This window comes from Salmo salar, chromosome 09 (assembly GCF_965601325.2).
Source record: "Salmo salar chromosome 09, fSalSal1, whole genome shotgun sequence".
Taxonomy (NCBI): domain Eukaryota; kingdom Metazoa; phylum Chordata; class Actinopteri; order Salmoniformes; family Salmonidae; genus Salmo; species Salmo salar.
Window position 1 is genome coordinate 127,143,553 of NC_138299.1, and position 117,230 is coordinate 127,260,782.

General features: G+C 44.5%; 5 protein-coding genes across 14 annotated transcripts; 2 read left to right on the plus strand and 3 right to left on the minus strand.

The window, feature by feature from the left end:
- Positions 1-4,832: 4,832 nt before the first annotated feature.
- On the minus strand, positions 4,833-48,552 carry LOC106612603 (alpha-actinin-4). Of its 6 annotated transcripts, none has more exons than XM_014213912.3 (22): positions 48,217-48,552; positions 22,847-22,961; positions 22,059-22,178; positions 21,226-21,312; positions 20,271-20,358; positions 19,054-19,132; positions 18,868-18,949; positions 15,583-15,668; positions 14,532-14,624; positions 13,174-13,404; positions 12,730-12,877; positions 12,204-12,354; positions 11,895-12,003; positions 11,533-11,673; positions 10,948-11,130; positions 10,553-10,687; positions 10,112-10,291; positions 9,531-9,677; positions 7,909-7,989; positions 7,445-7,510; positions 6,933-7,091; positions 4,833-6,794 (listed from the first exon to the last, which is right to left on the minus strand). In XM_014213912.3, exons 1-22 carry the CDS (start codon positions 48,349-48,351, stop codon positions 6,636-6,638), a joined length of 2,775 nt encoding a protein of 924 aa, XP_014069387.1. In that variant the 5' UTR covers positions 48,352-48,552; the 3' UTR covers positions 4,833-6,635. The 6 variants fall into 6 exon arrangements, with proteins under 6 accessions (XP_014069387.1, XP_014069386.1, XP_014069391.1 ...); XM_014213911.3 differs by lacking the exon at positions 15,583-15,668 and adding an exon at positions 16,968-17,053; XM_014213916.3 differs by lacking the exon at positions 7,909-7,989.
- Positions 48,553-50,012: 1,460 nt separating this feature from the next.
- On the minus strand, positions 50,013-59,985 carry zgc:85932 (CysPc and EFh_PEF_CAPN13_14 domain-containing protein). The gene is made up of 20 exons (XM_014213908.3): positions 59,512-59,985; positions 58,320-58,389; positions 56,130-56,248; positions 55,833-55,966; positions 55,415-55,586; positions 55,214-55,285; positions 54,936-55,027; positions 54,771-54,845; positions 54,518-54,681; positions 54,169-54,326; positions 53,776-53,984; positions 53,041-53,083; positions 52,838-52,927; positions 52,677-52,737; positions 52,291-52,355; positions 51,823-51,891; positions 51,450-51,528; positions 51,172-51,288; positions 50,883-50,941; positions 50,013-50,695 (listed from the first exon to the last, which is right to left on the minus strand). The coding sequence occupies exons 1-20, from the start codon at positions 59,758-59,760 to the stop codon at positions 50,669-50,671; spliced, it is 2,124 nt and encodes a 707-aa protein (XP_014069383.2). The 5' UTR covers positions 59,761-59,985; the 3' UTR covers positions 50,013-50,668.
- Positions 59,986-67,337: 7,352 nt separating this feature from the next.
- Positions 67,338-71,256, minus strand: LOC106612601 (eukaryotic translation initiation factor 3 subunit K). The gene is made up of 8 exons (XM_014213906.3): positions 70,890-71,256; positions 70,374-70,472; positions 69,219-69,339; positions 68,561-68,638; positions 68,204-68,270; positions 68,030-68,107; positions 67,755-67,880; positions 67,338-67,487 (listed from the first exon to the last, which is right to left on the minus strand). The coding sequence occupies exons 1-8, from the start codon at positions 70,949-70,951 to the stop codon at positions 67,456-67,458; spliced, it is 663 nt and encodes a 220-aa protein (XP_014069381.1). The 5' UTR covers positions 70,952-71,256; the 3' UTR covers positions 67,338-67,455.
- Positions 71,257-76,976: 5,720 nt separating this feature from the next.
- LOC106612599 (mitogen-activated protein kinase kinase kinase kinase 5) lies at positions 76,977-102,152 on the plus strand. Of its 5 annotated transcripts, XM_014213902.3 has the most exons (33): positions 76,977-77,128; positions 77,241-77,353; positions 84,369-84,426; positions 85,385-85,475; positions 85,650-85,714; positions 86,453-86,508; positions 86,638-86,685; positions 88,572-88,614; positions 88,725-88,797; positions 88,904-89,035; positions 89,445-89,507; positions 89,645-89,726; positions 90,900-91,016; positions 91,214-91,295; positions 91,545-91,597; positions 92,144-92,205; positions 92,377-92,421; positions 92,539-92,559; positions 96,343-96,388; positions 97,068-97,227; positions 97,430-97,530; positions 97,679-97,720; positions 98,032-98,187; positions 98,478-98,538; positions 98,705-98,807; positions 99,070-99,128; positions 99,333-99,436; positions 99,953-100,130; positions 100,260-100,328; positions 100,490-100,582; positions 100,832-100,955; positions 101,048-101,173; positions 102,066-102,152. In XM_014213902.3, the coding sequence occupies exons 1-32, from the start codon at positions 77,065-77,067 to the stop codon at positions 101,142-101,144; spliced, it is 2,661 nt and encodes an 886-aa protein (XP_014069377.1). In that variant the 5' UTR covers positions 76,977-77,064; the 3' UTR covers positions 101,145-101,173; positions 102,066-102,152. The 5 variants fall into 5 exon arrangements, with proteins under 5 accessions (XP_014069377.1, XP_014069376.1, XP_014069378.1 ...); XM_014213901.3 differs by having other exon boundaries at positions 101,048-102,152; XM_014213903.3 differs by having other exon boundaries at positions 77,019-77,145; positions 101,048-102,152.
- Positions 102,153-102,355: 203 nt separating this feature from the next.
- On the plus strand, positions 102,356-110,486 carry LOC106612600 (WD repeat-containing protein 20). The gene is made up of 4 exons (XM_082956233.1): positions 102,356-103,194; positions 103,919-104,101; positions 105,583-106,956; positions 107,162-110,486. The coding sequence occupies exons 1-4, from the start codon at positions 102,721-102,723 to the stop codon at positions 107,207-107,209; spliced, it is 2,079 nt and encodes a 692-aa protein (XP_082812359.1). The 5' UTR covers positions 102,356-102,720; the 3' UTR covers positions 107,210-110,486.
- The last annotated feature ends 6,744 nt before the right edge of the window (positions 110,487-117,230 follow it).

Here is a 117,230-nt window from a genome sequence, read left to right on the forward strand (position 1 = left end):
CGCCATTTTTAATTTTGCCCAACCTAGATCGAGGCACAGACACGGTCTCAATGGGGAAAGCTGAGCTGACTACGCTGACTGTGCTAGTGGCAGACTCCACTAAGCTGGCAGGCTGGCTAACAGCCTGCTGCCTGGCCTGCACCCTATTTCATTGTGGAGATAGAGGAGTTAGAGCCCTGTCTATGTTCGTAGATAAGATGAGAGCACCCCTCCAGCTAGGATGGAGTCCGTCACTCCTCAACAGGCCAGGCTTGGTCCTGTTTGTGGGTGAGTCCCAGAAAGAGGGCCAATTATCTACAAATTCTATCTTTTGGGAGGGGCAGAAAACAGTTTTCAACCAGCGATTGAGTTGTGAGACTCTGCTGTAGAGCTCATCACTCCCCCTAACTGGGAGGGGGCCAGAGACAATTAATCGATGCCGACACATCTTTCTAGCTGATTTACACGCTGAAGCTATGTTGCGCTTGGTGACCTCTGACTGTTTCATCCTAACATCGTTGGTGCCGACGTGGATAACAATATCTCTATACTCTCTACACTCGCCAGTTTTAGCTTTAGCCAGCACCGTCTTTAGATTAGCCTTAACGTCGGTAGCCCTGCCCCCTGGTAAACAGTGTATGATCGCTGGATGATTAGTTTTAAGTCTAATACTGCGGGTAATGGAGTCGCCAATGACTAGGGTTTTCAATTTGTCAGAGCTAATGGTGGGAGCCGTCGGCGTCTCAGACCCCACAACGGGAGGAGTAGAGACCAGAGAAGTCTCGGCCTCCGACTCCGACTCGCTTAATGGGGAGAACCGGTTGAAAGTTTCTGTCGGCTGAATAAGCGACACCGGTTGAGCATTCCTACAGCGTTTCCCTCCAGAAGCCATGAGAAAGATGTCCGGCTGCGGGGACCATGCGAGGGGGTTTATACTAACGTTACTATCTGTACTTACTGGTGGCACAGACGCTGTTTCATCCTTTCCTACACTGAAATTACCCTTGCCTAACGATCGCGTCTGAAGCTGGGCTTGCAGCACAGCTATCCTTGCCGTAAGGCGATCGTTCTCCTGTATATTATAAGTACAACGACTGCAATTAGAAGGCATCATGTTAATGTTACTTAGCTTCGGCTGTTTGAAGTCCTGACGAACCATGTCCAGATAAAACCTCCGGGGTGAAAAAGTTGAATGAAAAAAGTTGAGTGAGGGAAAAAGTAAAAATATACGGTAATGAAAAAGTAAAAAACCGTCAGGTATCAAAGTAAGATAGGCAACAAAAACGCACAGCAGCGTAAACAAGTCTGCAAGTTGTGACCGGAAACAGGAAACTATGCTGTCTTCTCTTGAAAGCCAGGTCAGCCTATGGTGATCTCTCTCAATAGCAAGGCTATGCACTCACACATGGGTCCCTCTCTTGTCATTGACCTTCCCTCTCCCAATCCCACTCAGACCTGGACCCGGACCATGGCCTCTTCCCCCCAGCCCCCATCCCTCCCCCCCAGCACCCATCCCTCCCCCCCAGCCATCCTCCAGGCTCTATCTTCAATACCTCTTTGTCTCCTGCTCTCCCTCACACTCTGTCATAGCTCAGCAAATTTGCCATGGTGTGCATTTCACTGCTTACATCATTTTCCTTGATTGAAAAAAACTGGTGCTAAAAGGACTGCCTGTGCTGCTAGATCAGGGCATTATTTCATCGATTAATTCCTTGTGGAGAAAAGCATATACATTGAATATGTGTGTGCATGTTGGAGGTCTCTGAGATAGAGGTAGTGTCCTCATTGTGGCTGGAGGACAGGGGAGATAGCTTTCTAACTAGGAGTTCACTGTGTTCAGTACCACTGAACTGGCTGGCAGGCAGGCAGGCAGGCAGGCAGGCAGGCAGGCAGAATACAAACAACAAAACACTGCACACACACACACTGACATGCTAAAAAGGTGCACTTTCACAGCCAAGTCGTGTACAAGTACACCTTCTCTCACATTTCAAAATTGGCATGGTAACCAAACACAGTGAAACCCACAAACACATGTATTGTATTGACACTCAAACACATACAGTACCTTCGGAAAGGATTCATACCCCTTGACCATATTTTGTTGTGTTACAGCCTGAATTCAAAATTAATTAAATTGTTTTTTCCCCTCACCCATCTACAGACAATACCAGATAATGACAAAGTGAAAACATGTTTTTAGACATTTTTGCAAATTTATTGAAAATGAAGTACAGAAATAACCTCTTTACACAAGAATTCACACCCCTGAGTCAATACATGTCAGAATCACCTTTTGCAGTGATTACAGCTGAGAGTCTTTCTGAATAAGTCTCTAAGGGCTTTGCACATCTGGTTGTACAATATTTGCACATTACTCTTTTTAAAATTATTCAAGCTTTGTCAAGTTAGTTGTTGACCATTGCTATACAGCCATTTTCATGTCTTGCCATAGATTTTCTAGCCGATTTAAGTCAAACCTGTAACTAGGCCACTAAGGAACATTCAATGTAGTCTTGGTAAGCAACTCCAGTGTATATTTGGCCTTGTGTTACTGTCCTGCTGAAAGGTGAATTTGTCTCCAACTGTCTGTTGGAAAGGAGACTGAAGTAAGTTTTCCTCTAGGATTTTCAATGAGCTTAAATCTATTCCGTTTCTTTTTATCCTCAAAACTCCCTAGTCCTTGACCATGACAAGCATACCCATAACATGATGCTGCCACCTGATGCTGCCAAATATGAAGTGTGGTATTCAGTGATGTGTTGGATGTGCCCTAAACATTACATGTTGTATTCAGGACATAAAGTTCATTTCTTTGCCACATTTTTTGCAGTTTTACTTTAGTGCCTTATTGCAAACAGGATGCATGTTTTGGAATATTTTTATTCTATACAGGCTCTTTTCACTCTGTCATTTAGATTAGTATTGTGGAGTAACTACAATGTTGATCCATCCTCAGTTCCATCACAGCCATTAATCTCTGGTGAAAACCCTGAGTTGTTTCTTTCCTCTCCAGCAACTGCGTTAGGAAGGACGCCTGTATCTTTTCTAGTGTCGGAGTGTATTGATATATAACCCAAAGTGTAATTAATAACTTCACCATGCTCAAGGGATATTCAGTGTCTGCTTTTTGTACCCATCTACCAATAGGTGCCCTTCTTTGCGAGGCATTAGAAACCCCCCCTGGTCTTTGCGCTTGAATCTGTGTTTGAAATGATCTGCTCCACTGAGGTACCTTACAGATAATTGTGTGTGGGGGGTACAGAGGTGAGGTAGTCATTCAAAAATCCATTATTGCAGAGTGAGTCCATGCAACTTACGTGACTTGATAAGCAAATGTTTACTCCTGAACTTATTTAGGCTTGCCATAACAAAAGGGTTGAATACTTAGACTCAAGACATTTCAGCTTTTCATTTTTTATTAATTTGTAAACATTTCTAAAAACATAATTCCACTTCGACATTATGGGGTATTTTGAGTAGGCCAGTGACAAAAGTCAAGAATTGTGAAAAAAGCATCGTAAATATTTGCCTTGAGGCAAATTTCTGGCCTGTGGTCAGGGCTAGTTGGCCAGTGTTTGTGTACTCCATAAACTGCCTCCTCTTTAGGGAACATTGGCTTTATAGACTGGTTTATAGATATGGTCCCTACTCACTGATCTTGGATCAGTTTGTCATACTCTAGTACTGACCATAAACATTTAGGAGATACAACTAAACTGACTTTAGGTAATCACTCAGAGCTCTATGACTCAAGAAAACAAGTATATGCCCTTAATTCATGGATGTAGCCAATCTCAATGAAAACGGTTTCAGCACTGCTTGAGATGGCAACCACTGCTTTATGCCTATTACAGTCTACTTCACTCAGCTAGAACACAGATGTAATATAAAACGTGAGGGCAAAACTGTATATTTTAAACGCAACAAGATGAGCAGCACGCGACAGGTGAAAGTGAGCACCAGCATATGTCCCACTGCCACAGTCCAGGCGTGTGGCGCCGCTAGAGTTGTTGAACCGGCTTCGGTCTCTGGCAAATCGCCAGCCAAGTCAGCCTTTGGTAGAGCCGTTAACGCGAAACAAGGTTAAAGGACAACTATTTATATTCTTTCTTTTCACTTTCAGCAGGGCATTTTGTTGGTAAGCGGAAGATCTCTTCACATGTGGGACGACAAACGGGTAGTTCCCATATTATTGCGCTTTTCCGCAAAACCGGTGGCAAGTGATGAATAATCAGGAATAGTTCACGGAGAAATGTCTTCAAACCTACACTATAATTGTAAATGTGGTTCTCGGTCCTCCTGGATTTGAGTGCAGACAATATGAGCATCTAGATCTCCCCTGTCAAATCCCTACATTGGCTTTATCCCCAAGTAGCCAGCCCCCTTCTGTTCGACAACAACTGCTGCACAACGGGAACGAACCATACTTTAGGCCTACTTGTTCACAGTGGGCTAGTGTATGAAAAGTAGTTATAGCAAACATCGTCTTTTTATTGACATCTACTAGTGTTTTATAAACGTTAATAGGCCCATTTGCTGAGGTAAGAACAGTCTACTCCTGGTGGTCTATCTACTACTAGGCTACCACTACCGGTGGTCCTACGTCCCCCTCACGTGGACATAACCATGCAGACTAAGCAGCCCATAGGGCAAGCAGCCGACATTCACTTATTCTACCAGGAGGAAATTACCATTTGCTTATTTAAAAAATATATAGTATGAGTAGACCCATTAACTGTCCAGAATCATATATTACTAACAATAACATGTATTACATAGGCTGGATAGGCTATGTAGATATATTTAGAAGCAGACCTAGAGAAGGGGGAAAAAAGACAACCAAGTCGTAGTATTTTATAAGGAAACTTTATGTGTGCTTGTGAAATTCACTTTTAGACAGAAGGCCGTTTTGCAGTTTCCAGTACAGCAGATAAGGTTTGATATTAAAGAGCACAAAAATGAAGAAATCACAATTACAAAGTTCAATGCTTTCTAACCAGGCATGTAAAAGTACAAGCTTTTGGCCCAAGTCTTATTTTTCTCCAGTCCCTCTGGCTGCTTCCCCCTAAGCTCCTCAACCCCTCTCCTTTACAAATATTAAAGAAATAAAACAAACATCTTGCACTTAATTTAGTCAATTTCTTCAAATCAATTCCTGCCATCTCTCTGAACTCTGATATTGGATATAGATGATTGCATAGATTGGTAGTCAGTCATTTCCTTTTATTTAAGACATAATGGAATGTTTATTAAGACTCTGGCCCCCTCCCTTTGCCCTCCTTTACACTGGGTCCCTGCCCATTCTGCTGCAGAGAGAAGACAGACAAGGAGATGGAGGGATGAAAGAGCGAGAGACAGGGCTGTAGCCACTAACAGGCACATTTTTAGTACTCCCATTGTTTCCAACTTCCTCAGGGAACTGTCTAAAGTGGTGTTCCTATAGAAACAATTCAACTGAGGATAGTGGTGGGCCTTCACTTTGTCCATGTAAGCTTTACATGACCTGACATGCTGTGCTTCTTGGGGATGTTATTTCATATGAAACTATAATAAATGAATAGATTGGGTAAACAAGAGCATCTTATATGCCTCCATGTCAAAGTGATATATCACGAAAGCAAAGTTTCATAAATGCCAACATGTTTATGTCAAGTGATGTTCACATAGAAGCTATAAAGGCCTCACATATACTTCAACTAAATTGTCACCATATCTTCAATCCGACAGGATTCCATATTTGACCGTTGAAAAAAATAACAAAAATAAACCTTTACCCAAATGGAGACTCACAGTAACTCAAACCTATCTACGGTACTCAATGTGTGAAACTGCTATTGTTTTTCCTTTTAAAAATGCCACTTGTTTTGCCCTACAAGCCTGCGATGAGTATTCTGACTGTGTTGCGTACTGGAAAAATAAGTATGTACAGCACTGAACCCAATTACTCACATTTGCTGGAGAAAAGAAACAAACAGGAAAAGGAAAGAGTTGAGGTTTGCAATCCAAGTTCCAATTATCCAGCAAAATGTGGTACGGGTACATGTCATTATTCTCTGTTCAACCCCCTGCCCCCCCTTCATATATCTCTGTGTTCTAATACGCAACCCCCCCCCCCCCCCCCCGCAAGATAAAATAAACAAAAAAAATTGTATAAGAATCAGAATATCTTGTACACCGTCCCCAAGGCAGAGGGTGAAGATGGGACTTGCACTACAGAGCAGTGTCCTCATTCCGTTCTGACCCAGAAGGGCACCTGTGGTTGCTTGTTTTCACCCCATAACATGATGTGCATTTGATTCTAGTTCTGTGAACAAAGTTGCACTCATTAACCGCTTGTTACAGCTAACGAGTTTGAGATGAAAACCTGCACTCAGGGGCACTGCAGGACCAGAACTTACAGGGAGCAGTAGAGCTGTCCACCAATCACTTCCCAGGACTCTCCACCTGCAGCCCCTCCCTCTTCTACAGAGCCAATCAATCCACTGGCTGCAGACTCACTCCCCTCTTCTCTCCTCCTACTGCTCTCAGTGACTGCAGGCTATATCTACAGGGGTGGAGAGTGTCTGCTCTGCATTGGGCCTGGCAAGCCTCCATGTACCCCCCTTCCACCCCAAACCTCATCCCGTCCCCATCCCTCCCCCTGTGGTGTGCTCCTAGAGGTCACTCTCCCCGTAGAGGGCGGTAGAGAAGGACATGTAGTCGAGGGCTCCGGGCTTCGCGTCGGGGCCCGAGTAGGGCGCCATGCGGGCGATGCAGTACTCTGCCTGGTCTGGAGGCAGCTCACGCCTCAGTTCCTCAGCAGTGATGAAGTTCTGACAGAGAGAGATGGGAGGAGAGGGAGGGACGGTGAATAACAGAGTGATAGTTGTGTAATAATAGTTTGTCTACTTCAGCTGTCTCAAGTAGCTGCATCTCTCACACACACACACACAATACCATTCCACCCCCACCTTGTCTGCAGCCAGGATCTTGAAGGAGGCGATGACCTGGTCAGCTGTGTCTGTGTCTGTGGTCTCCCGGGACATGAAGTCTATGAAGGCCTGGAAGGTGACTGCTCCGCTGTTGTTGGGGTCCACTATGCCCATGATGCGGGCAAACTCGGCATCGCCCTGGAAACCACCGCCACAGGAAAAACACAAGTTAACCCAGACAGAAATAGGAAATTCGAGGGCATCATTGACCAATGACCAACCTCTGAGCAATATTACCACTAATTAAACATTTAACATCAATTTGAGTTGAATTTGACAACAAGCCTCAACGATAAAGATTGTGTTAATATCTGCTTAGGGGAAGGGTTGTTAAGAGGGATTGTGTTACAAGAGACAGTTACTACACATTAAACTTACCATGTCATAGTAGCTACAACAGTAAGGGTCTTACTCTAAACTCAAGACAGAGGGAGAAAAGATTGAAAGGAGAGAGAGAGAGAAAGAGAGCAGAGAGAAGCGGCAGGCAGTACCAGGCTGTTTCCAGTCGCAACGAGCAGAGCGCGGTAATTGTCCATGTCCATCTGCCCTGTGCGCTTCTGTTCTCAGGGACCGAGAGATGGAGAGGAGGAGGAACAGATATGGAAGGAAAAGAAGAGCAATAGAGTGTGAATTCGAAGAGGACAGAAAATGAAGTGAGGAGGAAGACATGAGCAGATAGATGCATGGGAAGAGGAGGAACAAAGGAGGGGAGGTGCAGAGGTGAGTAATGTGAGGGGAGTGAAAAAAGAAAATAAAAAAACAACGTTATAAGAGAAACGAGTCAAATCAAGGTAAACAAAACAGCAGTGTCGGAGCTGAGGCTAGTGGGTGAAATGAGGGTGAATGACAGCACAGGCAAGGAAAGAGCCAGGAAGAGAGCGGCCCCAGCAGGTTAGACGGGTAACAGCAGCCCCTCTCTCCTCCGCTCCCAACCCAGCTTATCTGTGCTCCTTACCGCTTTGTTATTCTCCACGTCGTAGCCCAGGCTGATCAGGCACGCCTTGAACTCCTCTGCCATCAGGGCCCCGCTGTGGTCCTGTGAGGTCACCACCAGCCAATTACAGCGCACACCGCGATGACAGACACCAGGATGGACCAAGCACAACAGGATGCCAGGTGGGAGTGGTCAGGTGATGGGATCATGACATGCAAGATGAGGGTGATGGACAGACAGACAAACGGATGTTCGATGTTAAACAATGACAACACCTTATGGGGGAAACACATCTGTGATGCTAGACACAATGACAGGCACACCAGTGACCATGAGGGGCCAGCGTCTCCAAAGGAGAGTGAAGGCAATGTTCTGTAAGTGCTTAGGAACACGTCCGCGATACACAAGTACTGTTTAACCCTCTGTCTGTCTGTACACACACCTTTATGTAAATAACAAGTCCTGGAAGATCACCATAGTGCTAGTGACAGGACAGCTGTGTTCCAAATGGCACTCTATTCCCTAGAACCCTGATATTCACCTCTGAAGGCAATTCCACTGCTTTAAATAATAATAATAATAATAATAATAATAATATTCCCCTGTAATCAGGGACTGATTTAGACCTGGGACACCAGGTGTGTGTATTAATTCTCAGGTAGAACAGAAAACCAGCAGGCTCTGGACCTCAGAGTAACAGCCATATGGGCCCTGGTCAAAGCACTGCACTATAAAGGGAATAAGGTCTCATTTGGGACGCAGGATGTGTCTTGATGCTGAACCAAACACGGAATGCATAAAGACTGAGGTGAAGTGATGAGATATGGTGTTGTGGAATGTGTGAGGTGAATTCAGGGGTTACACCCCCCCTCCCCCTCAGTGCAGACAGCCCTACTCTACACAGCCCCAGCCCCACTCTACACAGCCCCACTCTACTCTACACAGCCCCAGCCCCACTCTACACAGCCCCACTCTACTCTACACAGCCCCACTCCACTCTACACAGCCCCACTCCACTCTACACAGCCCCACTCCACTCTACACAGCCCCACTCCACTCTACACAGCCCCACTCTACTCTACACAGCCCCACTCTACACAGCCCCACTCTACACAGCCCCACTCTACACAGCCCCACTCTACACAGCCCCACTCTACACAGCCCCACTCTACACAGCCCCACTCTACACAGCCCCACTCTACACAGCCCCACTCTACACAGCCCCACTCTACACAGCCCCACTCTACACAGCCCCACTCTACACAGCCCCACTCTACACAGCCCCACTCTACACAGCCCCACTCTACACAGCCCCACTCTACACAGCCCCAGCCCTCTCCAACCAATGGTGAAACAATACTAGTTCCACCTGTGAATGTCAACAAACAGGTTAATCCTCACAAGTCTAGTCCATGTCTTACTCCCACCGGAGTTTCCCTTCTGAAATAAGAGGGGGGACTTAAGTACTATGCATAAGACTTAAGAATCTGCACATACATGAGTTAAGAGTAAACCCCTCTTCGAGTAAGACACTCAACTGCAAAAGCTGGTGGGCAATAACAGCCTTCTCCCAGACATTTTTTTAAATGTTATTTTATACAAAAAGAAGCCCTCCTGTTCCCTCTCGCATGTTGACCCCTGACCTTGTCAAAGTGGTTGAAGGAAGTGCGGTACTCATGCAGCTGCTCCTGGCTGATGCCCTTGGCGTCGCGGGTCAGGATCTGGTTCTCGATCTCGTTGATGGTGCGGGCGATGGTGGTGAGGAGCTGCTCCCAGCCCACCCGCAGGTGCTGGGATGCAGGGAAAGATGGAGAGAATATATGTTGAAGGTTAACCACATGCAGAAGAAACAGTATTGAGTAAGGAGGAGAGATAGTAACAAGTGTAATGGACAAACATAGATCTAATAGAGGAAAGAAAAAACCTCCAGGCTGTCATTGTAAATAAGAATCTGTTCTCAACTGACCCACCTGGTAAAATAAACAGGTCACTAAAAAAATTAAATAGAACAGATGATGAAAATCAGCTAATAATGGTGAACAATAGTGACCTATATCAGACAGAAAAAGAACCAACAGATAGTGCAGAGCAGGGTAACATCCCAAATGGCCCCTACTCCCTACATAGTGCACTACTTTCAGTACCAGCCCTAGTCAAAAGTAGCACACTATAAAGGGAATAGGGGGCCATTTGGGCTGCAGAGAAAAGTGTTTTGTGTAGCTACCTCCATGGTGTAGGCGGTGTATTTGTTGTCGAAGATGAGGGCCTCCTGGATGAGCTGATGGTCTCCCTCCAGCTGGTCGATGTTGGGCTTGTACTCGATGATGCTCTGCTCATACTCTCTCAGGTTCACCAGCTGGTCCTCCAGAGTTCCATTCATCTCAATGGATATCCGCCCAATCTCCTGTACACACGCAAACACAAATATTCACGGATTAGATCACCAAAAGGCCAGGGCCGGCGTGTATTCACTAGGCACCAAACGGAAGAAAACAGTAAGGGTCAACCTGGATGTTCAATTTAGTTTTCCTTACAAAACATTTTAAAACATTTTCTGTTGACTGCCATTATGAACACGACCCAGGAGGCACAGAGACAACAGAGCTAAGGACTAAGAGGGCTGGGTCAGTCTTATGTAGTATGGGTTAGGGTGCCTTTACTGTACCTCCATTTTGGTCTGTATCCAGGGCCCGACGATGTTGGCCTGGGTGGCAAACTTGCGGCGCAGGTGGTCGTTAGACTGCTGCTTGGCCAGCTCCTCCTGCAGGGCCCGGTCACGCTGGGGCACCAGCTGTTCCACCTACAAACACACCAGATGGGGGCGCCAGTCAGCACAGCACACACATTCCTATAGTAGCAGCAATGCCACAAGGCTGAGGCTCACTCAGGAGCCTGTTTTAGGTTGGTTATTAACTACCACAAGGAAACCGAAATAATGAGATATATATGAGAGAGAGAAAGAGATAAGATTTTGATTCAATTAAAAAACTGGCAAAAGCACACATCGCAGAGCATATGAACATACAGGTACACATTGAACACGCACACACACACACACACCTTGTGCCACTTGTCGTCGATACTCTTGGGTGTGATGGTGGTGTAGGGGTTGCCCCCGCTCAGCTTGATGCCGTTGTACTGGGCAATCTTCTGCACCTCGGCCTGAATGGCCTGGATGGCCTCCCGCTCCTTGTTGGCCTCTGGGAGGGTAGACTTAAACTGCTCATGGGCTGTGATTAGGCCCTGTAAGAGAGGAAAGGGAAATGAGAGGGAGATGTAAACGAAGGAGAAGGATGGGAAATGAGGTGGACAGAGGGAATGGGCAGATGAAAAGAGAGATCAGCATGTACCCATATCAGTCAGACGAACCCGTGGATGCCATACGTTACCAGTATTTTCACAAGCCAAAGCTAAGTAGCATTAGCGCAATGACTGGAAGCCCACAGGTACAGTAGTAGTTGCTACTGTACCCGGTCGATTTCCAGTCATTCTAAACGTTGGTTACCCAGTGCGAGACTAAATGACACCTTCACATTGACAACCTACTGTTAACAGCCCAGGTCATGATGATACATTGTGATAGTGGAGACCCTCTGGGGACGTAAAGCAGTAAACGGTTGGTGATGAGTGTAACTAGTCTTTTACCTGGATCTCTTCGATGTTGTGAACGATGAACATGTCCTGCAGGTCCTCCATGGCCCCCTCCATCCAGTTGTTGAAGGGTGCTGCCCTCTTGGCGTACTCCAGGTACAGCTCGTCAATGGACTCCAGCTGCTTCTCTGTCCTCTGTGGGGGGAGAGACTGGGGTCAGGTGCCTGCTGGGAACACTAGAATCTATGTGACAGGGATTGAACATGAGACACAGAAGTGGGGTAAGGGAACCCTGGTAGAAAGTCTGTGTGTGTGTGTGTCTACACATTTTTGCAGTGTAAACGTGTCCTTGTCATGACCTTAGAAGCATGTCATGTATGAGTATGTGTGTGAAAGGTGGCTGGGCGGGGGCGTACCTCCAGAGACTCCCTGCGGCTCTGGGTGAGAGACCCCAGGGCGTCCCACTGCTCACAGATCTTCTGACAGCGGGCATTCACACTAGGGGAGTCGTAGTAGTCCAGCTCACTGAGGCACGGGGAACACATACGTGGAATTATTATCTTTACACATGAGTCCTAATCAACCTGACCACAATCTCCATCCTTGTATTCTCCTGGATTATTTCTCCATTCATCTCTTCCTTCCACGATATCCCATCCTCTTTCACCCCTCCATCTGATTTACTCCATCCCTCCATAGACTCCTCAAATCCCTCCCGCTCTTACTTGAGTTCCTGTGCGATGGCAGCGATCTGCTCCACGCGGTCCTGGTGGGCGGCCAGGTCAGACTCAAACGCCTCATGTTTCCTCAGCAGAGCCTTGACCTCCGACAGGCTGGCTGTCTCATAGTCCTTCTGGGTCAGCATGGCCTCCTTACCTGGGGAAGGAAGGGGGGGGGGGGTTAAAGACAGTAAGCCTCAAGATATCCAAACCAACTCACTCAAAACCCTTACTTCTTCAATATATTATCAATATGGTAAAACTTCACCTAGTTCTTTGAGATCTATAGGAAGCGGGGGAATCTAGGTGTCTAGGTAGAGTACGGTTGCAAAATTCCAGTAACTTTCCCCAAATTCCAAAGTTTTCCAGAAATCCCAGTTGGAAGATTCGCAGAATCAGCAGGGAACAAGCAGGAAATCCAGAATCCTCCAGAAACGAGTTCTGGAAAATCTGGGAAAGTCACTGGAATTTTGCAACCCTAAGGTGAGGGAAAGGGACAGTGTAGTCTGTACAGTAACTAGTGTCTCCATACCATCGGTCCAGGACTCGTGGATGGTGGCTTTCTGACGGAACTTCTCTGCCAGGTGGTCCAGTCTCTCCAAGCGACGGATCTCGTTGAGCATCCACTCCTCGTAGCCCTTCTCAGCCCCCTCCAGGTTGTGCCATGACCCGTTGATATCCTGTAGCCAGGGAGAGGACACCGATCCACCATACAGCAGAAAGAACACTACACTGTATAACAGCATGACTCTCGCTAGTGCAATTTGTTTATAGATGTATTTGCTGTTATAAGTCATGTTGTCATGTCTTTTTAAAATGTCGCAAGCCAATTTCCCATTGTGGGACAATAACGTGAACTATTATAATGATCTAAAGAATAATGATAGTGAAATGATACAGAAGGGTTTGGATGGCATCATTGGTACAACTGCTCTACATGTTTAAACAGTCTCTGTGTCCATGCAATCCCACTCACCGACACCATGCGTCCCTCGGAGGGCATGAAGGCGGGCCTGTTGCTCAGCCTCAGCTTGGTCTGCAGGGTGTTGAAGTTGATCTCTAGCTGACACTTCTCCTGCACCTTGGGGGGCTTGTGGACGCGGCGGTAGCCCCGGAAGTCCTCCAGCTTCTGCTGCATCTCGGCCATGGTCTTCTCTGGAGCCCGGTTCTCCAGCCACGGGATGGTCCGGCGGATCCACTCCAACAGCTAGGGCAGAGGAGGAGAGGGGGATGGAGTGATACAAATAACAGAGAGAAGTGTGAGAGAAAGGAGGGCAGATGTTTTATGGGAGATATGAATAAAACTGCACAAGGTAAAAGGGAAGTTTAGTGGAGAAATTGCCTATTTGGAGGTGATGAGAGGAAATAACACCTATGGAAGTTACTAGAGGAGCGAGGAAACATGGACAGCCCATCAGAGGGACACAGCAACATTTCTCACTGACAGAGAGTAGACGTGTGGTGAGGAGGGAGGGAGGTACAGACAGACAGAGTGGTGTGGTGAGGAGGGAGGGAGGGAGGGAGGTACAGACAGACAGACAGTGGTGTGGTGAGGAGGGAGGGAGGGAGGTACAGACAGACAGAGTGGTGTGGTGAGGAGGGAGGGAGGGAGGGAGGTACAGACAGACAGACAGTGGTGTGGTGAGGAGGGAGGGAGGGAGGTACAGACAGACAGAGTGGTGTGGTGAGGAGGGAGGGAGGGAGGTACAGACAGACAGAGTGGTGTGGTGAGGAGGGAGGGAGGGAGGTACAGACAGACAGTGGTGTGGTGAGGAGGGAGGGAGGGAGGTACAGACAGACAGTGGTGTGGTGAGGAGGGAGGGAGGGAGGTACAGACAGACAGTGGTGTGGTGAGGAGGGAGGGAGGGAGGTACAGACAGACAGTGGTGTGGTGAGGAGGGAGGGAGGGAGGTACAGACAGACAGTGGTGTGGTGAGGAGGGAGGGAGGGAGGTACAGACAGACAGTGGTGTGGTGAGGAGGGAGGGAGGGAGGTACAGACAGACAGTGGTGTGGTGAGGAGGGAGGGAGGGAGGTACAGACAGACAGTGGTGTGGTGAGGAGGGAGGGAGGGAGGTACAGACAGACAGTGGTGTGGTGAGGAGGGAGGGAGGGAGGTACAGACAGACAGTGGTGTGGTGAGGAGGGAGGGAGGGAGGTACAGACAGACAGTGGTGTGGTGAGGAGGGAGGGAGGGAGGTACAGACAGTGGTGTGGTGAGGAGGGAGGGAGGGAGGTACAGACAGTGGTGTGGTGAGGAGGGAGGGAGGGAGGTACAGACAGACGTGTGGTGAGGAGGGAGGGAGGGAGGTACAGACAGTGGTGTACTACTCACGTCACTGGCCAGCTTCTCGTAGTCCTCCATCAGGTGCTCATTCTCCTGGTTGACAGCCAGCACCTTGCAGATCCTATTGGCTGCAGTCTCAGCCTATCACAGATGAGAATCGTCAGCAGTGCAAATACAAAAGGTTGCTTGTTATGGATTAGGTCGCCAACGCCAAGGAGCATGTGCACAAATGTGTGTAGCTTTTACCAGAGTGGGGTCAAACGTACAATTCAGATCAGCTGTCTACCAGTCGAAGACAAAGACAAATGCAGTGCAAGCTCAAACTGAAGGTCCACCATGTGCTGGCCTTACTTTTAACTAGACGGAGTGGAAGATGTCATTTCAGCTACGAACATCTCCGTAAACTGAGTGAACACACAAAAACCACACACTAGCCGTGACTTGCACTGTATTTAAACACCGTGCACATACGCAAATCCGTTGTATGGCTGTACAGTAGTAAGGGTATACGCTAACGCAGCATGCTACAGCTGACAATGGTTAGTTCCATGTACTGTGTGCGCCAACTTCACACTGTGGCCTCAAAAAGCTACATGCTTCTCCTATACAATGGGAGCATTCAGTCTGGTTCTGTACCGCTTTTGTCCACATCAGCTGGTGTGTTTAGGGACTTAAAGTTAAAGCACTGAAATAAAGAAACAGTAAGAAACTGTATTACGCCTTGGAACTTTAACACACTATGGAGTAGTCTCCACATAAACACACATTATACACATGGAAACAGTTTCAGTATTAACATTTGAACCGTCGTTAGCAGCGCTTCCCACAGATCAGTTGAAGCTTATTTCAGTCACTTCATAACTGGTTAGTTAGAGTAACGCCGTAACTGTAGCTATGGGAAACACTGCTAATGATCAATCAACAGGGGAAGAGTCGGAACAGGGAATTTAGAGTAAGGAGGAGCGGTTTTGTTGTTTCGTAGAAGTGTAGTGTGAGCCCAAAGCGTCAGTGAGCATCCTTGGCCAGTGTGACATTGCCAGTGACCCTGGCTGGTGTCACAGAGGTTAGGGGTTAAAGGTTGCGTAGTGGCGGTGCTCACCTTCTGGGCGCCAGAGAAGGCGTGATAGAAGCAGGAAACATAGGTCATGATGGCCTTCTCGTCGGGCCTCAGCGTGCCCACGATGTCTACACAACCACGGCCAGGCAGTGAGCGGAGTGAGAGAGAGAGAGAGGTGGAGAGAACGAGAGAGAGAGAGAAGTGGTGAAGCCAAGCTACCCAAAGCCAGAGGGTCCCGCCACACAGTGAGGTGGGGGGGTGAGATGAGGGGTGGGGTGTAGTGAATGGAGTAGACGCCGGACTCCATTGCTGCTGCCCCCTACTCTGGGGACTCCAATGAAGCACTGTGGAAGGGGGGGGGGGGGGGGGGGGGTCGCTGTGGGGTTACCATGAAAGAGAGAAAAAACGAGAGAGACACAGAGAGAGAGTCCACCTCAGGAGACAGGAGGGGTCTGCCGGGGCCACAATGCGGAGGTTGGGACACCCACCATTTGGATTCTAATATTTAAACTGTCAAGCTGGTAACAGCAGAAAAGGTCCTCCTGGTCATAAAGCTAAAGAGAAGGGTACACTAGTCTAACCAATGTCCATACTGTTTCTGGATTAATGATTGTTTTCCAAAATGAACAAATGATTGCCCAAAGGACTGCATGTTAACCAGCACGGGTCCACTAGCAGCTTACTGTGGTGTTCTGTAGTCAAGGCAACAGTGGGACTGTGGCAAACAGTTCTGCATGCGCACACACCTCTCCTGAGACTGGAGCTCATAAACAACTTCTTAATGAATAAAAAACTAATTACAGCGACATTAAAAAACATGCCTGTCAGCAAGCTTCCTGTTCTCAGTCCACAGGGAGAGGAAGAGTGGGGAAAACAGAGGAGTGAAAGGAGGAGAGAGAGAGAGAAAGGGAAGAGAACGGTAAAGAGGAGAGGAAAGCGAGAGGAGAGGATGAATCCAGCAGACAGAGAGAGAGAGAGCCAGAGGCGTTGTGGTGGAGGGTGAAATCAAAAACACACAAAACATCTAGAAAGAGTTATGAAGAGTCCCTCTGACTAGCCTACCCTCTGCTCAGACAAACTGACCCAGGGCTGATTGTATATGATCCATTTAACTAGGAAGGAGCCCCGACGCCTGATCCACTCCAACTGAATCTCTATAGATAGACAGGCCACTACACAAGAGCAAGAGGGCCCTGTTATTACCAGCAAGACGTTAAGAGACTAAGTCTTAGTGTGTGTAGTGTGAGGAAGGAGTGTCCAAAACCAGCTCCCGGTGAGGCCGACGCCAATGCTGCAGGAGAAAGCCATGCTGGAAAGGAGAGGAGAAGAGGGTGGGGTAGATGTGAAGGACCGGACAGGACCAGGGGGGGTAGGGTTAGTATCAGGGCAGGACAGGGGGGGGTAAGGTGGGATGGGGTAAGGGGTACCTTCTGGGCTCCAGAGAAGGCATGGTAGAAACTGGACACATAGGTCATTATGGCTTTCTCATCCGGACGGGCAGTGTTCACAATGTCTGTAGGGAAACCACAGTTACACACATACAGGCAGACAGGGACAGTTATACACAGAGGGAGAGACACAGACAGGGACAGTTATACACAGAGACAGAGACACAGACAGGGACAGTTATACACAGAGACACAGACAGGGACAGTTATACACAGAGACACAGACAGGGACAGTTATACACAGAGACACAGACAGGGACAGTTATACACAGAGACACAGACAGGGACAGTTATACACAGAGACACAGACAGGGACAGTTATACACAGAGACACAGACAGGGACAGTTATACACAGAGACACAGACAGGGACAGTTATACACAGAGACACAGACAGGGACAGTTATACACAGAGACACAGACAGGGACAGTTATACACAGAGACAGAGACAGTTATACACAGACACAGACAGTTATACACAGAGACAGACAGTTATACACAGACACAGACAGTTATACACAGACACAGACAGTTATACACAGACACAGACAGTTATACACAGAGGGAGAGTCACAGACAGGGACAGTTATACACAGAGGGAGAGTCACAGACAGGGACAGTTATACACACATACAGGCAGACAGAGACAGTTATACACAGAGACAGACAGTTATTCACAGAGACAGACAGTTATTCACAGAGACAGACAGTTATTCACAGAGACAGACAGTTATTCACAGAGACAGACAGTTATACACAGAGACAGACAGTTATACACAGAGACAGACAGTTATACACAGACACAGACAGTTATACACAGACACAGACAGTTATACACAGACACAGACAGTTATACACAGAGGGAGAGTCACACAGACAGTTATACACAGAGGGAGAGTCACACAGACAGTTATACACAGAGGGAGAGTCACACAGACAGTTATACACAGAGGGAGAGTCACACAGACAGTTATACACAGAGGGAGAGTCACACAGACAGTTATACACAGAGGGAGAGACACACAGACAGTTATACACAGAGGGAGAGACACAGACAGTTATACACAGAGGGAGAGTCACACAGACAGTTATACACAGAGGGAGAGACACAGACAGGGACAGTTATACACAGGGGGAGAGACACAGACAGTTATACACAGAGGGAGACACAGACAGTTATACACAGAGGGAGACACACAGACAGGGACAGTTATACACAGACAGGGACAGTTATACACGGAGGGAGACACACAGACAGGGACAGTTATACACAGGGGGAGAGACACAGACAGTTATACACAGAGGGAGACACACAGACAGGGACAGTTATACACGGAGGGAGAGACACAGACAGGGACAGTTATACACAGAGGGAGAGACAGACAGTTATACACAGAGGGAGACACACAGACAGTTATACACAGAGGGAGAGACACAGACAGTTATACACAGAGGGAGAGACACAGACAGTTATACACAGAGGGAGACACACAGACAGTTATACACAGAGGGAGACACACAGACAGTTATACACGGAGGGAGACACACAGACAGGGACAGTTATACACGGAGGGAGACACACAGACAGGGACAGTTATACACAGAGGGAGAGACAGACAGACACTTCACAACAGCTATTGAAACTGGAGGATGAGAAGGTGAGAAGGATGAAGGGAGGGAGAGGGAGGAGGGGGGGCTGAGGCTAACGGTCTGTGTGTAAGGGTGACCACACCAGCCGTGATGTCACAACACATCCACCTGCACACTGGAGTCATGGAGTCTTGGGATGCAAGAGTAGTCAGATGAATGAATACAATATGAATATGCAGAAACACTCTACAATCACAACACAGCAGGAGTAACCGTGCCCCGTGCATACCTTCAGCGTCCATCATCTTGGGAATGTCCAGGTACTTCTCAGCCACCTCAAAGGCATTGTTCAGGTTGGTCAAGGGGTCATCCTGAGCAACCAATCAGAGGGTGAGAAAACAAGCCACGGACGTGTCGTGCAATCAAAGCGAGGTGTGTGAGTGTGTGCTGACGGAGCATGTGCTGATCCACTCACCTTCCTTAGCTTGTCGTAGTCAATGAGCTCTGGCCTGTGTCTGTGGATCAGAGCGTTGAAGGCAAGGCCGTCCTTCCAGCTGTCAATATGAGATCAGAGAGAGAGGCAGAGAGCAGAGAGCAGAGAGGAGGAAGAGAGCGAGAAGAGAGGAAGAGAGCGAGAAGAGAGGAAGAGAGCGAGAAGAGAGGAAGAGAGCGAGAAGAGAGAAAGAGAGCGAGAAGAGAGAAAGAGAGCGAGGAGAAAGAGAGCGAGAAGAGAGAAAGAGAGCGAGAAGAGAGAAAGAGAGCGAGAAGAGAAAGAGAGCGAGAAGAGAGAAAGAGAGCGAGAAGAGAGGAAGAGAGCGAGAAGAGAGAAAGAGAGCGAGAAGAGAGAAAGAGAGCGAGAAGAGAGAAAGAGAGCGAGAAGAGAGAAAGAGAGCGAGAAGAGAGAAAGAGAGCGGGGTCAGAAAGGGACAGTTGTGGCCTCCCGAGTGGCACAGTAGTCGACGGCACTGCATCGCATCACTTCAGACTCAGGTTTGATCCCAGGCTGTGTTGTGACCAGGAGTCTCATAGGGCGGCGCACAGCGTTGTCCAGGTTAGGAGGGGGGGTTTGACCAGGTGGGGCTTTACTTGGCTCATCGCGCTCTAGCGACTCCTGGTGGAGGGCCGGGCGCCTGCAGGCTGACTTCGGTAGACAGTTGAACGGTGTTTCCTCCGACACATTGGTGCGGCTGGCTTCCGGGTTAAGCGGTGGGTGTTAAGGAGCGTGGTTTGGCGGGTCATGTTTCGGAGGATGCATGACTCAACCGTCGCCTCCCCCGAGCCCGGTGGGGAGTTGCAGTGATGAGACAAGATGGTAATTGGATATAACGAAATTGGGGAGAAAATACATTTTTTTTTATAATAATAAAATACAAAAAAAGGGACAGTTCTATGCTGCACAGCCATAGGTTACGCACATGCTTCTAACATCTATCCTACGTTTCACCAGCAGAGGGCAGTCTTCCTAGAAGAGCTGGTGGAATTTGCTGGAGTGTGTGAGTGATGCAATGTTTGAACAGGCTTCACTACTGTGGAATTTTTCAGAGGTCAAACAATGTCTGGAGAAATACTATAGCCTGTTCCGTTCTCAGGTTCTGTTGTCAGGCATAACGTCTAGCTGCTGTCGAGGCTGTGTGTGTGTGTGTGTGTGTGTGTGTGTGTGTGTGTGTGTGTGTGTGTGTACATGTAGGCTACCTGATGTGGAAGTTCTGCACGTTGACGTTTTTGTAGGGCGCGGTCTTCCTCTGGCACCACAGGAGCAGGCCCTCCTTGGCAGAGGTCTCTGGAAAGGGGAGAAGGAGTTAGATAACAGGGATATCCAAGTCCTAACCGGGAGGTCCAGAGGACTGCTGGTTCTGTTGTCTCTGGTAATTCATTGCACCCACCTGGTGTCCCAGGTCTAAATCAGGTCCTGATTAGAGGGGAACAATGAAAAAAGGCAGTGGAATTGGCTTCAAAGTCCAAATGTGAATTTGAGGGGTCTATGGTATATCCAAATAGCACCCTATTCCCTATATAGTGCACTACTTTTGACCAGGAGCCCTATTCCTTATATAATGCACTACTTTTGACCAGGAGCCCTATAGTAATAGGGTGCCATTTCAGAGTCAGATGCAGCCTAGACCTAGTTTCTACTGTGTTGGAGTGTGCAGTATGGATAGCTAACGTGTTTAACTTCTCTCCCGGTCACAGATGAGTGCAGTGGAGCTGGGGAAGCTAGGGTTAATGAGCTCTCCTGCCATTGTCTCCTAGTCAAGTGCCAGTGAGAGCAGAACAGGCATGTAGGCCAGACTTGTATTCACTTGGCTAGGCTCACTCAACCTCCTGTGGTCTCAGCAGAACAGAGCAGGGGAGTTGTTTTTAGTGTGTATAGTATCTGAGAGCCCCGGTTGCTTCCACTTCATTTACCTGTGGAATCCCCTCAGCACAGCTGTTTTGAGTAAGAGTGTGTGTGAGAAAGAAGAGGAAGATACCTGCTCAGTTAGTGGCATAAGAACACAGAGCAGCAATGGGTCTGAATATGATATAAGGACAGTGTCATCCCCCAGGTTAAAAACCACTACCGTTTTCAGATGACTTACTGGAAAAAAATTGAGGAAGAACATAAAAGCAAAGTTTTGTTTTCTAAGATTTGAAAGGAGAGACTGACCTTCCACAGAGATGTCCTGGATGGCGAAGCGGAGGATGATCGTCCAGATCATGCCCAGGGTCATCTTGGCGTTGCCATCCACAATTTCTAAGAGAGAAAAAGAGGATATCACTCATAAATACAATAAATTATCAACTCAGTTATGCATTAGCCTGGTCCCAGATCTGTTTGTGCCGTCACGTCAACAACTTGTCATAATAGCACAAACAGATCTGGGACTAGTTCCGCATATGTTTGTGAACTTCAAATATGTCATTTACAGTGCAAATACAAATACGGCTGGGTACGGCATGCATAATGCATTCAAGCAATGTCCCAAGTTGTTGCGGTGGCTTTGATCAGATAAGAGACAGTGGTTTTGTCTGTCCTCTCGTGACCCTCCCAACGCTTCAACATTGAGTCAGTCACTTAGTTTATGTCCCCCTCTCTGCCTGCCTCGGTCTCGCCATTTGTCCTTTGGTGGTGTAGGGTGGTAGGCTGCTGGTCCGGGTGGTGGGGGCTAGAGGGCTAAGCTGGAGCGATGACAACTGGGCTGTGTGTATCATGCAGTAGGAATGAGGAGTGGAGGCTGGCGGGGCCGTTTGTCATGATAGCTGGAGCAGAAAGGTCACTGTCACACCGTCACAGCCGTTTCTCCTCCTGATTTACTGGCCTTGTGAAGGGCCTCCTGCCCCTGCAGCCAAATGCCTTTGCTCCCAAGTGGGAGATGTATTTGGCAGGATGCAGTGAGCTTTGGAGTTGTTTGTCAGTGCTCTGTGTGTGTGTGTGTGTGTGTGTGTGTGTGTGTGTGTGTGTGTGTGCACACTGAGTGCTTGTGTGGTAGGTAAACTGACCCTCTGCGCCGATGGACACCAGCTTGACTCCCTTGCTGGCGATGTAGTCCAGCGCTTTGTTGACGTTGTTGATCTTGTGGACCCTCATCTTGCCTCTCTCGGGCTTAGGTAACCGTTCGCCTGTGGATGAACACACACGGACACAAACAGGCAAACAAAATGCAGTGAGCCCAGAGTCCCATGACAGAAACAGCCCTTTCCACTGGCTCAGCAAAACAGACAGGCACAGCTCCTTTTAAAGTCACAGTACCAACCTTCACAGGGCTGCTAGTCAAAACAGACAGGCACAGCTCCTTTTAAAGTCACAGTACCAACCTTCACAGGGCTGCTAGTCAAAACAGACAGGCACGGCTCCTTTTAAAGTCACAGTACCAACCTTCACAGGGCTGCTAGTCAAAACAGACAGGCACAGCTCCTTTTAAAGTCACAGTACCAACCTTCACAGGGCTGCTAGTCAAAACAGACAGGCACAGCTCCTTTTAAAGTCACAGTACCAACCTTCACAGGGCTGCTAGTCAAAACAGACATCTACAGGGCCAAAGCCATGGCCTATGACCAGACTACTTAGTTGAAAAGGTATCAAAAGAACAGGTGACACTAGAAATTTAGAGTCCATTTCTGGCACCGCACTTGGTCTACCCAAATGGTACACTAATCCCTACATAGTGCACTACTTTTGACCAAAGCCCTGCAACAGTATATTGGTGCTGAGTGCAGTAGATTAGCACTTAGCTGTGGTAGTAGAGCTTGGTATGTGTCATGATGATCAAGATGATGGGCTGGCTGACCTGAGATGACCTCCAGCAGGAGCATGAGTTTCAGGCCATCCCTGAAGTCCTCCTCGATGTTCTCGATCTGTGTGCCTGCTTTCCTCAGGTGGGAGTTGCACCAGGCCGTGAACGTCTGGAGAGAGACAGGAAGTGAGGTCAGAGAGGGCGGAAGCGAGGTCAGAGTGGTGTGACCTCACAGAGTGGTGTTGGAGGGCTAGGAGGAGGCACTCTTTCTTCTGGTCGAACAAAAATTGGCTCATTCATCCACGCTCCTCTCCCCTATAACTATTACCCAGGTCAATGCATTCTCAGTCAACTTACCTAGTAATATAATTAAAAACAAACACAGGAAAAAAAACAGGAAGAGGGGGGGGCTGAAGTTCCTCAGACAGTAGGCTACACGTGGCAGGAAGTGCACCGTGATTGGTTGACATAATTCTGAGTAGAAGTGCCGATTTAGGATCAGGTCCTCCCGTCCATATAATCATATTCATTAGGATTTAAAAAAGACAAAACTGATCCCATTTCAGCACTCCTACTCAGAACCTCTGTGAATACAGGCCCTGATCTCTTCAACTAACAGTAAGTATTTACCCGAGTGCTTTAGGGGATAGGTGAGTGAGCTGTAAGGTTGATATACTGCAGCGTACGCTATCCTGGTCTCATATCTGTTTGTACCATCATGTTAACTCATTGTCATGCCAAACAAGTTTCTGCATTCAGAGACACATTCTTTAAAGGGCTCACATGACAAGGAGTTGACTTGATAGCACAAACAGATCTGGGACCAGGCTAACTGTACACATTCTAAAAACTAGACCAGTACCCACGTTAAAAAAAGATTCATGTTTTATCCCCCCTACATTAAGTCACGAGGCACTTTCTAGTGACAAACAGTCATTGGAAAACACGTGTTTTGAATCTTATTTTGAAAACTTGTGGCACACACTATTCATTAGTGGAGGGTTAAAAATATTCTCCCCAAATTGCTTGTCTTTTTTTTAAAAGGAAGAAAAAAAATCTCACAGAGAAGGCAACTGAAATGTGAGCTAAACGGTGTTCCTTTAAGACTGGGTTATTCTTTATCAGTCAGAAATGGCATCATAAGAGGACCACTTGCGGTTCTTGGCTCCGTGTGTGTAGTAAACTGGAACATAGCTTCTGTAATACGCACCAACACCAGTAAAACACACCGATTCCTGAGTGGGTCAAACAGTAGAGATGGGGGACAATAACCCTTGCTCTTCTTGTCCAGAGTCAACGAGACCCAACATGGCGCCATTCAACCTCTCTGAGCTCCCCCCCCCCCCCGTTTTAACTTCTGTTCACAACCTCCACCTATCACCTTCTCCCCAAAAGCCTTGTTTCCCCAACTCAAAGTCGGGATCAGTCGACCCTCCCTCCCAGCAGGATAGGCATGGCCCGGCAGGGTGTTACGATGTGTGTTGCGGTATGACAACATTATGACAGGGTGCTGGCCCTGCCTCTCCCCCCATTCCGAAGGGCTGCCACACAAAGGGCCCATTGAGCAGCATGTATATAATGAGTCCCGTCAGCCCGCTCCCTGCCTTCCAGCCCCTCACTCCCCTGCCCGATCGAGACCCACAGGGACAGGGAGGGGCTGACACAAACATCCCCTGCCAACAATGCTCCCCCACGTTGCAGCTAGCCATCGGCCTCCAACTGAGCAGGGATGTGGCACAGCACAGCACCATTAACATACAACAAATGGCTCAAATCAACACGGTTGATAATTACCAACAACAAAAAGTAACTTGAGCAGAGTAAACCAGGTCGCATTCAAATTACACTAGCTAGACACCAATAGCCTACATGATACAAAACCACCAGTTGAAAAAAAGATCTATTGTATTCTACTTCTTTGTGATAAGAGTTCAGCAACAACACTAGACTCCTACTAGCCCTATGAGGCGCTAAGGCTCTGGCACCATATCCCAAACATGATGTCACACAGGGACACAGGTGTGCATCTCTAAGTCAGGAAGGGATTGGGTACGGCAGACCTGTCAGCTTTAACAATGGGATTTTACAACTCAGCGTCGGTCAAGAACTTGTTCTCAACTAGCCTACCTGGTTAAATAAAGGTGAAATAAAAAAACGTTGACTCAACTAGTCAAATAGTTTGCCCTTCTATGGCCAGGTATGTGTCGGTTGAGAGTGTGCAGTACTAACATCTAGATTACATTATTCTTGTGATGTTGAAGAACAGAGCAGGATCATTGCCACTCAGGACAGATCCCAGTAAAACACAGGTCAAGTGGATTACAGAATTCTCTGCTCTCTCAGTCTACAGACAATGACCTGGACAGAGGCACAGGGCAACAGCCAGGAGAAAACATTGTCTGAATATTGTTGGAGATAAAAGCCATGTGTTTCTCTCCAAAGCTACTTTCAGGGGTGGTATGGTATTCCCACCAGCTGGTATGTCCATGTTTGACTAACGAGGATCAAAATAACTCAGAGTTCTGCTGTGTTCTGCTCAGTTTGACCACAGCAAAGGTCACCTTTGGTCTTTACGTCAGGGCTGAGCCTCACAGGAGTTAAGGGTCATGTAGATAGATGGATAGCCCAGGTTTTAGACAACAAGGAGACAAATAACTCAGGTCTCTGCCTGCCAGCTGACCGACCCACCACCAGCAGCACTCCCCGAGCAGGAATGCAAAGTCGACGCAAGAACCGACAACCCACATAGCCTGCCTACGCAACCATTTCTTCCTTCTGACACTTTCCCTGACGACGCACGCAGCACCCTAGTCAAACATCTGCTTTTGTGACACACTAAACAGGTAAAGGTGCGGCTGGCTGGCTGCACCTAGAAAGAATGAGGTAGGCTGGCACACAATGTTATTGCACAACCGCCGTGCCTTCCCCATGACTACAATGCCATGGTGAAGACTCCTCCCCCCCCCCCCCCCACTGCTGTAATGAATGACAGCCTACCCAATCACTCAATGATGAGCGCACTCTCTCATCACTCATCTCTCATCACTCTCACAGTAACACTCCGTCTCCCAGTCAGAAAACAAGGCAGACACCAACATGCTGCAGCAGGGCCAGCTTAGCTCTGAAAGAGTAGCTGGTAAATCAGTGGAACGTGTGTTTATGTGGGAGAAATCAATATGGCCTAAGGGACAACGGCTGACGGGCCCAGTCAGGGACATGGACCAGGGAGAGGGTGACACTGTGTTCAACTGTCACAAAAGTGAGGGAACTAGTGAACAGAGGAAGCTCACATGCTACTGATTATGAAGTTATTATCGTCCTCATTATGATGACTGCTGCTGTATGAGGTGTGGAAGGGTGTCATCATGGAGCTCCTGTGAGGATTTCGTCAGAGGCGACAGCAGTGGTGTGGGTCTTCCACCTCTGAGTGAGTACAGGAAGGGGGTGGAAGGTAGCAGGCAGGTCTGGGAGTCAGTCAGCAACCCCTGGTCGACACAAAGCCACCCATTCTTAGGCTACAGCTCAATTAGCTAGGTCTGCCTGGTGGCCAAGGCACTAGAGGTCTGTAAGATGTCCATTGTCTCACGCAGTAGTCGCATAATAACCACACTGTTCAAACACACATCAACAGGTAGCTCATTGTGCCCGTCCACCAGCACCACACGCCAGCCTATTTCACTAGTTGACTGCTAGGACTTAAATGGTATTTTCCTGACCAGAGCACACAAAAACACACTTTGAGCAGGAGGAAGCTTGGTTATCCGACACCACTTCCATCAGGTTCAAGGGAGTTTGGCGACTGACTACCCGGACATTCCCGAGCCATACATGTATGGGAGAATGACCAGGGCCCATACGCATAAAGCAATGTTGGAGTGCCGATCTAGGACCCCCCCCCCCCCCCAGAACAGTCGAGTGGCGAAGCCCGTAAAAATCATCTGTCCTCGTTTGCAACACTCACTACAGAGTTCCAAACTGCCTCTGGAAGCAATTTAAGCACAATAACTGTTCGTTGGGAGCTTCATGAAATGGGTTTCCATAGTAGAGTAGCCGCACATAAGCCTAAGATCCCCATGTGCAATGCCAAGCGTCGGCTGTGTAAAGCTCGTGGTGAAAAGCCGCCATTGGACTCTGGAGTGGAAACGAGTTCTCTGGAGTGATGAATCACGCTTCACCATCTGGCTGTCCGACGGATGAATCTGGGTTTGCCAGGAGAACGCTACCTGCTCCAACACATAGTGCCAACTCTAAAGTTTTGTGGAGGAGGAATAATGGTCTGGGGCTGTTTTTCATGGTTCGGTCTAGGCCCCTTAGTTCCAGTGAAGGGAAATCTTAACACTACAGCATACAATGACATTGTATATGACTCTGTGCTTCCACATTTGCGGCAACAGTTTTGGGAAGGCTCGCACCCGTTTCAGCATGACAACGCCCCCGTGCACAAAACGAGGTCAATACAGAAATGGTTTGTTGAGATCAGTGTGGAAGAATTTGACTGACCTGCACAGAGCCCTGACCTCAACCCCATCGAACACCTTTGGAATTAAATGAAAACACCGACTGCGAGCCTCCCAGAAGAGGGGAGGCTGTTATAGCAGCGAAGGGGAGGACCATCTCCATATTATTATTTAACTAGGCAAGTCAGAACAAATTCTTATTTTCAATGACGGCCTAGGAACAGTGGGTTAACTGCCTTGTTCAGGGGCAGAATGACGGATTTCTACCTTGTCAGCTCGGGGATTCGATCTTGTAACATTTCGGTTACTAGTCCAACGCTCTAACCACTAGGCAACCTGCCGCCCCGCCCATGATTTTCAAATGAGAGCAGGTGCCCACATACTTTTGCTCATGTAGTGTAGTGAGGGAACCATGCAGAGCATCAGCACATCCGGAGGGGTGAGGTGTGGTTGCACTAAAATGCAAAAGCGCTGCCAAGGTTCGGTTTCCCCAGACAGAACCACTCTCCAGCCGAATGCAGAAACAAGGTCAGGTCTACCATACACAGAACGCACCACTCCACCACCGTCTTCCATTCTTTTATCACGGACTCACTGCTCAATTCCCAAAATGTAATACAGCCAGCCAAAAAGCAACCTTGAGGGAATTGGATTCTTTGATGGTCGTCATGTTTTTATTGCTGTAGGCCTTACCGTCCACGGTTCTACCTACATAAAGCCGGTCTCCAGTCCAAACTCATGCATGGCCATAGTCTAGCTAGCTACCATAAGTAGTGAGCACTCTTCCACAACCATTTCCCCCCACAGACTTTCTGGTAGAGATGAGTTAAAATGGTGGAGTAGTACATCCCTGGGCTGTTCCCTATGACTGGCTCCCTCCCTGATCCGGCCCTATATTACAGAAGCCCTGGGCTGTTCCCTATGACTGGCTCCCTCCCTGATCCGGCCCCTGTATTACAGAAGCCCTGGGCTGTTCCCCATGACTGGCTCCCTCCCTGATCCGGCCCCTGTATTACAGAAGCCCTGGGCTGTTCCCTATGACTGGCTCCCTCCCTGATCCGGCCCCTATATTACAGAAGCCCTGGGCTGTTCCCCGCGACTGGCTCCCTCCCTGATCCGGCCCCTATATTACAGAAGCCCTGCGCTGTTCCCTGCGACTGGCTCCCTCCCTGATCCGGCCCCTGTATTACAGAAGCCCTGCGCTGTTCCCTGCGACTGGCTCCCTCCCTGATCCGGCCCCTGTATTACAGAAGCCCTGGGCTGTTCCCTGCAACTGGCTCGGACCATCTATTACAGAAGCCTTTAAAGAGCATGCCCTGGTACCGATGTCGCTCTGCTCTCATTACCCCGTCAGGTCTGGACAAGTGATCATTAAAAACACACTCTTCGTGTGCTGACAAGCCATCACTAAAAGAGGAACTCGTCCGAGTACAGATTCTTATCCAGTGAGAAAGTGTTTCAGTTTGTCAGTAGTAGTGACCATTAGGGCAAACTGCTGTAAACTGAAGCTGATAAACAAGGTCTGATAAATGAGTTGATTCTGACATCTCTAGTGGGCTTTCTTATGGTCGCCCAGTAAAACAGAGAGGAGGAGAAGAGGAGGAAAAGGGGAAATGTGATTTGGTTGAGGTGTGAATATGATGCATGATGGTACAATGTGACATGAGTGTCAAAGCCATCCAACATGAGTGACCCACACATGACCTCCACCTCATGTTATGTAATGGCTGTAGGCTACACCTGTAGTGGGGAAGAGTCTCAGATTGTGTCCCAATAAATCTCTCCTTCCTCCTGAGGTGCACACTAGTTCACTACACCCCACAAAACAAAAAAAGCGTTGGATTGGTGGGAGTTTCCCGTCATTTCTTATTAACAGGCCTTTTCTTTAAAATCCGAGAAGGGAAGTGAAAAGTGCACACTTTGGGAGGAAGGAGAGAATTGGGAGTGGGACACCATCTGTTCTGTGCAGTAATGGTGGGCAGGAGAGTTGTCCCCAGGTCAGGTTGACTCAACTAGAGGAAGCTCTGCCTAAAGAGTAGTAGTGACCTAGAAGTATTAGTGTTGCAGTGCTGTGTTGTTACTGGCCTTTCTTTTCAAGTCTCTTGCCACAGGGGGGTACAACAGAGAGAGTAAATACCGCGGGCATATTTTGGACTTTGCACGCACCGTAGAAACTTCCAGCAGAGGGAAGCGCTGTTTATTTGTTCATTTATTTATGTAGCTTCCTGTCTTTGTGAGAGGCCGGGTTGGGTTTCACTGAGGGGGCTCTACCGAGCTGTTAACCCTTTCAGTGACCTGCCTATGGCCAGATCCTGTTACAAGCCAAGACCTGGGGAATGAGCCAGGCTGGGAGGAGAGGTACACCAGTACAGCACCATAGGGCCACAGCCTACAGACCAGCACCATAGGGCCACAGCCTACAGACCAGCATGTCAACACTAAGGACAGGAAGGACACAGCGTTGTGCAAATGTGGACTGTTGTGTGTCAATAGTAGCGCTCTCAGCACTGTCTGTTGCTTAATGTCAAACTGCCAATTAGCCTATAGGTTGTGTCAATAGTCAAGTCTTAAACACCTGCAGCGCCCATGTTCAATACACAGACCAAATTAGACAACTTTATCTGACCAGGACACACACACACACACACTTGACGTACATGCTGTAATTCTAGTTAGTGGTCTAGGATTTAGTTGGGCCGAGAAGGCAGTCCTAGGAGAATCTCTCAGCTACCTTAAAAGGATGACTGTAAAAGAGACTCCAGGCAGCGGTCACAGTGAGGAGAACAGGCCTAGTAGCATCCATTCAGCAGCAGCCCGGGGCATGGCTGGGTAAAGTATGTAGGCCACAGGCAGCTCAGCTGACACAGGAAATATGTCAGCCCACTCTAGCCTCCCCACTCCCTCCCTGCTCAGTGAGAGGATGAGAGTGTTTAATGAGAGGCTGGGACTGTGGCAGTGACCTGCGAGGGAATCTTCCAGATGTGCACCGCTCCTTTGATCTGCGCTCCAGTTTAGCTCAGCTGAGAGGCTGGGTTAAACCAGCGAGCCGTCATCTCAATTAGCATGATGTCAGGAATGACAACTATGTCTATTGAGAGCAAACTTCTTAGGTCCAGCTGGTTTGGGTCATGGCGTTTTGGGCAAGAATACAGAAAGAGAGCAGTGAGGCCAGAGAGGGCCAAGGCGTCAGAGGCGTGAACAGACAGGGATCTCACGACTGAACTGTGGTGAGGCAAAACTAGAGAAAAAAAAAGAAAAACACTAAACGAGTCCACTTTAACCACTGTTATAAGTGATGCCATAGATAACCACTGTTATAAGTGATGCCATAGATGAAAGCTACCTACAAAAAAAGAGCCAAGCTAATTTTAAAGGCCCAGTGCAGTCAAAAACATAATTTTCTTGTGTTTTATATACATTTCCACACGATAAGTTTAGAATAATCCTGTAAAAATTATAATGCCCTTTTAGTGTAAGAGCTGTTCGAAAAGACAGTCATATTTCTGTGTTTTGGTGGGATGGAGTTTTGGCCTGCCCAGTGACACCACCAGGTTGTAAATTAGTTAATAGACCAATAAGACAGTTCCAAACCTCTCTGCCAATACCAGCTAGTTGTCCCCTCCCCACTCAGACCACTCCTATCAAAATTCTTGCTTGAGAAATTGCTCTTATTTCCCATTTTCAAATTGGAAACAATCACAGTAAGGTACATAAAATATGCACTATGCAGAAACCACTCTTCCTGGTTGCAAAAATTGTAATTGTTCATCTAAACAGCTGTGAAATATATATATTTTTTTATTTAACCTTTCTTTAACTAGTCTCATTTCATGTATGTTTTCATGGAAAATAAGGACATTTCTAAGTGACCCCAAACTTTTGAACGGTAGTGTATTTTCCATAACCACAAATTAAAGCTGGTGTACAAACCCAAAAGACGCACAAAAAAAAAAAAAAAAAAAAAAAATTAACAGAAGGCATAGAAATAGCGCACATAGAAAAGATCTACCGCTTCTTAGACTTGCTTTCAATAAAAGAAAGATCTACTACTCACATTTCTATGTGAATTTGGTGAGGTCGCCCCAAAAAGTTATATTGTAGCTTTCTTTAATTGTTAAATAGAAATACATTTTATTTTTATTAATTTTTTTAAATGGCAGCATTGGCTCTTTAAGAGACCGAGTCGGTGGGCAAATAAAACTGGGCTCCACAGCTCTTGCAGCCACTAGTCAGCAACCTTAGGCCTCCTAACTCCGTATTTAACACCACACTGCATTGCTACCCGCCTCACACCACCCGTACACAAACACCTCGACTTGGCTAATCAGCTGACCGCAAATCATGGGGGGGGATGCCCATCCTTTAGTCTACATCCAGGATGGAGTTTGTCTTGATATTAATCCTTAGGAATGATAGTAATTTATCAGTGTAACACCGTCACAGCTAACAAACTTAGAAACCAGAAAACTCAAAGTCAATCTTAGCGTGATACTCCACATTGGTGCATCTAAAATGTGCCATAAATAACTGAGCTCACTTCAAGATAAGATGGAGATTGTCATGTTTGTTCATGGTTTCATGACGAATAGCAACCTTTACACTACTACTGACGTGTTTGCCAAGGAAATGCTCTCACTGTCGCTCATGGATCCCCATCACTTTCAGAGAAAATGCCAAATGTAAACGCACCCAGCCTGTCAGGAAAGGAGATAAGAGTGTGCAGACTAAAGAGTGCTCCAGAGCGCATCCTTTTGGCAGTTGGCTTCGGGGAAGACTGGGCCTTTCCCATTCAAACCACCTTAACGCTACCAACTCACATTCCAGACTCAAATAAGACATGGACACCTATAAATACATGGGGTACAACGCCCAAATAAATCACAGGTCAGATAGAGATACTGTGGCAGGGTTCACATGTTAAACGTAGGGGGCATGACATGTCCGGAAATAAATGGAAAATTCAATTAAAGGGTTTCCTTCCGTCCCAAATTCTCCTCCCCTACGCGGAGGCGAGCTCTTAAGGATTGTGCCTTATCCTGATTCTTAAAATGGCATTGTGGGGCATCAAACATGATAAGGATCCCTTTCAGTCTCCTCCCAGTTCGAGGCCAACGCCTGGAAACACAACCATTGACTCCCACACAATGGAGGTATGCAGACAGACCTCTATTGGGCGCAGACAGACCTCTATTGGGCGCAGACAGACCATAGTCTGTGGCCCACACATTCTGATAAACCATGATTTATGGAAAGTATTCTTCACCCGTTTATACTCTTCCGTATCAGTTAGTAGTCAAAACTGCATGAGTATCAAAATGGAACTTGACCATTAAGGCATGGAAAGAAACAGCTTGAAATGAGAAATGACCTTCAGTGAGTTTGCGGTTGTACTGCGAGACCTTTGAGCGAGTTACATATGCCCGACTTCGGCCACCCCCAAAGACGTTTATTTGCTTTCCAGAAGCTCTTTCGCCACGTTTTGACCTTTAATAACAAAGCAGCAGATCAGCCAATAACAAAATAAGCTGATGTCATTACATGGCTCTGTGAGTTAGTCACAATCTGGCAGCCCCAGAGAGGGATTGGCAGTTATCATCATTAACCCTTTGTATTGGCCTTGGTGAAGTAATTGCATCATTTTAGGGATATGCATGTCTGTGCTGGGTTGGAGGAAAAGCTGCCAAACAGGGAGGATGTGTACTGTGAGGAGTCACCCAACAGGTGCTTTGATATTGCTTAGGTCAGTCTGAATTCCCTGCAGCCTCTCCGAGTAAGCAGTGATGGAGGACAGCATCAAATGGGGCTGGTCACCATAATGATGACACAGCCTGCGGTTTACCCTACTGTGGGCTGGATGGGTGACAACTTAAGGGTGTGGTTCCATCCATCACTCAAACTACTAGAGAATTTTTTGCTAATCGAATCTATGACAATTGAGTTGTTTATTCAAGGCATTTTCTTTCTGTATTACCAGAAAACACAACACTATTTGAGTAACTTTATGAATGAGACAGTGGAAATATGTTGTTTTCTGATATCCTCTGTACTAAGCCACAGCATCTCCTTCTCTGTAGTGGCTTACCGGACTGAGAAGCAGTCCAACCAGAGCGGCTGCTGACCTTTTCCGCCTGGCCATTGAAAGGGGAAGCCATTACAAAGAGAAACAAGAAGTGCAGGACAGTGAAGCATAGCCGAGGGGGCGAATACAGCAACCACAAGCACTCTAAACAAGGCAACTGTGGTCATCTGAGTAGCAACCACATGAGTGGGAATCAACCCATGTAGACGTCTTACTCAAACTATGAGTAGGACATTCCTCAAACCTGTAGTTCTCACTTTACTCAGCCAGGCATGAGGTATTTCAAACTTAATCCGCAGACTCACTGTAACCAAACAGGGTGCTCGGTTGGTAAAACCACCTCTGCATTGGCCCACATGACCACTCCAGCAGCCCACACCATCAGTAAAGCTGGCCAAGATTGTGGGGGTGAGCTGTCTGCTTGACACCAACACAGAAATTATTCTCAGTGTGTGTGGCCAGGCGACAGCACATTTTTAACAGGTTACTGTGAACTTGACGCTGCCCTTGTCCCAGACATCTCAACATTGAACTGGAGTACCAATGAGTCATTTGGTCAAAGACAGAGGATTATGGGGGAGGATAGTCATTTCCTCAAATCAAATGGGTGTAGCTGGAATAAGCGCTGTCCTAAAACAAAGGCAATAGTCCTAACTTCATGACTCCAACTCCACTTCGATGTAAGAACAAGAAGAAATGTTTGGTGGGAAAGCTGGCATTTGTGCCCAGCTGAACCTGCTTAGGTCATCATCCTTGGGACTCGTTTCACAGCATTGGTGGGAGAAAAGAGAGAAAGAAGACAGGAAGGGGAGCGTGACGTTTCTGCTTTATTCCAAACATTCCCACTGGGGCAGATGTGTAGCTCTGGCCTCAATAGCCTGCACCTCATCTGCTCTAAATCTGTCACCTCCTTCTCCACGGAGGTTCTCAGAGTCAGAGATGTCTTACACAGCCTCTACAATAGCACAGCCTGGAATCATCTCTAATAGTGATAGTCAGTCCGGTCTGCAAGATCAGAATCTAGGAACCAAGAATGCTCGATGGGATTCCACAGCCCATTTTATAACACATAGCCGAGGCCTATAAAGTAAACAGTCGTGACGCTACTCACCTAAAGTGTTTCATCTGGTGAATGCACGTTTGAAATCACCAGAAATACGTTAAGACCAAAGCCTTCCGGCAGTGGAATAATCAATCATAAATACCTTTCTCATTAACATTAAGTCAGGCAAAGGTTTAAAGATCAAGGACGAAAACCAGAACGTGACAGAGGGGAAGGGGAGGGGTATTTGTAGAAAACCTTTGAAAGGCAGGAACAAAGTCCAATGTGGAGGAGAGAGAGGGAAAGAGGGAGCATGAGCCTGAGAAAATGTGACCAAACGAGAAAGGCAGGCTGGCCCAGTAGACAGCATTGTCACATGAACTGCCTCTTCCTGTCGTTGCCTGCCTCTCGCACTCGTTGCCTTATAAGGCAACGCATTTAACTGCCTGTCACTGTGGCGATGATGTAACAGCTTACCACCAAGTGCACTACCCCCCGCCGCGCGCGCACACACACGCACACACACACACACACCACAGTGGGTTTTTTTAAACACCTTGGGGGGGACATTTCTCAGACAGAAACATTTGTTCCAAAATTGGCTAGCATCTTAAAGTGACAATCCCACATCCTTTCACAACATTTCTGTCCCTGATGTTTGTTTGATCTAATGTGTGTGAATGTGAACCCCCCCCCCCCCTCATAACCCGCCCCCACCGCCGACTGACATTCCACAACCAACCTGGCCCTTTATGACTCACAGCCCTACGTGTCTGACACACACAGCAGGCGCTCACTCACACACTCAAAATGGATGCCAGAACACAGGCACACACACACACACATACACACACACACAATGCCAAGATTCTTGCTTAACTATTGTCCAAATGTCCATTGCCTAATCAGACCTATACACAGTTGAGAGCACAATCACATAACTCTCACCCAACATGTAAACATCCAAGCAGCCTTTTCTAAACAGAAACACTGATCCCAAACATTATGAATACTAGGAGGGGGAGAACACCTCACCAAACAGCACACCCCTCCGCAGTCAGGGGGTGTGACAGGTGATGTGGTGAGAGTGGGAGGGAGCCCTGGAGCTCAGCCCCTCTGGAGCCATGCAGGGGGTGGGGGCAGACCGAGCCCCTTCAGAACCCACCCGGCACAGGATCTCTGGCTCGACCACAGCCCTGACTGACTGACTGCGACCCACTTCTCCAGCCTCCCCATCTACCCCCCCCCCCCCTGGGTCACTGCTGCATCATGTCATAAACACATGTACACACTAGAGGTCGACCGATTAAAAATCAGCAAGACCAATTTCAAGTTTTTATAATCGGTAATCAGCATTTTTGGACGCTGATTATGGCCGATTACATTGCACTCCACGAGGAGACTGCGTGGCAGGCTGACCACCTGTTATGTGAGTGCAGCAAGGAGCCAAGGTAAGTTGCTAGCTAGCATTAAACTTCTTATAAAAAACAATAAATCTTAACTTGTTATGGATAGGGGGCAGTATTTTCACGTCCGGATAAAAAAACGTACCCGATTTAATCTGATTATTACTCCTGCCCAGAACCTAGAATATGCATATAATTATTAGCTTTGGATAGAAAATACTCCAAAGTTTCTAAAACTGAGTATAACAGAACTCATTTGGCAGGCCAAAACCTGAGAAGATTCCAAACAGGAAGCGCCCTCTCTGACTATTTCATGGCCTTCTTGATCATCTCTATCCAAAACAGGGGATCTCTGCTGTAACGTGACATTTTCTAACGCTCCCATAGTCTCTCAGAAGGCGCCAGAACATTGAATGATGACTTTTTTGCAGGCCATGGCTGAAAAACAGTAGCGCATTTGGTAAGTGGTCGATCTGAGAACAATGAGACTGGCGCGCGCGTGCACGAGACGACTCCATGTTTTTATTTTCAGTCTTTGAACGAAAACAGGGTTTCCCGGTCGGAATATTATCACTTTTTTACGAGAAAAATCGCATAAAAATTGATTTTAAACAGCGTTTGACATGCTTCGAAGTACGGTAATGGAATATTTTGAAATTTGTCACGAAACGCGCCGGGCGCGTTACCCTTCTTTACCCTTCGGATAGTGTCTTGAACGCACAACAAAACGTCGCTATTTGGATATAACTATGGATTATTTGGAACCAAACCAACATTTGTTATTGAAGTAGAAGTCCTGGGAGTGCATTCTGACGAAGAACAGCAAAGGTAATCCAATTTTTCTTATAGTAAATCTGAGTTTTGTGAGTACAAAACTTGGTGGGTGTCAAAATAGCTAGCCATGATGGCCGGGCCATCTACTCAGAATATTGCAAAATGTGCTTTCACCGAAAAGCTATTTTAAAATCGGACACCGCGATTGCATAAAGTAGTTCTGTATCTATAATACTTAAAATAATTATGTTTTTTGTGAATGTTTATCGTGAGTAATTTAGTAAATTCACCGGAAGTGTTCGGTGGGAATGCTAGTTCTGAACGTCACATGCTAATGTAAAAAGCTGGTTTTTGATATAAATATGAACAAAACATGCATGTATTGTATAACATAATGTCCTAGGAGTGTCATCTGATGAAGATCAAAGGTTAGTGCTGCATTTAGCTGTGGTTTTGTTTTTTGTGACATTATATGCTAGCTTGAAAAATGGGTGTCTGATTATTTCTGGCTGGGTACTCTGCTGACATAATCTAATGTTTTGCTTTCGCTGTAAAGCCTTTTTGAAATCGGACAGTGTGGTTAGATAAAGGAGAGTCTTGTCTTTAAAATGGTGCAAAATAGTCATATGTTTGAAAAATTGGCGTTTTTGGATTTTCGAGGAGTTTGTATTTCGCGCCACGCCTATCATTGGATATTGGAGCAGGTGTAGATGTAAGAGGTTAACATAATCACTAGTTAACTACACATGGTTGATGATATTACTAGGTTAACTAGCTTGTCCTGCGTTGCAAATAATCAATGAGGTGCCTGTTAATTTATCATCGAATCACAGCCCACTTCGCCAAACGGGTGATGATTTAACAAGCGCATTCGCAAAAAAAGCACTGTCGTTGCACCAATGTACCTAACCATAAACATCAATGCCTTTCTTAAAATCAATACACAAGTATATATTTTTAAACCTGCATATTTAGTTAAGAAATTCATATTAGCAGGCAATATTAACTAGGGAAATTGTGTCACTTCTCTTGCGTTCAATGCAAGCAGAGTCAGGGTATATGCAACAATTTGGGCCGCCTGGCTCGTTGCGAACTGTGTGAAGACCATTTCTTCTTAACAAAGACCGTAATTAATTAGCCAGAATTTAACAATTATACATTTTTTTATTTCACCTTTATTTAACCAGGTAGGCTAGTTAAGAAAAAGTTCTCATTTACAACTGCGACCTGGCCAAAAGCAGTGCGACACAAACAGAGTTACACGTGGAATAAACAAACACAGTCAATAACACAATAGAAAAAAAAGTCTATGTACAGTGTGTGCAAATGAGGTAAGGCAATAAATAGGCCATAGTGGCAGCTGGTGCTTAAAGTTAGTGAGGGAAATATGGGTCTCCAGCTTCAGTGATTTTTGCAATTTGTTCCAGTCATTGGCAGCAGAGAACTGGAAGGAAAGGCGACCAAAGGAGGAGTTGGCTTTGGGGATGACCAGTGAAATATACCTGCTGGAGCGCGTGCTGCGGGTGGGTGTTGCTATGGTGACCAGTGTGCTGAGGTAAGGTGGGGCTTTACCTAGCAAAGACTTATAGATGACCTGGAGCCAGTGGGTTTGGCAACGAATATGAAGCGAGGGCCTGCCAACGAGAGCATACAGGACGCAGTGGTGGGTAGTATATGGGGCTTTGGTGACAAAACGGATGGCACTGTGATAGACTATATCCAATTTGCTGAGTAGCGTGTCGGAGGCTATTTTGCAAATGACATCACCGAAGTCAAGGATCGGTAGGATAGTCAGTTTTACGAGGGCATGTTTGGCAGCATGAGTGAAGGATGCTTTGTTGCGAAATAGGGAGCCGAGGCTAGATTTAATTTTGGATTGGAGATCCTTAATGCGAGTCTGGAAGGAGAGTTTACAGTCTAACCACACACCTAGGTATCAACATTGACGGTTGTGCAATGTAACAGCAATATTTAGACTTAGGGTTGCCATCTGTTCGATAAAATACGGAACTGTTCCGTATTTCACTAAAATAAACGTTTTGTTTTCTAAATGATTGTTTCCGAATTTGACCATATTAATGACCTAAGGCCTGTATTTCTGTGTGTTTATTATATTATAATTAAGTCTATGATTTCATATTTGATAGAGCAGTCTGACTGAGCAGTGGTAGGCAGCAGCAGGCTTGCAAGCATTCATTCAAACAGCACTTTCCTGCGTTTGCCAGCAGCTCTTCGCAATGCTTGAAGCACAGCGCTGTTTATGACTTCAAGCCTATCAACTCCGGAGATTAGGCTGGCAATACTATAATGCCTATAAGAACATATTGCACTTTTACTTTCTTCGCCAACACTGTTTTTGCATTATTTAAACCAAACTGAACATGTTGTTTCATTATTTATTTGAGACAAAATTTATTTTTATTTATGTATTACATTAAGTTAAAATAAAAGTGTTCATTCACTATTGTTGTAATTGTCATTATTACAAATATTTAAAAAAAATCTATAAATAAAATATTTTTATTTAAAATCAGACGATTAATTGGTATCGCTTTTTTTGGTCCTCCAATAAATCGGTATTGGTGTTGAAAAATCATAAATGGGTCGACCTCTAGTACACACTTAACCCCCACCCCTCCACCCGGTCTAAGAGTATTTGATTCAATGAGCCTGTCTCAGATTGACCCCCACAGAGTCAGTAGGCTTGGGGTGCTAAGCCGGGGGGTACCACCATACATGCAGGTGGGGGATATCACAAGGCCGTTGAGTGTAATCCCCTGTTAATGACTTTCGTAATGCACTGGAGCCCCCCGGGCTGCTGCGTGGACCAGTCCTATGTTAGCATCGGATACTGATATGTTCACATTCTTACATGCTGGAAATGAATTACACTGGCCTAGTCCATAAAGAGCATGGTAGTAGAGTAATGCCAAAGACTTAGATGTGTACAGCTCAGAGAAAGACTGAACAAGATCAACAACAATTAAAAGAAGAGTGGTACTGCGTGGCACACAAGCACAGCATGAAATCTATGACAAGTTTCCAACGTATTACACTGCGACCACAGAACAACACACTGTTCTTCTCACCGGTGGTGTCAACGCTTGCATACTGAGGCCTTCATTCACACATCTGTCTGTCTGGGGCTACGCTGCTGCAGGTCGTTAGGCTTTCCAGTACACTGCTGCAGTGGAGGGCCCCTGTACAGAGCGCTCTTTGTTAAAATCGCTCTCGTTTAAGAATGCCTTTGGGGGCTTTGATTCGATTTGTCCGAGAGATTGTCTGGTGCACTTCCCTGGCCTGCACGGCTCTGAGGAAGGAGAACAGATGCAGGCCATTGGGTGATTCCCCAGTGAGTATAGGAGAGGAAGGATTCACTGGGGGGAAACATATCTAAACTCAGCAAAAAAAGAAACGTCCCTTTTCCAGGACCCTGTCTTTCAAAGATAATTCATAAAAATCCAAATAACTTCACAGATCTTCATCGTAAAGGGTTTAAAACACTGTTTCCCATGCTTGTTCAATGAACCATAAACTATTAATGAACATGCACCTGTGGAACGGTCGTTAAGACACTAACAGCTTACAGACAGTAGGCAATTAAGGTCACAGTTATGAAAACTGAGGACACTAAAGAGGCCTTTCTACTGACTGTGAAAAACACCAAAAGAAAGATGCCCAGGGTCCCTGCTCATCTGCGTGAACATGCCTTAGGCATGCTGTAAGGAGGCATGAGGACTGCAGATGTGGCCAGGGCAATAAATTGCAATGTCCGTACTGTGAGAAGCCTAAGACAGCGCTACAGGGAGACAGGACAGACAGCTGATCGTCCTCGCAGTGGCAGACCACGTGTAATAACACCTGCACAGGATCGGTACATCTGAACATCACACCTGCAGGACAGGTACAGGATGGCAACAACTGCCCAAGTTAAACCAGGAACGCACAATCCCTCCATCAGTGCTCAGACTCTCAGCCTATTGCGGATAGAGGCTGAACTGAGGGCTTGTAGGCCTGTTGTAAGGCAGGTCCTCACCAGACATCACCGGTAACAACGTCACCGATGGGCACAAACCCACCGTCTCTGGACCAGACAGGACTGGCAAAAAGTGCTCTTCACTGACGAGTCGCAGTTTTGTCTCACCAGGGGAGATGGTCGGATTCGCGTTTATCATCGAAGGAATGAGCGTTACACCGAGGTCTGTACTCTGGAGTGGGATCGATTTGGAGGTGGAGGGTCCGTCATGGTCTGGGGCAGTGTGTCATAGCATCATCGGACTGAGCTTGTTGTCATTGCAGGCAATCTCAACGCTGTGCGTTACAGGGAAGACATCCTCCTCCCTCATGTGGTACCCTTCCTGCAGGCTCATCCTGACATGACCCTCCAACATGACAATGCCACCAGCCATACTGCTCATTCTGTGCGTGATTTCCTGCAAGACAGGAATGTCAGTGTTCTGCGAATGGCCAGCGAAGAGCCCGGATCTCAATCCCATTGAGCACGTCTGGGACCTGTTGGATCGGAGGGTGAGGGCTAAGGCCATTCCCCCCCAGAAATGTCCGGGAACTCGCAGGTGCCTTGGTGGAAGAGTGGGGTAACATCTCGCAGCAAGAACTGGAAAATCTGGTGCAGTCCATGAGGAGGAGATGCACCGCAGTACTTAATGCAGCTGGTGGCCACACCAGATACTGACTTACTTTTGATTTTGACCCCCCCCCCCCCCCCCCTTTGTTCAGGGACACATTATTCCATTTCTGTTAGTCAAACTGAACAAGTTCCACAGACGTGTATGTCTCAGTTGTTGAATCTTATGTTCATACAAATATTTACTCAAGTTTGCTGAAAATAAACGCAGTTGACAGTGAGAGGACGTTTCTTTTTTTGCTGTTTATGATGCACACCCTGGGCCTGCTGTGATAGGGCCCTCTGTCAGCTGGCCGGTGACACACAGGGAAAGGCAGGTCACACTACAGACAGAGATAGAAAAAAAACACCCAAAGTTCTTTCCTCTTCTCTCACCCTGCAGGTTAGCCACTAAGAGGCCTGGTTCAGGAGCAGGGACACCTCAAGGGCAATTCTCCTCCTCTGGTGAACAACAATCATCTCTCTCTATTAGCTCCCACTCTGCTCTGCCTCACGCTGTGCTTAGGACTCCAAATCTCTCCTACCATGTGGAACTGAAAGACACATCTGATTCTCAGGGCTACTTCTACAACTGGAGTTGAATAAGGAAGCAACAGAAAACCACAGAAGCCACAGCCTTCCTTCCCCTTTCCTGCTACTCCCTTGAGATGGACTCTAGTAGGAGTCACAAACTGGGCTGAACTATGACAAACAAGCACATTGGACTGGGTGAGTTTAAATGGGGGCATCTACAGCACGAGATGAGCCAGTAGTCTTGGCACTTCCTACTAGAGAGTTGGTGATGCCTGTGCCCAAAGTAGCATGAATACCCTTTGTTTTGCCTTGATTCAACGTTCAATTTAGAGGACAACCTTTATGAGTCTAGTAGATGAACTGTCTGGTGTATCTGTGTGTTTCTGGTCTTTATACGGTTGTCTGTGCGCTAGCAACAGTCTCTGAAGAGCTGCCTTTGTGTTGCAACACACCCATAAAAAAAAAGCCAGGCATTTCTCTCCCTCCCTGACGATCTGCCAGTACGCCTCTGTAAATGCCTGACTAGAAAGAGCACCTCCCACATGAGGACCCGACCACATGGCCAAAATGTTAAACTGCACTGGCTTGGTGATGAAGTCGAAATCCAACCGGCTGCTGGCCAAAAAATAAAAATATATAGCCTAAATCCTAAAAATAAGCCTGTGTATTTCCGTGGGCCGCGCTCTAATCCTCTTACAAACAGTCTTTTGTCTGGGCCCTGTACACTTAAGAGTCTTTCAGTGGCGCTGCAGACATTATATGCAAACAATGGGCCAAGGAGAGAGAAAGTGTTGCTGTGGCTGGTTCTCTCTGTGCCCTCTCTGACTGGGTGCAGGGTGAAACCTCGAACTGACGGACAGCGACATGACTCTGGGTTGGCCTAGTAGCTGCTGGGTCGCGCTGTAATATTTAAAATTGCACATGCCCTGCATGCAACCACCAGGGGTTCACAGTCAGACAAACACTGTGTTGGTGGGTTTCTGCACTTTTCCAAGGGCTGGGGGCAATTAACAACATCCCATTAACAAATCCCAACACGCTTAGTTTCGAGACCCTCTCTCACACTGTGCCCCACTTACCAGAGTCTTTAATAATAAAACGAGAAGCCACAATAGAAATGAGGGCCTCAGAGAAAACACTTCAAAGAGCTGCTTCTCTCTATGACCTCCCCTTATGGCTACAGGGTAGGAGGAGCCTACCACTAACCATACAGAGATAACAGTATGTGTTTATGTGTACCGTTGACTGGCAGCTAAGCCTGTTCACTCAAGGCTGTTTTGTTTGGTTGTTAATAGACACACACCTGCTAGGAGCGCCACCAGCAGGTTCATCAGATCAAACCACATCCATCCAGACCACCCGGTCTCGACACAAACCCTGCTGAGCGACGGTTAAACCAATCAAACCTGAAGTTTATAAGCCAACCCTCGCATGACTTCTATCCAAACGGATCTGAAAAGTAGTTCGTTGGGACTATGTCCTTCAGCTCAAGGTTACCCTGGCCATGCCTTCCTGATCCTCCTTAGCCCTTCCACCAGAGCCATGTTCTTATTAAGCCCCCTGATCCAGCTGGGATCAGGGTGGGATCATGTCAGAGGCCAGCCTGCTACCAGAGCTTGATGCAGCTCAGACACCAAGTCCTGCGGTTAAACAAACACTAGATACATTAAAACTCAATGACAAGTCAGTGGGAGGATGGAGTCAGTGGTAGAAACTTTTCAATTACGAGTCAACTTTAAAAGGGCGTGGCCCAAGGCAGATCTTTACCAAATGGTATAGCAGTGGACTGTAACTGCTTGAACTATATCACTGATGTGGTACTTTGGATAGAGCTGTCCATTGATAGCATGCCCCAGGAGTGATGACCCAGTCAAAGATCACCTTTAAAAGTAACTGGTCTCTGGTTCATTGTGAATTCAGGTGGACTGCGTAGCTGTAGTAGGTATTCTACCAGCCCAAATGTCAAGGTTAAACTGTGGAGGAGCCTTTCCAATAGGAGAGATGAAAGCCTTCAGCTTGCTCTAACAGTTGACACATACAAATAGACAGCATGTTTCTCTGAAGCAACATCTTAATGTAAAGTACAACGTAGTCTCTCTGCACATCTGCTCCCAGTAACAACAGTCTCTCTGTGGACTGACACTGACTGGATATGAAATCTCAGAACCAGCCTTTTATCCAGCCAGTCTTTCCTGAAGGGCTTTCAGTGGATTTATGGGACAGATGTTGTGTAGGGTTCAGGCCAGGGTTAACTTCCAGCACATCTACTGCTGCAGGGGTGGTGCCACTTGGCAAGACCAGTAACATGGGTCAATTGACAGAGATGCACATGATATCTAGTGAAACCTGGCAGGCTGTGCCAGAGGATGGTATTTCAGGTACTTCACTTTGGTGTTTGACTATGGGTGTTGTGGTAGAGTTAGCTAGACAAACGCACTGGTGACTAAAAGCCACTGTTGGCAACTGCCATTTCTCACTAAAGCAAGATGGTTTTCTGTAGTTCAGGTTAAAAGCGTCTCATAGTACAGGGGTAGGCAACCCAGGTCCTGGAGTGGCACAGGCATGTTTTGATTTAACCGACCAGGAAGACCAGGTGTGATGAATTTAGGCAATCACTGAACTGACCAATTAGCTCAGTTGGTCAGGTGTGGTGTCTGTGGCACTCCAGGAACAGGGTTGCCAGCCCCTGTCATAGTATGTATGGGTTATATAGCCTGCAAGATAACTTAGCCCACTTCTGCATTAGAATACATACAAATAAAATGCCTAGATCAGTATCTATTACAATTGAATTAGAGTCTCAGACACAAGGCCATGATTAGACAGTGGATTGCAGTAGTGGTGCTTTTAATAGCAGCAGATAGTCTTGTGCTCTAGGCCTGCTAAAAGCCCTGCTGAGCAGCACTGTGGTCTGGCTCCCCTGCGTCACTAAGCTTGGCTTTCTCACGGGTACAGACTAAATAATGACTGGTCCACCACTGCCAAAAATACTACCTGCACCGACACCTTGGTGAGGCTTTTATCAGAATAGATATATGCCAGACACACATCACACCTTTGCTGACTGAAGGGACAAACAAACAAAAATGCTCATGCAATTACTTTGCACAAACCAATCTACTAGTGTTGACTGGCTAAATTGCCAGAACATGCAACAGGAGAGGGAACTTTGTTTATTTAAACAGAACAGTGTTTACCACCAACCCATGGCGAAACCCCACAGTCATTACTCTGCTATGTGGAAGAAATAACTTCTCTCCTAAATCCCCCTCCCACTCCCCATAATAATGCAGCCCCTCCCCTTCTTCACAGACCACACCACCACACCCAAACACACATTCCTTTCTCCCAATTGCCTACAAGCCCCCAAAAAGCACAGGGCCTGGTCCAATAAGCACAGACATACCTACACACAAACAAGCAGTGCTTCAAGTTGATGTATACAAACACTGTCTCACATGTACAGACAGAAACCACAGACTCAAGTAGGAGAGCTGCACATTGCAGATATCTGACTCCTGGCTTTAAACAATCCTAAATGAGATTTGGGGGATGATATTTATAGCCAAACACAGTGGCATGTTGGCACCAGCTCAGAAGACAACCTCCCAACAGAAACAGAGTTTTAGTACTACTGATAAGGAGGCTACACAGGATGTACAAGTCAATAACATGAGCCACACCATTATAGTGTGTGTGTTGCTCCTCAATTTCAAAGACCCCATCTATGGCCTTTACCATGTGAAGGCATTATGGACCTCTCCTCACTCCCCTAAAATGTAGCCCCATAAACAGGAAGGGGAAGGAGAAACAGACCAGAAAGAATGGCTGACACAGAAAAACACAAATAGCCCCCCCCAACCAACCACTTCAAAAACGGAAGCACCCAAAGATGGTAGGACAACACCCCTTGCCAAGCCCTCAATATGTGGCCACAACTTCCCTGCTAGCCTGCCTGCCCTGGAGGACTTTCCCAGCGCGCCACATTCTCCACATCTGCAATCCTGCAAAAAAAAACATTTTTTTTCCAATCGGGGGAGGAGGAGAAAAAAAACTAAAAAACAAGACCCCCCAGCTATAATGGGCCACAAATGGAATGTTTCCCCCTGCATGCTCTTGCTGTGGGAGAAAGAGAGAAAAGAGGGAGCGAGGGAGAGGGGTTACATTCCATTCTGCTCTGCCCCCTCGCCGCCTGGTCGTTTTACATTCAGCTGATTTCAGATCAGGGTCAGCAGTATTGCTCCCAGGCTGATGACAGGTCAAACACTGACGTGAGATCAGGGAGGGACCACTTGAAACTTAACACCCAGGGGGCCTGAGTCTATAACTGCATAAAAGTGGTCAGCTAGAAGGCCCTCGTGCAGATAAAACAATAGAAACTCAGGTGTAGTTTCTCTATGGTCGGAGATAGGAATATCCACACCCACAATTGAGTCTTTCCTGCTTATCCCTTCATCAGCCCCAGTCACATAAACACACACTCGACAAAGGAGAAACAACCGGTTTCTTTTAACATGGATATGAAATCAGCCACTCCCACTAGTCCAGTGCTTTGTGCCCCAACTCCTTAAAAACACCATGGCCATTTGTGAGAAACCAAAGCAGCCAGCCCTGAACTGACTGAGTCTGCCAGTCAAATGAATAGCTTGGGGGAAATGGGAGAGAACGGAAGAAACTTAGAACACTGCCCACCTTGGCTGTGTGGTAATCTATGCAAGTCAGGGCACTGTGGCATGGGCGAGTCTGGTCAGGAGAGAAAGAGCACTTCTCTTGGTGGGGCTGAGTTGTAACAGACCGCCAACAATCACGGTAATGCAAACAGACATAACTTTGATAATGCAGTGTATATAGGGAAATGAGGAGCCGTAAAAACTCCCACTGATCTTAAACATATGTTAAACTGAACGTGAGACGAGACCATATCCAAACAGTGTAGGAAAAAGTTTGGCCATCACATCAGACTGACAGTGGTTGAGTTTGGGGTGGCTTTTACCCTTTGCACATATTTGGTGGCTGAATGTCCTTTGCTTTAAGTAGGTTGGCTAACTGACATCCCGATACATTGCATGGACACACATTCCAACATTGCCCTGCTAGTATTGAAATTAAAACAGAAAGAATGGCCTCCAACCAAATTTGGGGTATTACAACATGTCTTGGCGTGCGGCTGATTTTTGGTATTAGGTTGGACTTAATTACATGTTTCTCAAGCTGAAATGGAGCTCTCTGCAGTGTATTAAATTTTAACCAGTGTATTAAACTGGACTACACCGAGCAGGATGAAACTTTGGTTTTGGAAAAAAAACCTTTAGGTAGGCTAACACAGTGGCATGTTGGATGTCCACTTGGAGTCTGATTTCCACATACATACAGTAGGCCTAAATACATAGGCTACAATAAGTACAGAATTATTGGTGGGAGGCATGTATTAACTTTATGCAATAACTGGCACAGCAGCGGTGAAAACGCCACAGGAATTTGCCCATGGTTCCCCCTCCGACTTTTCTGAAATAAATGTCCTGTCTATGAATGTCACGCCTCCCAAATGATCTATAGAAGCTATACATCCTTCAGTAAGCGGTGTTATTTCAGGAAAGAAGCCCCTATTGCCTGCGTTTTGTAGGCCATCTGAGTCATTTGTTCAGCATTGATTATTTTTCTTCCTGTGAGGAAACTTTGGTCTCCCTTCCTTTATAGTCAAACCTATTTAGAGGATCGACATTCAGAGAGGGTAAAGCTGAACGCATGGTTAGGCTAAATCAATTAGTTGAATGAATAATGCTGAGAGTTAAAACGCTGAGTAATGATGGGCTGTAATATAACACTCCGGGTGACGTCACTCCACTAAAAAGAATGCAAATCATTTTCACAACGAGGTGTAGCACGACAGACCCTCAATAATTCCTGACTGTTAAACAACGTTGCTTCAAATTATCCTCACTCTACATTTCCAAGGTTTGGTCATAGTTACAAGCGAGCGAGTACTAAAGGATTAAAGACGAGTTTAAAAACCTTTTAAATATTTTCAGCTGGAAATATTTTATTTTCAACTGCGACAGAAAGTAGATTCCAAAAAACAAGAGAACACACCAGTGTTTTATCGGCTTCGACCCAGAACATCTTTAACACTTTTAGGACACCATTTCTTATACTGTTTTTGACTCGCATCGAAATTATGCCTATGGCCATCTTGAAAAATGGCAGAAATATCGACTGGAAAACAAACCAGGCTAACATAAACGGCAGAACTAGATGGAGTACAATGTTTCAATCCAATTAAAAAAATAAAAGACAAATCGCTGTCCTCAGTCGATTGAGAAAATACAGGTTGCTGTCGAAATGACGCATGTGGAAAGAGTTTATTAGGCCATTTCTTGTTTGACATATACCATATGGTCACATGAAAGTTCGTTACATTGAGTCAGTATAAAATCGTGTTGTTTTATAGGTGCAGCGGCTAGGTAATCAGGGCCCAAATTCAGTCCCCGACCTCTCCCTTCCATTTTACCTTTCTTTGCTGTTTCTCCCAGGCCGGGTCCAGCAGCAGGTCCCGGTCCCAATCATTTTCTTGTTCTCTTGGGTCCATGTAAACGGCTGGTCCTCCAGACGATGCTTGATTATTAGAAGCGTGATAATCTACCATAGTCAGATAGCTAATAACCTACCGGTATATCTAAGACTCTCGAACGAGAAATAATAGGGAATGTGACCCAGTTGCGGAAACTCTTTGCTTTCAACGTTCGGTCAGAAATATCCGGTCTATACACTGACAATACTGGCTAAAAGAATGCTTAATCTCCACCCGAGGAGAGAATGGTGTGGTCGAAAGCAAATAGCCGCTCCTACAAAACTAGAGTAGGTTGCCAGGCCCAAATAGCTCATGAATATTCAGTAATATGCTTATTATTCATGAGCTGTTGAAATCCTTCCCCCCAAAAGGCTGAGAGCACATCATTTAGTATGTGCTCCAGTATAGCCGACTAAAAGTAATGTTCTAAAAAGTATTATGCCTGATATGTAGCCTAATGTCTTTGTAAAGTAACCTAAATCATTGCCGATGGAAGTCTGTGCATGTTGCTAAATATATAATTGAAACATTGTATAAAAATTTAGATGCAATTTATCCTGGCCCCTTGAAACGATACAATGTTGAAATAAAAAAAATGCACAAATGGATTTGTAGCCAGTATAGAGATTTACGAACTGTAACATTTTGAGCGCTATACGAGAATAGTTCTGATAACTACTACTTCTATAATATCCATAGAATATTAAAGTAACTGTCCAGTGAAAATGTCACTTTCAAAAGTTAATACTATGTTAACTCATATCCAAATAATGTTGTTGACTCATCTAAAACTCGTATTTGGCCAAAACATAAATTGGAGAAAAAAATACTTCAAAAACCGCACCTCAAACTTGTATCTCAAGTTGTATCTCATTCTGTTGGGGTACGCCCACTCCATTCCAACACAGAAAAGCTGCTTTTTAACATACTTAATAAAAAAAACTATTGAAAGGAAACTATTTCACTCATAGAAATCTGGACAGTTACTTTAAACACAAGTTACACACTACACAGGGGCAGAGCCTTATATTCGTCTAAATATAATATACCATTTGGGACGTTCAGATAGAAATACGCTATGTTGAACAAACATGCCTCTCTTACATGTATAATATGGAATCGCGTGAGCTTTATTCGTGTCATTTCTATCTACAACATTCTACAATGCTTCTTCTTGCAAGACACGAATCATATGGAGCCTATAACAAGACCACCCATTTTATGTAATATTAATGAGGACATGCTACACCATTAATCATTTAGCCAGTGCGCCCATTGGTGTTGTTACCCTCCTCAGATTGTTGTTGTCCCCTCGTGGAGAGCCTATGCCATCTCACTGGTGCCCAAATCAATAGTCCTACATGCAGGTGCATCGAAACCAAAACCGTATGAAATTCCCTTAGGCCTATCATTTTGTTTGAAAGCTTGTGTGTAAAGTGGCTTACATTTACCATTCAAATTTGATATGCTGGATCTGGCTGACATGACCAGACACTACATTAAGTAGGTCACGCTCCAACTGTGTCCACGCCAATTATCATCAGCGAGGCCTGATATACCATATGAATCATTGCAGACCCCCCTAGCCCTCTAATGTTTTCATGACTGCCACATTCCTAATCGTTTTCTGATATACAGAAATCCCATGGGCATTGGACTCCAGGCCCATTACTATAAAGGAATCATTGTGGTGTGTACAATGTCAAGGTTAAATGATTACACATCAAAGCTTCATATCCATTTTCTAATGAATTATATTTAATTGTAATGACAGACCTAGATTTGGCATTTCCTTTTTCAAAAAGCCTGTTGCAGGTGAAGCTAATACATGGGGAAAAGGACAATTAATTCAAAGGTGTGCATCTACATCTGTTCTCCTTTGATATCAATGTTTACTGATCCTAATTCCAGTTATTTTAGATTGTTTAATAAGTCTGGGGTTTGTGTGTGTGTGTTGAGTACAAAATTAGCAGCTGTACTTCAAGCTACATTTTTAGCTTCTTAAATCAGTCAGTTATTTAACACTTGTGTAATAATGCCACAACAGGAAATTGCTTGAATGTTTGCCACAGTACCCCTGGTTCTGTTATGTGCTTTTTCCCCCACTATTCATAAAACAAGGCCATCCCGCATTTGAAGCGGATATTTACACACACCAAAGTCACGGTCTCTCTGCAGAACATACCTTTTTCAAAACATTCCCTGCTGTAAAGAAGTCAACAGAAGTAAAAACAGAATTACAGCATGCACTTAGTTGCTAAAATCTGATGTTCGGCACAAATAATTGAAAGTCTTTATTGCAAAATAGATCTACTGTAACTTTTCATTTAAAACAATGCTGCAACAAAAACCAGTTGAGCTGGCGGAGGGGATGAAATCCAGTGAGACCGGGTCAGTTGTACATCGTCATGTGGAGCCACTACAAATCAGAAAAGGGGTGAGACAACAAATCAATATTTAATTAAAATGGCTATCCAAGCCATTATGGATGTGTGATCATATGCAAAAGCTGCCTTTTCATTCATTTTAAGGCTGCCCTATTCTGCATGTTTACTAGGCTGTGAGAAAAAGAGTAGGTTTGGATCATCTGTCCTGTATGCTCTTACCTGTCTGTAGCTGACTGATATGGTCCCCATTCCCACAATGTCATAGGCTTGAAATTTATCTGTGAATGGAGCAAACATGATGAATTAGACCAAATATCCTACATACAAATGCACATCCAAACACACAACATTTCTCATGTGATTATTAGTTTATTCTAAGTGCACCCCAAAAGTAACACATTTCAATCTTTCTTGTATTCCTCTTCAATCATTTAAAATCCCACATCAATCAGTCTTCCTAAATTCCTATTTTCAGTCTTTGTTGGACCACACCCATGCCCTCCCTTACGGATCATGCTGTCCAGTTTCATCAGCAGGTAAAGGAAACCGGGGTAACTGATTGTCATGTCTGGCTCCGTGTAGCGCAGGCCAATCAGCTGCAGGACGAAGTCATCCACCCCCATGCCTAGACCAGACCAGACAAACACATATCAACTCATGTTCAACCACATAACCTGTTGGTATAATGTTCATGTGGACCAATAGGGACTGAACATGAAGTGGCGTTTTGGCGCCCCCTAAAAGGCACCTATGGAAGCTTGTCATTATATCATAAGTGCGTCCTACCCGCAGCTTTCAAGGCAGGTGAGACTTCAGGGTACTCCAGCAACTGGGATTTGTTCTTATCAAACGTCAAGAATATGTCCTGTTAAGTGGAAGATCAAGACCAGCATGGCTGAATAATATTTTTCAGACAAATATAACTCAAATCACTTCGCATGCATCGGAAAGGGTCGTATGATTATTGAATTAGCTCAGTCACATGATTGAATCAGAGAAGTCATGGATCACTATTATATTTCCTTTAGCCAATCATAATTAGACTTCAAAGACACAAAGCATGCTTTAGCCAATCAAACTACCGCCCAATCTTATCATATTGAAAGAACAGAGTGATTGAAATCGTAAACCTTCCACTGACAGATGGCTTAGACCTTACCGTCCATTTCCTGATCTTGTCCCACAGTGCCTGGAACCCCTGCCAGTCCAGCTGAGCTAAGCCCCGACTCTGGGTTGACACTGCAGTCAAGGAAATGGTCCATCAAAAATGCATGGCACAATTAAGGTCTTGGTAGATCAGCAGACCAAGTGAGGTCATGGTGGACAAGTTACCCTACCTTTGTATGTCTATGTACATACATGGCAAGTGTGTAACGTTCCACATTACATAGGCCTTTTTTTGGGGGGGGGAGCTATGATCTTCAAACAGTCGGCCTAGCCGAGGCTCGAACCCCCATAACCAGGGGGTATATGTGAGCTTAGACCGCTACACCAGAATCTGGTATATATATTTAACCTATATTAACATGTTGATTGCTCTATATAAACTACTGACCATATAGCCATGCTGAGACTCGATGCAGACTGGTTCAGCCATACGTATTTTTTTCTCCAAGAGAAAGGATACATCCATGAGGACCACAAAGCTCTTGCAGTGCTCCAGGACCAGCTTCTTCTCGCTCCCCGCCAGCACTGCAGGACACAGCCCAGGAAGAGAGCAGGAAGCCACACAGACAAACCGTCAGTTAGGAACAGTTAAGACTTCCTCCTGCAGTGACATCACTACTTCCTGAATGTTCCCACAGTGGTTATGGCTTATGGAAGACTACTAAATCAGTAGAGGGATTCGTACAGTTTTCCAGATGCATGTTGGCAAAGCAATGGCTACTGGTTGACAGATGCCATTATAACAAGCTGTTGTAAAGGGGAAGTGTGTACATGGTAATCAAAGGTGTGTCTTAGCTCCCATTTTTGAGGGACGATAGCGGTCCATTTTTGGAGCCAAACCCTTACCTCCGCCTTTTATGGCCTCGGTAAGCAGGTTGAGAAGCTCCAAAGGTCGACACTCTCCTTTCTGTTGGGAGGTTAGAAAAAAAGTTTTGAAAGTAAATATTGCACATCTTAGGCTAGAATGGAACAGTTTACATGGAACCTACTACATGAGGTGTTCTCACCGTGTTGCGGTGCTTCTTAAAGAGCTGTCGTGTGGCTTCAAGAGAGGGCAGAGCCGACAGGTGTGGAAAGGAGGGCTGCAAGAGGGAGATCTACAGTGGAACACACAGGATGATCCATTTAGTCTTATCACGAAAACTCATACTAATGGAAACAGGGGGTGTTGGATTGTGGATACTTTGGACTTCAATGCAATGACTTCAACCTTTGTGGGGGAGTTTACTTCAGTGCCGGGCTTCTCAGCTGGCCTGCAAACACAAAGAAAATACAGAATCATATGGTTTAATTTGAAAAACAGACCTTTTAATTGGTGGATAACATACATACCGAGTGTACAAAGCATTAGGAACACTTTCCTAATATTTAGTCACATCCCCTTTTACCCTCAGAACAGCCTCAATTAGTCGGGGCATGGACTCTACAAGGTGTCAAAAGTGTTCCACAGGGATGCTGGCCAATGTTGACTCCAATGCTTCCCAAGGTCAAGTTGGCTGGATGTCCTTTGGGTGGTGGACCATTGTTGATACACATGGGAAACTGTTGAGCGTAAATAACCCAGCCATGACGCAGTTCTTGACACACTCAAATCAGAGCGTCTGGCACCTACCACCATACCCCGTTGAAAGGTACTTAAAATCTTTAGTCTTGCTCATTCACCTTCTGAATAACACACATACACAATCCATGACTAAATTGTCTCAAGGAAACAGTTCCTCCACTTCATCTACACCGACTGTGGATTTAACAAGTGACATCAATAAGGGATCATAGCTTTCACCTGGATTCACCTGGTCAGTCTGTCATGGAAAGAGCAGGTGTTCTTAATGTTTTGTAAACTCAGTGTAATTTAGACAGCCTTTTCTTGACTGAGTGCCGTGAAACTAACAATTATCATAGGTATCTCTGCCTCCAACATCCAGTCATGGACTGGTCCACTCACGTCGCATTGTTGCCCTTTTCTGTCAACACCCGCAGGATGAACTCTCCCTGCTGATTGGTATCTGCGGTGGAGGGGATGATGATATAATGGCCAGGCGCCAGGCGACCACGAATCACAACCTCCGTTCGCTGGGCGTAACCCTGGGTGCTGATGAGTGGGCGGCGCAAGCTCAGGTCCAAAGAGGACAGGTAAGAGCACTCTGAGCCAGCCTGGGAAGAGAGGGGTGGATACGGTAGGGTACATACACACATTTCCACACTGAGAAAAATTCTGCCACACTCAAATATCCCTCACTTCTTTTCTCTTTCATATTTAGTGTGGCTCATTTAAATCTACTCTGGTTGTATTTCCTGTTGCGTGTGCATGTCTGCATACATTCATGTGCAGGTGTACCTTGTAGATATCCAGGCCGATGCCCAGGTGGACTCCTCTGAGTCTCTGGTGCTTCTGCATGAGGGCCACTAGGAAGGAACAGGTCAGCTCAGGGTCACTGGGGTCATCGTCCTCCTCCAGCAGGGTCAAGTGAAACTGAGGGTTCTGCCAGAACCAGCCTGGACACACACAGACGATGTATGTACAATAAGGCACACACGATGTATGTACAATAAGGCACACACACACACGATGTATGTACAATAAGACACACACATGGATATCAATCTATTCCTTCTCTGATTATGTATGACTGAATTCATTTTTATTTCATAGTTGTGTGTGTCAGTAGCATCGTGCCTTTTCCTACCCCCTTTGGGAGAGCCGCCGGCGGAGATGTGTGGTACCCAGCTCCCATGATGCATCGTGCAGTTCCATGGCCTCTGTGTGGCGCCAGGCTCGCTCAGGGTCTCCTCACTCAGGTGACACACCTCCATCGACTCAAAGTTCTGACGGAAGTCTGACACTGCCATCCTGAGTGAGGAGAGAGGGATGTTATTAATATATGAGAACAGGTGAAGTACAGACACAGAGGGTGAGTCTATGAAGAGAGGTCCACTTACCAGAACTCCCCGTCCTCCTTCTGAACCCTGTCCAGACGCTTCTGCTCCTCCTCACGGACATGACTCCACTCAGGCCTGTGGACAGACAAACACACTGAGGAACCTGCCCCCCCCCACACACACACACACGTAATGGTATGATTAATGGGTTAATAGCTAGCTAACCCATTCATGTCACTCCAGGGTCCCTCCCACTCCATCTTTCCCCAGGGGTTGTGAACACGGACCAGCTCCACAGTCCCATACTTGGTCTTCACCTGAGGGAGTGGAGGAGTGAGAGAGACAGGTTTTCAGTTTGGGTGACTCTATTTGACTATCAAACACAGGAAACCCAACTCCACTGAATGTGTGCAGGTTTTGGCTGGTGGCATTTGGACACTTTGGCCTTGGTGTGCAGTCATGAATCGGAGAGTGCATTTGACAACAGAGGTGGGTAGTCTTACATTTTCAAGCCCGGTTACAGAGTAGGCATGTCTGAACAGGATTCCAAACTCATTCCTCTGCTCAAGGGGGCCCTGTGGGAAAATCAACCCACGCACAACATATGTTAATGTGCTCACTGATACAATTATAGGAGTGGGTTTGAATCCTAATAGACATAGAAAGGTTATTCCATCAGAAAGATGGAGCTGTGACACACACACCTGGCAATTGGCACAGTTGATGAGTGCTCCCTTGGCCAGAATGGGCTTGAGGAAGGCTGCCAGGTCCTTGGGCAGAGAAGCCACAGTCAGCACCTCCGTTATGCCCCCTGTCATGTCCACCATGGCCTCGTGGGGGAAGCCCATGTTCAGGGCCTGATAGCCCCCCTTCAGCCTGACAGAGAGGGTCAATCACAACAGGTAAGATTGAGATCAGAGCAGCATTCTAGTGCAGTGGACACATGCAGGAGGTAATTACACTGACAAGAGAATGATGTTGACATGCAGTTCTAGACAAACACAGAGTTAAAATATCAAATCCTTACATCCACAAAGACAATGTGTGTGTGTGTGTGACAGGATAGCAGAAAAAACAGCATGCATAGAACACCAAAGATCGCAGAGACAGGCAAACACTGACTTGGCGTAGGCCTTCTCCAACAGAGCACTCCAGAACTCTCTTTTCTCTGAGGAGCACAGGTAGATCAGCTTTCCCTTTTGCGTAGGCAGCAGGTCATCAACCTTCCCCTTCTCCCACTCGCCATACTGCCAGAACTATAGACAGACAGGTTTTCATTTTAATCTCAGGGATAGGCATCATAAAACTCCAACTAAATAGTAATTCGCCCATATCTCCTATAAACAGGAGTGCAAATTCAACAACCCTTGACAAATACTGTACAGCCTAATTAGGTGTGTTTAATGTCCTGAGGCTGACCTGGAAGTAAAAGCTGCCATTGTAACCCTCCTGGAAGCTCTGCCCATTGGGCACCACCCGCTCCAACAGCGGGCGATGCAGGGAGAGGGATGCCACCGCAGACAGGAACCAGCAGTCATCTAATCAACAGAGAGCAGGGGAGGACAGAGGGACAGGTAAAGGTATATTATATCACATTTACATCACTGGGTAAGTCAAGGGAGAGCATGTTTAGTCGTTTGATGATGACCACCTGTCGCTTACTGTACAGTAGGTCAGACATACAATTCATTAATGATGTCAAAGCCATTCTGTGATCTTGGGTAGAACTTTGCTGTCATGACGTGGCCCTTTCTGGGTATAGAGCGTGGCATCCCCCTCACTCTCCTTTCCTACACCCAGGTTCTGTTATCTCAGGTCGTAAATTCCTGGAGGAGACTCTCTCCTTCTGGCCACGCAGTATAGAGAGAGAGAGTTTCACAGTAGAACAAAGGAGCTTCTACATCACAGAACTGAACAATATCCATGTTTTGGAGAATGTGTAAACTGTCGGTGGAGAAGCCAGCTACGCCCCGGTCCGTTTTGTTTCATGTTTGTGACCTCATGAAAGACAATACAGCCACATTACCATAACTTTGTTTATACTGGTGCCTCCGTTATGAGGTTTGCGTCTAATTGTTGTATAAAATGAATGATTAAAGATGAAACTATTTATGAAATGATATAATGCTAAGTTAAACCATTAATGTGAGAGAATTGTATTCCCTTTAAAGTTTAACCAAGTCATTGGCCCGCCACCATGAGCACAGACATGATCTGGCTCATGGGACAGCCCTTTTCTACTGTTACGAATAAAACCCCCACCTGAAGAAATCCTCTTCAGACCACGCATACCTCGGTCAGCTGAGGGGGCAAAGGATTGAGTAAAGACCACAAAAACCTCAGTTTAAGCTAAGGTTGTAATGGTTGTTGAATTCCTAACCATACCACGTGGAGCATTGGCTACACGGGTGGAAATGGTTCAACTCTGAGACTATCGATCCCGACAGAATAAGAGCAAATCTTAGATACTAATTACTAGTCTGCAGCTAGAAATTATGTCAACCTGACATGCGAAGACCGACAACCGCCGAAACACCTATTCTATAAGATCATTTTTGAATGGTACTCCGAAGTATCCATTCTAACCACGAAAGAGAGACGCTTGGATGAACTTTCCAACAGAAAGACGGACGATTCCAACAGAGATCACGACCACACACTGAGCGTAAATATATATTGATTGCAATTATTCCCGACTGAGGGAGCGTTCATGTGCAAAGGTTTAGCATTTCAATTAATATCATTATCAACTGTGTAGTGACTCATTTTTGTCTTTCCCACCCTTCTCAGTCCACACCCACTTCCCTTTGTCCACCAAGCCGTCATATCGGCTTAACCCACTAGGGAACCGCCCCTATCATTTCCTTGTAACCATATCATACTGTTTGTTTGTTTATGCATTTCTGTGATTATTTAGTTAGTTAGTAAATAAATGATCAAGACAATTGGTGTATGGATGGTTCATAGTAAAGGCTGGGTTTGTGCAGATAACCAACAATTTACAACGTTTGGAATGAGACTAACGTGAGGTAAAGAATAATTCATTCATTAGAAGACTAACTGATCAGATATTAAAATATCTGAAGAGTTATATGGAAAATTATAACTTTGTCATCTGAAGATTTTCCTTGGTGCCCTGACTTCCCAGTTAATTACATTTACATGATTAGTTTAATCACATAACAATACTAATTACTGAGAATTGATTTGATAAAATAACAGTCTTCACTTTAATGATGCCAAAGACACGTCATTGCCATCAATGGGAGAAAACTTTGGGTAATAAGGAAACAGATAGATCAACCGTACCCCAGCTTATTGTGGTACTGCAATTGTTGGAAACAAGACTAAGGGCTCTATTCAATCTGTAAAGCTTAAGCATTACAGATTCCACAATAGACATTTGAAGGTAATTTCTGATTGAGCAGACATATGCAGTGTTTACGGTGAACGCAGCCTCCACTAAAGCGGGAACATTGACATTTAAAGGCAATCACGCTGCAAAGCTGAACTTCTGCGATGCAGATTGAACAACCCCTTAATATGTAAGGAGGCAGGTTGAAAGCCACTGCCTTTGGGCAACATACACACAGCATTTGTTCTACTTACTCAGAACTCCCTGACACACGTCCATACGTGTTGCTCCATCCACTATGAAATGTGCTGAAGGGCAGATATCCTGAGAGAGGGGAGAGAAAGCAAGACACAACATGCATCTTAACAAACTTTTAGCTGAGTGTCCCCTTTACTGGGTAAAATGAAGAGGATAGCCACATACCAGGGACATACTCGGTTTACATGATCTAAAGTAGTGTAGAGACTTTAACCCACCTGTCCTCACTCATAGCTGTTTCTTTTTACAGTTTGTTTAATTTATGATTGACTGAACACTACTAGGCCTACCATTGATAAATAAACTGAAAAAAAGTGCAAAGATACACGGTGACGGGCATTGTTGACCTAAGACTCCATCTTCAATGGAGAGTAACAAAGCAAATACAACATGTATGAGGTAGGTAAGGAGAACTTTGTGTCTTTATGACAAAAACCAGCCTAACAGAATTGGCTCTCATGACAGCTTGACAATGCCTTCTGAGGGTAAAATCTCTATGACCTTGTCCTGCCCTAATGCAGTAGTCTACAATCCAGGGCCTGTACTCATAGAGCATTGTCCAATAGTAGGGCTATCAACTCTTTCTTACCCTATGAGGTCTGGAGCCTGCTGGTTTTCTGACCAATCTGATAATGAATAGCACCCACCTATGATTCAGTCATCTGGAGCTTGATGCGCACCCTGTGGATCAGGGCCAGGCTGGAAGAACACTGACCCAATGTCCGAGTTTCTCACCACTTCATTGACATGTGGGTTACAAAAGCTAAACCCTATACCAAAAATGACCCACACAAATCTAATCTACATCTGTGGGTGTATTTTTATGGCGGTTGTCAGTACATGCATGATTCTTAACACGTCTATACGACCTGAAAGAGAAGTATATGACACACCCCTAAAAACTTGCATTTGTCATGCATTGAAAATAACTGTCCAGAAGACATCCGTCCACCCCTGTTGTCAATGCAAATATATCACACTCACAGTGTATTGCAATTATATCACACTCACAGTGTATTGCAATTATATCACACTCACAGTGTATTGCAATTATACATAACATGGTATGTCCGATGGTTTTATTAATACACACTTATTTTGTAAGAGATTAAGGTTTCCATTTAAATTAAGTATTTTCGTTTGTTATAACATAAACAAATAAAAAATAACTATGTCATACTGCGCTACCTTTGGTCGTCTCCATTCCATTTCGGGTTGAAGAAGCATATCTCCCATTGGAAAGTCTTGGTCCACGAACAACCCATCATCCATTGAATTACCGCCGTTACCATGTTTATGAAGAACTGGAGTAGGCTTGTCAGCGATAAATGACGAAAGCCACCGTTTGGAGGTAAACGAGCTTCCGAGATCTTCCGTCGTTGCCTCTGCTGTACCTATTTCTGCGGCCGGAGTCTTCTTTTCATTACTGTCACTCATACCGTCGCAATTCTTTCTGAATGTCCTTACAAAACCGATAGGCTGTTTGTTGTGGAGTTAAAATAGTGTGCATGCAGAGAAACCCTACAACTTTTTAAACGCTATTGCTCTACCCACTTTTAAATTCTTATCCAGGAGTTACCGTACCAACTTTTCTAGAGTGTTCTGACTTTGTAGTCATGAACCGATTTACCTGGTCAAAATGGCCATTGGCCACACCCTCATTACTGCACTGTAACTCACCTGTGCAGCCTTCGAAAGTGTCGCTTGCATGCGCAATCTCATGATTCATAAATCATTGCATGATGCCCCCAAACCATATCAACTAAACAAAAATATAAACGCAACATGTAAAGTGTTGGTCCCATGTTTCATGGGCGGAAATAAAATATACCAGAAATGTTCCATATGCACAAAAAGCTTATTTCTCTCAAATGTTGTGCACACATTCATTTACATCCCTGTTAGTGATAATTTATAATTTGCCAAGATAATCCATCCACTTGACAGGTGTGGCATATCAAGAAGCTGATTAAACAGCATGATCATTACACAGGTGAACCTTGTGCTGGGGACCATACAAGGCTATTCTAAAATGTGCAGTTTTATCACAACACAATGTTTCAAATTGAGGGAGCGTGCAATTGGCATGCTGACTGCATGAAGTCCACCAGAGGCGTTGTCAGAGAATTGAATGTTCATTTTTCGTCCATAAGCTGCCTCCAACGTCCTTTTAGAGAATTTGGCAGTACCCTTCAACCGGCCTCGCACCCGCAGACCAGTGTAACTGGCTTCTTCACCTGCGGGATCGTCTGAGACCAGCCTCCCGGACAGCTGATGAAACTGTGGGTTTGCACAATCAAATCATTTCTGCATGATCTGTCAGAAACCGTCTCATTGAATCTCATCTGCGTGCTCGTCGTCCTCACCATGGTCTTGATCTAACTGCAGTTCAGCATCAAAACGACTTCAGTGGGCAAATGCTCACCGTTGATTTCCATTTGCATGCTACAGAAGTGTGCTCTTCAAAGATGAATCCCAGTTTCAACTGTACCGGGCAGAAAGTTTGTATGGTGTCGTGTGGGCGAGCGGTTTGCTGATGTCAACATTGTGAACAGAGTGCCCTATGGTGGAGGTGGGGTTATGGTATGGGCAGGCATAAGCTACGGACAATGAACCCAATTGCATTTTATTGATGGCAATTTGAATGCAGAGATACCGTGATGAGATACCGAGGCCGATTGTCGTGCCATTCGTCTGCCGCCATCACTTTGTTTCAGCATGTTGCAAGGATCTGTACACAATTTCTGGAAGCTAAAAATGTCCAGTTCTTCCATGGCCTGCATACTCACCAGACAGCGTGTTCCAGTTCCCACCAATATACAGCAACTTCGCACAGCCATTGAGAGGGCCAACATTCCACAGGTCACAATCAACAGCCTGATGGCGCCAGAGAGGATAGCTGACATTTTACGTGCTCCTAACCAACTGTGTTATTTTGTTCATTTTTAACGTATTTTGTAACTTATTTTGTACATAATGTTGCTGCTACCCTCTCTTATGACCGAAAATAACTTCTGGACATCAGAACAGCGATTACTCACCACAAACTGGTAGAAGCTTTTTCCTTTAACGAGTCCGACGTAAAGGATATATTGCTTTCCCGGGAACAGGCCCAAATCCCTGTCATTTGCGTGAAGAGAAGATGGAGAAAAAGGGGCCGGGGGTCGGGCTGCCTTCTGAGAATTCGTAGGCGAGTGAGTAAACCCCCAATGCCATCCGTTCTATTGGCAAACATGCAATCATTGGAAAATTCTAATCGATGACCTACAAGCAAGATTAAACTACTAACAGGGCATTAAAAACGGTATGTTTCACCGAGTCGTGGCTGAATGACGACATGAACAACATAGAGCTGGCGGGTTTTACACTGTATCGGCAGGATAGAACAGCAGCCTCTGGTAAGACAAGGGGTGACAGTCTATGTAGATTTGAAAACAACAGCTGGTGCACGATATCTAAAGAAATCTCGAGGTTTTGCCCGCCTGAGGTAGAGTATCTCATGATGAGCTGTAGACCACACTATCTACCTAGAGAGTTTATCTGTATTTTTCGTAGCTGTCTACATACCACCACAGACCGATGCTGGCACTAAGACCGCACTCAATGAGCTGTATACCACCTTAAGCAAACAGGACAATGCTCATCCAGAAGCGGCGCTTCTAGTGGCCTGGGACTTTTATCCAAGGAAACTTAAATCCGTTTTACCAAATTTCCACCAACATGTTAATATGCAACCAGAGGGGGGAAAAAAACTCTAGACCACTTTTACTCCACACACAGAGACGTGTACAAAGCCTTCCCTCGCCCTCCATTTGGCAAATCTGACCATAATTCTATCCTCCTGATTACTGCTTACAAGCAAAAATTAAATCAGGAAGCATCAGTGACTCGGTCAAAAAAAAGTGGTTAGATGAAGCAGATGCTAAGCTACAGGACTGTTTTGCTAGCACTGGAATATGTTCCGGGATTCTTCCAATGGCATTAAGGAAGAAACTACATCAGTCACTGGCTTCATCAATAAGTGCATTGATGACGTCGTCCCCACAGTGACTGTACGTACATACCCCAACCAAAAGCCATGGATTACAGGCAACATCCGCACTGAGCTAAAGTGTAGAGCTGCTGCTTTCAAGGAGAAATCCCGCTATGCCCTCCGACGAACCATGAAACAGGCAAAGATTCAATACAGGACTAAGATCGAATTGTAATACACCGGCTTCAACGCTCGTCGAATGTGGCAGGGCTTGCAAACTATTACAGACTACAAAGGGAAGCACAGCCAAGAGCTTCCCAGTGACATGAGCCTACCAGAGGAGCTAAATTACTTCTATGCTCGCTTCGAGGCAAGTAACACTGAAACATGCATGAGAGCATCAGCTGTTCCGGACGACTGTGTTATCACGCTCTCCACAGCCGATGTGAGTAAGACCTTTAAACAGGTCAACATTCACAAGGCCGCAGGGCCAGACGGAGTACCAGGACGTGTACTCTGAGCATGCGCTGACCAACTGGCAAGTGTCTACACTGACATTTTCAACCTCTCCCTGTTTGTAATACCAACATGTTTCAAGCAGACGACCATAGTCCCTGCCCAAGAACACTAAGGTAACCTGCCTAAATGACTACCGACCCGTAGCACTCACGTCTGTAGCCATGACGTGCTTTGAAAGGCTGGTCATGGCTCACATCAACACCATTATCCCACAAACCCTAGACCAGTGGTTCCCAAACTTTTTGTAGTCCCGTACCCCCTCTAGCAACAGGGTCAGCTCACTCTCAAATGTTGTTTTTTGCCATCATTGTATGCATGCCACACACTATACGATACATTTATTAAAGATAAGAATGAGCGTGGATTTGTGTCACAACCCGGCTCATGGGAAGTGACAAAGAGCTCTTATAGGACCAGGGCACAAATAATATAATAATAAATCAATAATTGGGGTAGCAGCTTAGAGCGTTGGGCCAGTAACCGCAAGGTTGCTGGATCGAATCCCTGAGCTGACAAGGTAAAAATCTGTCGTTCTGCCCCCGAACAAGGCAGCTTACCCACTGTTCCCCGGTAGGCTGTCATTGTAAATAAGAATTTGTTCTTAACTGACTTGCCTAGTTAAATAAAGGTTACATTTAATAATAATATTTTGCTCTTTATTTAGCCATATTACAACATAAAACTGTTCATGGAAAATGGTGAATAACTCACCACAGGTTAATGAGGAGGGTGTGCTTGAAATGATGCACATAACTCTGCAATGTTGGGTTGTATTGGAGAGTAAATAATTTTCCACACATAGTCTGTGCCTGTATTTAGTTTTCATGCTAGTGAGGGACGAAAATGCACTCTCACATAGGTACGTGGTTGCAAAGGGCATCAGTGTCTTAATCGCGCGATTTGCCAAGGCAGGATACATTGAGTGCAGCCCAATCCATAAATCTGTCAGTGGCTTATGATTAAATTCCATTTTCACAGAACTGCTTGTTGCAATTTCGTTGAGGCTCTCTTGTTCAGATATCGGTAATATCGGTAAGTGGGCTGGAGGCAGGGCATGAAAAGCATAACGAATCCAGTTGTTTGTGTCATCAGTTTCGGGAAAGTACAGTGAGGGAAAAAAGTATTTGATCCCCTGCTGATTTTGTACATTTGCCCACTGACAAGGAAATTATCAGTTGATAATTTTAATGGTAGGTTTATTTGAACAGTGAGAGACAGAATAACAACAAAAAAATCCAGAAAAACACATATCAAAAAGTTTATAAAATGACTTGCATTTTAATGAGGGAAATAAGTATTTGACCCCTCTGCAAAACATGACTTAGTACTTGGTGGCAAAACCCTTGTTGGCAATCACAGAGGTCAGACGTTTCTTGTAGTTGGCCACCAGGTTTGCACACATCTCAGGAGGGATTTTGTCCCACTCCTCTTTGCAGATCTTCTCCAAGTCATTAAGGTTGAGGCTGACGTTTGGCAACTCGAACCTTCAGCTCCCTCCACAGATTTTCTATGGGATTAAGGTCTGGAGACTGGCTAGGCCACTCCAGGACCTTAATGTGCTTCTTCTTGAGCCACTCCTTTGTTGCCTTGGCCGTGTGTTTTGGGTCATTGTCATGCTGGAATACCCATCCACGACCCATTTTCAATGCCCTGGCTGAGGGAAGGTTCTCACCCAAGATTTGACAGTACATGGCCCTGTCCATCGTCCCTATGATGCGGTGAAGTTGTCCTGTCCCCTTAGCAGAAAAACACCCCCAAAGCATAATGTTTCCACCTCCATGTTTGACGGTGGAGATGGTGTTCTTGGGGTCATAGGCAGCATTCCTCCTCCTCCAAACACGGCGAGTTGAGTTGATGCCAAAGAGCTCCATTTTGGTCTCCTCTGACCACAACACGTTCACCCAGTTGTCCTCTGAATCATTCAGATGTTCATTGGCAAACTTCAGACGGGAACGTATATGTGCTTTCTTGAGCAGGGGGACCTTGTGGGCACTGCAGGATTTCAGTCCTTCACGGCGTAGTGTGTTACCAATTGTTTTGTTGGTGACTATGGTCCCAGCTGCCTTGAGATCATTGACAAGATCCTCCCGTGTAGTTCTGGGCTGATTCCTCACCGTTCTCATGATCATTGCAACTCCACGAGGTGAGATCTTGCATGGAGCCCCAGGCCGAGGGAGATTGACAGTTCTTTTGTGTTTCTTCCATTTGCGAATAATCGCACCATCTGTTGTCACCTTCTCACCAAGCTGCTTGGCGATGGTCTTGTAGCCCATTCCAGCCTTGTGTAGGTCTACAATCTTGTCCCTGACATCCTTGGAGAGCTCTTTGGTCTTGGCCATGTTGGAGAGTTTGGAATCTGATTGATTGCTTCTGTGGACAGGTGTCTTTTATACAGGTAACAAGCTGTGGTTAGGAGCAGTCCCTTTAAGAGTGTGCTCCTAATCTCAGCTCGTTACCTGTATAAAGACACCTGGGAGCCAGAAATCTTTCTGATTGAGAGGGGGTCAAATACTTATTTCCCTCATTAAAATGCAAATCAATTTATAAAGTTTTTGACATGCGTTTTTCTGGATTTTTTTGTTATTCTGTCTCTCACTGTTCAAATAAACCTACCATTAAAATTATAGACTGATCATTTCTTTGTCAGTGGGCAAACGTACAAAATCAGCAGGGGATCAAATACTTTTTCCCCTTCACTGTACCTGCATAATTGCGCACCCAGCTCATTCAGATGCTTCGCTATATCACATTTGACATTGTCCATAAGCTTGAGTTCATTTGCACACAAAAAAAACTACAATGATGGAAAGACCTGTGTGTTGTCCTTGTTAATGCAGACAGAAGACTTCCAACTTCTTAATCATAGCCTCAATTCTGTCCCGCACATTGAATATAGTTGCGGAGAGTCCCTGTAGTCCTAGATTCAGATTATTCAGGTGAGAAAAAACATCACCCAGATAGACCAGTCGTGTGAGAAACTCGTCATCATGCAAGCGGTCAGACAAGTGAAAATTATGGCCAGTAAAGAAATATCCTCTCCTGTTGTGCTGGTTTCCAGTGGTTGACCCCCCATAAACGTAACGGACATATACCAGGAGCTGTGTTAGGCCCGCCATGTCTGTTGACTCATCCAGCTGTAACACATAGAATTCACTGGCTTGTATACAAAGCAGTAATTGTTTCAAAACATCCCCTGCCATGTCACTGATGCGTAGTGAAACGGTGTTGTTTGATGAAGGCATTGTCTGTATCGTTCTTTTAGCCTTTCCCCCAGCATTGTCCCAGCCATATCCGCGGCAGCAGGAATAATTAAGTCCTCCACAATAGTATGGGGCTTGCCTGTCCTAGCCACTCGGTAGCTCACCATATAAGACTCTTCTAGCCCCTTCTTATTAATGGTATCTGTTGCTTTTATGCGTCTTACTACTCGTAAGTCGTCTTAATTCTCGCTCAAAAAACTCTGGGGTCTTATTTTTCAAATTGGCATGTCTTGTTTCTAAATGTCTGCACAAGAGTGAAGGTTTCATCAAGTTGTGAGATAGTACTTTTGCACATACACTACCGGTCAAAAGTTTAGGACACCTACACATTCAAGGGTTTTTCTTTATTTGGACTATTTTCTACATTGTAGAATAATAGTGAAGATATCAAAACTATGAAATAACACATGGAATCATGTAGTAACCAAAAAAAGTGTTAAAATCAAGATATATTTTATATTTGAGTTCCTTTCAATAGCCACCCTTTGCCTTGACAGCTTTGCAGCTACTTCATGTAGCTAGCATTTTTGCTTTGCGTTTACCTCTAATTTAGAAAACACTGTTGCACAAACATGCTGATTTAGGTCTACACAATAACTGGTATTATCAGGCTGTATAGCTAATAACGCTTGCTCTTACTCAGTACATTTATTAGCTACCTAGCGATTAGCAGCTAACAAGATTTAGGAACAACTTGCTAAGAAAAGACAAACTAGCTGTTTGCAGATGTAAGAAACAAGCTAATAGTGTAATTATAGAATGCTAGTAGATTTATATTAAGAAGCAAAGTGACAACTGCATCGTTGTCATTAACAGCATATGCTGCATTGACCATGCAGACTGAACACAAGTGTATCCTGGCTGAGGAACGTCAAATGCGCTCCTTGAGTGACAGGAGGCGTGGCTAGGTCTGTGTGGAAAGCGGCATAGAGAGATGACTCCAGTAGCGAAGTAAACTATAAAAATGCACGTGACACACTGCGCATCACATTTAACAAACCAAACATGAAAATACCCATATAGAAGGTAAAGTAAAAACCCAGTGCATCAATACCAGTATACCGCCCAGCCCTAGTGATACAGACAAGTGTTCATTTAGTGACATGCCAAGTCAAAAATAAAACAGCACTCTCCACATCTTATCACAGGTAAAGCAAATAAAGGGAAATACAGTCCTATTTTTGGTAGTAATTCCTGGAATGGATTTAAGGTTATCAGACTAGGTCAATGTAATCAGTGAAAAGATCGGCACACTTCTGGTCTGAGTTTGAATGGATAATTAACATTTATTGTAAAAGGTTGGTTTGAGGAATATGTACTGTTGTCTGGCCGGTTTTTTTTTTTAATTGTGCATTCTGAGTGTGCAGATGCGTCTGGGTATCACTGAGATGTGGCCATGATGCTGGATACACCTGTGGAAGAGGGCAAGAAACAAAGGAAAATACAGGAGAGAAAAGGGGGAGAGGAAGACAGGGGAGCAGGAGAAAAAGGGAAAGAGAAAATAATGTCAAATAAATTGTCTTTCCATGAAAAGTCTTAAAGCTACACTAACAGGAGGGTGTGTAAGGAAGAAGTTGAACTTTGAAATGCTAAAAGTGACTACTGACAAGACAAAAGCCACTTCACTGGATACCAGCAAGCAAGACAGAAACTGGGACACAAGACAAGGAAACACTCACTCTCAAAGTCAATCTTCTCCACAATGTTCTTGGGCTTCACACTCTCCTCCTGGTTAAAGATGAAGATCTGCCCTTCCTCATTCTCCGTCCACCCGTACTTGCTCATCCACACCTTCACCTGTGTGTCTGTATGGGGAGCAGGAAGTCAACTGAGCAGGGGGAAGTGGGATATGACTTACAGATAATTAACACTGTAAAGTCACTGAAAGAAAGGAAATCAATAGGACAGCACTCTCCAAAAGATATACTGTACATCATAAATGAATGGCCTTTACCAAGGGGGTCACCCAGCATCTCAGCTAGAAGTCGATGCTCAATGTTCTGGTATGTGATTCCAACCACATGGCAGATAACTGTGGAGAGCGCAGCAGTTAGAAAGGCTATTATCAAGTTGTTACTGCAATATTATACAGTCAGCAACTAACTTGATTTCCATATGTTCTACTCACACTTGCGCACTGAGTCCTCAAAGCCTGTGATGCCGTCAATGAATTCCCTGTTCTCCTCCAGACTGGACTGAGTGACAGACAAAGGAATGAGTACCATCCAATCATACCATTAGGAGAACTGGATGTCACATTTGATAATAAAGTCATGATAGGGGTTGTCTATTGGTTGTCTATCAATCTCCAGTTAGAGCCACAATGTACAGTCATGTTTAACCTCAATGTTCTGTTTGGAACCATTCCTTCATATCAGAATATGATCCCCAAAATTCTCTAACAACAACTGAAAAGTTGAGTGAAATGAGGAGGGCAAAAGGCAGGTGAAATAAAAAGAGACAGACATATGTATTGTGTACATACCCAGAAGGACTGGAAATGGCAGGTCTCCAGGAGGTTCCCCAGGTACAGGATCTGCCTTATGGGGCGCTCCTCCTGCTGCTTTACTGTAGTCAAGGAAAGGCACCACACACACAGCAAACAACTGGCCACATAATACACAGTAACGTCCACACCATTACTTCAACACAAACCCCGGTGGGCTTGGGCGGTATCCAGATTGCCATACTTTCATACCGACCTTGTGCCATACTGGGTATTGTGTAATACCGGCACTGAACACAATGGGTGCTGTTTTTTTCAAACCTCCAATCTCCTCTTTGTGTACTTGGAAACAAACATCCCATGACTGGGACTACCGGTAAGCTGAAAAAAGTTGACAGATGAAATTAAGAACACAATCTTCTTCATCACCTAACATATTGCACAAGTTGACTGCAAGTATTTACTTAAAAAGTATCTACAAATATTCAAATAAAATAAAACTTCAAAGAAATTGTTTCAACGGTATTGAAAAACCATCCCATGGCTATTTCCAATAAGGTATACCACCCAAGACTAAATGATTGACAATAATTTGTTCAAAAATAGACAATGTTTTTGTTGACTGGGAGTACAGAAATGGACAAACTGCACTAGTTGCAGGGTTGATAATAGATTATACTGAGCACCAAAAGGATACGTGTGTCTGGTCAATCATGCACTTGCACAGAGTAAAGTCTGTGTGTGGTAGGTTGGTCAGGGCCTTGAGCAGGATCTGCGACGTCACTGTGACCTGGAAGTAGGCAGGGTTGAACTGGTACCTATAGGAACAAGAACAGCATCTCTGTTATTGATATAGCCATGAGTGGTGTTCTGCTAGCCCAAGAATGTACACCTTAAGGTCCAAGTACCTTAAGTTATTTTCAGAGGTAGACTGGCTCTGTCAGCCAAAACAGCCAAATACTCCATATAAAATGTGAATCGTTTCTCAATTGCGATACGGTTCTAGAAACATAAAGCTCTTCACCTTCATATCACATCAAAATAATTTCCCTAATGCAAAATATACACAGTTAACAGTCTTTCACAGTTGCAGCCAACAGTATTTTTAATTTACAACACGTTTCTGGCAGCCTTCTTTGGTTACACACAGGTGTTCGGATCATGCTAGATAGTAGGGAAATCCCTCCCTTACAAGCACGATTCAATATGATGTAGTATGTGCTGAGCCATATGGCAGACCGAGCATCTACCACTGTTCATGTAAAAATGACCAAATGCACTGACTGTTTAAATATTTTGTATGGTGAAACCTGGCAATCGGAAAGCCCCAATCAGCAGTTGTGCTGACGTGTGATCAGTTGTGTCCATCCAGTAGCCCACAGCTCCACGGATTAAAACATATATTTCTACAATGCATTTGGTAACAATGACCCAGCAAATGACATTGGTTGTCCAATTAATAAAGCCTATGATTTAATATCGCAAAAGCCATTTTACAAACATCTGAATGCTGAAGGTGACTTGCAGATGTAGCCGGTTTTCTTTTGGCAGTGTGGAAACACTAACCTATCAAGATGTACATCAACCCCCCCTCCCCCCAAAATGTGTGTTGACATCTCGCTCATATGAAAGGTCTTGTGCCGCGTGTTAATGTTCAGATTGAGCGCCGGCTCATAACAAAACTTGTCCATACAGAAGAAGCCTTCGTCCAATGACTTATGTGTAATGGAATTGAGAGTCACGATCAAGGGCTGCTTGCCACCCAGCAGACAAATCGAACTACATATGTTAACCATTTTGTACTAGCCTAACAAATGTGATAGTAGTCAGACAGACAGGTAGGGTGACTCACAATTTGAGGATAGCCAAATTGGCCTCTAGGTCGTATGCATTCTCTTTAACTTGTGTTTCCACGTAGCGTTCCAATGTTGCAAGGTTCTCTGGGTTGTATCTGTAAGAGATCATAAACAATGTAACATTAAGGGCATGGATTCAACAGATAGCCGACACAGTTAGCAAACTACAACAAGTTGAGCAAAAATATGCATAGAGACAATCAAGCTGCATCACAACCAACCAGCTGTCAAAAGGAAGTTAGTGTTAGGTAAATAACGTTAGCTTAACTTTACAGTTTACCGGTAAAAGCCTGTGTACCTAGCTAGCGTTAGCTTACAAGTAACATTAGGTAAAACAAAGATCTGACACATACACGTCGTTAGATGTTAGATATGTCTAATAAATGACCCCAAAAGTTAACTGTAACTTTCTGTATAATGTCAAACAATCAAATGTAGCTAGCATTACGTAGTAGCAGCTAGCAAACTGAATGGGCTAGCTAAGCCAGTATTTGTCAAACAAGTCTGCATACCTATCAATTCCTCGTAAGAGCTTTCCCACGTTGGCTCTCATCTGCTCGAATGAAGAAGCCATTTGGTCCAAACTCGTATTGCGGTCTTTTTTATGCTAAATTTGAAGAAATCCGCACGTGGACCGAAAAGTGGAAAGGCGAGTGAGTGGAGCGAAAAATGTCTTGGAACGGAAAGGGCTGTGGTGAAAACAGGAAGTTAGTTTACTGACGGACCACTAGTTAGAAACTGCAGAACATGTCGCTGAAACATGCATTGGAGACAGCCTATGATCAACAAATCACTATGTTTCATTTGTGAACATATAAACGAATGGCCAAATATATGCACTATAATTATCATTGACGATCGTTTCGAATGACGAAAATGCACTGAGGAGCCTGAATGTGATGGTTTCACTACCACTAGACTCAAACCACTTTGGTTCCTGGTTCCTACCCAAACAAAATGACTGCTGCATGGTAAATTTACTGCCTCCTATTGTTGTGATGGAGTATGAACTATTAAGATAAATATATTGGTTGCTGTAAAAACAGTATATTTAGTATTGCTCTCACATTGTAATATTTTCTATAGTTATGGTGTTGTGCTAATTAGCAAATCAACTTTCATTTGTTTATTTTACCAGGTAGGTTGACTGAGAACACATTCTCATTTACAGCAAGACCTAGGGAACAGTTACAGGATGAATGAGCCAATTGTAAACTGGGGATAATTAGGTGATGGTATGAGGGTCAGATTAGGAATTTAGCCAGGACACCAGGGTTAACACCCCTACTCTTTCGATAAATGCCATGGTATCTTTAGTGACCACAGAGAGTCAGGACACCCGTTTAACAACCCATCCAAAAGACAGCACCCTACACAGGGTAATAGGCCCAATCACTGCCCCAGGATATTGGGATAAAAAAAAAAATTAGACCAGAGGAAAGGGTGCATCCTACTGGCCCTCCAACACCACTTCCAAGAGCATCTGTGTCTCTGTTCCAGACTCAGATGTTCTGTTAGCTGGGTATAATGTCTACAGAGCAGACAGAGTGGGTAGAGGTGGAGGTATTGCCATATATGTTAAATGCAACCTAGATGTCACTGTGTCCATTTCAACTTCTGTTCCGAAAAAGTATGAATGCTTAGTTCTAAATGTGGTCCTTGGTCATATGCACTATTAACGCTAGCGGGAGTTTATCGCCCACCCTCAGCTCCGGTATCTGCTCTATCAAATCAAATCAAATGTATTTATATAGCCCTTCGTACATCAGCTGATATCTCAAAGTGCTGTACAGAAACCCAGCCTAAAACCCCAAACAGCAAGCAATGCATGTGAAAGAAGCACGGTGGCTAGGAAAAACTCCCTAGGAAAAACTCCCTAGAAAGGCCAAAAACCTAGGAAGAAACCTAGAGAGGAACCAGGCTATGAGGGGTGGCCAGTCCTCTTCTGGCTGTGCCGGGTGGATATTATAACAGAACATGGTCAAGATGTTAAAATGTTCATAAATGACCAGCATGGTCAAATAATAATAATCATAGTAGTTGTCGAGGGTGCAACAAGCATGTCCGGTGAACAGGTCAGGGTTCCATAGCCGCAGGCAGAACAGTTGAAACTGGAGCAGCAGCACGGCCAGGTGGACTGGGGACAGCAAGGAGTCATCATGCGAGGTAGTCCTGAGGCATGGTCCTAGGGCTCAGGTCCTCCGAGAGAAAGAAAGAAAGAAAGAGAGAAAGAGAGAATTAGAGAGAGCATATTTAAATTCACACAGGACACCGGATAAGACAAGAGAAATACTCCAGATGTAAAAGACTGACCCTAGCCCCCCGACACATAAACTACTGCAGCATAAATACTGGAGGCTGAGACAAGAGGGATCAGGAGACACTGTGGCCCCATCCGATGAAACCCCCGGACAGGGCCAAACAGGCAGGATATAACCCCACCCACTTTGCCAAAGCACAGCCCCCTCACCCACCCTCAGCTCCGGTATCTGCTCTATCACCCACCCTCAGCTCCGGTATCTGCTCTATCGCCCACCCTCAGCTCCGGTATCTGCTCTATCGCCCACCCTCAGCTCCGGTATCTGTTCTATCGCCCACCCTCAGCTCCGGTATCTGCTCTATCGCCCACCCTCAGCTCCGGTATCTGCTCTATCGCCCACCCTCAGCTCCGGTATCTGCTCTATCGCCCACCCTCAGCTCCGGTATCTGCTCTATCACCCAACCTCAGCTCCGGTATCTGCTCTATCGCCCACCCTCAGCTCCGGTATCTGTTCTATCACCCACCCTCAGCTCCGGGATCTGTTCTATCACCCACCCTCAGCTCCGGGATCTGTTCTATCACCCACCCTCAGCTCCGGTATCTGCTCTATGCAAATTGTTTGAGTTAATGTCTAATTATGCAAACTCTGAATTATTGATTATTGGAGATCTCAATCTGGACTGGCTGATGCCAGCATCGTTTAAATTAAAAATATTTGTAACGAACTAAATCTTACTCAACTAATAACTATACCTACCTATCCTAATCCAAAAGACCCCCAAAAATCTACATTAATAGACCTTATTTTAACAAATACACCTCACAAATATATAGCTAGTGGGTTATTTGCTAATGACATCAGTGACCACTGCCCTATTGCATGTATCAGAGATACTAGGCTAAAAAACCCTGAACCCTGTATAATTCTAAAGAGAAACTATAAACACTTCTCAGAGCAAGCCTTTATCCATTTTAATAGTTTATTGGAGGATTTTTATTTTTGTATTGCTTGTAACTGTTTCGGGTAATGCAAGTTCTTGTGCTGTTAGGGGAATAACCTATGTGTAAATGTAATCTGTTGCTGTATTTTTTTGTGTTATCTGTGATCGTTTTGTTTGTCTTGTGTAGTTTCTTAATCATTGTACCTAAACTGTATGTGTAAACATGTATACGCAGGGCCCAGCTGTAAAAGAGTCCTTGGTCTCAGTCTGTGTTCCTTGTTGAAATAAAGGTATAATAATAATAACAATAATAATCTGGTCTCCCATCTAGGGACCAACCCAGCTTAGCTTCAGAAGCAAGCCAGCAGTGGGATGCAGGGTGGTATGCTACAGGGATCATCAGCTAGATTCAGCAGTGGGATGCAGGGTGGTATGCTACAGGGATCATCAGCTAGATTCAGCAGTGGGATGCAGGGTGGTATGCTACAGGGATCATCAGCTAGATTCAGCAGTGGGATGCAGGGTGGTAATGCTACAGGGATCATCAGCTAGATTCAGCAGTGGGATGCAGGGTGGTAATGCTACAGGGATCATCAGCTAGATTCAGCAGTGGGATGCAGGGTGGTATGCTACAGGGATCATCAGCTAGATTCAGCAGTGGGATGCAGGGTGGTATGCTACAGGGATCATCAGCTAGATTCAGCAGCGGGCAGATTTTTTCTTGAGGGGCTGCTCAGGGGGCCGGAACAGCATTACAAATCATTTATAGACTGCAATTTGACTGCAAGAATCCCAAACAGAAGAATCCCGAACATATAATATTTGACTAAAACATAATCATTTCAATCCTTGCTAACATTTGTATCTCTATTTTGCGTGGGGATACTTGGGAAAAGATTTCCAAAATGTAAATCACTTGGAGATGATTTCCTGATGTTTTTACAGTATTTTATGTCCAACAATGAACATTTGAAAAAATACAAATGTGTATTTATTTTTGCTCAGAAAACCACGAGTCGCCAGTTGGGGAACACTGTGCTAGTGCATGTGGTATGTGATATAGCCTGTGCCTAATGCAACAGTGATCTCTTTTTCAGTGGTGATGTGTGGTTTCTAGGGGACTGCACAAGTGCAAGACATTACTTCCTTTTATGGCCAAACCTTTAAATGACATAGGCATCGACTTATCTCTGCCTTATCTCTCTGCCTTGAAACTCCATTATAAAGTGACATTTCTGTTATCAGTTAGTGCACACTATCATATGCATATCACAACTAACACCAAATAGTCTCATTTCAAACCTGATCCTTGTCAAGGTTGTCATAAGAACGGGACCAAGGTGCAGCGTGTGTAGAGTTCCACATCTTTATTCCAAAGTGAAACTTCAAGCAAAAACAAAAACAAATAAATCAAATAACAAACAACTAAACGTGACTACATGGTGCACAGGTACAAAACAATATCCCACAAACACAGGTGGGAAAAATAGCTACTTAAATATGATCCCCAATTAGAGACAATGATTACCAGCTGCCTCTAATTGGGAATCATACAAAACACCAACCTAGAAAATATAAACTAGAACATAACATAGAAATGTTAAACTAGTCTACCCCCTAGTCACGCCCTGACCTACTACACCATAGAGAAACAAGGGCTCTCTATGGTCAGGGCGTGACAGATCATCAGCCGTACTATCCCATAGGCCTTAATGGCCCTTTCGTTATTTTAATGAAGGTTATCTGTGGTTGCTTGCTATATGCCTATGTCTAACACCAGTGGGTGTTTGTGTGCTATGGCCTTTGACAGACACACTTTGGGCTTTCTTGTATGCTCAGACATGCACACACACTTTCACACTCATCATCATACGCTGCTGCTACTCTGTTCTTTATTTTACTCATATTATTATCTATCCTGATGCATAGTCACTTTATCCTGCCTTTATGTACATATCTACCTCAAATACCCTGCACAGTGATCTGGTACTGGTACTCCCTGTATATAGCTCCAAAGTGATCTGGTACTGGTACTTCCTGTATATAGTTCCACAGTGATCTGGTACTGGTACTTCCTGTATATAGCTCCACAGCGATCTGGTACTGGTACTTCCTGTATATAGCTCCACGTTGATCTGGTACTGGTACTTCCTGTATATAGCTCCAAAGTGATCTGGTACTGGTACTCTCTGTATATAGCTCCATGTTGATCTGGTACTGGCACTTCCTGTATATAGCTCCAAAGTGATCTGGTACTGGTACTCCCTGTATATAGCTCCAAAGTGTTCTGGTACTGGTACTTCCTGTATATAGCTCCACAGTGATATGGTACTGGTACTTCCTGTATATAGCTCCACAGTGATCTGGTATTGGTACTTCCTGTATATAGCTCCACAGTGATCTGGTACTGGTACTTCCTGTATATAGCTCCACAGTGATCTGGTACTGGTACTTCCTGTATATAGCTCCACAGTGATCTGGTACTGGTACTTCCTGTATATAGCTCCACAGTGATCTGGTACTGGTACTTCCTGTATATAGCTCCACAGTGATCTGGTACTGGTACTTCCTGTATATAGCTCCACAGTGATCTGGTACTGGTACTTCCTGTATATAGCTCCACAGTGATCTGGTACTGGTACTTCCTGTATATAGCTCCACAGTGATCTGGTACTGGTACTCCCTGTATATAGCTTCACAGTGATCTGGTACTGGTACTCCCTGTATATAGCTCCACAGTGATCTGGTACTGGTACTCCCTGTATATAGCTCCACAGTGATCTGGTACTGGTACTCCCTGTATATAGCTCCACATTGATCTGGTACTGGTACTTCCTGTATATAGCTCCATTCTTGTGCATTTTATTCCTCTTGTGTTAATTATTATTATTTTTGACTCTGCATAGTTGGGGAGGGCTCGTAACTAAGCATTTCACGGTAAAGTATGCGTCAGAATGTTCTTTTCAAGTTTCTTCATTGGAAGTAATATTTTAGATAATGAACGCTACCACTCTGAAGCATGGCAAATAATGGTTTAATGTTTAACACTATTCTTGTTACTCATGTGTATCGACATTCTACTGTAGCTGTACAGGAAGTCAGGCCATTATAAATGGCTCCAAACGAGAGCAGTGTTGCAGATTTGTAGCTCACACCTCTTCAGGCATGCCCAAGTGACAAGAAAGAACCCACACAGAAAACCGAGCAGCACAGCTGCACGCACACACAAACACGCACACACGCACCCGCACACACACACACACACACACACACACACACACACACGCACACATGCACGCACGCACACACGCACGCCCGCACGCACGCACGCACACACACAAATAACGTAAAAAAGCCAATGGTGAAACTAAGTCTCATTCCCTCTCTCTCCCTCCCCCCTCTCTGTCTCTCTCTCTTTCTCTCTTTCATACACTCATACCTTCACAGACATACACCCAACAGGAAATAAAACCAGAGTAAATGTAAATGAGCTTCACTGAGCATGCAACAGAGAGAGAAGAAAGAGACCAGAGGGAGGGAGGTCTAAGTGGTGAGTGAAGAAGGAAGGTGAGAGAGAGTGGTGTGGTGTTTGTTCGCCTCAGCAGGAACAGCAGTCAGTGGAGGGAGTTTACGTCTGTGTGTGTGTTTATGCCATGCCCCAGGAGTAATGGATACCCAGAACCGGGCTGCACTGGATATCTCCACCCGGAACCCCCAGGAGGATTTTGAGATTCTGCTCCGGGTCGGTGGAGGCACCTATGGCGAAGTTTACAAGGTCAGAGATTAAAACAACTCACAACCAGGACATTTTCAGAGAGTATTATTCTACCTTGTTGTTGTGCTTTTAACTGTTTTTGCCATGCTTCTAATGGTGGCCTGTGTTTCAAATGTCAATAGTCTGATTAACAGTAACATTTTCCATTTAAGATTGTATTTGTGGGGGCAGGCAATGGTTTGATTTCATGTAGGCCTAAATAATGTCTCAAGTAAATTAACCTTGTTGGATTATTTCATTCACATTCTCAGGGAATTTAGACTTCGTTTTTTTTTGTAATTCCTGTTAAGTGGTTTTAGAAAAATATATTTTAGATTAACTTTTTTCATATACAGGTTTCCTTTGTCTCTTCATCTTTCACTTTTAGTAAATTAATATGGCCCTTTGTATTACCTAAAAGGGTATTATATTAAAGCACACTTGTATCACTCTTGCTTTATCTCAGTTCTGTGGAATATGTTTCCTCAAATAGTGAAAGATTGGCTCATAGCTCACCAGGGAATAGAGGTTGACCTATGTTGTCTTTCTTGAGGTAACTGAGTCCTATACTCTTAGCATGAGGTCAGTTGTGTTTACCCCTCACAGCTCAACCCCAGCCAGTTACACTGTGGCTTTGTATGTGGTAGTTTTGGGCAGAATGTCTTCTCAGTCAGTAACTGTGTTGGAACAAGACAAACAGTCACTGCTCTGGAGAATTCACTGTCCTAAAGACACATTTATTGTGACCACATTAGATACACAATGTGTTAACCTTGAATCAGGATAGGTGGGTAAAGGATGTGACCAATAAGTGAGTTGGAACATCACATCCATTAAAACAAATACAGAAGCTTAATCATTGATATGCATGGATGTTGGGAGGCAATATCAAACTGTATCCTGCAGTAACACTTGGTTTCTACAAGTTGCGAGGACACATTCTATCTCTGAGTAAGTCATATTGTCTCCTGTCACAGAACTTTGCAGAAATGCAGTGTGCTTTGCACCTGTTTGAACACCACATGATGAGTGTGCTATTCACCAGCAGCCATGATCATTTCATTCAGTTGCTATGTGCCTTCTCTGTGTTGGACGCTAATGCTACAGTATAGCATGATTTCAATGTGAAGCACACCGTTTTCACTTTTATTCCATAAGGAACATTTGGTGCAAATTGTGTATCCTATGTGGAATGTATATCCCTTTCCATAATCCTGCTACACTCTACAATGTCAGTAATGGTATTGTATAAAAATGACAAAGATTTTACAATATCATGAATGGCCTTTCTGAACGAGCATTAGCAGAGTATGCTAGCTGCTATGTTCAGCAGCTTGCCCGCTGTACATGTGACTGATGCAAAGTATGAGGAATATGGAGCGCACTTCCTCTCCAGAGAGAAACGGAGGCCATCGATAGATTCTGCTCTATTTTCACAGTACTTTGCATTTTTTCAACAACTTACGGTGGCAATGTCTGCAAACAGTTTTTTCTGCAAAGTGAATAAATACACATTCAAAGCACTGAAGCCACAAGGGCTTTCACTATAATACACTCACCCACAGGCACATACACACAAGCTGACACATACACACACATAGACACACACACACACAAACACACAGGCACACACACACACTTATCCACTCTCTAAGGCCTATGTGTTGATTCAACAAGCAGACTGAACACTGATGGAGACCTGCAGATGCGGCACTTTGCTTACCCACAGTGTCAAGGAAACAGGCCAGCCTTGAGTGAGCATTTTTGTATTTTTTTAATTTAACCTTTATTTAACTAGCATGTGGGGGAGAGGAAGAACATGTTTGGTTTGCATGCTGCCTACGTTAAGTGTCTGGAGGGGCTGGGGTGGGGGCGGTCAAGGAAACAAAAGTAAACACCAGAAAAATACCTGGACTTCTGCCAATGTTTGTTAATGTCTCATATGTTCATTATCGTGGCAAGTTGTTCTTGTTGGGCAACAACATGAAGCTCAGTAATTGAAAGAGCTGTGGGGTTTTATGTGTTGGTAACTTTGTACTTCTGCTTCAGCACACTGTTCTATGAAAGCAGAATACTTTTTTGGGTACACATTTGGCTAAGACTCTTTTTTTCAACTTCAACTCCTATCCTCTATCTAGGTTAAATCCATTTGAATTCAATCACTTTTTAATACCACCCCGTTTGATTTGAACTAAACCTTCCATACATACAGTATTTGCCCATTGTAGAAGTGGTCATAAAAGTGACGTTTTGGACCTGAATGCCAAAACATTCAAGAAATAAAGATGCTCAAAGTTGACCTATTTTGCATACCCCACCATACCAGTGACCAGAGACAGTGATCACTGGAAAAGATAAACAGTTAAGATGTATTTAATTTAAAAGCTTACAAACTGGTTTGTCAAACTGTTTTATAATACCTTGAAAAAAAAAGTTTTTTTATAACAATTTCATTTTTGATAACCTTAAATGTAAATGATCTAAAAATACGGAAATCTTTTTTTTTCTTCTCATATTTGCATATGTTGTAGCTTAGACCCTATTTTCCATCATCTGAGTTTTTTTTTTTGTGCCTGCCATCAGTTGAGGCACAACATGCTCTTGAATACAGGGTAGGTGTCATGTTTTGGCTGATAAATGGCCTAAAATGGGAATAAAATAGAAATGTCTACTTTCAAATGGTACCGCAAAGATGGTTGGAGGTCCACACATCCTAGAATGTTGACGTGAATGGTAATATCTGTTGTTTTAAATAATCATGTCAACCCTCCATAGGAAAGTATTGAAATCCTAGAAATAAAGATGATAGAATAGACATTTAAGTTGACATTCGACGGTGGGTGGACCGGCGTCCATCTTTGTGGTAGTAGTTAGAAGTAGAAATGTCAATTCTATTTAAATGTCAGTGGTGTACCAGCTAAATTACAGTGGTCTGAAGGGATAGGTCCATTCTCTGAAACATTTTTTCAATTAATGAAATGACACCCACCCTGTATTCAAGAGCATGTTGTTTCTCAACCGATGGCAGGCTCAACACAAAAACCTCAGATGATGTAAGGTAGGGTCTAAGCTACTACATATGGGAATATGAAACAAATCTGAGTTCACGTGTTTTTCGATAATTGACACTAAACGAAAATGTATGTCATAATCTTCATTTAAAAAAAATGTCCAAGAAGTTCTAAAGTAGTTTGACAACCTTGTTAGTAAGCTTTTAAATGATATCAAATTCAACCGTTTATCTTTTCCAGTGATGAAGACATGGATAACTCATAGTATGGTGGGAATATGTAAAATTTGAGCACCTCTATCTCCTGAATGTTTTGGAATTCAGGTCCAAAAAGTCACTTTCTGACCACTTCTTCCATGGGCAAACATTTAGGATACTTTCAAAAAGTGGTTGAATTCAAATGGATTTACCCTCTATGGAAGTAGACTTGTTGTGTTTGTAAGCAGGGATCCTACTAATGTGAAATTCAGAAGAACTACTTACACAATCTCAAGTTCTCGATGCAATAGAATCTATCCCACAGGCTCAAATGCATTGGCTCATTGTGTACCAAACTAAGAAGGACAGGTTAAGGTTGAGTTTCAGCCCGAGCAACAATACTTATAATTCTGAAAACAGTGGGTTACTGTAATGTGTCTCGGCCAATAAAATGCACTGACGTGCTGTGCCAGGTGCAATCTTTGACAACAGGCCAGAAAGTGGAATTAAAGAAGTGAGAGAGTCATTGGTATTTATAGTATCTACACTTCACAAGAAATAGTGTGTGTGTGTGTGTGTGTGTGTGTGTGTGTGTGTGTGTGTGTGTGTGTGTGTGTGTGTGTGTGTGTGTGTGTGTGTGTGTGTGTGTGTGTGTGTGTGTGTGTGTGTGTGTGTGGACGTGTTTAACTAGACTTGTAGAAGTACCCACAACGATAGTAAACAAACAAAAATTTAACCTACTGGGGACATTTTGATGGTCCCCACAAGGTCAAATGCTATTTCTAGGAAGTTGAGGGTTAACGTTAGAATTAGTGTTAGGGTTAGAGTTAGGTATAGGGTTAGGGTTAGGTATAGGGTTAGGGTTAGGTATAGGGTTAGAATTAGGTATAGGGTTAGGGTTAGGAGCTAGGGTTAGTTTTAGAGTTAGGAGCTAGGGTTAAGGTCCCGTGTGGCTCAGTTGGTAGAGCATGGTGTTTGCAACGCCAGGGTTGTGGGTTCAATTCCCACGGGGGACCAGTACGGAAGAAATGTATGAAATGTATGCATTCACTACTGTAAGTCACTCTCTATAAGAGCGTCTGCTAAATGACTAAAATGTAAATGTAAGGTTTTTGGGTTAAGGTTAGGGTACGGGTTAGGGTTTGGGGTTAATGAAAATAGGATTTTGAATGGGACTGAATTGTATGTCCCCACAAGGGTAGCTGCTCAAGACTTACAGTGTAATGGTAAATGGTGACAGGTGTCCTTGTGTTTGAACTTTTGAACTCATAACATAACTTCCTCCCAGTGGTACTTCACAAAGTAGAACCGTGCTTGACCTCTTACTTTTTGTTAGGCCGATTTTTTTCTCCCTTACTCTAACCTAACCTATACACACACACACACACACACACACACACACACACACACACACACACACACACACACACACACACACACACACACACACACACACACACACACACACACACACACAAACTCCTCCGCCCAAAACATCTTCTGCATTCGCCTATTTTTATAGATTTCATTTGAGGGATCATAAGTCACTCATCATTATCGACTGCTGTGCTTCTTAAGACATTTGTCACTTCATCCTCTATGAGTATAAGAGCTGGTGAGTGTCTGCATCTGTGTGGTGTCAATCTGTCAATAATGTCAGTGACGTCACCATGGAAACGGCCTGACTTCGATCACAACGTTTCCAGTGGTCTGTGAGAGGAGCACTGTTTGTTTTGTGGCTTTCCTTCAGTGACCATCTCTCTCCACTCAACCCAGTCCCCCGCCAGCTAACCCCGCCCTATTGTCTGCCTACTTTCCACTGTGCACACCCAGGGGCTACAGTTGAAGTCGGAGGTTTACATACATTTAGGTTGGAGTCATGAAAACTTGTTTTTCAACCACTCCACAAATTTCTGGTTAACAAAATATAGTTTTGGCAACTCGTTTAGGACATCTACTTTGTGCATGACACAAGTAATTTTTCCAACAATTGTTTACAGACAGATGATTTTACTTATAATTCACTGTATCACAATTCCAGTGGGTCAGAATTTTACATACACTAAGTTGACTGTGCCTTTTAAACAGCTTGGAAAATTCCAGAAAATAATCTCATGGCTTTAGAAGCTTCTGATAGGCTAATTGACATAATTTGAGTCAATTGGAGGTGTACCTGTGGATGTATTTCAAGACCTACCTTCAAACTCAGTGCCTCTTTGCTTGACATCATAGGAAAATCAAAAGAAATCAGCCAAGACCTCAGAAAGAAATTGTAGACCTCCACAAGTCTGGTTCATCCTTGTGAGCAATTTCCAAACGCCTGAAGGTACCACATTCATCTGTACAAACAATAGTACACAAGAATAAACACCATGGGACCACGCAGCCATCATACCGCTCAGGAAGGAGACGCGTTCTATCTCCTAGAGATGAACGTACTTTGGTGTAAAAAGTGCAAATCAATCTCAGAACAACAGCAAAGGATCTTGTGAAGATGCTGGAGGAAACAAGTACAAAAGTATCTATATCCACAGTAAAACGAGTCCTATATCGACATAACCTGAAAGGCCGCTCAGCAAGGAAGAAGCCACTGCTCAAAAACCGCCATAAAAAAGCCCGACTACAGTTTGCAACTGCACATGAGGACAAAGATCGGACTTTTTGGAGAAATGTCCTCTGGTCTGATGAAACAAAAATAGAAGTGTTTGACTGTTTGGCCATAATGACCATCGTTATGTTTGGAGGAAAAAGGAGGAGGCTTGCAAGCCGAAGAACACCATCCCAACCATGAAGCACGGTGGTGGCAACATCATGTTGTGGGGGTGCTATGCTGCAGGAGGGACTGGTGCACTTCACAAAATAGATGGCATCATGAGGATGGAAAATTATGTGGATATATTGAAGCAACATCAGTCAGGAAGTTAAAGCTTGGTCGCAAATGGGTCTTCCAAATGGACAATGACCCCAAGCAAAATTCCAAAGTTGTGGCAAAATGTCTTAAGGACAACAAAATCAAGGTATTGGAGTGGCCATCACAAAGCCCCGACCTCAATCCTATAGAAAATTTGTGGGCAGAACTGAAAAAGTGTGTGCGAGCAAGGAGGCCTAGAATCCTGACTGTTACACCAGCTCTGTCAGGAGGAATGGGCCAAAATTCACCCAACTTATTGTGGGAAGCTTGTGGAAGGCTACCTGAAATGTTTGACCCAAGTTAAACAATTTAAAGGCAATGCGCCCAAATACTAATTGAGTGTACGTAAACTTCTGACCCACTGGGAATGTGATGAAAGAAATAAAAGCTGAAATAAATAATTATCTTTACTATTCTTCTGACATTTCACATTCTTAAAATACTGTGGTGATCCTAACTGACCTAAGACAGGGCATTTTTACTAGGATTAAATGTCAGGAATTATGAAAAAATTAGTTTAAATGTATTTGTCTAAGGTGTATGTAAACTTCTGACTTCAACTGTATGTTTAGTGTTGTTGTGTCAACCAACAAACAGGGTCTCTCATTGGTGTGCTCTAGTCTATATAGGGTGTGTGATTGGGCAATGCAGAAGTAAATAGGACAGTCTGGACAGTCCTGGTAGGTGTTTCCTCACAGCAGACCACAGATCTTTTTAGCACAGTAAATAAAACAGTGAACGCCACAGTAAGGCTACACCATATCAACTCTCAACAGATAATGAACACAGTTTTTCAATGGAAAGTAATTGTCGCATAAACTTATAGACCCAACATGATCTGTCTTGAGGTCAGTGAATCAGGTTATACTCTCCTTCCATAACAAGTCCACTGACTGATGCAGCTGTCTGTTACTCAGGCTCGGAACAAGCAGAACGGGGAGCTGGCGGCCATCAAGGTCATCAAAATGGAGCCAGGTAAAAGAACCCCCCCTCTGTTACCACAGATACTAGAGACCACACATGGGCTCAAATCAATGATTTATATTTACACTAGATGACTGATGGGGGCGCTGTGTTGAAGCCACCATGCCTCCATCTTGGTACTCCTCCACCGGTGTAAAAAAAATGTTTTGGAATCTATAGAAATGCATTTATAAATGTCTACATTAGTTTTTGCCATGTTTATTCTATTACAGACACCTTAATGCATACTTTAAATTATATTATGTGAGCTAAACATACAAATTAAAAAAGATCTATATATATATATATTTCTTTTTTTTTTTGTAATTTTTTTTTATTTTATTTTTTTATTCTTAAAGTATGATTTTTTGAGATTACTAATGTTACTGTCCCCACTACAACAACAAAAAATAAATAAATACATGTAATTTTGTCCTTGAAACATTTAATTGAAATACTGTAGAATTCTATTCATTCCTATGGAGGACAGCGCCTACTGGGAAGTGCCAAGATGGCCGACCGGTGGCTTCGAAGCCTCTCAATGGCCAATACATAGCATCAGCAATCCAGGGTTTATATACATCATTGGTTCAAATACTATTTCATATCTTTCAAATACTTGGAGCGTTTGCTTTAACCTGTCTGGAGTGCCAGGTGGGTGGAGTTTGGTCATTCTAGACATTTATATTGTTTCCATTACAACAGGCAAGCTTAATTGAGCACAAATATAGTATTTGAAATTATTTCAAGTAGTATTTGAATCCAGGTCTGAAAGAAACAAACCTTTCAATCCACATTGGTATCAGATTTCCGCAGTAATGCCGTTGTTAAATGTAACCGTTCCACAAAAAGAATTGGTTACAAACCAAGATGATGTTGTGGTGCTATATTATGATATCATCTGGCATCCATATACACTGCAGTGTGGTACATGGTTTAAAATGATATGATATGACCTTTTCCCACACAGAGGAGGACTTCTCAGTGATCCAGCAGGAGATCGTCATTGTGAAGAGCTGCAAGCACTGCAACATTGTGGCCTACTATGGCAGCTATATACGGTGAGTGGGCTCTGAGCAGGCCCTGCCACGCACAGCCACATATCATACTCTAGTTGGAATGGGATGATACAGATTAATTGGGAATATTATCAGTTGTGATCATGATAAAATTACTGGGAGTATAAACCTTTAATATGACAGATGTGTGTGTGTGGCATGCGTGTGTGTTTCCAGGGCCAACACGCTGTCGATCTGCATGGAGTTCTGTGGAGGAGGCTCTCTCCAGGATGTCTACCAAGGTGTGTGTGTGTGTGTGTGTGTGTGTGTGTGTGTGTGTGTGTGTGTGTGTGTGTGTGTGTGTGTGTGTGTGTGTGTGTGTGTGTGTGTGTGTGTGTGTGAGCTTAGGTTGATTTGTGATGTATTAACTGAGAAAACTCTGAGGAGGAAGGTCAAACTGTTAGACTAACAAAAGGTGAGAGGAGATCTACAGTATGTGTGGATGAAAGATAAATACATCTGTTTGATCAGGCTTTGACTCCAGATCAGTCTCACAACCAGCAGGGTTTACTCTGTGAAGTACCTCTGGCAGGAAGTTTTGTCACGTTAGGATGTGCACAAAGTTCAAACACAGCAACACTTTTAAAGGTCACCTACACTCTTGTAAAAAAAGGTGCTATCTATAACCTAAAATGGTTCTTCAGCTGTCCCCGTAGGCGAGGAGAGTTTTACATGGAACCAAAAAGGGATCCCTTTTGGAACACTTTTTTCTACGAGTGTATCACCATTTACCATTACGCTGTAAAACCCCTCCGCCCAAAACATCTTCTGCATTCGCCTATTTTTATAGATTTAATCTGAGTGATCATAAATTACTCATTATCGACTGCTGTGCTTCTTAAGACATTTGTCACTTCGTCCTCTAGAGAAATGTGTGTGTGTGTGTGTGTGTGGGTGAACTGGACCAGATTACGATCTACAACTGTAACAGAGTTTATAAAACAGTGTCCTACTTCACACCCTCTCTTCTCTCCCTCTAGTGACCGGACCTCTCTCTGAGCTTCAGATTGCATTTGTCTGCAGGGAGATGTTGCAGGTTAGACCACTCATATCACACATTACAATATAGCATGGATAACATGTCACTTGGCTGTTTTAGGTAATAGTTTTGTTATCTCTAGCTTTGATATCAACACGTAACAGTGTACTAACTGTCTACCTGCAGGGTCTGGATTACTTACATGCCCAGAAGAAGATTCACAGAGATATAAAGGTGAAATGACCAGGGTTGACTCCCTAATCTATTGGGATGAGTTATGCTTAAAACGGTTATGAATGGCCCATAGGGGCAGGAGCCTATCTCCTGTTTCAGTAGCATGAGGAAACATGATGTACAGTGGGGGGGAAAAGTATTTGATCCCCTGCTGATTTTGTACGTTTGCCCACTGACAAAGAAATGATCAGTCTATAATTTTAATAGTAGGTTTATTTGAACAGTGAGAGACATAATAACAACAGAAATATCCAGAAAAATTCATGTCAAAAATGTTATAAAATGATTTGCATTTTAATGAGGGAAATAAGTATTTGACCCCTCTGCAAAACATGACTTAGTACTTGGTGGAGAAAACCCTTGTTGGCAATCACAGAGGTCAGATGTTTCTTGTAGTTGGCCACCAGGTTTGCACACATCTCAGGAGGGATTTTGTCCCACTCCTCTTTGCAGATCTTCTCCAAGTCATTAAGGTTTCGAGGCTGACGTTTGGCAACTCGAACCTTCAGCTCCCTCCACAGATTTTCTATGGGATTAAGGTCTGGAGACTGGCTAGGCCACTCCAGGACCTTAATGTGCTTCTTCTTGAGCCACTCCTTTGTTGCCTTGGCCGTGTGTTTTGGGTCATTGTCATGCTGGAATACCCATCCACGACCCATTTTCAATGCCCTGGCTGAGGGAAGGAGGTTCTCACCCAAGATTTGACGGTACATGGCCCCGTCCATCGTCCCTTTGATACGGTGAAGTTGTCCTGTCCCCTTAGCAGAAAAACACCCCCAAAGCATAATGTTTCCACCTCCATGTTTGACGGTGGAGATGGTGTTCTTGGGGTCATAGGCAGCATTCCTCCTCCTCCAAACACGGCGAGTTGAGTTGATGTCAAAGAGCTCCATTTTGGTCTCATCTGACCACAACACGTTCACCAGTTGTCCTCTGAGTCCTTCAGATGTTCATTGGCAAACTTCAGACGGGCATGTATATGTATTCTTGATCAGGGGGACCTTGCGGGCGTTGCAGGATTTCAGTCCTTCACGGCGTAGTGTGTTATCAATTGTTTTGTTGGTGACTATGGTCCCAGCTGCCTTGAGATCATTGACAAGATCCTCCCGTGTAGTTCTGGGCTGATTCCTCACCGTTCTCATGATCATTTCAACTCCAAGAGGTGAGATCTTGCATGGAGCCCCAGGCCGAGGGAGATTGACAGTTCTTTTGTGCTTCTTCCATTTGCGAATAATTGCACCAAATGTTGTCACCTTCTCACCAAGCTGCTTGGCGATGGTCTTGTAGCCCATTCCAGCCTTGTGTAGGTCTACAATCTTGTCCCTGACATCCTTGGAGAGCTCTTTGGTCTTGGCCATGGTGGAGAGTTTGGAATCTGATTGATTGATTGCTTTTGTGGACAGGTGTCTTTTTTACAGGTAACAAGCTGCGGTTAGGAGCACTCCCTTTAAGAGTGTGCTCCTAATCTCAGCTCGTTACCTGTATAAAAGACACCTGGGAGCAAGAAATCTTTCTGATTGAGAGGGGGTCAAATATTTATTTTCCTCATTAAAATGCAAATCAATTTATAACATTTCTGACATGCGTTTTTCTGGATATTTTTGTTGTTATTCTGTCTCTCACTGTTCAAATAAACCTACCATTCAAATTATAGACTGATCCTTTCTTTGTCAGTGGGCAAACGTACAAAATCAGCAGGGGATCAAATACTTTTTCCCCCCCACTGTACTAGTACAACTACTAGACAGGACGCTAGTCTGTCGCTATGGGCCGTTCTGGCTCAGACAAGGCTTGCTTTAAATTATGATGCAATGTTTGCATGCTGTCCAGACAGTGTACACATTGCTCTGTCATGATCACTTTTGTCTCTTCTTCCTGTTGTCCAGGGTGCCAACATCCTCCTGAATGACCAAGGAGAGGTGAAGCTAGGTTTGTGACTGTGATGCTCTAATACACTCATCAGGAAGTAAATAATGACACTGAAATCATAGATTTTTGTCCTCACATTAAATAAGTGACGTATTTATCTGGCTGTTTAGCGGACTTTGGGATTTCGGCACAGATCACGGCTACTCTGGCACGGCGGATGTCCTTCATCGGGACTCCTTACTGGTGAGGTTGAAGGTCAAATGAGTCCCCTCCCTTTGGCTCTTCTTGAGGTTGTGTCTGATGTCAGATGGTCTTGATGTTGATGGTAGCGGTTGCCCGTGTCTTCCAGGATGGCGCCAGAGGTGGCTGCCGTGGAGATAAAGGGGGGTTACAACGAGCTGTGTGACGTGTGGTCTGTAGGAATCACTGCTATCGAGCTGGCTGAGCTGCAGCCCCCATTGTTCGATGTGCACCCACTACGGTAATGACACACACACAAATCATTCCTGTCACACACACACACACACACACACACACACACACACACACACACACACACACACACACACACACACACACACACACACACACACACACACACACACACACGACATTCTTTCTTACATTCACACTCCCCGCAGAAAGAATCAAGACGTTCCTCTTTCTACACCCCCTCATGTTCCAGTTGTATGTACATTCATGCATGCCGTTTATGCACATGCCTACCCCCACTTTTTTACATTTCATTTCACCTTTATTTATACAGGTAAGTCAATTAAGAACTAATTCTTAGTTACAATGTCGTCCTGTGACGACACACACACACACACACACACACACACGGACAGACAGACACACGGACCTCACATCAAAGTCTTGTCTTTTCTCAGGGTGCTGTTCCTCATGTCCAAAAGTGGCTACCAACCTCCTAAACTAAAGGAAAAGGCCAAATGGTATGCAGTAAAACCATTACTATCCACCTGAGCTGTGGCAATGATACCTGTATTCTTTAATTCCGTCAATTCATCTACAGTGTGTAATATGCAGTTGGTTAAAACAACAGTATTTTCTTCCACCACTTTCATGTTAGGTCCTCCATTTTCTATAACTTTGTCAAGGCAATGCTGATCAGGAACACTAAGAAGAGACCCAGTGCCTCAAAGATGCTGACAGTGAGTAAACCTCAAGAAACTCAGAGAATGTCTCTCTTCTCTGCTAGATCTCACTCACTCACCCACCGGTCCTCTTTCTCCTTCCCTCACTTTTCTTCAAATGCACTAGCTACAATAGTGAAAGTGGGCAGTAAGATCACAGGAGTGCAGCAGAGTAGTCTGTCTGACCTGTACAACAGAGAAGGGGTGAGAAAGGCAGAAAGCCATCCTGTCTGACTGTTCCCAGCCCCTACAACATGAGTACCAGGTCCTCTGGCTCCCAGTTTAGATTCCCCACTGTTAAGACTAACAGGTACAAGCACTCCTTCACCCTTACGGCCATTGCCCTTTTCAATACAGGGAAGAGAAGGAGGTAGGCTTGGGATGATGATGATGTTGAGGATGACGACCGTAATATGTTGTTGATGATGGTGGTGTTGACGTTGATGATGGTTTTTTTGTCGGCACGTTGTTGATATGTTGTTGACTAGAGGATCTGAAAATGCACTGAGCACTTTACTTATTAGGTGACTTTGGCTTGCTATACTTTTGTGCTGCTGCTGTCAATCACTAGTAGGCCTATTATATATAATCAGTATACCAAACGAATATGGTATTGATATTGTGTTGCACCCCCTTTTGCGCTCAGAACAGCCTCAATTATTCAGGGAAAGGTGTCGAAAGAGTTCCACAGGGATGCTGGCCCATGTCGACTCCAATGCTTCCCACAGTTGTGTCAAGTTGGTTGGATGTCCTTTGGGTGGTGGGCCATTCCTGAAACACACCGGAAACTGTTGAACGTGAAAAACCCAGCAGCGTTGCAGTTCATGCCACAAGGCCTAAAAACCTTTTTTAACCTGTCTCCTCCCCTTCATCTACACTGATTGAAGTGGATTTAACAATTGACATCAATAAGGGATCATAGCTTTCACTTGGATTCACCTGGTCAGCCTATGTACACTCAGTGTATGTGTCTATTGATGGCTGCCCTATGACTTCATGTACTAGCCCACAAATAAAGTTGAAACTTGAGCTCATCTATTCATCTCTTGTAATCAGTGTACACCTTTTTCTCTCCTTGATTTCCCTCTCTCTCTCTCTCTCTTTCTGTCTCTCTCTATCTCTCTCTGTCTCTCTCTTTCTGTCTCTCTCTCTCTGTCTCTCTCTGTCTCTTTCTCTCTTTAATTCCTGCAGCACCTGTTTCTGACCCAGCCGTGTCTGAGACAGGATCTGATCTTGGATCTGCTGGAGAAGCTGCATCACCCTGAGAAACTGAAGCCCTCGCTGCCGTCTGAGGAGGAGGAGGTGGAGGTCAGAGCATCGCACACATACCCTCCACAATCAAACATACACACACACAAACACACACACTGTAATATCATATAGTAATATACCTTGTATACACAATACACATGAATGATACACATCAGTAAACATGATCACACATTGTAAAAGACATGTCAAATGAAAGAATGGCTATATGGTGATATCTCCTATATCTCCGATAGGTTGTGATACCCGGCTCCTTGAGAAGGATTCACTCCATTAACAGACACAAGCAGGCAGAGAGAACCAACTCTGACATCAGCTGTGAGAAATATATATATATATTTATTTTTCTATTTTTTTCTATTTTTTTCTTTGTGAACCTGCCCAGGAAAAGTAATCGGTTGTATAGATGTGCGACTAATCACTGGATTGGTGTGTGTGTGTGTGTGTGTGTGTGTGTGTGTGTGTGTGTGTGTGTGTGTGTGTGTGTGTGTGTGTGTGTGTGTGTGTGTGTGTGTGTGTGTGTGTGTGTGTGTGTGTGTGTGTGTGTGTGTGTGTGTGTGTTATCAGTGGAGCAGCTCTACACCAGGAGGCCAGTAAAGACAGCCTCACCAGAAGCAATGGTAAGTGTGTGTGTGTATGACTGTATATGAGTGTGTGTGGGCAGTGGTAGAAAAAGTACCCAATTGTCATACTTGAGTAAAGGTATAGATACCTTAATAGAAAGTTACTCAAGTAAAAGTGAAAGTCAGCCAGTAAAATACTACTCGAGTTAAGTAGTACTTGAAAGTATTTTTACTTAATACATTGCATAAAAAAACATGAGCTGGCGCACACCCGGAATAATAGTTTTTGTGGAGGTGCTGACTAATGGCAAATAAACTATAAACTATCAAAATAAAGAAAGTCGCACACTCCATGTATAATCTCCCAGCAATTTAATGGGTATTTACCATAAATTGACCATAAATACCCATTAAATTGCTGTGAGATTATACATGGAGTGTGCGACTTTCTTTATTTTGATAGTTAATACTTAATATTTTACACCACTGTACCTGTGGTGGTATCCATGCCTGTGTACCACTGTGCTTCCTAGTGTGGATACAAATGTAGGCCTGCGTATCTTATTGATCAGAGTCTTCTGTCATTGTCTTTCTGTACTTCAGGTACGGTCTACAGTGCAGTGGCACACACTGGAATCCACTGGCAGCGACAAGAGCCTAATCAGGTATGTGGATTACTGCTCAGCAAACCAATAACACACTGACTGATGTCTCCATCATCTCCAAGTCTTCCACTTACAGGACAAAGGATCCAATGAGTAATGAGGAGACGACTATTGACTACCGATCTTATCTGGCACTGTGTTGATCTCCTTCCCTTTCTCTCTTCCCTATAGAGACCAATGCATGGACTCAGATGATGACTATGATGACGTGGACATGTAATCATATCGCACACTTGACTATTCATTCATTCGTTTATTGAAATATCTTCAGTTGTACATTTATCTGAGCTGTTTGACCACCCTCTCTCCCTTCTCTCCATCTTCTTTCAACAGTCCGACCATCTGCACCAGAAGGTAAGCAAGCCTACTGAGACATACTTCACCCATTCACTCTCATCTGTATTTCTGAGCCCATATTCATACAGTCCCAAAGTAGGAGTGCTGATGGATCAGCACCACCTCTCTTATCCATTATGATAAAACTGATCCTAGATTAGCACTCCTACTCTGAGACACTTAGTGAATACAGATCCGGATGTACACTCTTAGAAAGAAGGGTTCCAAAAGGGTTCTTCGGCTCTCCCCAAAGGATAACCCTTTTTGTAAAGGGTTCTAGGTGGAACCAAAAAGGGTTTGTCAAAGGGTTCTCCTATGACAAATAACCTTTTTTTTCTAAGAGTGTACTGTATTTCTCAGTTGGGATGGAGTGGATGGACTTCGCTCAACATCATTGTCTTTACCATGGTTAGGTTCTGAAGAAATGGAGTAAACACTCACAGAGAACTAGTAAAAAGCTCAAACCAAGTTTATTCACCCACTGGGTCAAACAGCTGTCTTATACCAGTGTCACGCTTCACATATCACTGTTGTTGACAACACACATAACCAAAATTATTCACATCTGTCTTCCTATTTTCACATAATCTGGCACGGTTCCCAGCCCCAATAGGGCATAAACTAACCTCTCTCCTTATTGCTTCTGCTAAAACACACAAATCATGTTCAAACAACATTTGAATATCTTGGATGGGGCTCTCCTTCAGAACTTATAGGTAACCTTTTATCACCATCCACATTCCCACTCACTGACAATGTTTCATCAGCACAGATATTCTCAGATATCTCCTATTCTCCATCGTATGCACTTCTGTCCTTTGTCCTTCTACATGGGCTACTTCTCTACAACCTTTCGTACTAGTACACAAGCATGACAATTTATCCATACACACACACACACACACACTCTACGGCCTCACGGCCACCACGGCTGGGACTTTCGTCCCAATTACGGATCTTGCAGGGGAACACCCCCACTAGGGACCTATCCTACACGGAACCTACCTTACACTGTAGTGTCACCCACGAATCTCGCAGAGAACCAGCTCCACTCGGGACCTATCCTTACGGAACCTACCCTACACCATGGGTTAGTTATGGATCTCACAGAGGAACACCCCCACTCGGGACCTATCCTTACGGAACCTACCCTACACCATGGGTTAGTTATGGATCTCACAGAGGAACACCCCCACTCGGGACCTATCCTTACGGAACCTACCCTACACCAAATATTTACGACTGGTCATTACACAATGAGCCTACTGAATAAACTCAGGCTTTCTAGGTCCGTATCCTATAATTGGTTCAGCCTACGACTCTCATCTTCCCAAGATGTCAGAATGAGTGGTAAAAGGTGTAGGAACTGTGCCTACCTTGTTTTTGGTGCCGGCTCCTGTTTCACTGATTCGGACTCTAGTTCGACTGTAAATCGTGGTGAATCCTGTCGACAACGCCTACTGTTATGTTCTGAACAAACAGAGTAAAAACTCACGGACAACTAGTAAAAAGCTCAAACCAAGTTTATTCACCCACTGGGTCAAACAGCTGCAAAGACATGATTACACAAGAACATATATTTATACCCCCCTACTAGGAGTCAACTCCTTGCACATCTAGACAGCCAATACAGCTCTGTTGCCAGTCAGTGTTATGAAATGTAATATTTTAAATTCTATATAACTGCCTTAATGTTGCTGGACCCCAGGAAGAGTAGCTGCTGCCTTGGGGGTCCTTAATAAATACAAATACAAATACAAATGGGACAAAATAGACAGGGTTGGCTTAGAATGTTGACAACATGTGTAACCGTGTAAACTATATTTAGTCTCCAAATGTTTATTGAAAACATAAATACATTTGCACAATGAGCACTTGATGTCTCTCAAATACATCGTTACAGTTGTTGGTTAGCTAGCTAGCAAATTTTTGCCAACCCTTAGGAAAACAGATTGTGGTCAGAGTGCAGTATAACTGCAGTACGCTACAAATACTGTGTCCAAAATAACACCGTTTTTTTTACTGCAGTACTTTTCAAAACTGCAATGTTTTTTTGTACTGGACATTAGCATAGACATGTCGTCAGTCTAAACATCTCAAAACAAGACATGGTATCAATAACAAGATACAAAGAGCTGAAATGAGCCGCCTACGATTCCCCACATGGCAGCTTCTTGTAATTGTTGCTAGCTAGCTGACCGTCCAGAATGATAACAACGCCCACCTTGTGGCCAAGTTGATGCGCACATCATTTTCGTGACAGTGTCAGCCAACCCATCTATTTAACCTCTATGGGACCCCTTCCCGTTCTCATCCCGGTAACGGGATTGCTTGACAAGATAGCAAAAATCTAATAATTTCAATTTCTCAAACAATCAACTATTTTACACCATTTGAAAGATAAACATCTCCTTAATCCAACCACGTTGTCTGATTTCAAAGAGGCTTTACGGCAAAAGCATAAAGTTAGATTATGTTAGGACAGTACATTGACAAAACATTACACACAGCTATTTTCAATGCAAAGACAGGCATCACCAAAAGCAGAAAACCAGCTAAAATGATGCACTAACCTTTGACAATCTTCATCAGATGACACTCCTAGGACATTATGTTAGACAATACATGCATTTTTTGTTCTATCAAGTTCATATTTATATCCAAAAACAGCATTTTACAATGGCGGTGATGTTCAGAAAATATTTAGCCTCCAAAACTGCTGGTGAATCTGCGCTACAATTTACAAAATTACTATTCGAAAACATTGGTAAAATATAATATTGTCATTCAAAGAATTATAGATTAACATCTCGTGAATGCAACCGCATTGCCAGATTTCAAAATAACTTTACTGGGAAATCACACTTTGCAATAAACGAGGTACTATGCTCAGAAAAATAGGCTAGGCGATACAGGTTAGCGCCATCTTGGAACCATCTAAAATCAAATATACTATTGTAAATATTCACTTACCTTTGATTATCTTCATCAGAAGGCACTTCCAGGAATCCCAGGTCCACAACAAATGTAGTTTTGTTCAAAAAAGTTCATAATTTATGTCCATATAGCTCCTTCTTGTTAGCGCGTTCCGAAGGCTACTCAAAATGTACGAAGCGCGCGGGACTTGTCGTCACGAAAGTGCAAAAAAATATTATTTACGTTCGTTCAAACATGTCAAACGTTGTATAGCATAAATCTTTAGGGCCTTTTTCAATCAGAACTTCAATAATATTCAAGGCGGACGATTGCATTGTCTTACAAAACGTTTCAGAACGAGAGAGTACCCACGGGCATGCACGTCATAGTAGTAATGGCCCTCCCCCTATGACAAACTTTCCAGGCCTCTCGTTCGGTCAGTTTTTACAGGAGAAGACTCAAACCACTTTGTAAAGACTGTTGACATCTAGTGGAAGCCGTAGGAAGTGCTACATGAATCCTAATTTACAGTGTGTTTCATAGGCAAAGGCTTGAAAGTGATTCCACACATCAGATTTCCACTTCCTGTTAGGATTTCTCTCAGGGTTTTGACTGCCATATGAGTTCTGTTATACTCACAAACACCATTCAAACGGTTTTAGAAACTTCATAGTGTTTTCTATCCAAATCTACTAATAATATGCATATCCTACGTTCTGAGTTTGAGTAGGAGGCAGTTTAATATGGCCACATATTTTTCCGAAATTGTCAATACTGCCCCCTAACCCCAAAAGGATAACAGAGCTTCATGGGAAAAGAGATCCGAAGATTTGGATGAAAACAACAATCTGAAACACTGAACTATTTCTGTTTATCCCTGAACAGTGTAACAATCCCACTAGATGACATCCCACCCCCACTCCCTCCTAAGGTAAACAAACACTACATTTTCTAAACTATGACCATTCATTATGAATATGGTGTTGACATAGCCTACAGCATAAAGTTGATAAAAAGCCACATTTCCAGTGCTTGACCTCATATGCCCACGCAGTTGTGGAAAAAGTACCCCATTGTCATACTTGAGTAAAAGTAAAGATACCTTAATAGAAAATGACTCAAGTAAAAGTCACCCGGTAAAATACTACTTGAGTAAAAGTCTAAAAGTATTTGGTTTTAAATATACTTAAGTATCAAACGTAAAAGTATAAATCATTTAAAATTCCTTACATTAAGCAAACGAGACGGCACCATTTTTTAAATTTACGGATAGCCAAGGGCACACTCCAACACTCAGACATAATTTACAAACGAATAATTTGTGTTTAGTGAGTCCGCTAGATCAGAGGCAGTAGAGATGACCAGGGATGTTCTCTTGATAAGTGTGTGAATTGGACCATTTTCCTGTCCTGCAAAGCATTCAAAATGTAACGAGTACTTTGGGAGTCAGGGAAAATGTATGGAGTAAAACGTTTTTTAGGAATGTAGTGAAGTAAAAGTAAAAGTTGCCCAAAATATAAATAGTAAAGTACAGATACCCCCCAAAAATGACATAAGTAGTACTTTAAAGTATTTTTACTTAAGTACTTTACACCACTGTGCCCACGCAGCCCAAAGTTTGTCCCAGTTCAGAGGAGATTGTGACAGGAGAGGACGAACATGGCCGGACACTTCACTCCCTCTACGCCCCCTCGCCCCTCCTCCGGACCTCTAGTGCCACCCACACACGCCCCGTCCCCCGTCCACGCTCCCAGCGAAACGTCAACTCCGGTGAGTGCCAGCTCCACTCTTATCCCTATTTGTTACCTACAGTTACCGTTATAGGATCTTAATTTGATAGCCCTGTTGTCCCTTCTGAATTGTATACTGTACCATGTACAGTGAATGACCTTTGACCTATGACATTTACCCTGAAGCACATCTTCTCCATGCTCTCTAATGTAAAGTAACAACATGATTGTGTCCCCTGTAGACCCTGTTTCCTTCCCATTACACATAACAGACAGACCAGCGGACCTCCAACCACCTGAGCTGCCCCCCAAGAAAGACAGGAGAAGGAGACAGCCCCCCCAGGTATGGATGGGACCAGGAATTAAAACAGCATTTCATTTTTCCTTCTAAGAGGAGGACCAGGAAAACTCATCACTTGTTGGCTCGCAGAAATGTGGATAAACTGATTCCAATATGCATGTTTAGAATATGTGTCTGTTTTCTATTACAGGATCCAGTTGAATGTGCCAGCCCTGTGCTGAAGAAACCTCCAGTAAGTTTGTCCACCAGTCTCACGAGTATGTCGCTCAACGCTTACGACAGTTACTGTAACTCTATATTGATGCACTGAGACTTACTCACACCTTTATGTGGAACACTATACACACACTACGAACAATGACAGTGACTCCTGGGCCCATATTTATAAAGCGTCTCAGAGTAGCAGTACAGATCTATGATCAGATTAGTTTAGTTTATCATAATGATTCAGATGATATGGACATGGGGGAACTGATCCTAGATCAGCTCTCTTACACTGAAACAGTTTATGAATATGGGTCCTGTTCTCCACCTCGTCTCTAGGTGTACTTTAAGAAAGTATTCCATGGCTGTCCGTTGAAAGTGAATTGTTCAACGTCGTGGGACCATCCGACCACCAAAGACCACCACCTGATCCTGGGAGCAGACGAGGGGATCTACACCCTCAACCTGAACAGCTCAGAGGCCACCATGGAGCTGGTGAGAATCTGCTCTAATGTCTTTCTATGTCTGCAGTGAGGCTAGATCTGGTCCCGAGTTGAACGTATCCTAACGCCCTGGACCAGAGCTACAGTGAGGCTAAATTTAGGGTTTTAGAGATTAAGCTCTAAACTTAGGGTTTTAGAGATTAAGCTCTACAGCTATGACTGTACAATTCAGTAAAATGGATGTTATTGCTGCAGTGTTGCATTTTGCTTTGATATTGCTTGTAATCTCTACCTAACTCGAAAACCCTTGAAATGTTCTCATTGCCCGAATCTCTCCTGCAGCTCTATCCAGGAAAGTGCAGCTGGGTTTACACCATTAGTAATGTCCTCATGTCAATATCAGGTGAGATCCAGCAAGCCATAGACATTCTACAATACTAACATCTGTCAAATAAATAGACTGAAATGTGTGTGTGTGTGTGTGTGTGTGTGTGTGTGTGTGTGTGTGTGTGTGTGTGTGTGTGTGTGTGTGTGTGTGTGTGTGTGTGTGTGTGTGTTTTCGTCCACAGGTAAGTCATCCCAGCTCCATTCTCACTTACTGAAGGAGCTGTATGAGCAGGCCCGAAAGGAGCAGCGAATGGTGGCCTTGCCAACCCACAGACTATTGCCTAGGTAACCCTACAACTCAATGCCATACGCTAGTGCTGGGTCTTATTCATCAGTGAACACCGTAGCAAAGCCTTCCCCAACAGAAAAGCAAAACAAGCATTTCGTATTCTTATTAAGCTCAGTTGTAGTCCCACCCCTGTTTCGTCCCGTTTCCTTCCGCTTCTTTCCTAGTGAAATCAACCCTGGTGTTTGTTGTTGATTATAACAATGTCTCCCTCTGTAGTTACTATTACGTATCAACATACATTTTCTTTGTTATTTGCAGGAAGTTTGCGGTGTCATGTAAGATACCGGACACCAAAGGCTGCAAGACCTGCTCAGTGGGTGAGAAAAGAGAATTTGAGAAGTTCTGTTTAGCTTGATAAAAAAAAGGGTTCAGGCGGTTCAGTCACTGAACTTCAGTTGTAGTATTGTGCTTGTAACACGAGTGGGTTTGAAGTCAAAGATGATTTAGATCAATGTGTCTGCTAAATGACTGTTATACTAGAATGCTGAGGTCCTCTTCTATCTCCCCCTTGCTCCGTGCAGCCAGTAACGTGCAGCAGGGTTGTGTGTTCCTGTGCTGTGCCCTGGAGACCAGTGTGGTGCTCCTGCAGTGGTACGAGCCCATGCATAAGTTCATGCTCATCAAGGTGAGTACACACAGGATCCCACAGCATCCCTTCTCATCCTCCTGCTGCCCACTGTCTTCCTGGGTCCTTCAGTAGGGCACATCGTAGCAAAACAGTTTGCAAAAGATCTTATCGGATAAGTTCAGATAATTGTTCCCTGTTTCACACCGCTTCAAATCGTTTTCTCCCTACTAGAGACAACCCTGTAGTCACGTCTACTGTCACAGCTGACAGACCCTGACTTCCCTGACTACTTCCCTGACTACTTCCCTGACTACTTCGCTGACTACTTCGCTGACTACTTCCCTGACTACTTCGCTGACTACTTCACTGACTACTTCGCTGACTACTTCGCTGACTACTTCGCTGACTACTTCGCTGACTACTTCCCTGACTATTTCCCTGACTACTTCGCTGACTACTTCGCTGACTACTTCCCTGACTACTTCGCTGACTACTTCGCTGACTACTTCACTGACTACTTCCCTGACTACTTCGCTGACTACTTCGCTGACTATGTGTATTTGTCCCCTGCAGCACTTTGACTTCCCTCTGCCCAGTCCCCTGCATGTGTTTAAGATGATGGTGGCACCGCAGCAGGAGTACCCTCTAGTGTGTATTGGAGTACACAGGGGTCCCAGTCCTGAGCAGCCCATTAAACTGGACAACATGAACCTCAACTCCAACACCTCTTGGTTCACCAACACTGGCTTAGGTACTATGAACTGAACACATCCCAGAGCATGCTTGTTTCTATGAACATACAGTTCAATGGAATTGTGAGCTTTGTTCTTAGTTTGGACCAATCTTACAGTTGTGTTGGAACTGTGTGTTTGTGTTCCAGAGAGCCGGTGTCCTGACACCGTGCAGGTGAACCAACTGGACTGTAACACTCTGCTGGTGCTCATTGAGAGTAAGTCATGTTGTTAACATCACCATCCTCAGGAAGAGTAGGCTAGTTACAGACCAAGTCTGTTTTAACCCCTGAATGACGGTGCCTCTATCAATCTATATGAGGAAAATGAAATGTGTAGGAAGGGCTAATGTGTGTGTACCTCTCTCGCCTTTGAATAGATTCAGTACATATTGTGGACCTGGAGGGTGTGCAGAGGAGCCACCAGATAATTCAAGCTGAGACTACTTTCACTTTTGATGTGGAAGCTGTAGGTAAGAAGGGGAGCATGGTCATCATGATAAATCATTGTGAGGTTTGAGGGGTGTGGGGGGGGGGTATTGGGAGATGGAGGACCTAATGCACATTCTCTCCACGTCTGTCTGTCTGTCTGTCTGTCTGTCTGTCTGTCTGTCTGTCTGTCTGTCTGTCTGTCTGTCTGTCTGTCTGTCTGTCTGTCTGTCTGTCTGTCTGTCTGTCTGTCTGTCTGTCTGTCTGTCTGTCTGTCTGTCTGTCTGGTTCAGTGTATTTTGAGAACACTCTGCTGGCTGTGTGGCGTCATGGCTGGCAGAGGAGAGGAGAGGGCCCAGACGTACTGCAGGAGATCACAGACCCCAAGAAGACCTTCCGTCTAGTGGGATCAGACCGGTATGTGTGCCTGTATACTTTCATGGGATACACACTCACACACACAATCAAGTAAATATAGTTTTGATTAACCCATTAATAACCCCCTGCAGGATAGTTGTCATGGAGACACGGCAGAGTGAGGACAATTCGGGGCTCTGTAACCTGTACATCCTGGAGATTGCGGAGAACTATGTCCCAGTACCTTGAGAACTCTAGCACATGGGACCAATCTCAAGGTAGCACCACTGTGAACGCTCCAAGCAGCAGCCATGGCATTGTGTCCATGCCCAACAACACTGCTGTGCTGCTAGTTTAAAGGAGCACAGACAGAATTCGTCCCTCACAATCTAGGAGCAGATGGAGTGCTTCCACTGCCAGCCCACACAGGCAGTGTGCCCAGACACACATGTGCATTCATTCCTCCACAAATACCTATTTATCCTGTAACAGTACTACAGTACTTGACCTCTGCTGCAACCTGGTCTCAGACACGATTTCGGGTCGATTATTCTGTATGTGAATCAGAGACACTCCGTTTGGTATGATATGTTATGTTTCGTATGGTATGTATTAATTTATGGATTTCCATCACATATTTCATATGTTACGAATTACAATTCATATTATATATGTTATGAATTTCCAAATGTATAATATGTTATGAATTTGCAAAATGTACAATATGTAACGCATTTGCAAAACGTATGATATGTTACGAATTCTAGCTAGATGGCGAACATTAGCTAGCTTGCTAACATTAGCTAGGCTAGGGGTTAGGGTTAAGTTTAAGAGTTAGGTTAAAGGGTTTTAAGGTTAGGGTTATGGGAAGGGTTAGCTAATGTGCTACATGGTTGCAAAGTAGCTAAAATGTAGTAAATCGTTGAAAAGTTGCTAATTAGCTAAAATGCTAAAGTTGTCTGTGATGATATTTGAAATCGCAACCTTTGGGTTGATAGATGTTCGCGTTATAAGCCTACCCATCCACCCCACTTTCGTTTTTGCCTTAAGTAACAATCTGTTTTATGCAACCATACCAAACATAACATGTCATACTAATTTGAGTGTCCTGGAATTAAGTTTACTATGTTATGTCTACTCTGAGACCAAACTGTCTTTTTTCATCCTCAGGCTTACACGGGCTCACAGACACACTTCCCATCACAATCTATTCAAATAAATAGGGAACATTGCCCAATAAAGATCTTCCAAGTCTGACTTATTTTTCATAATACTGTAATGTCAACAAGTGGCCAAATGGTTTCACAGTGCATGATTGTGTTTTTGGAGTGTCATTATGATGAATTGCCCATAGACACTATTCTGAATGGAGCTCCTATCTCTCCGAGGTCTGCGCAGACTGCACTGAAGGCTTCCTTCAATTTGTGAGTTGTCCTGATAATCATATCAGGAGGTTGCTGCAAACTGATGAAAAACCTAGTGAAACCCCTAGTTTTAAGTTGAATATTATTTGCTAGTTCATGATGGTCAGCCAGAGGGATGAATACCAACACTTTAAATCAACTCATTCTACACATCAGTAGCCAAGCTGCAGCTCCTCATTACAGATGTATAGCGACTGCGTAGCGACTGCGTAGCGCAGCTCGTCGACACACATGAATTTGCAGCATGTGGTACACGCGCCCCGTGCTGCCGATAACTAGATAACCGTGACCAATGATGTATGACGCTTCAAGAGGGTCTCTCAACTTGTTCACTGAATAGCAGTGTTTTAAAAATGCGTTTGAAAACACATTAATTTCTAGGATCTACAGGCTCACTAACTATGCCCGTCGCTCCCATTTTCATTGTAGTTTCGATAATTATTTCCAGGTCAAAATTTCAGTTTCCTGTGCGGCTTGTTTGTAGGCTACTAAAAATGGCCGGTGATGGAGGCGCTCTGAAGGATATCAATGAGATTAAATCCCAGTTCAGGACTAGAGAAGGTTTTTACAAACTGCTGACCCTCTCGGATTCTCAACAACGAGGCGGACTACCTCGGGGTCTGTCCGCAGGTACCACGGTGGGCCCCGGGGGTGGACCGGGTTCGATACCCGGTGGTGGTTTAGGTCTGGTGCAGGGGCCCGGAGCTGCCTCCTCCTCCAATGCCGCAGCCAACTCCTCTCCGGCGGGCTTCCTCCCTCCTGTCAGGGTCTCCATGGTGAAGCTTCAACCGGAGGACCCGAGTGAAGAATCCGAGAGAGTGTGTTTTAACATAGGAAGAGAGCTTTATTTCTACACCTACACAAATATCAAGAAGGTAAATTGAATAACGGCGTTGCAAGTAATGAATAGACGACTGAGATTTATTATAAACTAACGTTAGCCAGTTTGCTTTAGTTTGTTGTAAACTCACCCATTTTCTCGGGTGACAGTAGCCGCTATGTCCCAGATTATTTTGCTCTAGTGGTGTTAATCCAAATTGCATATCCAGTAAAATCGTGACCACGTTATTTTGAGGCAATCAAGTCGTGCATTCATTATTGTTTTGCTAATTTTTTTCTTCTTCATTTCTTTAACCTTTATTTAACTAGGCAAGTCAGTTAAGAACAAATTCGTATTTACAAAGACGGCCTCCGTAGACCACAGAAAACTTTACACGCACGTAAAGGCGTGTAGACCGGCTGGAATGCAACAATGTTGCAACATTTCAGACATACAGTTGCAAGAATTTAGCTGCATTGATGTTGCAAGTAGCACGTCTTTTTGATAGCAAATGTTCGCATCCGGTTTTACACAACAATCAATCGTAGTTTGTAATGCAAAAAATGCCTCGATATACAATGGTTATTTTCTCTAATCTGCTATACTCATAAAATGTATTTTAAACATGTACCAAATTGAGCTTTCACAAAGGGGACAAACACTGAATTAGAACACAGAAACAGGGACATTCTTTTGAAAAGGTTTTGTTGGATGACCTTATACCTTCACTTGTTCTTTTTAAAAGCTGCTTGCTCCTACCTCTCTTCCCATCTGTGTAGGCTGTGGACCTCAGTAAACCCATAGACAAGCGTATCTACAAGGGCACCCAGCCCACCTGCCATGACTTCAACCAGTACTCTGCCACAGCAGACAGTGTGGCCCTCATTGTGGGCTTCTCAGCAGGCCAGGTTCAATACCTGGACCCCATTAAGAAGGAGACAAGCAAGCTCTTCAATGAGGAGGTCTGTCTGTCTGTCTGTCTGTCTGTCTGTCCTTTGTGTCTGGTCTGTCTGTCTGTGTTGGGAGGGGGGTTGAGCTATAGCCTATGTCTGTGTTGCCATTTGCGTTATTTCATTGGAATATTTGGAAAACTGCAAATACTTTTTCAAGAGCTGCTCTTTTGAAGTACTGCCTGCCTTCTTGGAGAATGATATTCTTAAAGGCCCAATGTAGCCATGTTTATATAAATATCAAATCATTTATGAGTAACAATTAAGTACTTTACTGTAATACATTTACATTAAAATGGGGGACATTTTTTTTTAGCAAAAAAACATTCTAAAGCAAAAGTGTTTCTAGTGAAACTGAAAACAAGCTGTTATTGACAGAGGTTTGGAACTGTCTTTGTTATTGGTTTATTAACTAATTTACAGAATGCTGAAGTCACCATGGAAATCCAAAACTACTGGACATGCAAACCTGCTGATTTAGAAGGACCTGTGTAGATTGTATTTTCAACCAGCAACTATCAGGATTTAACACTGATAACATTTTTCATCAGCTGTTGTACAATATGATATTAAAAACAGAATTTTTACTGCACCGGGACTTTCATTAAATTCAGATGATGGAGTGTGATGACGATAAAGAGTACTTGGTTTCTCCTCTAAGTCAATGAACCTCCTCCGGAGCACGAGATCTAAATCCACTCTCTCTGCTGTTCTGTCTCTGTCCCAGAGCTCAGATATACCAACATGCCTCACTTTTATCATAGGATAACATAGAAACAGGTGATGATATACAGCGCCCTCTGTAGTTATTGGGACGGTGAAGCGTTTCTTCTTTTGGCTCTATGCTTAAAAAGTTTGGAAACAATGACTGAGGTTAAAGTGCATACTTTAAATTTGAGGGTATTTTCATCCATATCGGATGAACCGTTTAGAAATTACAGCACCTTTTTGTACATAGTCCCTCTATAGGCGAGCAAAAGTATTGGGACAAATTCACGTGTAGTATTTAGTCCCATATTCATAGCATGCAATGACTACATCAAGCTTGGGACTACACATTTTTGGGATGCATTTGCTGTTCGTTCTGGTTGTGTTTTTATTTCAAATCCAAACTTTGAGTATAGAGCTAAAATAGGAACTAATGGTTCACTGTATGTCTGGTTGTCCGGACAAACCCTGGTCCTGGACTTAAAGCACTTTGAATGGAGAATCTCCCTTGAACAGGCTTCTTTGTCCAGGACTAGGTGTAATCTATGTCTAGGAAGCCGACCCATAGTCTTTCACTCCAGATGTAATTTCTTTTGGGCTGTTGTTTTTTTAACACTAGTTTATGAGGATATATAACCTCTAACAGTTCAGATATTAGTTACAGTTGTTGTGACACCTGCTGTCCTCTTTCAGATAAATCTCTTACCACTGTCACTGAACAGAGCATATAAGCTTATCAAATGGACCAGTGTTGCTAATATCAAATTCTTCATGTCACCTTTCAGAGGATGATAGACAAGTCCAAGGTGACCTGTCTGAAATGGCTACCCAAGTCCGAGAACCTGTTCCTGGCCTCTTACGCCAGTGGCCACCTCTACCTCTACAACGTGGAGCACCCGTGTGGCACCGCCGCCCCACAGTACTCCCTGCTCCGCCAGGGCGAGGGCTTTGCCGTCTATTCCTGCAAGACGAAGACGCCCCGAAACCCGCTGCTGCGCTGGGCCGTGGGCGACGGAGGCCTCAACGAGTTCGCCTTCTCGCCGGACGGCGTGCATGTGGCGTGTGTGGGCCAGGACGGCTGCCTGCGCGTCTTCCACTTTGACTCCATGGAGCTGCAGGGCGTGATGAAGAGCTACTTCGGCGGCCTTCTGTGCGTCTCCTGGAGCCCCGATGGCAAATACCTGGCCACGGGAGGCGAGGACGACCTGGTGACGGTGTGGTCGTTCACAGAGAGCCGTGTGGTGGCCCGGGGACACGGCCACAAGTCCTGGGTGAACGTGGTGGCCTTTGACCCCTTCACCACCAGCCTGGAGGACGAGGAGCCCATGGAGCTGAGCGGCAGCGAGGAGGACCTACAGCAGGGGCCGCTGCACTTTGGCCGTGTGCGCACCAGCAGCACGCTGTCACGCCTCTCCCGCCACAGCTCCAAGGGAGGCTCGCCCTCCGTCACCTACCGCTTCGGCTCGGTGGGCCAGGACACCCAGTTCTGCCTGTGGGACCTGACGGATGACGTGCTGTACCCTCGGCTGCCCCTGTCCCGTGCCCTCACCAACACCTTCAGCCCCACCATCCCTCCCTCTGTCAGCAGCACCATCAACAACACTACAGGTGGAGGGGTCGTAGGAGTAGGAGGGGTAGAGGGCCATCACCACCCGACCACTAACCCCCACCAGCCACCCCCCATGCCCCTGCCACTCCCCCGCTCCCTGTCGCGCTCCAACTCCCTCCCCCACCCTGCCGTGGCCAACGTCTCTAAGGGCCAGAGCACGACGGAGGGTGGGGGAGGGAGTGGAGGGGGAAACGCCACCCCCTTCAGTATCGGCCGCTTCGCCACGCTCTCACTGCAGGAGCGTAAATCGGACAAGTCTGGAGGGAGCGGCGTGGGCGGGGAGAAGGAGCACAAGCGCTACCATAGCCTGGGCAACATCAGCAAGAGCAACGACAAGATCAACGTAGCGCCACGCAGCAGTCGCCTGGACGCCGCCAAGGTCCTGGGCACCACCCTGTGTCCGCGGATGCACGAGGTGCCCCTGCTGGAGCCCCTGGTGTGTAAGAAGATCGCCCACGAGAGGCTGACCGTGCTGGTGTTCATGGACGACTGCATCATCACCGCGTGCCAGGAGGGCCTCATCTGCACCTGGGCACGGCCGGGTAAAGCGGTGAGTCCTGCGCCCAGCGTCCGTAACGTTATGGTAGCAAAACATCTATCAATGAATAATGCTCTTTAGGCTGTCCTATCAGCTTTTAGTTTACACTCCAAGTTATTAGAAAGGACTTGAGGGTATTTATGGATTACTTGCCATGAGTCTAAACGTTCTTCCTTCTTTTCTCTCCCTCCGTGATGCTGCCTGCCCCCTCATCCAGAACTTGACAGCACAGAACGGGAACTCTCCCAGTGGCACAGTGGTATAGCTGGAAGTGGAACTTTGCACTCCCACCCCCCCCCCCCCCCCCCCCCCCACCACCAAACCCCCATCATGGCTGAAGAGGGGCCAGCATCTGCATCCTATCATCCCAGTATTGACCCCTGATGTGTCCCCGTGCCTCTTCTCAGCCTCTCACCGCTTCTCTTTAGGAAGACTACAAAACAAAAACGGGGACCGTCCCTCTTTCCCCAGAAGCATAGAGAAGGCCGACTCCTCTCCACCCTGCAAACACTACAAAAGTAATTGTATTTTATTTATTTACCTTATCTCAAGACTGAAGTAATTTATATTGTAAATAATACAAATACTCTATCAATACAGAGGACAAAGAGTATCAAAATATTGACTCAAACAAGTGGAAAAGAATAAAATATTACTATATGTAGATCCTATATTGTACATAGCGACACAGTTAACATTGAATGTCTGCAGTTAGAGACCTTATTAAGATGTAGTGTTTCTGTGTGATAGTGTTCCTTGATTTGTGTCTCTTGAAGCAAACTTGTTTGTCGATGAAGATGGACGCATTTAGGGTCTCTGGCATCAAAGACTTCACCCTTGTGCAGTACGGAGAGCAATCTTCTTATGGCTGCTACTGAACTCTTTAGCTGAGACTGTCCGCTCCAGAATGATACTTGTTCCTAACATTACTGCACAGTGACACACCGTGCGCTTTCAAGCAGTGTAGCATCCATTAGCCTCCATTCCCCCTCACACCTGTAATGCCTCTTGCAAGATTTTGCACATTCAACATTGGTCATTTTAGCCCACAAAAGGAAACTGGCGGCAATTTGTCTTGTGATTTTCCTTTTGTGTTTTGTTAATTGACATGGCTATTATTTCATGTCATTTTAAGCTACTGATTCTAACTCGGCTGTATTATTTGTGGATTATTCTGTGTACGTGACATCCATGATATTCTACCAACCTGGATAAATGACAATGATAAGTGGGTCTTGCATCAAACCATTGTTTTACCTAGAAATGATTTCATGTGTGGGGTTTGAGGTTCGGTATGCTGAAAGGCATGCGACTCACATGAGTCACAGCTACCGGTGTCATAACACCAGACTAGAAATGGTGGTGGAACAACTCAAATCATTAGTAGAGAAGAAGTGACTTTGTGTGTTTAGGATCTGGCCATTTAAGAACACTGTTGATAATGGAATGTACACTGAAGACTACCCATTTTATTAGTGTGTGTATGTCCTAATAACAGTTATGTGAAATGGCAAAAGGTGACACTAAAACCATCAACACTAAAATAATTTACTGTACACTGAAGAATACCCTCTGATTGAAGGTATTTTTCAATACTGCAAGAGAATGGGAACTAACCATTATATGCCAAGGGAAGAAAATACATTCCATTTGTTTTTCTTTTTGACCGTTTACAGACCATAGCATGTAATGTATTTTTACATTTTTATTCAGTGTGCGTTATACACACACACTTACACCTGAGGTGGTAAAGTTAGTGGCAAATTATATCACAGTATTAAGTTTGTATATAGGGGATCTGTTATTAAAATTCTAAACCCAAATGCTACCTGTTATTCTCAGGCTATATCGATCTCATTGATTTGCAATAGGAATATCTGAATCGAATTCTGTTTTTTTGTAGTTATAAACTCTCCAGGCTCTTGCACTTTATAATCACAAAATATAGTTTTCTTGTCATCCAATATCTATTATCTTGTTATCAAAGTTAAGTTTTTCATGACTTTGATAAATGTGCAGCTTTATGACGGAATGCAAATAGTTTCTTTAACATTGAAACCCTGTCATGATTGTTGTCATCTTGGGCATCTTTCGTGACATGTTGAGTCAAAAACATGCCAGAGAATGGTAATTTAAACAAAGAGCAATATGTAGACAGATATACTTGTGTTTGACAGAGACAGACAGGCTTGTTTGAGTTTGCAATGAGAGTTTTTATTTTACTGGGTTGTAAGATTGAGTCCAGAGAAATTACATTGAATAGGATGAAAACTGTCTCTTGCTCAGACAAGGTAAGCAGAGAAACAAACCACCGTATGCACTCTGACTTTCAGAACAAATGACATGGAGCACATAAATGACACATCTGTCAATACATCTGACAGTCATTGTTGTTTGGAAAACACTTCACATTACCTATGCATAACTTTAAAGGAATAGCCTATGGAGTAATCGAGTAAATACAGTCACGTAGTAATGTTTGGTAATACATGTGTATGAAGAACATCATGAAAAGTGTGAAAGTTGCTCACTTTAGCATGTCATTAAGGGACAGGTAGAAAATTACTGGGAGGGGGTCCAACTCCAGGTGCCTCCCCTTGTACTGTAAAATAGGTTGCACACCATCCCCCTCATTGAATTAACTCAAAAATAATGTTTACGACCACAGATAACTGTAGCGACCCTGTGTTTATAAGCGTGGATATCGACTTTGCCACTACCAGCATGCTTTTATGGCGCAGTTGAGGCCATGCACGGCTAAGGTTGAGGGTTCGCCGACCACCACAGACGAGCTCACTCTCTCTGCGTGTTTCATTATACTACGATCAGAGCCAGCTGCAGACGATCAGCTAGGGGGAAATAAGATTTTCAAAATGTAAATGCTATATAATTATATAAAATATATGCAATGCATTTTCCAACAACAACTTTCTGTGCCAATTCCCCAAAAGCATAGTCCTGCATACCAACTTCAGGCTCTTCAAAATCATGGTTTGCGTTTACAACACCAAAATCAAATAGACTATGTCAATCTCGACAAAAATAAAATACATCCCTTCCTACCTTGTACCCAGTATCAAAGGCTTGACAATCTCAGAATGTCCAGTTGTTGGTGTTGTGTAGCAGTTTCCGTTCATCAGCCTGAATGCTGGAGTTATATTGGAGTGGAGTGATGAGCGTGTGCAGGTAGCCTGTAGGAGACTTCTGAACTAGCCTAATCAGATGAAAACATTGGTACTGGGCACAGCACATCATTTCAACGTGGAGAAGTGGGTAATATTAGGTCGAAACGTTGATTAATCAGATTCCAACCTATTTTCACCCACTCAAAAACAGCCAAAAGTGTGTTGAATTCCCAATGTGTTATCACTATCCCTTCAACCATCTAAAAGCACAACCAAATTCCAATGGAAAATCATTGTAAAATGTTGTTTATTTAAGTACAACTGAATGTGTTGTCACCGTGCTTGATCTAATAGCACAACCAAATGACCTGGATTGCAGAAAGTTGAGATTACATTAAAGTACATGGTGCAAGTGTGTTTTTGAGATTTGTGCAGATTATTATAACAATTGAAGATTTCTACAGACCTGCTGAATTGTGTTTGATTGTCAACGCAACCAAATATCAACTTATGAAGGAGATGTATCTTCTGATTGGATAGCTCCATCTGTGTCACTGAGCCTGGCTTTAACTCCAGTTTGTCTACAAATTAATAATTGATATGTTGGATTCACGTCTCCATCTCAACCAAAAATCGAAATTGAGGAATAGGATTACATTTTAAATGTACTTTAAATACAGTTTGATTTAATCCTATTCTTTAACTTTTATTTTTGGTTGAGATGTGAATCCAACATATTTTATACAAGGTTTGTCTATGTTGAAATTACATACCATCATGACATAATCCTGTGGTTGAAATGATTTATCCTCAAAGCAACAGTTTATGTTGATGACTTTCTTCAAATCCAATGTATTTCCCACATAGATTACAAGTCACAATACATTGACAAATTAATTGGAAACAATTTGACTCCAATGCATCCCACAGTTGTGTCAAGTTGCCTGGATGTCCTTTGGGTGGTGGAACATTCTTGACACACACGGGAAACTTTTGAGTGTGAACAACCCAGCAGCGTTGCAGTTCTTAACACACTCAAACCGGTGCGCCTTGCACCTGCTACCATGCTCTGTTCAAAGGCACTTAAAACTTTTGTCTTGCCCATTCACTCTCTGAATGGCACACATACACAATCCATGTCTCAATTGTCTCAAGGCTTAAAAATCCTTCTTTAACCCGTCTCCTCCCCTTCATCTACACTGATTGAAGTCGTTTTAACAAGTGATATCAATAAGGAACCATAGCTTTCACCTGGTCAGTCCATGTCATGGAAAGAGCAGGTGTTCCAAATTTAGTCAAATGATTAATTTTATGAATGGTTTCCTAGAATCAAGGGTGGCTCAACTTACCCTTTTAGCCCAACTTACCCCACTCTCCCTTCCACCATGTACACATGTCCATTTAATATAAAATTGGTGTGTCAATCTGTCTGTTATATTTGTTGCTTGTGTGCACCACGCTGTGGGTATTTGTGATGCTCTGGACTGGATACTGGCCCCTTTTGGGATTGGGAGACTGAGAACTGTCATGTTATTCACAGCCCTGCAGGGGGCTCTCTACTAACCTTCCCCTGGGCAAGGTGTCTCAAACAAGCTCAAAGTACTTTTCTTTATTTTAAAGGAGTCAAAACAATCAAACACCACATTTGTTCCTTATAGATACATTTTCAAAAGGGTGAATTAACTATTTGGGAAATTTAGCTGTGGCCAATATTACACAATGCTTGAGACACTACTCTCCGTATTATTGGCCAACGTGCAATCATTGGAAAACAAACTGGACGATCTAAGATTAAGACTATTCTACCAACAGGACATTAAAAACTGTAATATCTTATGTTTCACGAGACGTGGCTAAACGACGACAAAGATAATATAGAGCTGGCTGGCTTTTCCATGAGTCTGCAGGACAGAGCAGCTACATCTGGTAAGAGGAGGGGCAGGGGTGTGTGTCTATTTGTCAATAACTGCTGGTGCGTGATGTCTAATATTAAAGAAGTCTCAAGGTATTCCTCGCCTGAGGTAGAGTACCTCATGATAAGCTGTAGACCACACTATCTACAGAGAGAGTTCTCATATTATTCATAGCCGTCTTTTTACCACCACAAACCGATGCTGGCACTAAGACTGCACTCAACGAGCTGTATAAAGCCCTAAGCAAACAAGAAAATGCTCATCCAGAAGCGACTCTCCTAGTGGCAGGCAAACAAATCTGTTTTACTTCATTTCTGCCAGCATGTCACATCTGCATCCAGAGGAAAAAAACTAGACCACCTTTACTCCACACACAGAGACACATGCAAAGCTGTCCCTCGAACTCCATTTGGCAAATCTGACCATAATTAAACTCAGCAAAAAAAGAAACGTCCTCTCACTGTCAACTGCGATTATTTTCAGCAAACTTAACATGTGTAAATATTAGTATGAACATAAGATTCAACAACTAAGACATAAACTGAATGAGTTCCACAAACATGTGACTAACAGAAGTGGAATAATGTGTCCCTGAACAAAGGGGGATCAAAATCAAAAGTAACAGTGAGTATCTGGTGTGGCCACCAGCTGCATGAAGTACTGCAGTGCATCTCCTCCTCATGGACTGCACCAGATTTGCCAGTTCTTGCTATGAGATGTTACCCACCACCAAGGCACCTGCAAGTTCCCGGACATTTCTGGGGGGAATGACCCTAGCCCTCACCCTCCGATCCAACAGGTCCCAGACATGCTCAATGGGATTGAGATCCGGGCTCTTCTCTGACCATGGCAGAACACTGACATTCCTGTCTTGCAGGAAATCACGCACAGAACGACCAGTATGGCTGGTGGATTTGTCATGCTGGAGGGTCATGTCAGGATGAGCCTGCAGGAAGGGTACCACATGAGGAAGGAGGATGTCTTCCCTGTAACGCACAGCGTTGAGATTGCATGCAATGACAACAAGCTCAGTCCGATGATGCTGTGACACACCGCCCCAGACCATGATGGACCCGCCACCTCTAAATCAATCCCGCTCCAGAGTACAGGCCTCGGTGTAATGCTCATTCCTTCGACCATAAACACAAATCCGACCATCACCTCTGGTGAGACAAAACCGCAACTCGTCAGTGAAGAGCACTTTTTGCCAGTCCTGTCTGGTCCAGCGACGGTGGGTTTGTGCCCATAGGTGACGTTGTTGCCGGTGATGTCTGGTGAGGACCTGCTTTACAACAGGCCTACAAGCCCTCAGTCCAGCCTCTCTCAGCCTATTGCGGACAGTCTGAGCACTGATGGAGGGATAGTGCGTTCCTGGTGTAACTCTGGCAGTTGTTGTTGCCATCCTGTTCCTGTCCCGCTGGTGTGATGTTCGGATGTACCGAGCCTGTGCAGGTGTTGTTACACGTGGTCTGTCACTGCGAGGACGGTCAGCTGTCCTTCCTGTCTCCCTGTAGCGCTGTCTTAAGTTTCTCACAGTACGGACATTGCAATTTATTGTCCTGGCCACATCTGCAGTCCTCATGCCTCCTTGCAGCATGCCTAAGGCACGTTCACGCAGATGAGCAGGGACCCTGGGCATCTTTCTTTTGGTGTTTTTCAGAGTCAGTAGAAAGGCCTCTTTAGTGTCCTAAGTTTTCATAACTGTGACCTTTATTGCCTACTGTCTGTAAGCTGTTAGTGTCTTAACGACCGTTCCACAGGTGCATATTCATTAATTGTTTATGGTTTATTGAACAAGGACGGGAAACAGTATTTTTAAACCCTTTACAATAAAGATCTGTGAAGTTATTTGGATTTTTATGAATTATCTTTGAAAGACAGGGTCCTGAAAAAGGTCAGTTTCTTTTTTTGCTGAGTTTACCTGTTTCAAACATACCACTGTAGTCCCTGTGCCCAAGAAAGCGAAGGTACCTGCCTAAATGATTACCTCCCCTTAGCACACACATTGGTAGCCATGAAGTGCTGTGAAAGGCTGGTCATGACTCACATCAACACCATCATGCCGGAAACCCTAGACCCTCTCCAATTCGCATTCCGCCCCAACAGATACACAGATGACACAATCTCAATCGCACTCCACACTGCCCTTTCCCACCTGGACAAAAGGATCACCTATGTGAGAATGCTGTTTATTGACTACAGCTCAGTGTTCAACACCATAGTACCCACAGAGCTCATCACTAAGCTAAGGACCCTGGGACTAAACTCCTCCCTCTGCAACTGGATCCTGGACTTCCTAATGGGCAGCCGCCAGGTGGTAAGGGTAAGCAACAACACATCTGCCATGCTGATCCTCAACACTTAAGGCTGCGTGCTTAGTCCCCTCTTGTACTCCCTGTTCACAGCCTATAGGAGGAGGTCAGAGACCTGGCAGTGTGGTGCCAGGACAACAACCTCTCCCTAAATGTGAGCAAGACAAAGGAGTTGATCGTGGACTATGGGAAAAGGAGGGCCGAACAGGCCCCCATTAACATCTACGGGGTTGAAGTGGAACGGGTCGAGAGTTTCAAGTTCCTTGGTGTCCACATCATCAACAAACTATCATGGTGCAAACACACCAAGACAGTTGTGAAGAGGTTACGACAACACCTTTTCCCCCTCAGGAGACTGAAAAGATTTGGCATGGGCCCTTAGATTCTCAAAAAGTTAAACAGCTGCACCATCGAGAGCACCCTGCCCAGTTGCACCACCACCTGGTATGGCAACTGCTCGGCATCTGATCGTAAGGTGCTACAGAGGGTAATGCGTACAGCCCAGTACATCACTGGGGCCAAGCTTCCTGACATCCAGGACCTATATACTAGGCGGTGTCAGAGGAAGGCACAAAAATGAAGGCCCAAAAGGGACACCCAAGTCATTGACTGTTCTCTCTGCTACTGCACGGCAAGCGGTACCGGAGTGCCAACAGCTTCTACCCCCAAGCCATAAGACTGCTGAACAATTAATAATATGGCCACCCAGACTATTTACTTTGTTAATTATCGATGAAAAGTCATTTTTCAAATTACCTCGACTAACCTGTACCCCCGCACATTGACTTGGTACCGGTACCCCCTGTATATAGCCTTGTTATTGTTATGTCATTTTCTTGTGTTACTTTTTCTTTTCTTTTTACTTTAGTTTATTTAGTAAATATTTTCTTAACTCTATTTCTTGAACTGCATTGTTGGTTAAGGGCTTGTAAGTAAGCATTTCAAGGTAAGGTCTACACCTGTTGTATTCAGCACATGTGACAAATAGGACTTGATTTCATCAGTGTTCACCAACGCATTCTGCTTTTCGCCACCCAACTCTCCAAGCCAATAGGTGGTGGTAGTCAGACAATGACAGCAAAATACCACTGATCCAGCCATAGAAGTAGAAGAAGAAATTGGATTGTTCGAGTGGATCAATTTCCCTAAGTCGGTGAAAATTGTTGGTCACTGCCTTTCAAAATGTCGACTGCGTGTCGACTGCATGGCTACATGTCGACTGCATGAACTTTACAAAAAAACATGTAATCAAAGGTCCTGCAGTTTTTTATGTAGTCACCTTCAAGTTGCTGCAGTTGCTTCTCACTGGCTGCACCATCCCTGGCAAGTGGGAGGCACTATTTGTCAACCAATCATTAGGGTGTTTTTAAATGGTGAATCCCAAACCCGCCCCTCACCCCTGCCAACTAGGAGGGCTCCAGGTCGTCACGTGTTGCTGACGAAACTCTGAGGGTGACTTCCAGAGAGTGGTGAGGGGATCAATAAACCCATCGGGTGTGTTCGAGCAGTAAGGCTTTAACGCAGCCGACTGTAGACGAAAGTCAACGAGTGAAGTCGGAGGAGGGGCACAGTTTACCTACAGCAAGAGAGAGACTATAAGGACACTGCTGACCTGCAAAATGACTATCCAAAATCTAAAACTGACCCTTAACTTTAATTTGAACTAAATCCTTAACTGCTTTGGTCCCAGGGATTCTCACAGAGAAAAACTGATATTCACTACTTTCATTCATCTGCTTGCGCTGCCCTCATATTTTCAGGAGTATTGAATTACAAGAAAGTACCCTTCAAGATAGACTTCATTTTAACTGGCTAAATCCTGTGTAACACCTAGTAATTACATTGTGTTTATGTAGATATTATATGTCCTCTGTGGTGTACTAGTGTGTTTATCTTCCAACTTGGATTGCACTTCCAAAAGCTTTAAAATTAGGGCCAGGTTGGGACCCAGACCCGAACCCTAACCTAATTTTTACCAACTCAGAAATGAAATGTAGGTTTGCAGGTTAGGAGTGTCCATATAGCCTTTTTCCTAAAACAAGGCTCCGTGCAACATGGTAGTGTTGCCATTGCAGGTTGCCATAGCGGTTTGCAGCTCTTGAGTGTCCGTATAGCCTTTTCCCTACAGCAAGGCTCCTAGCAACATGACTGTGTTGCCATTGTTTATAAAAAAAATAAAAAAATCTTTGTTGTGTCAAAAATAAACATGAAATAAGCAGCTACAGCGACTTGAAGGCGCTTGCATAAAAAACTGCATGACCTTTGATCACATGGGTTTTGCAAAGTTCATGCAGTTGACATGTAGATGCAAGGCAGGTTTGCAACTCACTTTGAAAGGCATGACCACAGACAGAATTGATCAGCTCAAACTCGTTCGAGCTGATCACTTTTGTCATGTCGGTCACCGGCTTTCAAAGTGTGTTGCATTATTGGGAAAGAAATTGTCGGACTTGCACCTTCATGTCCACTGCATGAACAGAAATCATGTGATCAAAGGTCATGACATTTTGACTGCAGTCGACTGTTAGTTTCTGCAGTTGCTCTTCACCAACTTCATCCTTCAGCCACCAGCTGCATTGTGGGAGGCTCTAATTGTCAACCAATCATTATTGTCTTTTTGTTTGACCTACATGAATGTGACCAAAGACGTTGCTGCAATTCATGTGATATTTGGAACTGTCACTAATTGATTGAACAATGTACACACATTTGATTTCAGTTTGTGCTTGTGTGATATTGGGGTTGGAGGCATGTTTATTTTGACATTATAAATAAAAACTTTGATAAACAATGACCCCACCATGTTGATCTGAGTCTTGCTGTTGGAAAACCACATTAGTGTCCGACCATTCGGCTGACACCAAATGCACCTCCCCCCGACTTTACTCCAATTTATTCTACTGTCGTGGCTTCAGCCTTACCACTCAAACGAGCAC

What these genes read in the sequence shown, in the direction of transcription:
- zgc:85932 (XM_014213908.3), bottom strand. Translation starts at nt 59,760, where the DNA reads ATGAGTGACAGTAATGAAAAGAAGACTCCGGCCGCAGAAATAGGTACA. An exon ending in GAAAAGGGCAACAATGCGAC is followed by an intron (nt 53,084 to 53,775) that starts GTGAGTGGACCA and finishes TTGTGTTTGCAG; the next exon opens with GCCAGCTGAGAAGCCCGGCA. An exon ending in CGAGGCCATAAAAGGCGGAG is followed by an intron (nt 52,356 to 52,676) that starts GTAAGGGTTTGG and finishes TGTGTCCTGCAG; the next exon opens with TGCTGGCGGGGAGCGAGAAG.
- LOC106612599 (XM_014213901.3), top strand. Translation starts at nt 77,065, where the DNA reads ATGAGCTTCACTGAGCATGCAACAGAGAGAGAAGAAAGAGACCAGAGG. An exon ending in GTGCCTCAAAGATGCTGACA is followed by an intron (nt 89,727 to 90,899) that starts GTGAGTAAACCT and finishes TAATTCCTGCAG; the next exon opens with CACCTGTTTCTGACCCAGCC. An exon ending in TTTTGATGTGGAAGCTGTAG is followed by an intron (nt 100,583 to 100,831) that starts GTAAGAAGGGGA and finishes TGTCTGGTTCAG; the next exon opens with TGTATTTTGAGAACACTCTG.
- LOC106612600 (XM_082956233.1), top strand. Translation starts at nt 102,721, where the DNA reads ATGCCCGTCGCTCCCATTTTCATTGTAGTTTCGATAATTATTTCCAGG. An exon ending in CCTACACAAATATCAAGAAG is followed by an intron (nt 103,195 to 103,918) that starts GTAAATTGAATA and finishes CCATCTGTGTAG; the next exon opens with GCTGTGGACCTCAGTAAACC. An exon ending in GCAAGCTCTTCAATGAGGAG is followed by an intron (nt 104,102 to 105,582) that starts GTCTGTCTGTCT and finishes GTCACCTTTCAG; the next exon opens with AGGATGATAGACAAGTCCAA.
- LOC106612603 (XM_014213912.3), bottom strand. Translation starts at nt 48,351, where the DNA reads ATGGTAGATTATCACGCTTCTAATAATCAAGCATCGTCTGGAGGACCA. An exon ending in GGTGTCCATCGGCGCAGAGG is followed by an intron (nt 21,313 to 22,058) that starts GTCAGTTTACCT and finishes TTTCTCTCTTAG; the next exon opens with AAATTGTGGATGGCAACGCC. An exon ending in AGATCCTGGCTGCAGACAAG is followed by an intron (nt 6,795 to 6,932) that starts GTGGGGGTGGAA and finishes TCTCTCTGTCAG; the next exon opens with AACTTCATCACTGCTGAGGA.
- LOC106612601 (XM_014213906.3), bottom strand. Translation starts at nt 70,951, where the DNA reads ATGGCTTCTTCATTCGAGCAGATGAGAGCCAACGTGGGAAAGCTCTTA. An exon ending in AATTTGGCTATCCTCAAATT is followed by an intron (nt 69,340 to 70,373) that starts GTGAGTCACCCT and finishes TTGTTCCTATAG; the next exon opens with GTACCAGTTCAACCCTGCCT. An exon ending in TGAGGACTCAGTGCGCAAGT is followed by an intron (nt 68,108 to 68,203) that starts GTGAGTAGAACA and finishes CGCTCTCCACAG; the next exon opens with TTATCTGCCATGTGGTTGGA.